This window comes from Parasteatoda tepidariorum, chromosome X2, assembly GCF_043381705.1.
Source record: "Parasteatoda tepidariorum isolate YZ-2023 chromosome X2, CAS_Ptep_4.0, whole genome shotgun sequence".
Classification (NCBI taxonomy): domain Eukaryota; kingdom Metazoa; phylum Arthropoda; class Arachnida; order Araneae; family Theridiidae; genus Parasteatoda; species Parasteatoda tepidariorum.
In genome coordinates, this window is record NC_092215.1 from 16,018,607 (window position 1) to 16,162,785 (window position 144,179).

Here is a 144,179-nt window from a genome sequence, read left to right on the forward strand (position 1 = left end):
GATGCTCCAACAGAAGGGGCAGATAACACAGATAATGAAGGAACGACCATGCCTTGGATTTGGACCCAGACACTTTCTGATGCGAGGCCAGTTCCCTGACCCTTATTCAGCTCGGTCGGCACATGCAAATCATATACATAGGGGAAGAAGTCTAGCTTTCACTGATATAACGTAAACCAGTTCCCCGAGGTTAGGTGCGGTCCCTGTGTATGAAGGAAAAAACAACGTTTAGGGGCACAACAACAGAGATTCTTGAAACAGATTTGCACCCTCCTCTCCTCCTAACCAATACTGGGATTGGAGAAGCGTTGGGGGTGAAGTAGAAAAGTTTTCTCTTTTTTTTATCGTTAGTTTGATCTGTATTTTTACACTATTGATAAACAGTACTGTACTATTAGGATATTTCTTTGAGAATACATTTAAATCTGCTTGCACATTTTGACATAGAAAGAAAGGATAAAATTGCGGTTGGCGGGAGGCAGCGTACCCAACCATGCACGTAAAGTTGTCCAGCAACCTGTTCACAGTTGACGTTCTCATTGTCACTTTGCGAAGTCAAGCATCACTGGCTGCTGTCAGTGTGAGGGTGGTTGACCACTTGGATCAGTCTGCGTAGAGACCGAGGGTGTGCGGTATTGGTCCTCGTTAAACTGCGCTACAGTAAAGTGCTCGACTTCGCGTGCAGGTCGTCGGGCTACCGAAGCGGGGGTGCCCTCCCCTTCACAGAGGATCAAAATTGTGATGACATGTCTTCGGATCATCCTCCGGGATGTTTCCCAGACCGTCGCCAATAGCCCATTGTGCAGCTCTAGTGCGACGCAAATTAACAACAACACTGTCACTTTGCTAAATCTGAGTGTGTTGCTCACCCTGTAAGTTGCTTTTCTGGAATAGTGCGTACCGAACCTAGCAGTTCTCCGAGTTAGTTAGGTATTGGAAGAGCAGGCCTTCTTCTCTTTTCTAAATTCTTTGACACGTGCCTATGGAGGAGTAGGTACAGTCTGGCATTATGCAACATAATGTCCGTTTGCCACATCCTACCACTTTAAACAATCAAACCTGGAATTCCTCATAGCCTGAAAGAGATCTATTTATGAGAAACTTATGTTGGAACAGTAGGAAACCAATTGATAAATTTTCTAGAACAATACGAGGAAATCCTTATGTCATGAAAGTTATAATGAAATCTTTAATGACTAATTAATATAATCTTTAATCTATAATAAATATAATCTTTTTTTAATAATTCAACGGATGCAGCAGCAACTATGTTAAGTTTAATTTCTGTCTTTAAAATCACATTACTTTTAAGAGAAAAAATAGGTACAAAATTGCAAACTGCAAGCATCAAGTTTTGTTGTTTAATTCGTACGATTTGAATGTATCTGAAAATAAAAATTATCTCGGGAATGGAATGTTATGTTAATTGTAAGGCAAAATCTCACCCCCATTTGAATTCTAACAGCCGAAAAAGAAGGAAGTAAAATATATTTTTCCAGTTTTTCTTTTAGGAAAGGAAAGAAATCTTACTACCACTTTTTACTTTTATCATTAATCTGGGGTCAGATTTACATAAAATTATATATTTTGTGATATACTATATGTCACAAAATGTATCAAAAATTCACCATCAAATATCAAAAATTGAATATTAGTATCAACCAAAATCTGTTAATTATATAAAATTATAAATTTTGTGACATACTGTATGACTGAAAATAAATATGTCAATTAATCATCAAGTAATGAAAATTTAATATCAACCAAAATCTACAAATTGCATAAAATTATATATTTCGTGACATACACAAGGAGGCCAACTTGTTCCGCTCTGTAACGAAATTTCCGTCATGCTTTGTTAGGTATTTTCATAAGTCCTTTTTCCTTCACTACAAATCTAGATCAGTAATCATGTAAATCTAGTATCATGTAAAATGTAACTATTGCAGTTATCTCATGGTGACACTTTTAACATTAAGCATACCAACACTTAATAAATATCTATTTCTACCATAGACGGTCAAATGAACTAAATAAACTAAAGGAAATAAGCTAAAATGAACTTTATTATAATTTTAAAAAAATGTATATTGCCGATTTTTATGTATTACAAACACAAAGAATAAGAATTTTTAACTCATTGCAAAACGCATTTTTTACATAGACAAGGTGTTTCCACTGTACATTTTCCGCAAAGATAGTTCTTGTAATTATTATTATTTCTATAATTCTTATAGTTATTCTTGCAATTATTCTTATAATTATAAGAATATATAAGAATTATAATTCTTATAATTATCCTTATAGTTAATATTATATCTTCTAAAAACTTGTGTTGTCTTGATTGCTTCGACAGTTTTCTGGGTAAAAACTAACAGTTTGTTGAAAATGAAGTCAAGTTATCAAAATAAAATATAAGCTACATACCAAAACATTTAGTTTTTTGCACCTTTTTTTTACACAAAAATGCCAATCTAAAATTTTAGATACTTTCTTGAAATTTGAATTCAATTATTCTGACTGAACTAACTGCGCAACAGTCTTCGTAGAAATGTGCAACTCATCGAATGCAATACGTTGAACTTGCATTAAATCGTAATTTCTGATGTGATAACCTTATAAAGCAATAAATTGCTCTCCCGGTCAAATGACCGGTTGTGGTAGAAATAGGTATACGACAAGTATTATTCGAAACGAACAAAATACAAAAAAAAATAATAATGAGCTATTAACTGTATACAATTGTTAAAAAAAGTCATAAAATCATATCTGCAAAAACGGTAAGATTATAATTGCATTTTCGATGCAAAAGTTCTTAAACGGTCATTTGACCTGTTATGGTATGTTAGTGTTAAAGAATGGCTGTAATTATCCTTATTCTACAAGTTTTACTATTTGCTACCAATTCATTAAAACTTTTGTACAAAGTTTACCAGTTGGCCTCCATGCATATATCTTACTCGGAAATCAAGAATTAATACGTTTTTGTTTACTAAATTGGTGGATAGTTGAAGAAAACTTTCCCTTAATTTTTGTCAAAAACTGCATCCACGTTTTTCATGAAAGCACTTTTTCATCAGTGCAAAATACATGTCCAGCAGGTGAAAGGTTAAATATTTCAAAATCTGAAAATTAAATTAAGAAATTGAAATGTTTTTTAGTCAGTTTTTTCTAACCATTATGCTAACTATTTCGAAGTAAATATATCTAAATATGAAATCAGCGGCATGGAAATTTTAAAGTGAAAAGTAATTAAAAAGAAATTAGGAACTTTCTTCTTAGAATATTAGCGGAATATTAGCTTAGAATATTATTTATGGATCTTAGGAACCCTGGTAATCCTTTAATCCATTTAATCCTGGTAATCCTGGTGCATCCATTTATCAAACACGTATTTCAAGCTATATCTAATATGAAATAGTTACCGACGAGTATTTTTTTCCTAACGACTTGTATTATAAAGGATAAGCAATTTTACAGGGTTTTCTAGAAAAAGGAAGTTTTCGCTCTTGGTATTTTCCACGGCGGAAAAGCATCTTCTCGGGATTTTAAAGTTTTGCATATTAAACAACAGCTTGTCAGCTAATTTCAGCTTTTTCATGGTATGAGCTATGAAGGAGAAGCATTTAACAGGTTTATCAAACTGTACACCACATCTTCTAATTAGTTATTAGAAAATTAGTGAAATTATAAATTAAATAATATTTAGTACATACAAGTTGTAAAAAGAAGTAAGAGAAACTAAAGCAAAGAATTTTAAAATGTTTTCTTCAAGATAACTGCTTTTAATTAAAATTTTGACAAAATTTATTTGAAATCGGAGATAAACATTAATAGCCGCGAAGTTCTAATCAAATAAATTCTAAATAATTTTCAGAAAATAAATTATACTTATGGAACATTTTTAATACTTTAAATGATATATTTTCCTACTGTAGTTTCACTCAATTTCACCCAAACCAGCAATTTTTATTTTTTTTCTTAGTTATATTTCATTTACACAAGGTGACGAAAGATTTTAAGCTACAGGTAAAAGTATTATTGCTCGAAAAAAATTTGAGAGCTGCTACAAGTATTTTCGATTGCTCTAACGTTTTCTGTTACGATAAAAAATAATGCCAAATGTTTCTTCCCGCTATTTATTATACACCTTATAATCATTCAGAATACATTATGAATGCCTTATAACATTTACAAAGTGATTAGTTTATTTCATTTTCCATTCAATGTATATTTTGTTCACTTGATTCGGACAGATTTTAAAAAAAAGGAATTAAAAAGAATCTTAAAAAAGACAACATGTAATTAAATTTAAAGGATAAAATTGTTTTGCAATTTCAGATTTGTTTCGTAAAAGCACGTAAGTTTATTAATGCGACAATAGATGGCGCGAATATATGATATAAAATTGAGTTGAACTCCGAAAGAATGTATTTCTTAAGAATTTCATTTACAAAACATTAAAAGTAAACTGAGATTAGCAAAAGAAAAAAACTTCCAAATAAAGTTTTGCTTGCTAGTGATAAAATTTTGATGTAATATCAATAAGAATTTTTAATTAAAATTAGGAACTCGCATCGTGAAGCGGGACTGAAATTTAAAAAAAAATATTTTTGTTATTTTACGTTTAAAGATCGTTTTCTTTTCTGAAAATAAAAATCGTTTTCTTTAAGAACTAAGCTATTATTAAAAAGTTTTTTAAATATTCTAAAAAAATCGTTTTCGTTCTTGAAGAACAAAAAAAAAATTATGTAATTATAGAGATGTTATTTTTTGAATTTTCCTCAATTTTAAAATAAAAATTTGCTCTAACTTAAGTTGCACATTATTTTAAGAGACAATAAGAACTAACGATCTGTTTTTATTTCCTCGTTGTATCGGATTCTCCTGAAAAGCACGTTTCTGGAGAGACGAGGGCGCGGATTAGAGCGCATGCGCTATGTTATCCAAATGAGAAAAGGTTTTTCGGCAGCATCACTGCCGCAGTGCCAAGCGCGGTCATGGAAGGCTTTTAGCGCAGTTGAAATGCCGAATCTCAAACATTTCTTTTTGGAGAGTTACATTAGCCTCTTCCTCGTGGTGCATTTCTTAAATCTTTCATTTATCGCTCAATCTTTACCAAGTGTTATTAAAATAGGTGAGTTCTTTTTCATTCTATCTAATCTCATCACCTATTATTCGCCTCAAATATTTATCAATCAAAATCAAAATGCATTTCAAATTAAATTTCACTTTACTTAATCTGATGTGTGATTAAATCAGCAGTGTTTATTTTTATCTTCAGTTTTACCAATTAAAATTATATTTAAAAAAATTCGACACATTTAATTTTTTTTTGTAGAATGGTAGAATGGTAGAAATCATATAAATCTCGGTGCGCTGCCGCGAAGCGGCATTAACCGATTCATCTGTAGTAGTAATTCGATGATGAGGAGTAGTGAGGTGGAATGGAGATGGGGGGAAGAGGTGGTGCTCAGCACCAAAAATCGAGAGTGTATTTCGTGTGTTAGGGCTACGTCATATCCCTAAGGAAAAAGGCAGTGATTGGGCTAAATTTAGTGTTGTCGTCAATTAATTCAATATCTAGGAGTGAGTTAAAATTGCTGGTGGTACAGGTTTTTGCTTCATCGTAGAAATTTTGGTTTAAATTTTTTATATAGACGTTGATGTCATCAATTTTAAGATCCCTTTTTATACTATTATTGCTAATGCATTTAGGGGCGCCGACGANCATCTCAAATGTTCATCAGTCGAAAAAACAATTGAAGTTAATTTCCACTTTTCTGAATGTGGTAATGTGGGATTCAATCAGCAATGTTTATCTTCAGTTTTGCCGATTAAAATTACGTCCTTCACATTAATTCGATGCATTTTTTAGAATTTTGTTTTGCTAATGTATACCTTTAATACCTTTAATATAAAAGATATTAATTGTATATCTTTTAGCTATGCATACGATTACTGATATGTTCAAATAATAAACTCATGGTAATCATTTTCAGACAACGATACATACCTGAAAATGCAACTGTACATTACCTGTTTAACTCTTTTATCTTCGCGGTGCTTTTTTTATTAAAATCTTTTCATTTATCCCTCACTTTTTGCCAAGTTTTATAAAAACTGGTGAATTTTTTCTCTTTCTATCCAAGCATCTTATTAGTCATCTCAAATGTTTATCAATAAAAATGTATTTCAAATTAAATTCCATTTTACTGAATGTTCTATTGCATGATTCAATCAGAAATGTTTATTTTTATCTTTAGTTATACTGAATGAAGTTTCGTTTATAAAAATTCGATATTTGATTACAATATTTTTTTTGCTTCCTTAATGTATAGGTAATCATTTTCAGATAATTGATAGATGCATGAAAAAGAAAGTATACCTTGATTGCATAATCTATTTGTGTCTAGCGTTTCTCCTTTTTTTAAAAAAAAATAATAATAAGCGATTCTTTTTGCAAAAAAAGGAAAAAGTGGTAGTACAAGTGTTTCATTATTAGGGTTTATTTTGCAGAAAGAGTCAGTTCTGACTACCATTATCCATGGCTATTTACAAATGTTCCATCATACCTGCATATCTCCATGTTCTTTAAAAAAAGTGTTCTTCAAATGGGTAATTTTCATTTTGAAACCGACGTTGAGCAGCTGACCCAATTCTGAGTTAACGACTATCAATGTTCAGCTCCATGGCCTAGTAATTTTGAACATAACCCAGAAGACAAGGGAACTCATGGATCAAGCATTGGGACAAATTAGGGTTCGTGTATTGATGGAACTAACCAACATTAGAGTTGCATGGAGATGAAAACCTCGAAAACCTTACAGGGTGAGCCCGACGGCTAGTGTATTCTAATCCATGATCCCTCTACCACTGGGGATATTTTACGTCACCACTGTAGTTCGTGTGTGCCAGGAGCAAAATTCTTATTAACCAGCCTCCGCTTGGATTCGAACCTGGCGAGCCTCTATCTTCTGATCCACGTGATATGCAAATTGATGTGGCATAGTAAACTGACATTCAATTCACATTTGGCCAACACTAGCAACACAATAAAATAACTACTTGGCCTAATCTAAGCATGGTTGAACTATTTAAATGTAGTGTTAGTCAAAATCAATTTGAATTAAAATTGTTAAAAGAAGAATAATGTATAAATTTTGTCTCCACATTAAATATGAACCCTTTGCACTCCGATGTCCCCACGGTGGCACCATCAATTGTCACCACTTTAAAATTAAGAAATTTTATAGCTTAATAATTAGTAACCACATTGTTTAAACAATTTTAAAATTGTTTAATAATACTATTGCGTGTTTTAAATGCTATAGTGCTGATATTAGATCAAACAGTTTTAAAAAGTACTCGGAATGATAAGGGTTTAAAAGAAAATTTTCCACCAAATGAGGAAAATTTGGTAAGTATGCCATAAGTAAAGATACCAGTTTCCTCAATAAACTGAAAAACTGGTAATAAATTTTTTATATGAATTATTAATATTCTAAATTAATATTCTTAAAACAGAGATCTCTCTCAGAGATTCTCTATCAGAAATAATTCTTAAAAAAAGTCAAAGAGGTGAATTTTCCAACGTTCTTTAGAAATTTTGCGACCAGTATTTTAGTTATTTAACGGAGCTGGTCACCTTAGCCATAAGTATTTATTTTTGTTACTGATCACAGCTTAGTGCTTTTTTACAGCTAAAGTGGTACATAATCAAAAACAATACGTATTTGTTACATGCAAATATGTACTACTACTTTTTTCACCCTGACGTAAAATGTCCTCAGTGGTAGACGGACCATGGATTAGAGTTCCCTTGCCGTCTGGCTAACCGCGGTAGGTTTTCGTGGTTCATCACTCCATGTAACGTAAATGCCGGTTAGTTCCATCAAAAAGTCCTCCACGAAAGCAAATTTCTCTCAATACTTGATTCAGAAGCTCCCTTGTCTTCTTGATTGGGTTCAAAATTACAAGGCTACAGAAATTAGACATTAGTATACCCAAAACATTGGGTCAGCAGTTCAATGACTGTTATAAAATTAGGTGGTTTGCATAAATCGCTAATGTAAAATCGGTGGTTTGCATGGGTGCACATTGAAGTAGGCTGGCCACAAGAGAATGAAACTGCAAAAAGTGGTGACTAATAAGCTTGGAAATTTTATTAAAAGTGATTAAAATTGGTAAATGTTTACGGCATTTATTTTTATAGTTTACTATTGAAAGTGAATGAAAGCAATGTTTTTTCTTTAAATATGAATAATTTGAAATGTAAGTCATAGTTGTAGTTGCGATTAAATAATTAAGGAGATAATATATTATTAAAAATGAACTGAGTTTCTACCACTTTTTAAATTTTTAGTTGCCTGTAGAACCCCAGTTAACACATTGCATGCGCAGGTCTGCCGACTACTACGCGTTTTATAAAATTTTTTTCAGAGTTTTAAACATTTAAAACACAAAGTTTTTAGAATTTTTGGTAATTTTTCCTATATTTTAAAAATTTCACCTCGAAATTGCTCTCATACTCATATGTGTTGGTTATCTTCGCATCAGCCCCGCTAGGGGCTCCAACTAATTCATCTGAGTGGAAATAAATAATAAATCGCCGAAGCGCAACTGATAGGTGAAAGTTGGTCGAAATAGCTGGAACAAAATGTCGTTGCATATATACATTTAAATCATTTGGGTGTAGTGGTATGGAAAATAAGCTTAAACTAATAAAAAAATAATGCATTAAAATATTAACTTAGCTAACACTGGAACAAATTTTTACTAAAAGCGTAGAAAGTTGGCAGCCTTTCATGCGGGCAACTTTTCCAAATAATGTATTACAGCTGCTAACAATTAAAATTTTTGAAAAAAGTGGTAAGCAAAATTTCATAAATGCTGGAGCAAACTTGTATCTATATATACAACTTGAATTTCAAAAAAAAATTACGACGAACGATTGTAGCACTGATTACATATATACTGAATCATTTATGGCTATGGTAATCATGAGTGGATATTTTCCTTGAAAAACAGAGCGAAAACGAAGTAGTTTTGCTACTACTTTTTAAACGTTTGTATGGATTGCAGAGATTTCAAAAACGTATTTTTTACGTGACCCGCTTGTAATGGGTTAAAGGGTTATACCAAGGGTTAATACCAACGTTCTCCGCTTTTTGTCTTTTTTTTCTCTGATTTTCCAGTGAATCGTTATTGATTTACTGAAATTAATTCAAAAATATTTTGCCCACCATTTAAATCGATAGTTCATATAAATTACCTCTTAGTTTTAGTCACTTATTAGGAAAGTTATTCAACAGTTTAGATGCAAATGTTCCCTTTTTTTCGCAGGGATGCCATAGGCAACTATTTATGTAAAAAGTGGTAGAAATTCAATCGTATCTACCGCTATGACTTGCACTTCCTATTATTCATATACAATTTACTTGCACTTCCTATTATTCATATACATATACAAACATTTCTTGCCTTCTTTTTCAATGGTAAACTGAAACAAATATGCTTTAACACGTTCACGCCGGGAAAGGTGAAAATACTGGTAGAAGAACTATTTCAATATTAGATAATATTCGGGAGGAGTTAATCTATTCTCAACAATAGCAATTTACTGTAAGGAAATTTATCAAGGCGAAGAAGCAATTCAATATAAAAATTGCATCCGTTAAAAACAATTGGCAGTTATGGATTTTTATTTTTCCCGGAAAAGAACTAAAAAATGAAATTTATTTGTTACCAGTTTTTACTCCGGTGCGCCGCCAAGATGAGAAAATCTAGCGTGACCCACCGATGGGTCACCCCGGCGTGAACGTGTTAAAAAGTTGCAAATTCAAATTTCTTATAATAAAATTTTGAATTTTAATAGTCAGCACCTTTTGCATTTTTTTGTCTCCCAAGGCAATTCTTCTTTTTGTACCAAGTCTCTTTGCAAAATGATAAGGACTGGTGGTTCAAATCTTTCGTTCTTTGCACTTACAATTCTGAAACAGAATATTCCTGAGAAGCAAAATCTATTAGTTATGTAAAATAATATATCTTGTCACATATATCTTGTTCTGATACCAAACGATTGTTTCATTTTTTAACAAAATTAGTTGTTAACTGAAGAAAATTTCCATTTAATTTATATGCAAATCTGCTTCCGCATTCCTTATAAAAACACTTTTTCCACTAGTGCAAAATAAGTATTCGGTACGTAAATGGTTAAAGAGTTAACAACTTTACCTCCACATTTCAAATTTTGATTTTCTCTTACGTAGCGAAATATTTATTTTTTGATAATTAACCATTATTAACCATTTATTTTTTGATAATTTAAATTGTTACTTTGTAAGGTCAAAATTATCCTTTATGAAAGTTCATTATAGATATTACATGCAGGCCAGCAAACTACTGCTCTTATTGTAAAATACTCTATAGAGTAATAGACATTTAAAAACCAAAGCTTTCAGAATTTTTGATAATTTTGCCAATATTTTAAAAGGCTCACCACGAAAAATCTGGAACAACAAAGATATGCATATGAACTTTTAAATCATTTATATGTAGTGGTGTGGAAAATAAGTTTGAATGAATAAAAATTTAATACATTAAAACATAAACTTAGCACCCACTAAAATAAAGTTTCACAAAAAGCGTAGAAAGTTGGCAGCCCTGTTCATATTGTGTTTGGTAATATGCAGTAGTGACGAGGGTTACTTTAATTCAAATTTACAAAACAAAAAAGTCATGCATTAACCCTTTGACGCAGGTGGGACGCCGGTGTCCCTTTCATATATATTTTCTGTCGCTTTAACAAGCAAAGGTACTTTAAAGGTATTTCTTAATTATAAAAACAGTCTAATAGTTACTAAAAAATCTGTTAGAATTCAATTTGTACTAATCCGAAAAAAAAATGTAAATCTGTTAAATCTGTAAACCGAAATAAAAATCTGTTAGAATTCTAATTGAATCTGTAAAATCCGAAAAAAAAATGAGTTCAGAAAAAGTTCTTTTTCTTCTTTTTTTTGCGATTCATATTTAATAATTTATCAATATTTGATTTTGCAAATTTCATAAATTTCAGTGATGAATAGCTGTTTTTTTAAGTCTAAATTAGTGCAAATAAGTGCAGATTTGAAAAGTTGTTGTTTGAGAGTTTGCCTTTAACTCAGAAAAAGACAGTGGTGTTTCCTGCTGTATTTCATAACCAACATATCTGCGGCTGCTAATCGGTGTTAGGACGCAAGTCCATGCTGGAACCGTGGGGCGGATCAATAATTTATTTCGTAACCATAAATTATTAAAATGCTAAATATACTATTTTTTACTTATTTTGATCTGAATTAATATAAAATAATGAAAAATATGTTTGATAAAAATTATGCGTCACTGAGTTAAAACAGAAGCTTATCTATTACTGGAAGAAAATTTTCGAAAAAGCGTTAAAAGTTGAAAACCCTGTTCAAATTGTTTTTCAGCGATAGGTGTGTATTTATTTTCTCGATCGATTTAGCCAATTGTTCATTGAAATGGAGGAGGCAGCACCGAAGTTAATATCACACTTAAACAACGAATTTTTTTTTCAGAATTGAATTTTGAAATGTATAAAACAGCTTTAAATATCATGTTTTGTTTAAATTATATTTTTAATACTTTTTTTAGATACGAAAATGGAGTTAGCATTATATGGAATAGTTTCACGATTAAACTAATTTAATTTTATTGACGACCATTTTAATTTCAAAATATCATGGTTTCCGATGAAAAATATAGACATTTGTATTAACCCTTTCGGGACGGATGATTCAGAAAAGCATTCGTACAAAATCAGAAACAAGTTGTAATTAAATAAAAAACGGTAACTTAAATGCAGTCGTTGCTAATTTGATAGACTTACTTTGCTTTTACTTTAATTATTGTTAGTTTAATCATATATATAATCAATGTTAATTCAGGGAATAACTAAATAGTTTCATTTTGAACAAAGTAATAGTGAATTAAATAAATCAAACAATTATAACTCCACCGACAAATAAACTGGTAAAGAAATACTTTGATTACCAGTTTTCTCTTTTTACCCTGATTGATTCGGTTTTATGCAGGCACGTATTTGTGGTAGTCTGCGCGAAAGGGTTAATAATCCTTCTATTGTACCTACTGTTCTTTAAAAATATTTCTTTTTTTGAAAAAAGAAAATTGTGATGGCACAAGTGTTTCATTATTAGGATTTCTTTAGCAAAAAATGAAATAGTTCTATGCATCAATGATATGGTCCCGCAGTGGACTGATCGTTAAGACACGGTTCCCAGCAGATCACCGAAGTCAAGCATCACTGGCTGCGGTCAGTGTGCGGGTGGGTGACCACTTGGATCAGTCTGCGTAGGGACCGAGGGTGTGCGGTATTGGTCCTCGTTAAACTGTGCTACCGTAAAGTGCTCGACTTCGCGCGCAGGTCGTCGGGCTACCGAAGCGGAGGTGCCATCCCCTCCGCAGAGGATCAAAATTGTGATGGCATGTCTTCGGATCATCCTCCGGGATGTTTCCCAGACCGTCGCCAATAGCCCATTGTGCAGCTCTAGTGCGACGTAAATTAACAACAACAACAGCATCAATGATATGAACTAATTTAATATTTTTCTTCCATTATTAAATTCTTAATTAAACTATAATAACTTACTTAATATTATACATATACAAGCTTGCCAACTACGCTTTTTGCAAAGATTTTATAGAATGGTAGACGTTTAAAAACCAAAGCTTCCAGAATTTTAGTAATTTTGGCAACAGTGTACAGGCCTCAACACGAGAGAACTGCATAGCTGCCAACTCTTCCGGTTTTCAAGGAAGATTTTATTTTCATATTTAAAGTGCTAGCAAAATTCATGTTATTTCACAAAACCTTTTGAATTATATTAATAATTATGAATGAGTTTGACCACCACTACATATAAATAATTACAACAAGGATATTAAAAGCATACAAGTCTTTCAAGCGAATTTCAACCTGGTTAAAATATAAATATCTTTTTGAGTAAAACTGTTATTCGGTAATTGTTTAACTACCACTTGGAAAACCCATTCTCGAAAAGAATGAATGTTGGCAGGTATAGAACTGGATCAAAGTGGTGTTGCATATGAACTTTTTAATCAGTTATATGTAGTGGTGTGGAAAATAAGTTCAAATGAATAAATATTAACTCATTAAAAGATAAACTTAGGTACCACTAGAATAAGCTTTCACAAATAGCGTAGCTTGCGTAAATAATTTTCTTTTTTCATCTTCTCGGTGCTTTATTTATTTAAAAATCGAAGCTCATATTCATAAATTAATTATAAAAAAACATGCTATCCGATAATATTTTATCTTGTTGACTATGAATTTTTCCACCATAAAATAAATAAAATGCTTGACCTTTACATGTTTGTTTACTTTAGAAACTCTTCTGAAAAAAAAAAGAGCTTTGCCTTTTTCTTAAATCATATTTTAATATATCCATTAATTAAAAAGTTTCATAAAACCTGCTTTCGAAAAATTAGGGATATTATCAGATAGCCCAATCGATTTATTTGAGATTTTAAAAAATATACTAATAATATATCATTGTTTTGCGGTTCCTAATTTTTCCCGGATACGGAACCCTAAATGATACACCTTCTTTTTGCAGAACCACGATTTTATAAATAAAGTTTTCTTATCAGTTGTAAACATAATTACAACGGAAGCACTGCTAATGATTTTGAAAATATTTTCTGTGAGGATTAAATTAAATTGTTAATAGTTTCATTAAAAATAATCTTAAAGCGCGTCATCTATAGTTGTGATTATTTCTTTTTTTGGTTAATTATGGTTAATTTGGTTAATTAAATAAATAAGCTGAATTATGGTTTTCGTTGAAATGAAGATGAAAAAGAACTATTGTTGGTTGAATTGAGATCGAATTATAATTATTTGTCCTTTTTAAAAATTAATTTCTCAGGATGATTTCAACCAATTTCGCTCAAAGTTTGCATTTTGCCATAGGAAATTATTTTCTTTAAATAGATACAAAAAATTATATACCTTACAGTTCGAAATTTTTTCGATTATTATTAAATGAAATATTAAAAAATAATAATAATAAATAATAATTATTTAGCAAAAGTTATTTCTTCCATGGAATTATCTTTGAAATTTTATAATCAAGTGCAAAATGTTTTCAATTTGCTTAAAAAGTTCACGAGATCACAAAAATTAAGAATAACATTAGTGGGTTCAAATTTTGGAGCGATCTCCTGACCAAACTATTGGGATCATATTTTTCAGATTGCAGTTACCCCTATAACTTGGGATTAAGAAATTCTAATCCGTCGAGAAAAAGGTATACTTATACAAAGAAAGTACGTTTTTGTATCTGATTTCGTAATTTAAAATACCATCTGCACTTACTAATTTGCATATGTGAGTTCACCTCTTCGAGCCATTAAGATTGAGTCCTACAACGTAAAAATCCAACTATTAGAACAAAATCCATCTAGGGTGGTCCGTCCTTTTTTTTTGGCGCACTGTACTTGGACTTAGATAATGCAAATTTAAAAGGAAAAAGAAATAATATCCTCATAATGAATCTGATCTAAAACTTAATGTAAAGATGCAAGCAGCCAATTTTGTTTTAACCCTTTGCATACCTGCCAACTTTTAATCGCTTCCATTATAATTTTTCCCAGTGGTATTAAAATGGAATTGAAACTTCAATTTTAAGCAAACAAATACGTTGTATTTGAGAAAACTTAAGTTAACAACCATGATAGTAACGCATATTAATATATGTGCTTAATTTTTGTAAGAATAGTGGTGATCAAAATCATCTAAAAATTAAGTTTATAATAGAAAAAATAGTATATACTTACTACCACTTTAAATATGAAAATAAAATCTTCCGGAAAATCCGGAAGAGTTGGCAGGTATGCCTTTGCACTCGAAGTTCTTTCAGCTGTTAAAAAAATGGACGCAGCCACTAACATTTTGAAAGATCTTTTTACAAACTTACCTTATAATATCCGGAGATCACTGAATGAAGTGGTAACTAAACATTAAGGTGAAAAAAATTTCACATTTAGAGTGTTGGGTAATTTACAGGTGACAGTGGTGACTGACAGTCACCTCTCGAGTGCAAATAGTTAATTAACTCAATTTGCTTAAGCATTGTATATTTTGGAATCAAAAAAACATCGGGTTAAAGAAAGCAATAAAATTTAACCGAGAGATATATTTCCAAAATTAGCAATAGATAAAAATGAGCTTTCGTTAGAAATAGAGCTAAAAAAACGGAAAGATATAGTTATAATAGGGCAAATTTCTAAAGGTTGGAGCATAACGCTGATCTCAAATTAAAGCTCTGACTAAAATTAAATTAAATTTAGTCCATAGTATATAATCTGTATAATGACAGGAATTAACATAAATTATTCAAAAGTTATCTGTAAATACTCTTAAATTTTTTTTTTCATTTAAAAGGGCCAATTTTGAACCAATGCAACATCAATTAAAAAATACTGACTAGATTATTAAAAATATAAGTGTGATAAACGTATGTAATGGAATTGTTACTTGTTAATATCCTTAACAAATGATTACAATAGATCTAACACATAACTGTGTGAAAGCTTTTTTTTATGAAAAAGAAATTTAGTGTTTTGATGGATGTTCAAAAAGTAGCCAATAAAACCGTGCTTTTATTTTAACAAAAAATAGATCAAAATAAATAATTTAAACTCATTTAGCCATTTTTAAAACAATTTTTAAGTATAAATATTTTCTCATATTTTTAGGAAATATTTCTGTTATAAAAAGCTGTTTTCTTATCCATGAAATATAGGATGGTTCAAATTATGTAACATACGCAAGTTGATAATTTATACCGTTAATTTATTGTTTAAGATAATCTGATGTCCTGAACTTTGAGGAAAAAGTTATTATAGCTTAAATTTTGCTTTACTAGAAAGATATATCGCTTTAGCAGTGGATATTTAATGCATAATCATAAACATAAAAAAAAAAAAAATTCAGAATTAGCTTTTATTATTCCCACCTTTTGAGAAGGGCCCTATAATATTTTTAGTTAACTATATTTCGCGAAAAAGATCACTTGTAACTTTTCATTTTTAATATCATTCGTCGCAATAAAGTGCTTTTATTTAAAATGAAATAATAGAGAAAATTGTTATTTATTAATCACCAATTTCTATTAGCGTAAAAATTAGACGTTACACGGCATTAACTGAGTAAAACAAAACCTCCTGAGTTGTGTTTAAATTCTGCACTTATAGCAGAATTTGAAAGCTACAAACTCTTTGCCATTTGGAATTTTTATTTTAGTTAATTTTTGTCTGAATGTGCAATGTTTTAGATCTAATTTAGGTTTATGTACACTTATTTGCTTCCTTAANTGATTCAGAAAAGCATTCGTACAAAATCAGAATCAAGTTGTAATTAAATAAAAAACGGTAACTTAAATGCAGTCGTTGCAAATTTGACAGACTTGCTTTGCTTTTACTTTAATTATTGTTAGTTTAATCATATATATAATCAATGTTAATTCAAGGAATAACTAAATAGTTTTATTTTGAACAAAGTAATAGTAAATTAAATAAATCAAACAATTATAACTCCGCCGACAAATAAACTGGTAAAGAAATACTTTGATTACCAGTTTTCTCTTTTTACCCTGATTGATACGGTTTCATGCAGGCACGTATTTGTGGCAGTCTGTGCGAAAGGGTTAATAATCCTTCTATTGTACCTACAGTTCTTTAAAAATATTTCTTTTTCAGAAATATTTCTTTCTAGAAAATTGTGATGGCACAAGTGTTTCATTATTAGGATTTCTTTAGCAAAAAATGAGATAGTTCTGTGTATCAATGATATGAACTAATTTAATATTTTTCTTCTATTATTAAATTCTTAATTAAACTATAATAACTTACTTAATATTATACATATACAAGCTTGCCAACTACGCTTTTTGCAAAGATTTTATAGAACGGTAGACGTTTAAAAACCAAAGCTTCCAGAATTTTAGTAATTTTGGCAACAGTGTAAAAGCCTCAACACGAGAGAACTGCATAGCTGCCAACTCTTCCGGTTTTCCCGGAAGACTGTATTTTCATATTTAAAGTGCTAGCAAAATTCATGTTATTTCCCAAAACTTTCTGAATTATATTAATAGTTATAAATGAGTTTGACCACCACTACATATAAATAATTACAACAAAGATATTAAAAGCATACAAGTCTTTCAAGCGAATTTCAACCTGGTTAAAATATAAATTTCTTTTAGAGTAAAACTGTTATTCGGTAATTGTTTAACTACCACTTGGAAAATCCATTCTCGAAAAGAATGAATGTTGGCAGGTATAGAACTGGATCAAAGTGGTGTTGGATATGAACTTTTTAATCAGTTATATGTAGTGGTGTGTTAGCATTCACTCGAGTGATTTTCAAGAAAAAATCTGGTTCAGACTATATTATTAAATTGCATATAACTGTAACGAGTAGAGAAAAACATCTTGCAATTCTGTTAAAAATCTTATTCAATAGAAAGCAAAAACAAAAATAAAAAATTGCTCCTCACTTTTATTCATCCCCAAAACGTCCATGTAAACTTTGGTAGACATTTTAAAAAAAGTTTTGCCGAAACTCTTTTTCACTTTCATGAAAATTTGAATGAAAAAACAATTATTGCCTACCTGAAAATTCTAACTCAAAGAACATTTAAAGCATTAGTCAAATAACAAATTAAGTTAAATTTAATGTGTTTAATTTTGCTCGTTTTTAAAAAATTCTCTGCGTAATTAATAGGTATCATTGTGTTTAAGTTGTTTGCATTCAGTAGTGGAAAAAATCATTCTAAATTAAATTTATTAAATCAATAATAATAAAATATGAAATCATAAAATTTACTACTCCTCTAAATGTTCAAATAAAATTCTCCGATCGCAGGTATACAATACTTTTGATCGCTAAATAGTAAATTAAAAGAAAATAATAAACTAATTCGTAATAAATTTTTTTTGAGTTAAGACTATTTTTATTCATTATTTTTAATATTATGAGGTAGTATATTGAGAATAACTATATATTTAGATATTTTAATAACAACTTTTTTCTTAATTTACCCGATAATCTGCTTAAATGAAGAAAGAGGTCCATGTGGCTGAAATTTACATTTACTTACGAAAAAATTATTTAGAAAATATAAATCTAAATTAACTTATCTAATATTAAAATGGACATAAATGATGAAGATTTCTAGCGACTAAATTGAAAACTAAAATGTAGTAAATAAAATCAAAGCATCAAAACAATTATCTTTATATGGTAGTTAATACTTTTTATTTTATAACTACCGTTCGGATATATCATAGGAAAGCTGTAACCCCCGTAACTTATAGAAAGTGTAAATAATTTTCTTTTTTCATCTTCTCGGTGTTTTATTTATTTAAAAATCGAAACTCATATTCATAAATTAATTATAAAAAAACATGATATCCGATAATATTTTATCTTGTTGACTATGAATTTTTCCACCATAGAATAAATAAAATGCTTGACCTTTACATGTTTGTTTACTTTAGAAACTCTTCTGAAAAAAAAAGAGCTTTGCCTTTTTCTTAAATCATATTTTAATATATCCATTAATTACAAAATTTCATAAAACCTGCTTTCGAAAAATTAGGGATATTATCAGATAGCCCAGTAGATTTATTTGAGATTTTAAGAAATATACTAACAATATATCATTGTTTTGCGGTTCCCAATTTTTCCCGGATACGGAACCCTAAATGATACACCTTCTTTTTGCAGAACCCCGATTTTATAAATAAAGTTTTCTTATCAGTTGTAAACATAATTACAACGGAAGCACTGCTAATGATTTTGAAAATATTTTCTGTGAGGATTAAATTAAATTGTTAATAGTTTCATTAAAAATAGTCTTAAAGCGCGTCATCTATAGTTGTGATTATTTCTTTTTTTTGGTTAATTATGGTTAATTTGGTTAATTAAATAAATAAGCCGAATTATGGTTTTCGTTGAAATGAAGATGAAAAAGAACTATTGTTGGTTGAATTGAGATCGAATTATAATTATTTGTCCTTTTTAAAAATTAATTTCTCAGGATGATTTCAACCAATTTCGCTCAAAGTTTGCATTTTGCCATAGGAAATTATTTTCTTTAAATAGATACAAAAAATTATATACCTTACAGTTCAAAATTTTTTCGATTATTATTAAATGAAATAATAAAAAATAATAGTAATAAATAATAATAATAAATAATAATCACTTTTTAATAAAAGTTATTTCTTGCATGGAATTATCTTTGAAATTTTATAATCAAGTGCCAAAATTTTTCAATTTGCTTAATAATTTCTCGAGATAAGTGCAAAAAGTGAAATTAATATTAAGGGGTCCAAACTTTGGAGCGCTCTCTTGGCAAAACTATTGGGATCATATTTTTCGGATTGCAGCTACCCCTATATCTTGGGAGTCAGAAATATGAATCCTTCGAGAAAAAAGTATGTTTGTACAAAGAAAATACGTTTTTGTGTCTGATTTCGTAACCTAAAATATCGTCTGCACTTACTAATTAGCATATATGAGGTCACTCCTCGATCCATTACGTCCTGGAACGTAAAAATCCCATCATTAGAGCAAAAGTCCTCTAGGGTGGTCCGTTTTTTTTGGAGCACTGTATTTGGACTTAATTGAAAATTAAAAGGTGATGAAAATTTAAGAAAAAAGAAATAATATCCTCATAATGAATCTGATCTAAAACTTAATGTAAAGATGCAAGCAACCAATTTTGTTTTAACCCTTTGCACTCGAAATTCTTTCAGCTGTTAAAAAAAATGGACCCAACTACTAACATTTTAAAAGATTTTTTTGCTAACTTACCTTATAACACCTGGAGATCATTGAATGAAGTGGTAACTAAACATTAATGTGAAAAAAATTTCACATTTAGAGTGGTGGGTAATTTACAGGTGACAGTGGTGACTGACAGTCCACCTCTCGAGTGCAAAGGGTTAATTTTCTCTACGCATTTTAGTTTGGAACTAAATAAACATCGGATTAAAGAAAGCAATAAAATTGAATCGAGAGAGAGATTTCCAAAATTAGCAACAGTTAAAAATAAACTTTAGTTAGAAATAGTGCTTAAAAAACGGAAGAATATAGTTATAATAGGGCAATTTTCTAAAGGTTGGAACATAGCACAGATCTTAAATTAAAGTTCTGACTAAAATTAAGTTAAATTTAATCCATGGTATATAATTCTGTATAGTGACAGGAATTAACATAAATTATTCAAAAGTTATCTGTAAATACTCTAAAAAAATTTTTTTCAATCAAAAGGGCCAATTTTGAACAAATGCAACATCAATTAAAAAATTCTGACTAGATTATTAAAAATAAAATAAGTGTAATAAACGTATGTAATAGAATGGTTACTTGTTAATATCCTTAACAAATGATTACAATAGATCTATCACATAACTGTGCGAAAGCTTTTTTTATGAAAAAGAAATTTAGTGTTTAGATGGATGTTCAAAAAGTAGCCAATAAAACTGTGCTTTTATTTTAACAAAAAATAGATCAAAATAAATAATTTAAACTCATTTAGCCATTTTTAAAGCAATTTTTAAGTATAAATATTTTCTCATATTTTTAGGAAATATTTCTGTTATAAAAAGCTGTTTTCTTATCCATGAATGATGGTTCAAATTATGTAACATACGCAAGTTGATAATTTATACCTTTAATTTATTGTTTAAGATAATCTGATGTCCTGAACTTTGAGGAAAAAGTTATTATAGCTTAAATTTTGCTTTACTAGAAAGATATATCGCTTTAGCAGTGGATATTTAATGCATAATCTTAAACATAAAAAAAAAAAAAAATCAGAATTAGCTTTTATTATTCCCACCTTTTGAGAGGGGCCCTATAATATTTTTAGTTAACTATATTTCGCGAAAAAGATCACTTGCAACTTTTCATTTTTAATATCATTCGTCGCAATAAAGTGCTTTTATTTAAAATGAAATAATAGAGAAAATTGTTATTTATTAATCACCAATTTCTATTAGCGTAAAAATTAGACGTTACACGGCATTAACTGAGTAAAACAAAACCTCCTGAGTTGTGCTTAAATTTTGTACTTATAACAGAATTTGAAAGCTACAAACTCTTTGCCAATTGGAATTTTTTATTTTAGTTTATTTTTTGTTTGAATGTGCAATGTTTTAGATCTAATTTAGGTTTATGTACACTTATTTGCTTCTTTAAAATTAATATTTAGGAAAAAGAATATGACTTCAACGGACTGAATCGAAAAATAACATGTATTATCGTTTTCCTCCACTTCATACGTATCAGAGAAGTGGGTTCACTTAGTATTTATTCTAGTGAACACTAAAAATTTCTAGTTAGGAATATATTATTAAGTTGTATAAAAACTGAAACTTGGGGAGAGAAACTGATTGCAGATTTGAAATCGGCGAAGCGTTTATATCTAAGTAAAATCCGTTCAAAAAATCTCTTGTAACAGAAAACTCATTCAAAAGTTATTTAATTTCATCCTGGTTTAGTTTCATAAGAATTATAGACTTATAGTTCCGTTGTCAGTTACTGACAATGTGCGGATTCAATATTATCAACAAACAGATATTTGTAATCAGTTTATATAGAAAAAAAAATAATTGTAAATATTTAGAAGCAAAATCTAAATTGGAATAAATATCCACAATGTTCAATTTATTCAAATTTAAGAGAGACGCAAAAGAAACTAACTCTTGAACTCTTGCAGGTTCAGCCCTTTTGCTTGAAACATTTTTACCATTGAATTTACGCTTAGACTCTGAGAAAATTTAAATAAATATAACTATGAAAAGAAAACGCTTCACTTTTCGTTAATAAAAAACTGCCAAAAAAATGGGTAAAAAATAACCGTTTAAAATATCGTATTTTTAATACGTATTTTTAACGAAATATTTAAACGGAAAATTGATAACGTTAAAATACCTTAACTTTAACGTATACGTTATAACGAATTAACCAATGGGAAAAATCATCCCGTGAAATTGGCGTAATTTTAATGTTAAGTCCAAAATCTTATAACGAATTAACGTATTTTTAACTTTTATTTATATTTTGAATATTCATCCTTGGAACGATGAAAGGTTATCTGGTTTGTAAGCAGAATGGAGCAATCCGTACATTTCGATCTCCTTCCCTTTTCTTTAATTGATATAGCGATGATTTTTGGGACTACTGATATTAATAAGAGTATTTATATAGAGTATTGTAACATCAAAAATAGAATGATCATTATATCAAATTTTCTCAGCTACAGTAAGAAAATTTAAACTTAATTTTATTTCATATATAAATAAAAATGATGTTTTTAGGAGGCTTATTTGACACTGACGATGATGAGCAAGAGCTAGCTTTTCGAATTGCAGTAGACAAAATAAATGGTGACACTAGTGTTTTGCCGCGCTCAAGATTGGTTGCGGAAGTTGAGAAAGTTGCTATCGATGACAGCTTTAGAGCGACGAAAAAAGGTAAGTTCTTTTATTTGTATGAAGTCAAAGCAATTACGTCATAAATGTCAAACATGTAATAAATATACACGGCCAGTGGTCGGAAGTAGTGCACGACAAGTACTGGAAACTACTGTAGTCGCTACTTTTCTTCGTAGTTCGTAGTGTAGTACTTTTTTTCAAAAAAGTAGTATAGTGAGTAAGGTAAACCAACCAGTTAAGGAACATTTCATATATATTGATTAAAAATAAGAATTTGAAAGTTTTTCTTTAGATTGATTGGTAACAATAGCTTACTGCCAAACAATAGGAAGTCATCTAGCAATGTTTTGGATTACCTGGTCAAATAGATTTCTTTGGAAGAATTTTTGAATTTGTTGTTATCTCTGCAACACCTTGTTTCTTTGAAAAAATTATAAGGTGAGTGTTTGTATTTATATGTTTGAAGTGGAATTAATTGCATGTAATAGTTTTATTTTTCTCACTGTGAAAAAGAGAATTCAAAATATAGTTATTGAAGTTACGTTTTATTTTTTTTAAGCATCATAGCATAATAAAGTACTGAGATAAGGGGGTGTTTATTCACTGGATCACCAAACGATGAAAAACCAGTGAAGGAACAAGTGTTCCTTTACTGGTTTTTTTTCTAAGTTAATGAAAATAAAAGATAAACTTTAATTTTCTTGTACCTTTAGTGATGTTCCGCATCAAAAGTATGTTAAAAATACGAAAAACAACTTCTAACCAGTGAGGGAACAGGCATGTTCCTTTACTGGGCATAGATTTCCCAGTGAATGAACAGTATGTGTTAATATGTTGACACTTTAATTTTCAATTCATGATTACAAAAAAAGTTAATATTTTCCAAGTATTTATATGTTATAATTTCAAGAATAGGCTTGTTTTTAAATATTTGTATGGCTTATAAATTCATAAAGAGCATTAAAAAATAACCAAAATTAAGTGTTCCTTTACTGGGTGTTCATTCATTGGTAAGAGCTGTTCCTTCACTTGGTCTTCTTACTACTTGTTATTTGAACCTCCAAAACTTTAAAACAATATTATGTAAGTTCTCTGCAATTTTTTTTACATAATTTGCAATTAGTAACAAATATGTTGACACTGTCATTTAACTAAAATTACAATTTTGAAATTAATATGATTTTTTAAAATGTAAGCGAAGCTTAAGTGTTCCTTCACTGGTTATTTTACCCTAGTACGATACAAAAAAATAGTAGTTTGTAAAAATTCCTGGCAAATTCTTTTAATGTTAGTTAAGAATAGTAATGAGGCCCTAACGCAACTAATTTTTCGAATTTGATGGGAACAAATCTTCGCAAGTCCGTCAATGGGTTCTATGAAAATGACTCTATATCTGCAGGTGAGCGCTAATAGAAATTATGCACTTTAAATCACGCATAACTAACATATAAACTAGCCATTACGAAAAATAAATGATTAATACTTCATTCACACTTTCACACGAGAATGTACGCTAGTGAAACATTGATGTTATTTCAAAGGAAGGAAACGTAATTTCGATGTACTTAACTTCTTAAAGGAAATAAAAGAGCATTAAATTATTAAATAATTCCTAGTATTTGATAGTTTCACTTTTCATAAATTAAATATTCGCTGTTAAAAAAGACATAAAAATTTGACGATTAAATAAGCATACTGGAGGAAAAAAAATGTTTTGGAATAACAAACTGGCTCATCTAAACATGAATAAATAATTCTTAATCCTTCCCTTATATTTAATGCAAACCAATTTCTTATTCAAGGCCATTTTGGGCATAGATGTAAATTAAGTTCTCCAGTAAAGTTCGTCTCTTTAAAGTAAGGAAGTAGTTACTAAATTCCCAAGCAGTTTATAGCGACTACATTTAAGAAAATGTAGTTTCAGTTAACTACATTTCTAACAAAGTAGTTGTAGTCAACTAGAAAAATATTGTAGTTTTTCCAACCACTGCAGACGGCCTACGATCAGCAATTGCCAATTCAATAATCTGTCAATTATGTCAATTCCGTAAAAATCTGTTAATTTGGTAAAAATCTGTCAATTCAATAATCATTTATTGAACCCATCGGGGATAAGCGTTTTATTTTATAATTCGACATTTTTTTAGTTTCATATAGTTTATTCTTATCTCGCCCCGCCCTATTTTAGGGCATACGAGAGTTGATACATACACAAATCATACATTTAAAATACGTAAATCTCTAAAAGTTACATCAACAGTGAATATAAAAATCTGAATATCTAAAATAATGCTCAGTGCAATTCTATAAAACAAGTTAAATCCAAATAAAATAATAAAGTAGTAAAAAGGTTAAAAAAAAAAAAAAAAAAAAAAAAAAAAAAAAAAAAAAAAAAAAAAAAAAAAAAAAAAANACTTTGCAGGAACATGCAAAACAGTGATAAAATATAGAAGTTAAAATTCGATAAAAAGGTTAAAAGGCAGAACAAGTTAAGAATCAAAACAATCAGTTAAAAGTTGATAAAAACAATGCTTGTTAAATTAAAAATTTATAAAAACAATACAAATTAAAACGTAGAGAAGTTTAAAATGAAATTAGACAGAAACACAAGACACCAGCAATAGTGTTCGCAGGCTCCGAGCATAGTTAAATGTGGTTCAGAATGTCCTCCAATGTTACCTTTATAATTTTTTTATCGATGTTTCTACAGACCAACTTAGCAAAGCATTGGTGCAAATTTTGTCCTGCAAAATGGTTTCCACGGAGTGTCTGGAAGTGTGGGCAGTTCATGATCAAGTGTTCGATTGTCTGATTGTCCCCACAATAGGTACAAGTTGGGTTTTTATTGAAAAGTCTATTTTGGTATTCTCCAAACACCCCGTGTCCAGTAAGTAATTGGTTTAGGTAAAAGTTGGCCTGTAGTCGTTTGGTGGAAGGGTCTTTAAAAAAAATATAGGTTTGTCGACCTCTCTCGGAGCTCTGCCATTCTGTTTTCCATCTATTTAGGTTGTTGGACTTGATGATTGTTTTGATCTAGGCCTTGGAACTTGGGACCTCTAAATTGATTTGGCTGAGACTGACGACTTCCTTGGCTGCCTGATCCGCCTCTTCGTTGACTAGGATACCAATGTGCGCCCTGACCCAGTTACATGTGATGTTTGGCCTCCATAGTTGTTTAGTATTTTCTGTTTCTTTGTTATTTGGAGTTGGGTCACTTAGGGTTTGCAACGATGAGAGCGAATCAGTGAAAAGAGTGGCGTCCGGGTAGTCATTTTTAGCCAGCCAATCAAATGCACTTTTAATTGCCATCAGCTCAGCCATAAAAATACTGCAATTGTTGGAGAGTCTAATGGAGTCCGCTTTAATGGTTATCCCATTTCTCTTGATGATAATTCCATAGCCGGTCTTGTGCTTTATCCTACTTCCATTATCGGTCTCTTCGGCGAACTCCACTCTTGAACCATCCGTGAAAATTTCCAACCCCTTATTAGTGGGGAGAGACCTACCCCAAGGCACCGAAACAAACTTTGAGGGGTGTTGCCTTACTGGTCGTTGTTCCAGTGCAATCGAGTCCAGAGAGTGGCCCAAAACTATTTCCAAGTCAGCCAACCCCCAGCCCCAGGTCAATCTTTTTGTGCTGATATCTTCAAGGATCTTTAAGTGAATAGGTATCACTCCCACCAGTATCTGGAGGGCCTCCGTACTTGTAGTAGAGTAGGCTTTGTAAAACTGCTTTCATAAATACAAAAATGGAAAAAAAACAAAAGAAACAAGGAACATATGAAATTAGGAACATGATGTTACATAATAACTACCCTTAATATACGGCATTATAAACCCTTTTCTGCAATAAAAAGAGTAACAAAAACTATGCACAAGTGGTCATAAATTAATTTTTAAGCGAGAATAACAAAAACAACAAAAGTATTTTTAATCTCTAACCTATCACTATTGTGGTCAATAAGAACAACAGAGTGACTAAAATCATCTAAAAAGCATTTTAGAATGTTAATCTTATAAACCACCTGTCTTTTAGGAATTGGTTCTTGATTATTATAATCTCATTCTCATTGATCCTTCTGTCCTAAATTTGTCATTATTTGAAGACGTTTTCCCTCAGTTAAATATTAGTTTGTCAGTTTTTTCATAACGTCATCAATGCAAGATTTCAGTGCAAGGTCACTTCTTTTTAATGTATATTATTATATATTAAGGACATATTATTATACATTAAGAATATATTATTTCGTATTAAGGATATATTATAACATATTAAGGATAATTTTAAGGTATCCGATTATTTTCGACAGCTTTTTTTTTTTAAATATTAATATAGAATTTTTAAAAACTAGTTTATTTGCTTTATTATGTGTAAAAACTAATAAACTGGCTAGAAAATATTATTATTTATTTATTTTTTAAATGGCCATTTTTAGGTAAAAATAAGGCATTTTTTGCATATATTCTAAACACTGTAAAAAATCCTTTGAGGATTATAGATAAAAGGCTATTTGAACTATTATCGTAAAAGCAAATGCACATACGGAGTTAAGGATCAATATAGAACAGTAAATATTTAAAACTTTCCACGCTTGTGTTAGAGAAAAAGCGTGCATAAGAAATGAAATTCTACTTTTTTTTTCTTTTAGTCTGTTATTCAAAACATGTGAGCCATAATCGTAAACATTCATGCAGAATTTCAGACAATTAAACTTGAAGGTGGTGAAAAATATGAAAAAATTTGGTTTTGAGATAAACGCATTTAAAGATTTAAAATCATTAGTCTATCCACTGTTATCACCTTGCACAAAAGCTACTGCAACTTTGTGAATAATTAGATTACAAACAACAGTTAAACAGTTTTAGAAAGCTGAGAGTACAGTGATTCTAAATTTATATTATACTAAATTTCGAAAATTTCGGCGGTTTTCGAAAAATTTTATTAGCGGTAAAAGTAAAATTTTCCATACACGGCTCACTTCCAAAAAACAAAATTTGAAATTTGAAACTATTGGCGGCTATTTAGATAAAAGAGAAACTGTTATTTATCATTGAAATTACTTTAATTTACAAAATCAATTATTGATAAATTTTTGAATATGGATAAAGACTACTTTTTTTTTGGATTTTATATTTTAGTAGTAATATATGTCCTATAACGTAAAAGATTGTTTTAGTAACTATTAGAATACTTTTTATCATTGCGAGGGATCAAAATATATTTTTACTTGTAAATAGAGCGTCAGAAAAAATAAACATAAACATCGATGTCCCATTTGCGTCAAAGGATTATTCTAATATAGCGAAAAAAATTTATCATTTGAATAATAAAGTTATCCAGAGCCGCGATGGCTCAGGGGATAGAGTGTTCGCATTCCAATGAGGTGAACCGCGTTCGAATCCAGCGATGGGTGGTCGATATGAATCCGCATCCGGCTTGCATCGACCACAGTGCTGACGTGAAATATCCTCAGTGGTAGACGGATTATGGGTTAGAATCCCTTTGCCGTCAGGCTAATCATGAGAGGTTCTCGTGGTCTTCCTCTCCATGTAGCGCAAATGCGGGTTAGTTCCATCAAAAAGTCTTCCACGAAGGCAAAAATTTCTCCCAATGCTTGATCCAGGAGTTCCCTTGTCTACTGGATTTGGTTCAAAATTACAAGGCTACGGAGTTGACCATTAGCAGTCGTAAACCCGAAAATTGGATGGCCTCTTCAGTGACTGTTATAAAATAAAAAAAAATAACGTTTTTGAAGAAAATATTAAAACCACATTTTTTTCAGATGTTTATGCTCTTTAAATGCGAAATATCTTGAGTTTCTTTTGAATAAAGGATGAGAGACAGGACACTCTAGATGGCAACTCTAAATGGCCGTGATCAATGTTCAAAATGTTAGAAAACTATGAATACTTCAGAATTTCACATTGATAATCAAAAATGTCCCCGGAAAAAGATATGAAGTCTTATAAACATTTATGTGATATATTCAGATCATTAACATGGAATATTAAGCTGAGAAAAAAATGAGCATTTATGATACTACCTACATTTTGCTTTTCATAAATGTTCTAAAGTTGCAAAAGGTGCTCGTGACATTTGTGCTGTGTATGGAGAAAGTACCACAGAAGCACGAGCCAAGTTTAAAAATTGAATTGGTTTTCTCATAGACGCACTGCGTTCTGGCCTTCCACTTGTGTTCGAAAAAGAGCCATTTAACAATTTTTTGTAAGAAAATTCGAATCATACGATAAGGAAGCTGGTGTCACTAATTGATGTTTTCACAAAAACAGGAAGAAAGAAACTGTGGTATCTTAGTTGCCAACCCAATAGTATTTTTATAACTTTTTGAAAATTTCAATCGCGCGTCGAAATTTTGCGAATTTGTTTACTTTTTTAAATAAACAAGACGCTTTTAAACTGGATTATCTGCGCAAGAGGTTTCTCATGAAGTTCAATATGTACAAAATGTCTTTTAAAATATCAACTTAAGAATATTTGATTTATATACTTAATAATGATATCCTCTTTTTAATTACTGAAAACTAAACTCAGTGGCACGACAGCTCATAGAGGGCCAAGGCCTATTGTGCCCATCTCAATTTTCTTGACCTTGGGCTTTGGGGTGAGGGAGCAGATGTTCTGTTTAGATGGTCAGCCAAGCGAGGAACTTCCAGTGTTTAGTTCCCAAGCAAGCTTGGTACTCATTTATCTACCTACTGAGGAGTTGAAAAGCTGTGTTAACCTTGCCCGGTCCGAGGATCGAACCCAGGACTTGTTGCATGGGAGCGCGAGGAGCTACCACTCAGCCACCGGGCGTCCCTATCCTTAATTACATTTTCGTATAAATTTATTGGCTTTTAGTTTAGTTTTCATTAAAAACCAAGGTTTTACGTGTCTATTTTCGAGTATATTTAAAATCCATAAATTGCATATCATAGTAAAAACAGTATAAAAGATTATTTATTTCTTAAAATATAATTTAAGTATCCCTAATATCTATTTATCAAATGAAATTTCAAACGCTGACCATTAACTATTATTTGAAAGAAAAAACTTCGTTTTTCCTTCCTCAATGGGAAAAAAAAACAAGGAACGATTACTTTTTATGACTGGTATCTAAATCCGAATNTTCTTAAAATTTAATTTAAGTATCCCTAATATCTATTTATCAAATGAAGTTTCAAACGCTGACCATTAACTATTATTTGAAAGAAAAAACTTCGTTTTTCCTTCCTCAATGGGAAAAAAAAACAAGGAACGATTACTTTTTATGACTGGTATCTAAATCCGAATAATATATTTATGGTATGTATTGAATTTTTTTTTCCTTCAAAAACTCAAGTTTTACTGAATTAAAATGTACACCTTGTTCGACATATTTAAGCTAGGAGCATTTATTTATTCTATTTTTTAACGTCAGGAAATATGAAAAAAAAGAAACTTTTTTGTTTGTTTAAAAAGTTGTTTCTTATTAAAATAAATATCTTGATGACGATGCTGCTTATCATTTCTTTTAGAAATAATCACAAAATAAGAAGACATTTTAAAAAATGCATCTTATAAAAAAAAATGGAAAAGCCTTTTGAATTCTTAAATCTCAAAATATGAATATTTTTTTAAAATCTTTCTAAGTCTATGCATTTTTCAAAATTAAGCTCGATCTGAAATTTTTTTAAAGCGGCCTTAGTTTTGAAAAATGCATATACTTTGAAATGTTTATTTTTGCTAAAAATACTTAACTTCATGTTTTGAACATCAGAAATCCGATTTTCTCAAAATAAATTTATTTCTATTTCTGGAAAAAAGTGTTTTTGTGTCTGATTTTATAACTTAGGGATCACAAATCAAGCAACAAAAAAGAAATAATAAAAAAATAAAGTATCTGAATAAAAAATTACACCTTATTCAACATATTTAAGTTAGGAACATTGATTTATTTTCATTTTTTAATGTCAGGAAACATCGCATAAAGAATTTAATCTCTTTATCACTTGTTTCTTATTAAAATAAATGTCTTGATGTTAATGCAAATTATCATTTCCTTTCGAAATAAGCGCAGAAAAAAAGTCATTTAAAAAAAAAGCATTTTAAATTAAAGAGGAAAAAGCCTTTTGAGTTCATGAACCTCAAAATATGAGTGTTTTTTGTAAATCTAAGTATATGTATTTTCCAAAATTAAATTAATTAAGTAAGTTTCCGAAATTATATTAATTTCTATGCATGGAAATTATGATTCTGTGTCTGATTTCGTAACTTAAAGATCACAAATTAAGCAACATAGTTAAAATTAACCCCTTTGATCAATTTAGATTGCCCTATTAATAAATATAAACCATTCCCGCAGCAGACCATTTTAGGCTAATGATGACAAAAGCTCCATGATTTGGAGGCGAATGGTTTGTTTGTGGTAATGTATTTAGCATTGCACACCCACCGCAAAGACAAGACTGATGGTTGTCTCCTAGACAAGTTGGTTTCCTTTAATCAACCCGCTAATAGGTTACCTAATGCTAACAGTTCATTTCTCAGATTTCTCATAGTTCCTTAAAACAGTGGTTCCCAAGAGGTATTCCACAGAAGTTTAGAGTCATCACCTCCAACATCAAAAAGCCTCCACACGGTCTTTTATAAGTAGTCCGCGCAGACTATTTAAAAAGTGAACCAGTTTCGCGCTTGAACCCATATTCTATTTTAAAAGTAATTGAGAGAAATTTATCGTATATATTTGAGAATAAAATTTTTAGTGTTTGACAAGTAAATAAGACAAAACAATCATATTCATGAATTAAACAAATTTTTAAACATATATTTGCTACTACTTTTTTATTTTTACTGGATTTTCTATTAAATGGCTCGTTTGTAAACTGGTTTACCTTCATAGTGGTCAGATCGGACTACTTATAAGAAACCACGTGGAAGCTTCGGTTATAGGAGGCGTTGGTTGATTTCTGCGAAGCGATCATAAGGGTTCCAAAAGTTAAAATTTTTTTGACTAGTAATATTTATGATTATATACAATCAATAATCCGTAATTTAGTTAATATCTTGGTTGTATATGTAAACTTATCTATTTAAAATGACGAAAAAAAAACGTAACAAAATATTTTAAAAAATATAGTTATTTTCCATAAAAATATATTTTATAACCGTCGTTGAACAGCCGATCCAATTTTGGGTTAACGGGTACTATTGTTCAACTTCGCAGCCTTGTAAATTTAAACCCAATCCAGAAGACAAAGGAACTCCTAGATCAAGTATTGGAAGAAATTTGTCTTCGTGTAGGACTTCTTGATGGAACTAACCCGCCTTTGAGTTACATGGGTAGGAAAACCACGAAAACCTTCTACGGTTAGCCTGATGAGAAAGGGACTCTAACTCGTGTTCAGTCTACAATTGAGGACATTTTACGTCAGCGCTGTGGTCGGTGCAAGCTGGATGCGGAATTCATATCGACCAGCCAATTGAATTTTTATGCAATGAATGAAAATTTAGGCAATTAAAAAATTTTTATGAATATTTCCCATCGAGCTTTTCACCTATTTCCCTTTGCGTTCTTCGTGTTTATAACATTTATTTTTTAAAAACAATGATTCAACTTATTTTATTCGTTTTCAACATAAGCATGCATCAAGAACAAATTCAGAAAATTAAATATTTTATTTTTTACATAAAGTATTTTCGATCTAATTGCCTAGGAGTTTCTTTGTTAATATATTCACAGCAGCTTATGAACTTTGGTTGATAATGCTAGAGTTCCGCCGAAGAAGACTCGATCCTTAAGGGTTCCATGATAGAAAAATCTGTTACGTTAATAAGTTATTCCATATTAAATGCGGCCACAGTCTGGAAAATTTAAAAATAGATGACTAATATTGAACGAGAATGTTAGAAGCTTTTAATTTCCTTTCAGTTTTAATAATTTTTTCAATCAGTTTTAACATAATAATTTATTAGCAAATACTTTTTGTTACGCAGGAACTAGTTAAAAATGTTTATTTTTCTTGATATTTTTCTACCTGTTTTGAAATCCTTCCAAGCTTTGGCCACTCTGATATTTACTGTGTCCCCCGTAAGCTAAATATAATTTATTATGCTCCTCTATAGTTACTATTAAAAATAATTAATTATTATCAAATTCTCCTACTACATTTATCGTATTTAAAATTTCCGGACATAAACACTATTACTTTTGAAGCCAAACGCATGACAATTTTCAGGCAGCCATACTAGATTTGGTTTAGTGTCAAAACTTGGGATTTTAATAAGTTCGTCTTTAAGCAAACCTTTTTTAGACACACATTATGAGCTATGTCCGCTTTCTTAAACACTCATTTTGATGTTCGTTTTCCTAAGCATTTAAGCCATGTCTGTTCATTTTAATGTTCATTTAATTAATTCTATACATGTTCATTTTAAGCTATGTCTAAATTAAAAAGTTCGAGTAACGATTTGTTCCGTGCGAAAGCAAGCTAGAAATAAAATGGTTTTACTGCTAGCTTTATCTCTTTTGTGGAAAACAAACAGCAATAAAAATTTTAATTACTCTTATTTAAAGGCATACCTGCCACCTTTAACTCTTTTCAAAAAAGTTTTATTCCTAATGGCAACGAAAAACATTTCAATTGATATGAAAAGCTGGTGTTTCATTACAATTTAGTCAGCAGTTAAAACCAAGTTTCAGAAAACTCTCAGGCCGACTATATATATCGCAAACCTGCCAACTTGTAAGGTCGTTGAAAAAGATTTTACAAAGTGGTAATAAATCAACGATTAAATTTGGAAGAATTTTTTAAAAACAAAACTATTAAGACACCGATGAACATAATTAGCCAGCAAATAGATCGTATCTACATATTTTTTTAATTATTGATTCGTGGCAGTTTTAAAAATTGTTTGTTTGAAACTTTAAACTTAAAGATTTAATATGCTAAACCACTAATGTTATCTCCATCCTCAAAATTACGTCAAAGAGAATTTTTTTTCTAAAGTAAATTTTAATTCTAAAGTGAAGACTAATACTAAGAAATTTTTAGCTTCTTCATTACATAATTGATACCAGTTAGTAATTTTTCCCCAGTTGTTAACGAGCTCCAAATACATATCGATGACATTAAAAAAATTGCTATAAGTGTTATTTAAGTATTCTTAAGTTAAAAGAAACATTTCCAATATCACTTCAACCAAATTTTTATTTTTCAGTGCATAAATCGAGTTTGTAAACGTTCAAATGACTACAACAATTAAGATATTAAGTTGAACATCTAAAATAAAACGTAAATACATGAAGAGTAATGAGATAACCGTCATTATTTTTCTTTGACAGTTTGTTCTAACATACAACAGATATTTCGATTTATTGATCTGGAAGGTTCCGAAACTACTTCTTCACCTCCTATATTAGGTTCTGGAATTCTCTTTTAAACATCTTTCCTCTTCATCCTTTCTTATACTCATATTTATCTTTTCATTCTTATAAAAACTAAAATTTTCATTTCCGTTATATTTGAATTAAGTAGTCGGATTATTCATTAAATAATAAGTAGTCTGATTATGCATTAAATAATCCGCAAAAAGTGAAGGAGTGGTTTAAATTAAATTAATCGTATTCAGCGTATCTGAGCTCTGGTTCTGCTGAATGGATTCAACTGACACTTTAAATATATTTAGCCGAGCAGGACGTATTTAGTTTTTGTTAAAATCAGTACCAAAACGTACTAGTGCAAAAAATACTAATAGCAAGACCAGGCTTCATTTTAATATAGTTTAGCATTATTGCAATAAATTTTGCGAATCAGAATTACAAAATTGTGCACTCAAATTTGGAATTCGGATTTCCTAACAATACGACATTAAATATATGGCTATTTAATAAGCCATGAGAAAAAAAACGTAAAAAAACTGCCGTCAAAACGATCGGAAAAGTCAAAAGAATTAAGTTAAGAATTAAATTAGTCACAAAAAATCTTTAGCATTATTGCAATAAATTTTATGAATCAGAATTACAAAATTGTGCACTCAAATTTGGAATTCGGATTTCCTAACAATACGATATTTAAATATCGCTATTTAATACGCCACGAGAAAAAAAAACGTAAAAAAAAACTGCAGAGAAAACGATCGAAAAGTCAAAGGAATTAAGTCAAGAGTTAAATTAGTCACAAAAAATAAAAGTTTGAAAAACTATGGAAAGATANACCGTAAAAAAACTGCCGTCAAAACGATCGGAAAAGTCAAAGGAATTAAGTTAAGAATTAAATTAGTCACAAAAAATCTTTAGCGTCATTGCAATAAATTTTGTGAATCAGAATTACAAAATTGTGCACTCAAATTTGGAATTCGGATTTCCTAACAATACGATATTAAAAATATCGTTATTTAATAAGCCACGAGAAAAGAAAAACTGTAAAAAAACTGCCGTCAAAACGATCGGAAAAGTCAAAGGAATTAAGTTAAATATTAAATCAGTCACAAAAAATCTTTAGCGTCATTGCAATAAATTTTGTGAATCAGAATTACAAAACTGTGCACTCAAATTTGGAATTCGGATTTCCTAACAATACGATATTTAAATATCGTTATTTAATACGCCACGAGAAAAAAAAACGTAAAAAAAAACTGCAGAGAAAACGATCGAAAAGTCAAAGGAATTAAGTCAAGAGTTAAATTAGTCACAAAAAATAAAAGTTTGAAAAACTATGGAAAGATAGCTGAAAAAACAGATAAATTAACTGTCGAAAAAGTCATCTGAAAACGGCTTGGGTTTAAAACGGAATTGTAGCGCTTGGGTGGGGGGTCAAGAAGTGATTTGTTCTCATATACCAAATTCGTGTTTCCTAATAACATCGTATTTAAATTCTGGAATTTTTAAAATCCACGTCAAATTGGTCCAGATAGCATTAAATAACTACCGATAAAACTATCGAAAAATGACCCGGATTTACGATAAATTTTTCGTGAAACGAGTGAGTCAATTGTGCCTGAGAACTATCATAAACTCTGATTCAAAATTTGCTCTGTCTTAATAATGTCATATTAAAATATCGAAATTTGAAAAATTACGCAGAAAAGGGCGAGAAAACGATTTTAAAAAAAAAACTAGACAAGAAGCGGCTACTAGCAATTTTCGCTATTATGGTTATCTGTAACTAGCATTTGATACTTTTAACTCGCAATTTACTACTTTCTAGTCATATAATAATTACCCCTTTCTAGTCATATAGTATAGTCCCTGGAGCTAAAGTTTTCTTCAATAAAATATATCTAAAAATTGCCATCGGGTGGCGCTCTACTGTAGTAGAAAGAAAGACAATTGTTCAAAATTCAAAGAATGACACAAATTTCATTAATTTACACAACTGCGTCAACTTTGTGCTTAACTTGTCGTTAAACAATGAGCATATGATTGCATGCATGCATAATTTGTATATTGGTTTAGCCATACAGTGATATCTATAGATAAAATTTCGAACTGTTTTTTTTCCAGATGAAAACCTCATCCCCATGATCTGTAACATACATTCAAAGTTACATTTGAATCCGTTTAGGTATAACTAAAAAATTGAACTCAATCTGTTGAATAATTTGTGAATAATCAAATCTTTTCAAAAAATCGTTCATTTAAGATTTGTTTTCACACGAAGTATTTAACTTATTTGGTGAACTTTTTGCAATTTTCCATATATGTAAAACTATATGTATTCAAGAATTTCTCAGCTATTAATAAATAAAATAATGAAAACTAATATATAATTATGAAAAATTATATCTGAATAAACAAATTTTACAGTTGTATGCAAAAATTTTCAAATTGCCTAACAAGTTCTCCAGATATGGTCAAATATGCAAAAACTAAAATTAACTATAAGAGGTTTGAATTTTCGACTATTATTCTGATCAAACTATTAAATTTCCAAATTGCGAGCGTAGCTCTCCCAGTCAGCATTTTTTGAGAGTCAATACTCCAAATCTATCGAAATAGGAGTTATGTTTATTCAGAGAAAGTAAGTTTTTGTGTCTGATTTCGCAATTTAAAGTTTGAGTAGCTAAATAACATATTTCAGGTCACCACTTTGAACAATTAAGTTTGAGTATTGGATCGGGAAAATCCGATCATTAAATCAAAAGTTATTCAGCGTGTTCCATTTTTTGCGTACTGTACAAGATAGAGATGAGGATTAACTGATTAAATCCCAGATCTTTTATTAGAACGGTTCCTTTTTCCCAAAAAGAAAAAAAATTGTACCACGCGTGCTACATTATTAAGAGCCATTATTTTGCACTTCAGTACTTTTGTACTTTCATTTTTTTCTATTGAAGTTGGTTATGAAACATAAATATTGTGCAAATTTGATCTCCTAAAAAATTTCTCTCTCCCCTGTGGAAAATTTCAAAGTGCAAGGTCACTTCTTTAAAAGTAGAATACCAGTATGTTTTAAGGGGTATATCCAAAGAAAGCAACAACACCCCATAGTTTAATTGTGTTATATTATTAGAATATCGCTGCCTGGTTATGGACACACACTTGTTCCCGGGGGCATTGTTGATCTTCAGAGTTATGCTCCATCAAAGGTAGTAAAAAATTAAGTTTTTGGCGTCTTTCGGCCCTTAAAATCATGGTTTAGCAACTGTTCTCCAATAATTTCTTTACTGAATATTAAAATTCTCTATTAGGACAAGTTATTTGACCAAGTACTTTCCTGAGTTATCGATGCTTTTAGTAGATATAGCCATTCAAACTGTCAAAAAAATACAAGATGTGAATTTCTTTTTATTTACCTTTTCTCAATAAAAAATCATCGCCAAAAAAACTATCTATACCATCCTGTAGGTAAAGGTATCTACTAACACGTGGTAAGGAAAAATCAAAGGGACCCCGTGTTCCATTTTCAGGAAAAAAAGAGCCAAAGTTGCATCTAAACGCTGTGTTAGAAACCACATACATCTTTTTTGAGACACTTAGGATGAATCTTACTCACCAAACAAAGTTAAAATAAGGAAATCTTGTAAAATATCTATCTGTAATTAAAAGTTATATTTACCGAAGAAAAAATACAGAGGCGTTGTGCCATAAAAAAAACTGAAAAAAGCAAGGTTTTCTTCGTAATATACTAGTATAAAATACTGTTAGAAATTTACAATAAACCAAAAACTTTTTATTTTAACGCTTATTATTTATTAATTTCTTCGTACGACTTAATTAAGTTAAAAATAAAATTTAGGGAGGCTAAAAATATGACATTTAATGGAGCTAAGGCATTTTTTTTGCACAAAATTTCTCAATCTTTTTCTAGTAATCGTCTTCCAGTATTAAAATATTTTTGCCTTTGACTCAAATCTAATGCACGCTACCTTCACATCGCTGTTAAATATATCAGTCATTTCTTTCAGATACCACACGTTATCAAATTAAATTACAATCTGGTTTAATGAAACTGCAATCCTTTGTGTTGCTGAACATGAATCTCTTAACTTCGGGAACATTTACTTCTGTTTCTTTTTCAATTTCCAAAATTAGTACTTATCAGATGAACTTTAGTATTTATCGTAGTTGAAAGATCGTTTTTTTCTCTTTTTAAATTTAACATGTAATGCTGAACTTTATTTGTCGATCTTTAGGACAAAATCTTTTCGTCTTTTGCTGTATATCAGTTTCAACTCTGCAAAAGTCTTTATCCGAAGATAATTTCATGTAAAAAAATAAGATTCAATACTTATTTGTTATTTTCTTATTATTTTGTTTAAAAATAATCTAAAACATTTTTAATTTCACCCTTCAACAAACATGAAGAAACTTCCATTAATGAAAGACTTTTCTTACACTAAGTGGTCCTAATTCTAGGCGTGAAGTAAGATTAAAAAGATAATCAGAAGTAGATTATTTTTCATAATTGAGAAATAATAGTGCATCATTGTTTAGAAACATTGCAATGCTTTTAATAAAGCAGTGGTGGCCCAGGAGATAGAGCACCCATGAGGTGAACAGGGTTCGAATCCGAGAGATGGCTGGTCGATACGAATTCCGCACCCGGGTCGCACAGACCACACCGTAAAATATCCTCAGCGGTAGATGGATCATGTGTTAAAGTCCCCTTACCACCAGGTTAACCGTAGAAAGCTTTTGTGGTTTTCCTCGCCATGTAACGCAAATGCGGTTTGTCCTCCACGAAGGCTAATTGCTCCCAAAACTCAATACAAGAGTTCCCTTGTCTTCTGGATTGAGTTCAAAATTGCAAGGTTACGGAGTTGAACATTAGTAGTCGTAAATGCAAAATTGGGTCGACTGTTCACCAACGTTTATAAAATAAAGTATAAAAAGTGGTATAATAAATCTTATTTTTCTTGTTTGAAAAATTTTACTTACTCTTTTTACCGTTGTGATGCAATAGGAGGTTTCTTTTCTTACTTTCTTTCTTTTTTTTTCTTTTTTAATGGAATTGAAACACAAGGAGTTCACTTTCTTCTTGATTTTATTTTTGCTTCGAAGTTCTCTAGCCATATTTTCTTTAACGAAAATGGCTTCTCCTAACTAGCGTAACATTTTCTGCTCAAAACAAAAATTAAAAAAATTGTGTTCAAAAATTTAAAATATTTGGAAGAATAAAGAACAAAAGCAGAAATTGCTGAAACAGAAATTGTTAAAAAGAAAAGCAAGCGATGCTACTAGATTGTTTTGGATCCGTTTAAAATCCTCCCTCCCCCTTAACTAATTACAGTCGTTTGCCGAAAATCGTGTCATTTCTTTTTTCGAAACACAGAAAAACTGGTAACACAATTATTTCATTTTAATTTATATGTTGGAAAAACAAAACATGATTATTTACCGGGATTGATATATTAAGAACATAAAACTTCTACTTTTAGATTACGATAAACTGAACTATTATTTTTTTAAAACTTAAGTTGTACTTAATGGAAGATTATAGCCATTTAATTTAAACCATTTATTAAAACTCCACTTTAAGCTATGTTACCGTGTTTGACTGGATGTCGACTTGCAGCGATGATTGTCAACAATCACACATTCGCTTTGGTGTTTTCTAAATATTTGTTTTCATCCGATTTGAATATAATGAATATTTGTTAAAATAATTGAATATTTGCTTTTATCCGATTTGATATTAATTTATTCGTTGATATTATTACATTTATTCGATATTTTAATATCTACTGAGGATAGATTAGGAGAAACATGGGTCTTTGGAGTACCTGTTAGATGCAAACTGGGCAGTGCCACTTAACCTTAAAAAAACATCGATGTAGGGCATACCGGGCAAAAGTATACTGAGCAAAAAGCATTTAACTGGATCTAGTATATATTTTGGACATTTACCAAAGCGACTATGTGATTGTCAACATTCGCCGGTGGAAGTCAGCAATCACCAATTTCGGTCAATCACAGTAACTGCTATATAAAAAGGCTCTCATTAATATGTTAAATGTAATTAAACATATATATTAAGATAAAAAGTTATGCTATGTTGTCACGCGTTTTGTAATGTTAAAAGATGCAATTCGGAAAATTTAAATGCTTCTTAATGCATACCTGCCAATTTTTACGCTTTAAAAAAAAATGTTAGTGGTTAGGGTAATGCCATATTTTTTGGAGATTGCAAGCCGGTGCTTCATTACAATTCAGAGATACAGCAACTCTACCATATATAATGTAATGGCTTTAAATCGCATTTATTTAAACGAGAAAGAAGTGTAAATAAATAATTATTATTTTCCATTTTTTATTATAGCGATTAAATCTTGCGGAAAATCATGAAGAGTTGGTTTGTATATTTTATATTCAAAGGCATTTATCATATATGAATCTGGAAAAAATTAAGAAGTGGCAGTAATATTAATATAATTTTTCTTATACCATTATGTTTGCAGCTACAAAATATTTTATTTATCCTAATTAAATATATATATATTTATTCAAATATTCATTACTACTGGAAGGAACCCTGCAAATATATATATTGCTCATGGGCTGCAATAGTCGCGCAACTCAAAAAANCTGCAAATATATATATATTGCTCATGGGCTGCAATAGTCGCACAACTCAAAAAACACGCGTTTTGGATTGAGAACAAGTGTAAATATGAAAATACACATTCTTTCAGCAGCAATACTAACACAAATCATAGTTCAACTTGAAGGTAATCTTCGTTCAAGCAAGCTAAAGCATTGCTTATGCATTTTGCTTAGCAATGAAAACTTCAAACCCACTTATCTCAAAACTTGATTTTTTGAGTTGTGCCGCTATTGCAGCACATGAGCGATATATATAATATATATATACACACACACACACAAAGACACATATATATATATATATATCTGTATATATAAATGTATCTGTAATATAAATAAATGTATAAATGTNACACATGCATACATTCACATATACATAAACATATAAATACACACACATATATATAATATGATAGATATATAATATATGTATGTTTATATATATACCACTAGGGTAACTGTAGAGGTTTCCGTGGTCTTCCTCTCCATGTAACGCAAATTCTATAAAATATGCAAATTCTCCCTTTTTATTTCACCACTATATATATATATATATATATATATATAATTTGCGTGTTCGTCAAATATTCTGTCAGTTTCTTTAGTTTTGTCAAAACAAATCGCGCATTTATGTATAACGTGCTTGTAACGAGAGCTGGGTTTGTACGGTCGTTAAAAAATTTTAAAAGTAGTGTCCAGATTATGAAAATCATATGTAATTTAATAACTTTATATCTGACACTATGCTTAACATTTCAAATTCAATTTATCTAATTCTAGTGTCTTCCGCACGTTAATTTATGGATTCAAAAACATTATAAAATTGTTTTTACACATTGGTTATTGGTCATGACACATTGGTAAATTCAGTTCAATTCAGTGCGTTACTACATCTGCTTTCGTTTGGACTGCAGGGGTGGATATATCGAGCATCGAATACATTATTATTTTAATAAATTAAAGTGATATCCCTCACCACTTCACATAAATAACTTTTAAACACATAAATTAGGTCAGATCCTAAAACTCGTCTTGTTTTTAAATCCTAATAAATTTTATAATTTTTTTTATTTGTTTTTGAAAAAGGTTAGTGCCAGTTGACTCCTCTTGGGAAAATATTTCACTGCAACTTTAAGGTTTAAAGCGGTGGTTGGATAAACTACATTTTATTGCAGTTAATTACAACTACTTTATTACAATTGTAGTTACTATAACTAAAACTATTTTTTTTTAAATGTAGCGGCTACAAACTGCTTTCGAAAAGTCACTGCTTCGCTACTTTTAGAAGGCAAACTTAACTGGAGAACTTAATTTTTACCCATATTCAAAATGGTTTTCAATAAAAAATTCGCTTGGTTAAATATGAGGAGATATAAAGAAGTTTTAATTCATGTTTACATTATATAATTTTTTTTATATTCTAAAGAACTTTTTACGAGGTTTTTCTTTTATTTTTCAAACTCTATGCTTTTTCTCGACAGTGGTTTAAAAAATGCTAGAAAATTATGAAATATTTTTGATTTAAGTGATCAGTGCATTTTTATATCCTTCAAGAGAAATCAAAGTACGGACCCCCCTGAATAATTTTTTTTCCTAATGATTTGATCTTCATGTTCTAGGACTCAATATTAACGGTTTCAAGGAGTGACCGCAAATATGCTAATTAATTAATGTAGATGATGCTTTGAGTTATGAAATCAGACGCAGAAACGTACTTTATAGTTCCTGTGAAATCAATTTTTTTAAAAAATCAGATATTAATTCGATTTTTCAGCAGTAAACTCGACCTTTTTCGCACCGATTTTGCAGAGAATCAGAAGTAGATCTTATTAACGCGTCGGCCACGGAGGCATTCTCATTGCCCACGTGGACGGACTCGCGAAGGATTCGCACCAATCAGATTCGAAACATTTTTTGCGTTTGAGCTTTGCTTCTTTATTTAACTAACGTTAAAATTAGTTGCCAAGAATCACTACTAAGTGCTGTTTTTTTTTGTATTTTTTTGTATCCCACTACTCACTACACAACTTCTTTTAAAAAGTCACTACAAACTACGGAAAAAAGTAGCGAAACGCTCTTCGTCCGACCTTTAGTTTAACCCTTTCGCTCCGACTGTCACAAATACGTGCCAGCATAAAACCGTATCAACCGGGGTAAAAAGATAAAACTGGTAATCAAAATAATTCTCTAGCAGTTTATTTGTGGGCGGAGTTATAATTGTTTGATTTATTTAATTCCCCATTACTTTGTTCAAAATAAAACTATTTAGTTATACTTTGAATTAGCATTTATTATCTATATGATTAAACTAACAATAATTAAAGTAAAAGCAAATTAAGTCTGTCAAATTAGAAACGACTACATTTAAGTTACAGTGTTTTTATTTCATTATGTCCTGATCCTGATTTTGTACGAATGCTTTTCTGAATCACCCGTCCCCAAGGGGTAAAAGGTCGGAAGCTTCAATAGGTAATGAATAATCATTATTATTCATTACCTGTTGAAGCGCATGCATTCATTATTAACCAACTACAAAATGATGATTTAGTCCTCTTACAGCATTTCTGCATTTGAAGGCATCTTTGCAAATCAATACTAATACCTCATATATATCTTAAATGCAAATAGTGTAAACAAACACGATAATTATTTTCCTAGACGAGACACTTCATTTTGGAATATTGAATCCCGGGAGTAGCCCTCTGGGAGAAAAGCTGCAGTACAGTGTAGTTTCATTCTTTTGTACCTTTGTACTGCGATCAAAATAAATAAGTGTTAACTTATAACTCACTGATTTCTAATCTAATATTTAGATTTTTATATACTATTGAAAACAATCTTAAAGATTCAAAGGATAAACATGCTAATTAGTTAAGGCAGACGATATTTTAGGTTACAAAATTATTCACTAAAGCTACTCTTTCTGAATTAACAATTTTTTTTTCTATAAACTTAGATTTTTAACAGATTAGACCCTTCAAAATAAGGGGATTAACCGTAATTTGAAAAATAGGGTTCCATTAGTTTAAGCAGGAGAATTATCAAAAATCTGAACTCCTTAATGTTAATTTCACGTTTTGCTTAATACGTTAATCACGAAAATTTTTAAGCTTTTTAAAAAAAATTCACATAATTATAAGATTCATTTATCCACTTAAAATTCCATGTTAAAAATATTTTTTATTACTATTTATTATTTTTAAATATCATATTTAATAACAATCAAAAATATTTTGAATTCTAGGGTATAAACATTTTTGTATCATATTTGAAGTTTGTTATTTTAAAAAATGAAACACAAAATTAGCACGAAACCAGCCTAATTTTTCTTGCGTCCTCAAATTTTAAAACAAAAGTTTATTTGAAATTTAATTTCTCGATAACTGTTCGACCATTTCGATCAAATAATTTCATTTGTCATTTAAAGTTACATAATTAATTAACATACATATGGTAATGTACTCTTAATTTAGCCCTAATGTAGGATTTAGCCTTAGTGAGGTAAATTTCAATAATTAGATGAAAAAGTATTCAACGTGTTCACTCTTTCATATTGTGCACTGTGAAGTGTGAAAAAAAATGAATGAAACACCCTCAATAACTTTTGAGGTAATGGTCGGATTTTCATATTCTAGGTCGTAATACTAATGGAACAAGGGGGTGACCGCAATTAATAAATGTTAATTATTTAGTGCTGACGTTATTTTAAGTTATGAAATCAGACACAAAAAACGCGCTTTCTCTGAATAAATATACTTTTTTTTTGGCGGATTTAGATTTTTTTGCTCCCAAAATATAGGGGGTGACAGCAATCTTAGAAATATGTTTAAAAATGTTTGATCAGGAGGGTGGTTCAAAATTTGAACCCCTAAATGTATATTTTACTTTCTGCGTGTTTCGTTATATTTAGAAAACTTTTTAAATCAATTGAAAAAAATTTGCGCACAATTATGAAATTCGCTTATCTAAATATAATTCCATGCAAAAAAAAAGTTTTTAATAATTATTTATTATTTTACTTAATAATAGTAAAAAAATACATTGTAAAGTATATACATACAAATAGTTTTTTAAAAATCGAATTTTAAGAAATCAGATATTTAAAATTTAATTTCTTGCGAACTGATTCTGCAACTGATTTTGTTCAACTGGTTTCAACTAGTCTTTAAAAATATGTAAAAATTTGAACACCTCACAATTCAACAGTTTTTCGACTATTATTGAATAAAATAATAAATAAATGTTTAGAATTATTTTTTGCATGAAATTATCATTCTATAAATGAGTTTTATAAATGTTTACAAAAAGTTTTCATTTTTCTTAAAAGTTCTTCTGTAATAGCGACATACGCAAAAAGTAAAATTAATATTAATGGGTCCAAACTTTCGAGCATTCCACAGACCGAAATATTTTAACCATGTTTCTCAGAATGCTGTGAATCCTTATATTTAGGGGTCAGAAATCCAAATCCTTTAAAAAAAAGGTATTTTTGTTCAGAGAAAGTGTATTTTTGCGTCTGGTTTCTTAACTTGAATTATTGTGTGCACTAGCTAAATTGCATGTATGTGGTCACCCCTGTGAACTATTAAGATTGAGTCATAATACACATAGTAATAGTCCGATTATTAGATTAGAAGTTATTCAGGGTGTTCTGTTCATTTTTTTGTGCAACGCATATAGTTTATTTCTTTAGATGCATAATTTTAGTTACTTCATGTATCATTTTTATCAATTTCAGGTTGGTTCCCCTGAAATTAGTTTTTTTTAAAAATACTGATGGCCATTTTTTAATTATATTCTTATGACTGTTACTTCACTTTCAATTTGTAACGTTCCTTTAGCCTCTTTTAATCCTTAACTTGAGCTCAGCACATGTTTTAAACAACTAAAACATTGCAAGCAGGTCACGTAACAATAAGTTTTTGAAATTTCTGTGGTCCATACACAAGTTTAAAAAAGTGATAACAAAACCACTTCGTTTCCTCCCTGCTTTTCTAAGAAATTATCCATCCATGAATAACACAAACATAAATGATTCAGTATAAAGTCAGTGTGCCTAAATGCGACTTGGTTTCATATAAATTTGTCGCATTTAGGCCTAACTTATCATTTTATTTTATATATTCGCTGCAAATGGCGTATTGTATTACTACCACTTTAATGAAATTAACGTAAGTTATCCATCCATGAATAACACAAGCATAAATGATTCAGTATAAAATCAGTGTGCCTAAATGCGACATGGTTTCATATAAATTTGTCGCATTTAGGCCTAACTTATCATTTTATTGGATATATTCGCAGCAAATGGCGTATTGTATTACTACCACTTTAATGAAATTAACGTAAGTTATCCATCCATGAATAACACAAACATAAATGATTCAGTATAAGGTCAGTGTGCCTAAATGCGACATGGTTTCATATAAATTTGTCGCATTTAGGCCTAACTTATCATTTTATTGGATATATTCGCTACAAATGGCGCATTGTATTACTACCACTTTAATGAAATTAACGTAAGTTATCCATCCATGAATAACACAAACATAAATGATTCAGTATAAAGTCAGTGTGCCTATATGCGACATGGTTTCATATAAATTTGAAGCATTTAGGCCTAACTTATCATTTTATTGGATATATTCGCTGCAAATGGCGTATTATATTACTACCACTTTAATGAAATTAACGTTTACAATTAATGAAATTGACGTAAAGTATTACGACTTCGCCTATAGAGCTCTGAAACCGATATTAAACTATAACTCAAAACTTGCACTCAAAAGGAAACGAACGCTATACCTCCAATGCATTCGACCGATCATCAGCTACGCAGCCCCTGAATGGAGCACAATCACTACTACTCAAAAGAAGAAACTGGAGAGTACTGAAAATAAATTTCTCAGATACATCACTGGAGCCCCCAGATCCATGAAAATGAAAGATCTAAGAAAAGATTTAAAAATCAACAAAATAGATGAACACATAGCTGAACTATGTGCAAGTTTCTTCAGAGATGCACTCTCTTGTCATACGTGAAACTACTTTAAAAACTTTGATTTTGAGCTCATCAAAGACAACATACAATATATAGCCCGGCAACCGCCTTTTTTCTATCTGACGGAATTTTGTCCCGTAAATTTTATAAATAGTTGTAAATACTTGTATATATTTTTGCGCATTTATTATCATGTATTTTTACTATTTCTCTGAGGCCATGTGACTGCTGTGCACCTGAGAAGCTCAGGGGCAATACCTCCGGATTTAATATAGCGGATTTAAATTTATCAAGAATCAAAATTCCCACCAATTTTTTAGCCATCTAATTTGTAACTGACACCTGAATTAAAATTGTAAAAGCACCTTTCTGCCTCACTGCTTCAAAAGAATTTATTGCAATCACCAATCACAATTCCAAAGCTTTCTGAACAGTGTGTTCTTTTGAACTTTGCCATGTATATAGTAATAGTTCGAGTTATAAATGTTTCTGAATGCTGCGAGATCAAAATTTTGACAACTCTCCGGTTAACTACTTTACTTAAATTCTGAGCATGTTACCGAATACAAAGTTAGTTTTGTCCCAAATCATTTATAAGTACATACATGAATTAAATTGCATGTACATGCATATATACACAAAATTATAAGACCACCCCAAACATTACTCATTGTTATGGTACACTGCATAAACTCAATAAATTTTAAATAGTAAAGCAACTGAGATAAGTTATATTTTGTCAAATCAATGAAAAGAGGAAAATGAATTAGTTTCACACAGCAAATTTTTTTTAAAATCCGGGTGCTATATGGATGGTGTTTTCTACACTAGGGAACGCTGCAAGCTCCATACCGCCTATACTTCCGGGTTACTGTTTCCGGTGTATTTTAAAGCTATTTGACTCACAACGTGATCATTGTGTTTTGAGATTCTTGCAAACGTGGCATTTGATTATTTATTACTTGTTTCTGCAATACTAAAGGTGCTAACACTAACGTAAGATGGTGCACAGCAACAAGAACAAACAGTAATAAACAAATGGAAAGAGGCCAAATCAGGACTGCCAAAAAAGCGAGTTATTCAAAATCTAGCAGCCATGTCACCTTTTTTAACAAATTTTCACTTCAAACTCACAAGAATTACTTAATAATATTAATATCTCATGAAATACGGCAGATTTGAGCTTAGAAATGATCTAATTTATTTCTTTTATTAAAAAAAAATTATCCGTTTGAAAATATCGCTTCTCAGAATAAGCTGTAGTAAGCAGTTGCGAACTTTCTAACAGGAACTAAAGCAGGTATTGAGCTCGAGATTGTTATTGTTTACATTTATATTGAAAACACCATCCATAAGTATAAGAAAATCTATTTCCTTTTTCAAAACTGTTTAAGGTTTAAAAACCAATTTATTTTTTCCTTTAAAATCGTACGTAAAGTGTAACTTCGCATAGCAGAAAACGCAAACTATTATTTTATAAAGAAAACTTGAATTAAATTTGTTTTCATACGAAAATTAACAATGCTTCTCGGAAAGGAATTATCTGAGTTGGAAGTTCGAAAAATTTGTTTTTTTAAAAGCTCTGGAAAATCGGAACGTGAAATCCATAAATTAATTAAATGTTCTAAAACTGCAGCTCGTAATGCTTAAACCAAAAGAAGTTCATAAGGAAAATATCTGATAGGAAGCATAAATTACAGCTCGGAAAAATCGATACATCTTCAAAATTGCAACGAAACAAAACTTGTGCACGCACAAAGTCACTCAGCAAACAAGTAGAACGATCTGTCTAATTATTTTATGATAAACAATTAATGATTTTTATTATTTATTGCATTGAGGACATGTTGGGGGAGCATGAACATATTTATTGAAGTAATGCTGTTGTAGTCGTAGGTTCACAGCTTGTTTTCCAGTGGCACCATTTCTGGCCAAGAATTTGACTTCTGTCACATCCACACGTCACACCAGTACTTCTTGTTATTAAAAGCCTATTTAAGAAACAAACAAAATATTAATTCAATCATTTAGAAGATGTTCAATAAACTACTCAAAAATAATTGAATTTGAAAAATTTAAGGCCACCGGATGAAGTGTGTATAGCTTTTAAAACAAGATCGTTAATAGGACCGATCCATTTATATATCCATTCATTCATCCACAGATCGTAATTTTGACCCGACCCAGAGAACGATGGATCTCCAATTCAGTACCTCAAGAGGTATAATTTGCACATTCAGGACTTTGTGACACAACGTGCACCAGTCAACATTTACTACACGGGGTGCCGGCTGGTTTCGAACTCCCGTCCTCAGGAACGTGAGTCTATCGCCCTTCCAACCAGGCTGTATTGACCCTATTGAAGTTATAGCGTAGATAAATACTTGCCATCACTTAAAACACAATACGATAACTAGCTGGTCTAGCCCGTTTTAATCATTTAATTCTAATGGTTGTAAAAATTATAATAAATCAAATTATTAATACAGGAATCATGCATTGAGAGAAATGTCAACTACTCCAGATTCAACCAAAATATTTAAAAAAAAAGGTGCAAAGCTACAAACTAAAAATTTTTCGGTTTATTTAAACAACTTTTTAAAAGGCTCAATACGGTTTAACTGTAACAAAGTGACTCATCGCATAAGCTTTTGAATTATTTAAATGAGTAAATTTATTTAGTAAAGAAGCAATCATACATTAAAAAGATACCTTTAACCAATTACCTTAAAAAAAATTACCTTTTTAAAGCAATTTCCCGGCTATGATTGCTTAAATTATATCAGATTTGTAGAGGTTAAATAAATCGGATTTCAATGGGTATATTAATTTGGTTTGTTATAATTCTGAACACTGCTAAATAACTACAAGAATATAAAATCCAAAACAAAACAAAATAGTTGGGAAAAATTTTTTTTTCCATCGTATTCAAAAATGCATTAATAATTGATTTTGCAACTTAGAGAAAATTCAGTAATTAACAAATAAGTGCAAATTTGAAAAATTGTTTGGACGTAAGGTGTGTTTGGAAGATTTTACCAATAACGCAAAAAAAAGACAACGGTGTTCCATGCTGTATTTCCTAATCATAAATTCTTAAAATATTAAATACTATAATATTTTTCACTTATTTTTACCCAAGTAAATATAAAATAATGAAAAAACTATAAAAACTGTGTTTAATAAAAAATTCTGCGACATAGGGAGTTCATATGCTGTAGTGATTTATCAAAAAAACATGTTTTAATCCTTTTTTAAATGATTTAATTATATAATTTTTTTTTTCAGTATGCTCGTTGCTGGAAACTGGGATTGCTGGAATCTTTGGTCCTCAATCTGATGTCACCAGCATGCATGTGCAATCAATCTGTGATGCCATCGACATTCCCCACGTAGAAACTAGATGGGATTTTCAATTACAAAGAGCTGATATGTCCATTAATTTATTCCCCCGACCTTCAGTTCTAAGCCAAGCCTACGTAGACCTTGTTAAGATATGGGGTTGGAGGAGCTTTTCTTTAGTCTACGATGAGCATGAAGGTATCATCATTTGGAATTTAATAATTTTGTTTACATTAAATGCATCAATATATGTTAAGATTATATTAGTGTATCTTGACTTTTCAAAGGTCGTAAGAATAAAATAATTCTTAATATTTTAAAGTGTCGCACAATTTGAATGGATTCCTTTTAAATTGCATTTAATGTCCTCCCAAAATATTTCAAAGAAAGCAAGCAGATACTTAATTTTATTTATTTTCATTTTTTTTCTTCATTATTCTATATTTATATTCATTTTTCATCTTTTCTGTCATTCTTTCATAGTTCTTTCTTTTATTTGCACTTTGTATGCCTCAAAAATTTAAATTAATTTTAAGAAAAATTTTAAAAAAATGCGCTTTAACCTGCCGTTGTTAACACGCCATGAACAAGCGCGCAGTTTAAACGTAGAGTATAATACCGGACTCGACTAAACTGCTCCGAATGTAAAATATATTACGTAATCCAAGTAATCTGCTCAAATGGCGTCATATACTAATTGGAGAAAAAAATAAATATCATAGAAACAACTTATTGTCATAGAATTATTTCTGAACCTGAAAAAGTACCTGACACTTATCCGAACTAAGTCAACACCCTGAGGGGTTGACCAATAAATAGATTGTAACTCCTCAGCCTGAAAATTCATATGAAAATTCATATGATACGCACTAAAATCATATGATGGATATCTTAATCGTGATACCCTTATAAATACTTTTTTAACATGCATTAATGTGCTTAACCCTTTCACGCCGACTGTGACAAATACGTGACGGCATAAAACCGTACTAATCAGGGTAAAAAATAAAACTGGTAACCAAAGTAGTTCTTTAGCAGTTTATTTGTAATGATAGTTTGCTTTATTTAATTCACCACTACTTAGTTATTAAAAATTAATTAAAAAAACGAATTAAAAATTGTATAATTACACTTTTAACACACGTGGATTGGATGTGTTTGATTTAAAGTGAAAGCAAAAATAAGTCTGTCAAATTTGCTATGACCAAGCTTAAGCTACCACTTTTTATTTTTTACCATCCTGATACTGATCCCTTACGAACACGGCTGAAAGCCCTTATAAAGCAAGACGAAAAAGATCAAAAACTGGTACAAAAGACATTTTATTATAGCATTTTTTCCGAGAAAAATAAAATATCTGTAACTATCAAGATTTCTTGAAGATTTTAACAAATATATAAAACTGCTTCTTTTTCAAGATAAATAAATTTTGTTGAATAGTTTAAAAAAAGAATAAGTAAACTCCACCCGAAATCTAGTAATAACTGAAATGGTTTTACTACCAGCCTTTTCTCTTTTCCGTCTCGCTTTCACCCCTGCTTATGAATATATTTATGACTTTCCCGTCCCGAATGGGTTAAGATAAGGCAGAAAAGAATTGTTCAACCTGCAATTTTGATTCGTTATTTTCCTACCAATTGCAAAACTGCCTACTTTTACGTTAGAAGTACAAAATTTCCTTTTTGAACTTAAAGTGGTAGTAAAATTTATACATTCTATTTATTTTTGGATTCATAAATTTTACTTCACCTAAAATATATAAAAGTACAATAATCATACGATGGTGCGTTTAGACCTGGGAATCCTATCAACCTCGGAAAGAGAAAATTTTATTATCGAAACTTCTCCCAACATAGCAGAATAACGTAACCTGACCAAGCTGACTAAATGTGATTGACAAAAAGTGAAAGCCGTGATAGTCTGGTTGGTAGCGTGCTGGACGCCGGCCAGGTGGCCGAGCGGTTAGCGTGCCTGACTGCGGAGCCAGTATCTGTGGGTTCGAATCCCACTCTAGGCATGGATGTTTCTTTCTCTCTCTTTGTGTTCTATGTCCTTTCTCCTTTGTGTGTGATTGTGTGAATGTGACCCGCCCTATAAACGGGTTTGTGGTTGTGTGACGTGGGCGACGCTGCTCCACCGCCGTGGCTTCGCCACAGGTGCCCACTGGGTAGCAGTTCTGGCACTTTCTGAGGCCAATGAACAATAGTTCCAAGTGCCCGCCATTTAAAAAAAAAAGTAGCGAGCTGGACTCATGTTATTGAGAACAGGAGAAAAAGATTTTGTCGATTTGAAGACACTATATCTTTACATAAAACTGTTGCAGTTTGGCCTAGGTCTAGAAATATTTATAAAAAGTGATAACTAATTTTCGAAATTATCCTGAATTTTACAAGATTTGATTTCACGTAAAGTTTAGGAATTCAGTTAGTTAATTGTAATGCAGATGTTCAGTTCAAAAAAGTTTTTGGTCGTTAAAACATTTCGTTTTCTCCGCACCTTTTCTTACCAGTTTCTAATATTTTTTGGATTAAGGCTTCCATGTATTGGAGTCATTTTTTCATGGTCAATAAAATATGATTATAGATTTCGACATTTTATTTTATAACCGTCGTTGAACAGCAGACTGAATTTTTAGTTAACAACTACCAATGTTTAACTCCGTACCCTTGTAAATTTAAACCCAATCCGGGAGACAAGAGAACTCCTGGATCAAGTATGGAGAAAATTTGCCTTCGTATAGGACTTTTTGATGGAATTAACCTGCATTTACGTTACATGGGAAGAAAACCAAGAAGAAAAAACCATGGTTAGCCTAACGGTAAGAGGACTCTAACCCATGATCCGTCTACCGCTGAGGATATTTTACGTCAACACTGTGATCGGAGGAAGCCTGGAGCGGAATTCGAATCAACCAACCAGCCATTGCTATCAAATCAATCAACCAGCTATTGCTATCGAATCAAAACCATCCATTGATATCGAATTACCCAACCAGCTATTGGAAGACGAGCACTCTATCCCCTGAAACACCATGGTTCATAGATTTCTATTTTATTTTATTTTATAACCGTTGTTGGACAGTCGATCGAATTTTCAGTTTACGGCTACCAATGTTCAACTCCGTACCCTTATAAATTTAAACCCAATCGGGGAGACAAGAGAACTCCTGGATCAAGTATTGGGAGAAATTTTGCCTTAGTGGAGGACTTTTTGAAGGAACTAACCCACATTTGCGTTTCATGGAAAGGAAAACCACGAAAACCTCAGACGGTTAGCCTGACTGCAAGAGGACTCCAATCCATGATCCGTCTACCACTGAGGATATTTCACGTCAGCACTGTGGTCGGTGCGAGTCGGGGGCGAAATTCGAATCAACCAGCCATTGCCGGGATTCGAACCCGGTTCACCTCATTGGGAGGCGAGCGCTCTATCCCCTGAGCCACCACGGCTCCATAGATTTCTATTATCATATTTCGGATACTCAATAAAAGCTTTCATTTATTTTTAAAAGGATTCAAATTATGGAGAATGGAACTAGGGATTAAATGAGCCTTTGGATAGTTTTTTATGAGTAAGATTTAAAATCTATCATATTAATTTCTTGTAATTCATATGTCATTTATAGTTTATTTAATATTACATCTCGTGCGATTTTTTTTCAATTAATTTCTTATTTTGAAAATCGTGTCCACCAGGAGAAAAAGAGAACTAAGCTTTCTGTTATCTATCAAATATGAGCAAAACCAATGGCCGCCATTGATTAGTGATTCTGACGTGCATTTAGCTTTATTATTTATATACCGCGTATAATTTCACTAATGGTAGTAAAAAAAAGCGGAAAAATTCTGTGCATTATACAACATAAAAAAAGAAACTTCACTTTTGATAGTGTGTTCTGACATTTTTTTACAGTTATGAAATATTAATAAGTTGCAATTATACCAATAGAATTCAGAAAAGATAATTTTGTAAAGAGAAGATACTATATTAAAGTTTTATTTGATGAATTAGTATTGCTTAGTACACACGCAAAGCATTTATAATTATTGTAAAAGTATTATCCATTACTTAAATTAATATTTGTTTTTCTGTTGAATAGTTTATAAGCTATATTGGAAATTTATAAAGTGCGTATAATAATTTTATTTAGTTTGTTTTTTAGTTCGCAAACACTGATAAAACTAATGAGATTCAGTGTAGTTTATTAAATTATCGTTGATAAATAAACGAAAATTAATGCTGATGAAAAGAGGGTTAGTATGGACGTGGGATTAGTGATGATCAAAATAATATTTCTGCTATTCATAAATGGAAATTTTTCTGTAAATTTGGAAGATTGGCTAAATTATGTTACACTATTATGTGCAGTTGTATGACAAAATACGTGGTAATTAATTAGCAAATAAAAACAAAATATTTATAGTGGAAAAGAAAATTCAAATGTTTCATAAGAGGATTGCTATCCTAAGAAATAATGCGCTATGCTATGAATGAATGCTACGATTTCAATGGATATGTGAATTGCGTGTTTTAATAGTAACTTTTGATTTAGCATCTTTTTAACCAATAGCTTATTTAATTGAACAAAAAACTCTACGGTGATAGTTTACACACATTAGATGTACGGTGATAGTTTAGACACAGGGCTATAGGGAGAATAGAAGGACTGGTTCACTCCTTGTAAGAAGCTCTCGACGCGCCAAACATCCGATTTTCTCCTGTGACGTCACGGCTGTTAATGCTTGCTCTTTTACTTCAAGAACGGAGCGTTCAGTCTAACTAGCACTAACTAATATTAGAGCTTTCGGTCTAACAAGCTCTGACTAATATTGGAACATTCCTCTTTGTGACATATTCCGAGACATTCGTTGTTTTCATTAATGATTTTCCTCAGTTTTTTGAAGTGAATTACAAAAATTTAAAATTATTAACGAAATGCCAGTTTGCTCGATTGCAACTTGCAAAAATTCTGATAGAAACACAGAAAAAAAATCTATAATTTTCCATATGTTCCCTAAAGTAAATGAACAACTATGTAAAGAATAGATTCAACGTTGCAAACGAAATAACCCAATTAATATAAAACAGCAATACTGTCGTTATTCTGTCATTTAAAAATTTTCACATGAATTCGCCATCTTAAAGGAAACTTCAAACTTCAAAAAGAACTATTTTACTTCAAAAAGAAAGGCAGCCAAAAAAATTAAAAAATGGATAAAGTCCAAGAAAATTAAAACTTAAATGAAAGGTATAAACAATTAATAGTTAAAATCCTCCTAATTTCATAACATATTTTTTAATGTAGCTATTCTAAATATTAATGATTTTTTTTAATTATATTCTCTTAAATTTAAATATCTATAAATTATACTCTCCTAAATTTAAATATCTATAAGCAATTGTAAAATTTCTAATATTATTATGATTTTAAATTATTATTTTGATTCAGTAATTAATGTTTAAAGTTGATGTTTCTTAATGATTAAGTATGAACAAATTGCCATTAGCAGCATATTTTAAAATCAGGATTCTGAATTTAACCCAAATTATTGTTATCAAAAAATATGTAGCTAAAAAAGTGTCGATATATGCTTTAATTTACTTAATAATAAAAGTTAAAACTGAACTTTTTAAAATAAAGTACTTATATTGTCATTTACGACAACTAGTGAAATATTTTTATTAGTTTAAAATGGTATCTTTTAAATGTTATGGTCAAGAAAATATTTTCGAATTTTCTTTTTGAATGAAAATAACGTGTTAATTGTGAAAATTTTGAAAGCTAATATCAAGAAAAAGTCGAACTTATTTTTACGGAGAGAATGATGCAAAATTTTCATATCTTTGCTTACGATCTCCGAGAATTGTGTACGGCGTGACGTCATGAGGAGGGAAATCGTAGTTTCAGCTCAAAGAGAGTAATGAACCAGTCCTTCTCTCTTTAGCCCTGCCGTTGACATGTCAATGTCAGCACAGTTCTCACAAGTCATCTAATCGTAGTAAACTTACGCTAATGCTTGAAAGAATTTTATTTTTCAAAATACTACTTATTGTTTAAGGGTTTTGTAAGGCACAGTTCTAATAACAGACTTTAAAAAATTAAACATAGTGATGACAAATGTATTAAATGATGAAAGTTTTTTTCATTATCTCTACCACAATTTTTTTTCTCCTGAAAACTGTCGTTACACTGATACAAAATTTACAAAGTTACCCATTTCTTTTTATATTCCTTTAATATTTAAAATTCAAATAGTAAAATGATAGAAATATTAAAAATCAAAGTTTTTTTATGTAATTATCTATCATTGAAAGTGGTAATTGATAAAGATAAAACCAAAGTTAAATTTTCTTTTTAAATTTTCTTTTTTCTTATTTAAGCAACCATTTTAATTAAAATTCACATTATTTTATTTTCTAAAGCAATGTGTTATGATTAGAAGATAAATTCATATTTTCTGCCAAAATAGTTGGATGATAATATATAATTTGATTATATAACAGCTGGATGATAATATATAATTGGATTATATAATAGTTGGATGATAATATATAATTGGATTATAAAATAGTTGGATAATATAATGGTTGGATGATAATAAATAGTTGAATTCATCATTTTACTACCACTTGATCTTCTCTATCAACTCAAGTTTTTAAGAGGAATTTCGTCTCGTGCTGACTTGAGATCGGCTGCTAAATGCTTCAAAGAACAATTATCAATTCTTTCATATTTATTTAAATTCTTTAGATATGATGCTGGTCAAAGCCTTTAGAAATGAATTTATTATATGTCCAATCCAAAGTTGCGGGTGTGATATTTACACAAACTAAATTGACCATTAGTTAAAATATTTTAAAGCATTGGTTTAAATTTTTATTGGTTTCAACGACGACCACTTACGACATTAATAAAATATTATATAATATTAATTATATATTAATACAAATCTGCAATCTTAGCAAATATTTTCCACACGTTGCGATAATGACTTGAAAAAGACATGCATTTTCCTCTTTCTGTACAAAAAGTTCTGTGAATTATAACAACTCAATGAATTGCGTTTTTCTTATGCTTGAAAGTAATGTTTGAAGATGATTTCCATGAAAACATTTTATTAATTTCTAAAAATTAAAGGTAATAAGTGAATTGTTCCCAACGGACAGTTAGGAGCATGGGAAGAGATTAATGGTTGGCGATTTAACGAAAGATAATATAGCCAAATATAAAGTCAACCCCCTTATTCAATATTAAATTTGAAAATAATTTGGCAAAAGTGATCCACCAGAAAGACTGTGAGAATTAATATAACCATTTATCTGAAGCATTTTTGTTGTCAGAAATAAAAAATAAAGAGTTATTAATAGATTTCGATTTCGTCGCGTCAGTGAATTAATGAGTTTTACATTTGAATTGAAAAAATAGTCAGCCGTTACATTGATTGTTAAGATAAGAATAAAATATTTATATTAGATTTTTATAAAATGTAATAAAAATTAAATAATTGGTTGAATTTAATTAAAATTTGATTAAGAATGATTAAAATGAATAAAATGTTATTGTGGCATTACACGTAATTTTTTAAATGGTCTCAATCCTGTAAAAATGCGTCTTCTTCATATCTAGAACCTGAAATTCAAGGGGGATGCACTTTCTAGCATTTTCTACGAAATCGTACTTCTTTTGAAGGAAGGAAATTACTTTAACGGAATGAGGTTTATAGCATTTAAATCAATTCAAACCTCATTGATATCAATTTCTCGCTTGATTTCATTTCATACATTCAAATTCTAGGAACGGTTTAACTTCGAAATACTTGATGGTTAATCTAAAATAGTATAATAATTAAAAATTACTTTCTCTGCAGCAGAATGAGAGTTTTTCGGTCAACTAAAGATGGGCTGAAATCGGGTAAAATTATTTCTCGAGTATTAAACCCAGGGCTAAAGAGTGAATAAATGAAATCTCTATCTTTTCTTTAGCCCTGCATTAAACCTGTCATACCAGTAAACTAGGGATTATCAAACTTTTTGTGTTGAAATGAAGTTTGATTTTCATAATGAAGTTATTGATTAATTAAATAATAACCATCTTTATTTTATTTTGATTCTTATATTAAGGGAACAATATAGTTTTATAAGATGAGTTCTGATGCTAGGAACATTTGTGTATGCGCTACGCATAAATGATGTTTTACATATCCAGAAGTCCTAAATCACCACTATACTTAGAGTGGTGATGAAATAGCAATTAATATATTAGAGTTAGGTTGTTAAAATGCGTCAACAACTAAACTTAGACTTCACTAACTTCACAGAAAGCTTAACAGGCCTAATTTCTGTTTAAATATAATGGGGATCAATATCATTGAAAATCAAATTTATTAAATCAAAAAACAGTTCTTAAAATATGATTTTTCCTACCGCTTTATATATCAGAGAAAAAGCTGCCACCAGTAGCGGAAGAAGTTGGCAATTATGCATTTATTAGTTCAGTGTCATTAGATGCCCGCCGAAAAATTTTGTTTTAGAGACATTATATAGCCATAACAGTAGTAAAAAATATTTAGCAATAATAGACATCTTTAATTGCAGGAAAACTTTGAAATACTATTTTCGAAAAATAGTATTTCAAATCAATTAGTTAAAAGAGAAACTGCAAATTTAGATATCCGTTGACATACAATAAAATCTGCTAACATACAATAAATCCGTTAATATACAATAACAATAAAAGGATTTCCACACAATTTTTTCCAGAAATAATTAGCTCTTCTCTGTCATACTTACAATTATGAGAAATAATCTTAGTTACATTGTAAGAGGCTATAAATGAAAATATAAGACATACATACTTAAATACCACTTTACGTAAATTGATGTCAACGCAATTGGAATACTTGTATGGCAATGCTTATTTAGCAGTGAAGATTGCTTTATTTTTCTAATTGGTTTATTTAACTTATTGAGAATGAAATTTTCATGCATTTTTAAAAATATTTGGTCACCGGAATTTTTTGCTTTAAAAAGTCTTGTCTGTTACCCCATATTTTAACAGACAGGAAGTTATTAACAAGGTTCTTTATTTAATTTAATTTTCATACTCTTAATAATTTTAAAGTAATATGAAGTATATTTGCCTGAAATTAGTAAAAAATAAAAGGAATTATGGTAACAGACATGACATTTGACCTTGAGTTTGCACAGTAACTCATCAACTAAAAAAATATTTTTAAAAAAGCAACTTTATGAAAATAATTTAAATTGCATAGAAAAAGTATATGCACTTCAGCATTTCTTAACTTAACTAAGCACTTATTCCTATTCTAAAATAAGGAATTTTCTTTTCGATTTCATAAATAAATTTTGAAAATAAAGGTTCAAGGAATATGGGAAAATTGGAGAGTATTTTCAATTCCACTTAAATAAAAAAATCTTTTAATCTACACTTCGTTTAAAGAAAAAATTATTTTAATTTTTTTTAGAAAAATTTGATCATGAATAAAGTTTGGAACAAATGTTACTTAAAATTGTATTAAAAATATGCTTATGCAGATAAAAAGTACATATTTGAGTTTTCTAATTATTTTATTTATTACAATAATTATAATTAAAATAATAATTAATAAAATAATTTATAATAATTAAAATAATTCTTTCTAGCACAACATCAAAAAAATAAATATATATCGTTTTGATATTTGGATACCTCTAAAACTTCAAACCCTGTAAAAATGTTTCTCCTCTGCAGAACCCATTATGTAGGAAAACTAAGATTTCTTGAATCTTTTTTGAAGTTACACTTTTATTACTAGAATGCAGTTATAATTGATTTATTCGTTACAAATCTCGTCTTATTTAAAAATTAAATTTTTTACTTATTTTATGATGGAAACAATAAAATATTAACTTATATAATGATGTATTACAAAATATTAATTACGTCATTCATATGATTTTTTATCCAGTTACATATAAATTCAAATAAAGGTTACACTTTTATTACTAGAATGCAGTTATAATTTATTTATTCTTTATAGACCTCGGCTTATTTAAAAATTAAATTTTTTATTTACATTATGATGGAAGCAATAAAATATTAACTTATATAATGATGTATTGCAAAATATTAATTACCTCATTCATATTATTTTTATTGAGTTACATACAAATTCAAATAAAGGTTACACTTTTATTACTAGAATGCAGTTATAATTTATTTATTCTTCATGAAACTCGTCTTACTTAAAAATTCCATTTTTTTTTATTTTATGATGAAAACAATAAAATATTAATTTATATAATGATGTATTGCAAAGTATTAATTACCTCATTCATATGATTTTTTATCGAGTTACATGCAAATTCAAATAAAGGTTACACTTTTATTGCTAGAATGCAGTTATAATTTATTTATTCTTCATAAACCTCGTCTTATTTTTAAAAAATTTATTTACTTTATGATGGAAACAATAAAATATTAATTTATATCATGATGTGTTTCAAAAAAATTAGAAACTTCTTTCATATAATTTTTTACTTATATATCGACTGCCTCACGCATCCCATTATTTTTCAATTATCTCAATATCTGATTTAATACCTGCTCCTAATGATAATGATGAAAACGAGTAAAAAGTATCAGAAAATATACCCAAATCTAATCAATTGTCTGAAAACATAGAAACATTTGCAAATGTAAACCGTAAAGCAAATATGCAAACAATAGTAAATACTGAGAAGGATATTGTTAAAATTGCATCTAAAGACAAAAACTATGTAAAGATTACAATTTTTTTTTCTAGCTGTTCATCTCGTAAGTGTAAATTTTTGAAAAATATGCTCAGTTTTTTCACCCTGATTTTACATTGTTCCACAGCTACGTGCGTTTTTTTAAACTAGTCCGACGAAAAGCGGAAAATCGATATATGGAATTGACTTTCTAGCGACTTTGAAAAAAGTTTGCGACTCCTTATTCCTAAATGATTTTCTATTTGTTTTGCTATTTAATTTTGATAATTTGTTACAAAACACCTTGTGTGTTTATTTAGTGTATTAAAATTGAAATTTTCTGAGACATTTGTTTATTTTCAAAGGTGTGATTCGCCTTCAAGATTTTTTAAAAGAAGCACAGGTGAATGATTGGCGAGTCCAGCTATATCAATTTCGCCCAACACAAGCCTACAGAGATATCTTTTGGAAGATCAAATCAGCAGGAGAATCAAAAATTGTTCTCGATGTCAAACGAGACACTTTGCGCACAGTTTTAAAACACGTAAGTCGGCATTTTTTTAATGACACTTGCTAATACTAGCAATAAATATTCAAATTAAATGCCGGTGACTAATATTTGATTGAACCTGTCATTATTAACTTTATCCATAACTATTTAAATCTCTGATCTTTTTTCAAATTAGGAATTTTCAAAATACAGTTAAGCGAGTAATTAGCTGGAAAAAAATACTGCAACTAATAGAATCAAAATTCCTGAAATTTATTGAGACAAATCGGAAAGTATTAATCAAGGAAATGATGTGCCTTAACCCTTTAACATGGAAAAACCCTTATCTAAGGCGAGAAACTGCTCGGTTCAATATGCTATACCAGAAAAACAACTTACAGAGTGATCAACATTCTCAGATTTAGCAGAGCATCATTTGTACTTAGATGCAGTGCATGCGCATAAGAAGCAAAATGGCAGGAGGTACGTCACCTGTGTACCGGTTGTTGGACAGCTCTACTTGCATGGCTGGGTACGCTGCATCTCTCCAACCGCCATTTATTCTTTCCTTCTGTGTTAAAATATGAGAGCAGATTTAACCCACTGACGGTTCTGCACGTAAAAAGTTGTATTTCAACCTGCAGTCTTCTCCGCATCGCAAAACCGGTTTTCCATGTTATTAGGAAAGGAAATTATGTATCGTGGGGAAACATTCTCCCAATTTTTACCTATTTTCTGATCAGCCAGTTGGTTGATCAACATAGGTGACATTAATGTATATTCAAAGAAAACTCTTGATCAATAGTACAGTACTGTTTATCAAAAGTGTAAAAANTACGTAATATTATGTCGTCGTTAGGATGGGAAAGATAGGTAAATGTCCACTTCAGCATGACAGACAATATTTATGTTTTAATCGATTTAAATTCATCAAAGCTAAGAGCAATAAAAATAAAAATAATGAATGTTTTTACGAATATAAGATTGTATAGTAATATTACAAATACGTTTTTTTTTTCGTTTATTTGTTTTTCCTTAAGAATTATCTTTTGCAGTTAAGAAGTAACAAAAATTGAAATACACATAAGCTCAAATTTACTCATACATCGTAATTTAGTTGCGTTATGAATAATTTTAAAAACTTCATAATTAAGCAACACTTAAATTTAGTTTAAAGTAATGACTAAAATTCTGGGCTAACCCCCCCCCCTGCATTTCTAGAACAGCCCCAGTTGCCAATGACGTAAAAGCAGTATAGTTTAATTTCACTTACTTAGATTCTAATAAAAAATTACCATAAAACTGTGCAACATGTGAATACTGTCTTTATTACTCAACATTAATACCACGTGTAAATAGATCGCATTTGAAAGCTAAATATAAAATCTGTTGCCAAATCAAGATCTGTCGCCAAAATACACAGCATGTCCCTTCCCCAAACAGTGATGTCATTTTCAACCAATAGCGTGATCCGGCCCAAGTGAGAATTAATCGCTCGTGTTAAAATATGAGAGCAGATTTAACCCACTGACGGTTCTGCACGTAAAAAGTTGTATTTCAACCTGCAGTCTTCTCCGCATAGCAAAACCGGTTTTCCATGTTATTAGGAAAGGAAATTATGTATCGTGGGGAAACATTCTCCCAATTTTTACCTATTTTCTGATCAGCCAGTTGGTTGATCAACATAGGTGACATTAATGTATTTTCAAAGAAAACTCTTGATCAATAGTACAGTACTGTTTATCAAAAGTGTAAAAATACAGAACAAACCAACTATTAAAAAAACTCTTCCCTTTCACCACAACACTTTACCATTCCCAGTATTGGTTGGGAGGAGAGGAGGGTTCAAACCCATTTGAAGATCCCCTGCTGTTGTGCCCCTAAAAGTCACTTTCTTCTTTATACTCAGGGACCAAACCTAACATTGGGGAACTAGTTTACATTATGTCAATGAAATCTAGAGTTCTTCCCCTATGCGTATTCTTCGTTAGGGTTCCGGTGTACCCTGTGAAAGACAAAAACAAATTATCAGATTCAATAGTTGATGAACATACTCAAAAAGCAATCATAACCTTAAACCTCCAGGGAATGCTTACTCTATTTCTTTTTATGACGGCTAGCGGTAATTTTAACCAATTAGTTTGGAGAAGAAAAAGGTTTTTTTGCCCATTTCGTAAGTTTGGTGCAACCCAAAGAGTCACGACATTACCTGAAAATTGACTTAATTATTGAAAAGGTTTTATTTTTTACATTTAAGATTCCAAGAAGTGCAAATAAACTGGGAAAGTTAATTTTTCTAACTGCATGATTTATAATGTTATGAATGATCTTATGCAAAGACGCAGTAGTTTTTTCCAGCAAAAATAAAGTATGCTTTTAACAAGAAGGGATTTTAGTGTACATCTTTTATTTGAATCCCTAAAAGATTTTTTTTCTGTATTAAACATAAAAATAAACTTTTTACAATCAGCATTACATTTTCAATAAGACTGTGTATTAAAAAAGAGTTAAAAGAGATAAAGACCGAAATCGGTGGTTGTTGACTTTCACCGGTGAATGTCGACAAACACCAAATACGTCGGTGAAAGATCGAATATTTCATTACATTCTTGTACATTCGGACCCTCACCGGTGTATGTCGGCAATCACAGATATTCTTTGGTGAATGTCTGAAATACTTATTACATTCGATTTGATATGAATTTATTCGTGGATATAATTACATTTATTCGATATTTTAACCCTACACTGATGTTTTTTTATGGTTAAGTGCCACTGCCTGGTATAACCTACACTGATGTTTTTTTAAGGTTAATGCCACAGCCCGGTATACCCTACACTGACGTTTTTTTAAGGTTAAGTGCCCCTGTCCGGTATACATTTGCCCGGTATACCCTACACTGATGTTATTCTAAGGTTAAGTGCCACTTCCCGGTATACATTTGTCCGGTATTCCTTGCACTGATGTTTTTCTAAGGTCAAGTGCCATTGCCCGGTATATATTTGCCCGATACTCCAAACACTGATGTTTCTTCTAATCTATCGTCAGTAAGTATTAAGATATAGAATAAATATAAATATATCAAATAAATATAATAATATTAACGAATAATTTATTATAAAATTGGATATAACAAATATTTTGGACATCCACCAAACGACTACGTGAATGTCTACATACTCCAGATTTCGGTGTTTCACCGAAATATATGTATGTATATATATATATATATATATATATATGAAGACTACTCCCATTGACTGTATGTTACTCTGCACGGACAACAGACCATTCAAGTTGATTTTTCAGAAAAGAGCCCTCCTCCTCTGGGAGAGAATTCCCGGGTGTCTGTCCTAGTGGAACCAGCATTCTCCAGAAAGTGAGAGAAATTTGAAAACACAAAAGAGATTTCTGCAGGGATTTACTGATATTATATCTAAGTTAGATTTGAATTTTGAGATTGAGCGTTTCTTACCTCCCATCAACCCCGTTGTTAACAGGGGATTTTCTATCCGCCTTGCTCTGATCAAGGATGTCTCAAAGGCGGAGACTAGTGTTATAGTTTTAAGAACTCTCATTTTCGAAGCAATGGAAACCTTTCTATCCCGAGGAAGAATAGTTTTGAATATATACTGATGGTTTTAAAATGAGTGATTGTGTTAACGCTGGTGTTTACTGTGAATTTTTCTGCTTGTATGCTACCATCGGCATTTATAGACAGCTTTCGATGGCGAGATTTTGCCATTTACCAGGCCCTGTCACAATTTCGGCCGCGTTTAGACTCCTTCTCAAAAGTTGTAATATAATCTGACTCAATGGCTGCACTTCAAGCAATTAATGCTCCCATCCACTCTCGAACTTAAACCATCGATAATTGCTCAAATCTCCTCAAATGGTTTGCCAGTAATAACAAGATAGTGGCTCTCCAGTGGATTCCGGCCCACTGTCGATTCCAGAGAAGCGAGGCGGCCGATTTCCTGGCAAAAAAGGGGAGCCTCTGTCCAACAGAGATCTAATTCCAGACTCCCTTTCTATAATATCAAAAGTCTCATAAAGAACACCTTCAGGGCTTCTTTTTCACGAGGAACTAAAAAAGCGTAATTCCAATAAACCATGGCTTAAACAGATTCTCAATGTCCCTCAGTGGCCTAGAATCAAATCTGCTGCCATGTTTCGTCTGATAACTGGCCACGATTGCCTGAAAAAACATCTATGTCGCATCAACGTGGTTCATGATCCCTTTTGCACATTGTGTGACCTCCACGAGGTAATGGACTTGTCTCACCTGTTTAGGTGTTTTGTTCTCCCTCGGAAATCTGTCTGGGAACGCTACTGGACAGCTCGCTATTATTTATAGATTCATTGTTATCTTTTTGATGTTCAGTTGTCTCTTAATGGACCATTGGAAATAAGAAATATATATATAATATATTCGTATTTTTAGCTGCACTCTAATTATTAGAATAGAATAGTTTTGCCTAAAATTCAGTATAAATTAATTAATTTTATAAGCTTTTTGAAAGCATATGTATCAAATTAATAAGCAAATGAATAATTACTTTCAAAAGAATAAAAACTTCCCTAAGTTTGCTTTAGTAAACGCAAAAAATTAAAACACTCCTTTTAAAATAGGCTTCATAAAATATAAAAGAAATTATGAAATTATTGTTAAACTAGTTTACTTTTGATCATTAAACAAGCATTCAATAAATTCAATTAACTCATTAACGATACAATTTTCAATTGCTATTCAATAAATTAATTAAATTCAAATAACTAGATCATATAAGTAAAATTGAATTGTGAGTTGTTTCTTATTAACTGTTCTTTTTAGTCATACAGTCAAACCCCGCTATATAGTGAACCTTCAAGGGACCGACATTTTGGTTCACTATAACCGGGGGTTCACTATGTCCGTTACACATGCAATTTAACTAATGATTCCCAAACTCCTCCCTTTTATTACACATCATTCAAATAAATGACTTAAAAATATTATGTAGTAGTAAAAGATGTGATATTTTCATTACTCTTCGTCTTGCGTGCAAAAAAAAATAGCATTTCTTAGGTGATGAGCAATCTTCAAAATCAGATATGAAAACACTTCCTGACTCTCAGATAATTTTTCCTGAATTTCTGTTATTCGACTATTTAAACCAGTCTAATCTGCTATTCGAGCACATAAAAGTTGCCTCATAAAATCGTTTAGCAAATTCATGGACATTTGTCCAGATACTGGAAGATTGCGGCTTCTTCGAATGGTGAACCACTTCAGTAATGATTCTTCAACATCCTTGTGGTCCGCTTCTGCCATCGAAATTTTTTTCATGAGCAGAAATAATTAATTGCCTATTTTTCCATTTGTTACAAACTACAGATTTGGATTGTTAATATTCTCTGCAAATATCAACTTGATTGCATCCATTTTCAATTTTTCTGATTTTGTCCATTTTATCATCAATGGAGAATGTTTTACGTTTACTGATCGCCATAGTTAAATTTGAGACACTTGTTTGCAGTTTCTTTTTCTGAAATGAGAGCAAAGAGGAGTTGAAATGATTACCTTATCAACACATATTAGTGTCCAACCCTTTGACCAATTATGAATAATTACTCATTCCCTCTGACAGAAAATGCATATTGATCCCACTGACACCTTATGGGTGCATCATCTGCCTGGGTTGGAAACATCTGCTTGGTTTGTTAAGGGATTGGAAAGTGAAATAAAAGAAGCAAACAAGAAAAAATGCTTATCGCTACATTCCCCTCTATAGATGGTTTTAAACACTGGTATATGTATTTATTTTGAAGTAGAAATTTCAAACTTATTACAAANAAAGTTGGAAACATCTGCTTGGTTTGTTTAGGGATCGGAAAGTGAAATAAAAGAAGCAAACAAGAAAAAATGCTTATCGCTACATTCCCCTCTATAGATAGTTTTAAACACTGGTATATGCATTTATTTTGAAGTAGAAATTTCAAACTTATTACAAAAAAAAATGAAGAAAAAAATCAGTTGAAGGCAGAAAAAAGTTCATTATATCCAACTTCCTCACATCTTTGTTTCCCTATATCCACAAAAAATGACATTATACGTGTATAGCAAGGCACGGGACCGAACATTTCGTTCATTATATCCGGGAGTTCACTATAAACCGTGTTCACTATAGCGGGGTTTGACTGTATTAATAATCAATATTAAAGCAAAAAATTATATTAGCTTACTTATCAATTGACAATTAATAAGTATAAATTCCAGTCTATATCATTTTCTATAAAATATAGAAAATGATATAGACTGGAATTTTAAAGACGCCATCTATCGATACTTTAAGTAACTACACAGTTAAGAAAGGGAGTTCACATATTGTAACAATACCTAAATTATTGGTAAAAAGTGTGTTATCATTTGTTTTCTCATAAAATAATCTTTTTTAGGCTCAACAAGTCGGAATGATGACAGAAAGTCATAATTACCTCATCACTTCTTTAGTAAGTAAAAAATTATAATTTCTGTGTAAATGTATGTTTTTAATTTCAATGTAGTAATAATTTCCTATTTTTCAGGATCTTCATACCATAGATATGGAAGATTTTAAGTATGGCAAGACAAATATCACTGGGTTTCGATTAGTCGACGAAAACAATGCGGACCTTCAAGGTCTTGTCGTAGAACTTAATACAAAATGGACAGGAGCCATCCGAAAACTTGATTTTCCAATTAAAACAATTCGAGTAAAAACAATATTATTATTTATCTTTTCTATATTAAATAAATTTATAAATTGATTTTGTTATAAATATTTAACTGAAACGTTTACTGAAAAATCTCAACAAAAAATATTATGTTTTTTGTGATGTAACATAATCCCTAACCTAAAATTTACCAATTAATTTCAAAATCGGAATTTCGCTAGCTTGACAATTGACTATGATTGCTATTTTGACAAGTCAAATGAATTTTTTATTATCTAATATGATGCAATTGTTCAATTCATTTCCTTTTAGTGTCAAAATATTATGTTACAATTTATCATATAATATCGCTTTGAAGTTTTGTCACTGACATCTTTTCTTACAAAAAGTGTTTGCCCTACTAAAAGAATAATTTTTTCAATTAAATTTTAAATTTTTTAATTCTTATATTTTCAAGATTATAAAATTTTTATTTTTATTAAATTTTTTACTATTTTAATCTTATAATTTATCTTTGCATTACAATATTATTAGAAATTGAGGACATATGTATTTATCCAAAATTTAAAGGACAATGACTTTTTATAAATTATAAATTAAATGTGTAATTGAAAAAAAAATTTCAAAAAAAGTTATACTTTCGTAAGACTATTGCAATGAACAAAAAAAATAATTCTTAAGCAGTGTCGTAATTGTCTATTTAAAATATTTTTGGATATATTTCGTAAAATTTTAAATACTAATTAAATATACCATTATTTAATTTCCTTACCTGGAGAACGTACTATCGTTTCAAAGTTTAGTGTAGCATATCCGAGCCATTTAAATCTACATTTAGTCCAATCCAATAACGTGTAATTGTAATTAATTATTAATTATCTGGAAATAACTTTTAAACAATGCATCACAAATCTCTCTTCATCGTTTATATTTCAAGTGTCCCTCCTATATATTCGATGGAGAGCAAAATTAATAAAAAAGTAATTCCCAGAATAAAGTTCTTTTTAAATATAAAACATACATTTTTATTATTTATTTAGCTCAGTGCATCTTCGATAATTTNCTAACCACTAGACCAAGTAAGAGAGGAAGTTTAAAAAAATTAAAATTGATAGGAAAATACTATTTTTGATATATATATATATATATATATATATATATGCATTTTTGATATTGTTTCCTGGAATATTTCGACAAGTTAAATCTTCACTTACGATTTTAGTTCCGTTAGTAGCATTAAGCTTAATGGATCATATAGATTACACAATTAATTAGAAAATGCAACATTAAGAAGGACAGGAGTTAAAACCAGGCATGTTTGAGAAGTGAGAGCACTAACCCCTGCACCATTCTGCCAAATTGGTATATATAGGTATAAGTATAGGTATATATAGGTATAATAGGATAATTTGCAAATGGCAAAAAATGCTCCCGGAACCTAGTAATATAACACATCAGTTGCAATCTGTTTCGTTAAAAATTAAGTAATTTCATGTCGAAATTATTTTGAAAGAAATGCAGTTTAAGTATTTCTCAAATATCAAAAGTGATAGTTCCATTTCTGAAAGTATATGAAATCAAAATGTTTTCTTCTTCAAAATAATAGCATTACTTTTTGTTATTTTAAAATTTTTTTAACTCCTTAAAATTTGGTAAAATGTTTCCTTTTTTCTCCAAATACAACTTTTTTCACAATAGTGACTGTGAAAAAAGTATTGTTCTGCACACCCTAGCATCTTATATACAGGGAGTACCGCAAAAGCCACCCTTAATAAATATTTTTAGAATCCTTATCAAAAATAAAAATGAAAAAGTATATTAAATTAGGAGTATATATTAGAGGTCTCAAATGAATATTTCAGCAAAGAAAAGATAACAATGCTCTTGAAATTTGACTAATCACAGTACTGGAGGATGATTGTAATAAACAACAGGACGAGTTTTTTTGTAGAAGGAATCAGAAAGCAGTTGAAAAAAACAATTAGTTCAACTTCTAGTTTAATCCTACAATTTAATTTTTAATCTTACAGAAAACGTTCTCGCTTAATTTTAACAAAGTTTAATCTTATAGAATTAATTCAACAATTAGTTAAATAAAGTATTAACTTCCCACTAAACGTGCTTTGAGACCGTTCAAAAAGTACGTACTTCCCGAAGTTCAATAGCAAATAATTTTCCTTCCGAAGTATAAATTATTTGCTATTTTGTACGGTTTTGTGCGATGGGGAGGGGGGGAGGTATTATACGAAGTGCGTACATTATAAGCATATACCAAATTTAAATTTGACTTTTTTCCTACACATGTATTATACATACGTTTGTTTCTTTATTTATTTTTTCACACGGCAACCACTTGTTATAATGAGTAAATCAGTTCTCAAAAAAAGTTGTCTCGCAAAATAAAAAATTGCAAACACCAAACTTTCCCCGAAACTCTGTAGAAGGTGATATTAAACGCAAAATTTATCCTACTTGTGGTATATATTTTGCATCTTTAACTTGTTTGAAGGATCACAAGAAAATATGCAAATCTTCTTTGCAAATCAACAAAGTAAGACCAGTTCGCGTAGCAGCTCGTCGACACAGAGAACTTTTGGTTCTCCTCCGAAATCAGGAAAACGAAGATGATGCAGAGTGGATCGAAGATGGTCTCGTTGATGAAGATAATCTAAATTTTTCATCAGTCGCAGACAAGAGTAACGCTGAATTGGTGTCTCTCGAGAAACATTTGGAATGTCCTTGGGGAAAATACTGTAGATTAATTGTATTGATTGAAGGAAATTATTATGTTGATCAGATAAGATTGTTTTATTTATTGATTCAAAGATAAAGTTGGGTGTTATTGTTTAAATAATTTAAATGAATAAATTATTTTAAATAAATATTTAATTTTATTTAAAACATAATTATTTTAATTTTCATGAAAAAGGGGGTAGACTAATAAAATGTTAATACTCTAAGGGGGGAGTAAGACCTTATGTACGGTAATGCACGAAGGGGGGGAGGGGGTTAAAATTTCTCCATTTTTGCGTACGTACTTTTTGAACGAACCCTCTGACGATTATTATATTCGCCTTCTTCTACTATATTTTGTCAAATTTCGATAACGTTTTTCTTTTTCCTTGGTAAAATATTAATTTGGGACTCATATATTTGTTTTATTTTTTATAAGAATTCAAGAAATGCATATTAGTCCAAAAAAACACCCTCTTATGGACTTAAAATTTATTTTTAAACCGGCGAATACATAATAGTTCTTGATGAAGAAAAATGTTTTTGCTGTTTCACTTTTTAGACCGAAACTGCCTTGATGTACGATGCTGTACAACTCTTTGCCAAGGCACTCCAAGATTTAGATGGAAGTAAATCTATAGAATTTCCTCCAATTTCATGTGATAGTGGTTTGCGAGGATTAGATGGTAGCAGTATTATTAATTTCATGAAACCCGTAAGTAATTTCAATTGATTTTTTTATATGACTGTGCATTATCTTTTTATTTTTTATTGGCTTAATCAGCCTCATTATGTAATTAAAACTCCTAGAAAAATTATGGGTAAAAAATGTTTATCCAGTTCAAAAAAGTGATTACTCATGAAACCGAAAGGAAAAAGCCTAGTGCTTTTATCTCACGTTACTTTAATTAATTCTACAAGCAAAAATTTATGAATTAAAGCTCATTAATTAAAGCTCATTAATGTATTTGAAGTAGTAATTTCTCTTTAAATAATATACTTACATAGTATTTTTAAAATAACCAATTCTTATGGTATGTATGCACTAACGGCCGAAAGTATTGTATAAGCCTAAACCATATAGGAAAATTCGAGAAAAAGATTAGCAAATTTCAGAATTATGATTACTATGCTTATTGAAATTTTCATGCTTATTCCACTTATCATTATCAAAATATTTAAATATTACTTTTATTTTTATGCGAAATATCAGAATAAATATTTTTTATTCAAAATAAAGGACATTAAATATTCATTTTCTATTGTTACTATGTTCTATTGTGATTATAACTATGAAAAATGTTCATAAAATTCTTTGTCTTTGCAAAGAAATCAAAACTTCATTATTGTAAGCATATTTAAGAAACGAACAAAATGTTAATTTAATTATTTAGAAGATTTTCAAAAAACAACTTAAAAATAGTTTATTTTGCAAAATTTAATGTCACTGGATGAAACTTTCAAAGCAAGGTCATCTTGAAAATTTTGCAACGAGAAAATATTTACAAAATATATTTTTTAAGAATTAAAATAATATTCAATTTCAAGAATCTACTGAACATTTATAAAATTCGGATTTTGAGTTCAAAGCAAAACAAAAAGTTTAAATTATAGAGAGTTTCACACTCTTGTATCTGTTACAATTATTTGTAATTAATTAAACAATTAAAGATTTTATTTGGTTTTGCCAATTTAATTATCAATAACTTCTTGTATGATAAGCTGATAACATTTCCTTCCTTATGCCGTTGGTCACGAAATTATAGAGATTTCGCCTAAATGCCACCTTTTGCTTACAAGTGACTGTTGCGGACATGCTTTACTGTAAGTCATTGTTTTCCACTTAATTCATTATTATTGTGTCAATAGTACATAAAAGTAATAAAGCTATCGCGGCAATGATTTAATATAAGCTTTTTTTCTTATAAAATTATTATTATTGTATCAATAATATGCAAAAGCAAAGATGTTGCGAGAATGCTTTACTGTAATCTACTGCTTGTTTTTTTAATCGGTTGTTGTCGTTGGCATTATGGCAAGAAGCGCAATTGCTCTTGATTTTCCAGTGGCGCCATCTAGGGCCAAGAATTACACTTCTGCCACATCCATACGTCGCACCCGGCTGGCCCATTCATATATCCATTCATTCATCCACTGATCATAATTTAGAAAGGAATCAGAGAACGATCAATCTCCAATTCAATCCCATAAGTATAATTTGTTATAAGAACATTGAGGACTTTGCGACCCGATAGATTTAGCATGTACCAGTCACCATTTACAGCCTATCGGCAGGCTGGATTCGAACTCCCGTTCTCATGAACGCGAGTCCAGCACCCTACCAACCAGGCTATCCCGGCCTAGTTTTTTAATCATTATTATTGTATCAATAATATAAAAATAAAGCATTTCCACAATAGCCGGTTGAGTGCCAGAGGAGTCACGTGGTATAAAGTTCTACAATTTCATGACCAACGGCGTGAATACGACAATTAGCTCAAAATTGCACACAATGCTGCCTCAAAAGCATATAGGGAGCTTTTTTAAGTTCTGCTTGTAAAAAAGACAAATTCTTATGACTTTTATACGAAAGTAAATTAATATTTAATTACTTTATTTGAATTTTTTCCCTGGTAGATAATAATAATACATATGTACAACAAGAAAAGTAATACATTCAATAATATTGCATAAATTTACAATTTAAAAAGAAAATTTACCATTTTATTAAATATAACCAATCGTAAAAGCAATTTAACTAGTTTTAATTGGTTGAAATTTTATAAGAGTCAAAGCATTTTTTTTTCTTCACTGGAAAAATCTGAAGTTTAAAAATGTTTAGTTGTTGCTTACATTTGGATGTTTTTCAATACTTAAAAGTATATTCTGTTATTTTTTAGACAAATATTACCATTCAGGATTTTTCATAACTATCGCTGTTTCGTTTTAATAATAATATGCAATTTTTACCATTAAAATTTGCTTTTCTTTTAAATAGGATAATTTTCTCAGAATTAAATCTCTTGAATTACCCTACATTACTTATTAAAAGTTGCAATATTGAGTTTTCAAATCCCAAGACAGCCGAAAACAAATATGTTTTTTCGTTTATTTTCATTCATATTGGATATAATTCTTTTTAATTATGCCATCAATGCTACAATACGTTCGGTAGTGTATATATTTAATTATTTCTTTAAACAATAAAATTTTTAATAAATAGTTGAAAAGGGTGTTTAACAAATGCTAGTTCAAAAAAATTCTACTGTCTTAAAAGGAAAGACGTGAATAATTACTTCAAAATAACAACATAGAACGAAGATTAAGAATTACTATTATAAATAGATCTAACAAGGCTTAATCAATTTATTATTTTCAGTTTAAGAAACCTTTCTTAATTTTCATCCAGTAAAGTTATTCAGAAATTTGACTTTCATCAAATTTGATAATTAATTTCACAATATCTCAGTAGTTCTAGAAATAAAACCATTATGTTGAGTACATATATGCAAATTCTAAATCATTCAATAAATTTGAAATTATGATTTACAGCTACCAAAATAATGATTATCACTAAAGGTAATTATTATAAACGTTAATAGGATTACGTTTGCAATAATTGAAACTACTAATTATTTAATACTATTAAATGGGATAATGATTTATTCAACATAAACGACATTCATTTAATACCTTTCAATAATTTTTCTGTCATTTACATTTGAGAATAAGTTTTATTTCAAACAATATCTAGAGTGTTCCAAAATCAACACAAGGTTTAAATTAATACGATGTTTTACCAGTTAAGTCAAATATGTTGCTTAAAGTATACATAGTGTAGTAATCACTTTCGCGCATTTAATAGTTAGTCATGAGAAACAGACGATGCTAGTAACTATACTGATTGGGAAAGATTTACTGAAGCAGTACCAATGAAGTGGTTAAACATGTTCCCTGAGTTCAACTTGTTGAATGAAAATTTTTAAAAATAAATACACTAATAATTGCTTATATGACTTTCACCATTTAAATAAGATATCATTAAGATGGCCATAATTTGGATTGCAATGTGGGAAATATTTTGAAAGCAACAATAAATGTAAGAGTTTATTTTAGCGAATTTGAAAGTTGCCGTAACTAATTTTTATTCACTTTTTGACATGTTGACATGCCCTTAGATTGGCTCGCGGGCTCAAAAGTTTTTCCGTCAGACGCAGATGGGAAACTCGTACCACTTTCTTCTTGACGCTCTAATTACAAGCAAAAATGTATTTCGGTATTTTTTAATCATAAAAAATAGTCTAATAGTTGAATCTGTTTGAAAATCTGTTAGATTATCGGAATTATATTTGTACTTAAATATACAATCCAAAAAAGTAATTTGAAATTTTTTTTTTCATTTATATTCAAAAGTTTATCAATAATTGATTCTTCGAATTAAAGGTGAATAACTGTTTCTCTTAGATCTAAATAACTGCAAATAAGTTGAAAGTTGTAAATTTGAAAAAAGAAAGTGAGCCGCAATTGGAAAATTTTAACCTTGATGCAAAAAAAGACACTGGTGCTTTATGCTATATTTCATAATCCTAAGTTATTAAAATGCTAAATATTTCACATATATCGACCTAAATTAATATGGTATTTTTTGGTATTTTTAATCATAAAAAGCAGTCTAATAGTTACTAGAAAAATCTGTTAGATTGTAGGAATTATACTTGTACTACAGTATAAAATCTAAAAAAGTAGTTTCAAATTTTTTCTTCATTCATATTCAAATATTTATCAATGATTGCTTTTTCAAATCAAATACGAATAACTGTTTCTCTTATTTCTAAATAACTGCAAGTAAGTGCAAATTTGAAAAATGAAAGTATGTCGTGCTTGGAAATTTTTAATGCATTATCCAGCATTTTCAACTCATGGTAATTCATCGAACTACTTCAACAAACCAAATAATTTCTTGATAGGAAGCTAGGATTTTCTGAATGAAAGCTATGAAAATATATTTTACATACCTCGCTTATTCACTTACTCCTTCAATTGGACAAAAAGTTCAAACTTCTAGAGTTTTATTTTTTTCGAAGATTTGCAGCTAAATTTATGCTATTCTTACCTATACTTAAAAAAGAAACTAATCGTAACTTTTTGCCACAAAAAGGTGACTGCAATATTTGTTCAAAGCTTAACTGTTATATGATATGAACTGGACAGATTTATTTAAGTATAATTTTCTATAATCAATTCAGAATATTTATTTTTTCAATTATATCATAACAACATGTTGTAATTCCTGCGTTACTTTTGGAACACCCTATAAATAATACACATATTTTTTAAATTAAAATATTGAAGGTTTTTCATATAAAAATTTACCAAGCCTCATAATGCATTCAAACTTCAGTATATATTGAAATGTTCTTTTATTTGTATTGCATGTACTATACATAGAACGCATTGTGTTGTCTTCAGCATAGATTCATATCCCAGTATTTGGCATTTATAACACACTCTAAACCGGTTGTATAAAAATAAAAATTCCCTAAAACCCTCTTCTACCTTATATTAATAGAAAACAAATTCAAGAGATGCTGCTCGTTCAATAGTGATGTTTTATGTTGATGTTAAAGCAAAAGAAAGCAGCATTTGTTCTATTTGTATGATGCATATTGAGGATGTCTTGTGTTAAATGAATCCTTTGCAACTATTCTATATTCGCATTACAGGCAAACAATCGTCTAAATAGACGAGCTGTTCCTTCTTGCAGATGTCTCACTAATGTCACTGCAGCAAATGTGAGTGTCACTAAAATCAATCCGCCCACCCTTTTTTTCTTTTTAGAGAAACAAATGCCTTAAATGCTAGTCTTTGCTTTTTTTAGTCGTAAATACGCTTTTTTTTCGCTGTATTTATGGGAAGTTATTTTATTATATAGCATATACAGTGTGCCCTGATGTAGACAGGTGGCATTTAAAGATTTAAGGAAAAAATTCTAAGTTTTTCAAATAAAAACAGTATTACAGCAAATTTATGCGACAGGGTATGTTTTTTTTCCCACCCAGATTTCCTGTTTTCAGTTAGATACCACAGGCAACATGATACTGGACCTTAAACACTGGTGGTCAACCAAGGTAAATAATTGGGTTTAATCCAGTTTTTAGAGATGATTCATCAGCCTTAGTGATATGTGGCTTCACTAAATATTTTTAAAAGTTCCATTCTATATATATATACAGTAGTAGGTGTGGGTCACGAAGTTTATTTTTAACCAATTTTGGGCCATTTTACTAAAAAGTAAAAATGTTGGAAAGCTTGGAAATGTTGGAAATGTTCAAAAATGTCGAAAAATAAATAAAAAAGTGAAAATTGCATCAAGTTTTAAAACTTTTTCAGGGAAGGAAGATTGCATATTTTTTTTTCTTAATATTCACTATCAACCATAAAATCACGCGTCTTAATCAGAAGACGAAATTTGCCAACAACTAAACATAACGCAAAAACGACAGAAAAACTTGTACCGCCATCTCTCGGAATATTATTGAACTAAAACTAGGAAATATGGAAGGAAAAAGCATACCCTGAAGCACGCATTTGATGGAAGTTTTTTTTTTTATCTGCCTTCACCATTTTCCCATTGTAAATTTTTGAAAACCGGACACACTGTATGTGGAATTAAATATTCACTATTTCTACTATTAAACTTTCTGTAGTAATGGAAATGCATTGAAAATTACTAATATTAAACTATTAATTAAACATTATTATTAAAATTTTATTAACTATGCCAAAAAAGATTAGCGGTAAGTTCTTGTAATAGGTAGTAACATTCAATTTTTTTCACTAAAACTTATCTTATATTTTCACGCATACCGATTCTCGTACCGAAAGCAAAAAGTTCAGGTATTCGAACTTACTAAAAGGTTTACAGATGTCTGACGTCATTTTCAAGTGCTTTTCTCAAATGAAACTTATAGGCCGTTTTTCTGACTAGACTGTAACAATAGCGTTCCACTTATAAATCTTTTTTAAGAATTTTATGTTAGTTGCGTCCTTGTGTTACTATGATGTTAAAATCTCACCTTTAACTGACAAAAGATTTAAATTGGACCAAATGTAATTTTTTATTACCTGGTCACAAAATATGCCGATAAATTTCATTAACGAAAATTTCTTAAAAATGACATCTGACACCTTTCAGTAAGTTTGTATATCCTTCATTGTTTTGCACTTTTCTAAAGTGGAAATACCATTTGTGACAGATATAAATTAAAAAATTGGATAGATTGTTTACGCATTCAAAAATTATTATTAGAATGAACTCAAATCATGATTTTCTTTTGACATTTTTATAATAGCTTTCCTTTTTTTTATACCAAACACAAGAGAAGAAAAATTAAAAATTAAGCGAACGTCGCGTACTTTAAAAACAAATTAGTTAACTTATATTAATCATTTGTAAAGAGCTTAGAGGATGAGGTTTGAAGCGTAGGTAAGTGATATTTTCAGGGGTATTTATTAATCAGGGAAAATAGCATAAAGTGTAATTTTGTGCTTTCACTTTAATTTTAACATAATTAGTCCATGCCAGTTATGAGAATGCTTGCATGATTTTTATTTTAAATAAGGTAGGAGTGGATAAAATAAGTCGAAGTATCACAAGTCCAGCCTTATAATAAATTAATAATAAAATAGTTCGGATTCCAAATGTTTTCTTCCTGCACTGATTGTAGTCACTCTGAAAATGTCACTTACCTGGTTCCTTCACTAAGCTCTTCCTTTATTCGACTGATTTTGATAGTGAAAAAAATCGTTTCTCACACAATGGAAAAAATCTTTTCGCAAGAATTATAGAAAAAATTATTGAAATGAAAACTGAAGCCATGAAATGAGTTTCGAAGTTTTATGAGGTTAAAAGTTCTGTCTGGTTTTTAAAAAAATATTTTTTTTATTTTTAATAAGTTTAAAATTAAAAAAAAAATTCCTATTATTTCATTTTTATATCATTTTTAATACTATTAAGATAATTAAAATATTATTATATTAAATAATTATTATTATTAAATATTAATAATATAATTAAATATTTATTATAATTGTTGCTTTTTTATTACATGTTATAATAAAAATGTATTAAAGATATATTTTAAGTGTATTTTAATAGCTACCTTATACTTATTTTTTAATTCAAATGAATATACCTTATATATAAAATATTTTATTATTTTTATTACATAATTTAATTATATAATTTAACCATATATTTAATCTTGTTAAATATATATGATAATTAACATTTTATTTAATTTTATTTCTTGTTAATAATAATTATAACTGTATATTGGAATTAAAATTATTATAAATTAAAGTTACGCTGTAGCTCTTCCGTATCAGAATAGCAATTTACCATATTTAAAATTGAATTTAATAATACAAGTTTAAAAAATCTTCGCAATCAAACGTAAATTCTTAGCGTTGCTTTCTTAGCATTTTTGGCTCAATTATCTTCAGGGGTCTTATAAAAATATATTAAAGACAGTGCTTTGAGATCATCATATATATTTAGTTTGTTAGTACTTTACTTCGAGATTCGATCACTTTTCAAATTCATGTGTTAGAAACACTTGTTAAGCTTTCACGATTTCCGTCGAAACTTGAGAGTCGCTACATCCTCCTTTTTCAAAATCTATGTTTCAATTTTTACATGCCCGACAGGGCATGTTAAACAAAAACTTCATGTCCGATGAGAATTTTTACATGCCCCTGACATGTCGGTTAATATAATTTTCATGCCCTACTCCAAGCTTTGCAACAACCCTCGAAACGTGGGTAGTTCCGTTTAAATCTTTTTTCATACAAAACTACATTCTTATAGAAAACTTTTAATACTTTACGTTACACCCTTATGAATTTTTGTTCTGCACATTACAGCAGCCCTATAGACATCTGTGATCTTATGCACACGACAAAAATTATTTTCTTCCTATTAAAATTCTTTGGAGTTCAATTAACTAAGTTATTCTACTTTTTTGTAACCTTGATTTTGAAATCTTACGTATTTCAAAATTTACGCGTAGGAATGAAAAAGCTACGTAGGGAAAGTAGGAGTCCTTTTTCCCTCACATCTACTGAACTGAAAGAGTGGGCATAACAAGGTCATCATTATTTCAACATTTCATTCATAACATACTTTTAATTTCTTCATTTCGTTTTGTTTTCGTTTTGATTTATTTGTTCGAAATTTCGCTGGTTATAGTGTTCAAGTGGTTCTAAAATCAACTCCACAGCTACAAGCTCTCCGATGATTTTTTTTTTTTTAATTTAACAAAATTTATGCTTTAATTCATTACTATTTATTTAATTTACGGGAAACTCGAACATTAAATAACGACAGAGAATTTGATACTTAGGAATATGTGGCTCAGAAGAAAGTTAACTCATAATTGCGATCTATCTCATAATTGCGATTATCATAATTGCAAAACTATCTCAATTATGAATTCTTAAAAAATCGGTTAATTTAATTGTCGTCATTTTAATTATTACATAAAAACAAAAAAATTTAACTTTTAACAGTTTTTAAGTAGTGCGGAATATTTTTATGATTTCTTTCTTTCCATTTTGGTCTTGAAATAAAATATATAAAACTCGAGGAATAGGATATTTATGATAGTTTTATGTATATTAAAAGATATACATATAACTGTCTGAATGGTTAGGTAAAACCAGTTATATTTTTAGATAAGCAATCGCTCTGTTATGACAATAAAGAAATCAAAATCAATTTTGAGGTAAAAAAACACTCATACCTATTTTTTTTTAATATGTTGAACTCGGAGTCTCAGGAGGTTAATAATTTTTATTTAAAATGATGTTGAGACCACCATTATGACCGCTGAGTCTCAGGAGGTTGATAAATTTGATTTAAAATGATGCTGAAAAGCATTAAATTGAGCGATGAGTCTCAAGAGGTTAATAAATTTGGCTTAAAATCATATTGCCTCCATTATATTGAACGCCGAATCTCAGGAGGTTAATAAACTTGATTTGAAGTGATATTGGCCAACATTATATTGAACGCCGAATCTCAGGAGGTTAATAAACTTAATTTAAAATGATATTGGCCAACATTATATTGAACGCCGAGTCTCAGGAGGTTAATTAATTTGATTTAAAATGATATTGACCAACATTATATTAAACGCTGAGTCTCAGGAGGTTAATTAATTTGATTTAAAATTATATTGACCACCATTATACTGAGCGCTGAGTCTCAGGAGGTTGATAAATTTGATTTAAAATTATACTGACCAGCATTAAATGGAACGCTGAGTCTCAAGAGGTTAATAAGCTTGATTTAAAATGACATTGACTACCACTACATAGAGTTTATTTAAACCTATACTGATATGAAATGATTGACAAGCATTTGTTATGTTTTAAGTGGTGAGGAATATTTAAAAAATAACTGTTTACACTCAATAGTCCAAATGTTACTTCACTAGCACAATGGAAAAAGTTCTTCAAAAAGTGCACACTTTGGCAACTACGCAACTTGAACTAACGAAAAAAATCCTTACTTCCTCCAGACATTTGGAAAGAACCAAGTTTTTTTCAAAAAATTGAACAGTTTTCATCTTCATATGCGCTTTAGTTTTAATGTATTGAAGATGCTATATTCAATATCAAGATGAATCCATTATAATCAGACAGATCTGGTTGAATGAACTGCGACTGTAGATAAATAAAACGTGTTGCTGTCATAGGCCATTAAGGTATAGAGAGTGAGATTGTTCTTGTTTGATTGTCGGCTTCTGTCACACCCATACGTCACGCCCGTTTATAGGGCGGACACATTCATTCAACCACAAATCGTAATTTTGACTTGAACCAGAGAACGATCAATCTCCAATCCAGTACCCTCACCCCCCAGAGGTATAATCTGTTATGGGAACATGGAGGACTTTCTGACCTGACAGGTTAAGCGTGCACCAGTCATCATTTACTACTCGGGTAATCTTCGACTGGCGGCATTAGAATTCCCTTTCGCACGAACGTGAGTCAAGCGCCCTACCAACAAGGTTATCCAGCTCTCCAAGTTTCATTCAATATTAATAATCGGACACTCGCAGTTGAAACTTATTCAAATTTTCGTACAACTTATTAAAAATAGCATATATTTATTTGAAATTGATTTTACCTTAAATATCAGTTAAAATACAGAATTTTCTGTAAATGCCTTGACTTTTTTGTTCCTTTTTTCAATCATTTTATGCCAGCACATTGTTAGGTTAGATAGAAATGAAAATTATCAGTTAAAGGAAATGAAAAGGTAAACACTTCTACTGGTGGTGCTTAATTTCCAATTCCCTTTTTGTTAAATAAATATAACTAATGACAGAGGAACTTCAGTATTTTAGAGTATTTTCTATCCCAAAATCTATTTTAAACTAAAGGATATCGGGGTGATTGAATTCCACCTATAGTAGATAAGATCAATCGATTCTAACACAACCAATACTATAAGATAAATCGATACTTGCTAAATCAATAAAATTAGATAGATCAATACTTAATGCACCACTTTACATTCCCTTTTTATTGGATCGTCCGGAAAGTACGTGCCGATTTTCGATATGAAAAGCTTTCAAAGTTCCTCCAAAAATATTCAAATGGTAGCAAAATTTATACTATGAAATTTTATTCTTATTTTTAGAAATGCATCATTAAATTTTCTTAATGATCACAAAGATTTAAAAACTTATTGCATGCATAGAAGTCTGATACACTTCAGATGAATATTATCGAAATTGAAGTGGTTGCGAAATTAGAAAACTTTAAACTGCTTTGATGAGTAGTTGGCTGCCACTGGAATATTTTTGGTGAACCTATCGAAAATCGGCACGCACTTTCCGGAGGAATCAATATTTTCTAATTAAAAAAAAAAGAACCCGATGGCTTTCAAATTTTATATTTATTTCCTATTTGCGTAGAAATTCAATTTTTAAATTTAAAAATAACATATTTTTGATGAGATGGAGATTAAATTCTATAACATATAGAGTTATAAAATTAAAAAATATATAGATTTTTAAGGGATGTTTGTGCATTTTAGGATTAAATTTGCGTTAATAGAATTATTTTACTCCTTATTGTTAAAAATCCAGAGGTTCAAAACCTTTTAGTTAAGATTATATGTATATTTAGTTATGTAACTATAGTTTTATTATTATGGAATAATATTTTTACTGTTTAACTGCTAGTTACAGAATGAAACAATAATTTTATAATTTTACTATAATTTATTATAGTTATTTTGTAATTTATTATAGTTATTATTGTAATTTATTATTGTAATGTATTGTATTGTAGTTTATTATTGTAATTTATATAGTTATTATTGTAATTTATTATATAGTAAGAATTTATTATAGTTATTTTGTAATTTAATTACAATATTTATTAATACTATTACTTAAGGATAATTTTATTTATATTTTATAATTAAGTAATTTTAGATATTTTCTAAAAAGATTTATAGTATAAGTGATGCATTCTTCATATTACTTTATAGAAAAACAATTCTAAATGTTTTAGAAAACATTTGTAAAAGCAGTTAATTTTTTTTAACTTTTCTCAATAAAGTTATACAACAGTAAAAATTGTTACAACGATAAAAAATAAGTTTACATTAGTCCGTTGAGTTTTAAAAATAAGTTAACGTACTTTTTTTAATTCAAAAAAATATTTTACATACGCTGTAAATGAATAATTCAGAAATGAATAAAATAATAAGATTTCAGTTCTTGATTAGAACTAAAAAGAACTGCTGTAAACGTTAAAAATGGTTAGTAGTGAAACACATCTCTTTATAAACGAATTTAATTACTTTAATGTAATTTGAAAAACACGATGGGACGAATGCTAATTCAGTTTTTTTTATTATATTGCAATGATTCATAATTTAATCCAGTTTTCACATACTGAAGCAGATTTTAATAATTTATTCAATGCAATTAAATAAGAAGAATTATATTTCTAAAAAAATAGCCATTTATTTTTCATTGGCATTTAACTTTAAATATTTTCCTAAAGACAACCGAACTACTCAATAATGGATTATGAATTGGATCTATATATGTATGCAGATTTCAAAAATGTTCATAACTCTCGGAACCCCTATAACTTTTTTTAGGGTTCCGCGGAACACCATTTAAAAACAGTTGCTTTAGTTAGATATTTCCCATTAGTAAGCGTTTCAATTTTTAACATCTATAATAGAAAATTTCAAAGATTTGTCACTAACCATAAGGATTTTTTTTATTACTTAGGTTCTTAATAAAACCTAAGTAGTAAAAAAAATCCAACCAATCCAATTCTTTATCAATTATTTGACTGATCATCTAAAGTACTTGAGAAAAAAAACAGAAAAAACCTAAAAACGGATAGCCCATATTGTTTACATAAAAGCTTCAGAAGAACTTCAAAATGAAATACTTAATGATAATTTAATGTTTGGAAAACTGAGATTCTATTAATCATTCTCTCATTTTGGTCGCTTATTCTTTCCCGCTAAACTATGATCAAAACTTCATTTATTTAACTAAAGCTTGTTTATTTTCCATGAGCAATAAATATTTGTTTTACAAACGAAGTCAATATTTTCACAATGCATCGAATATCCCAAAAATGATTAAATACGTGAGAAAAAAACCATCTGAAGAGAAATAGAAGATGATTGAAAATTTACTGCTTACTGCGTTCTGCTTAGAAAACCAAAAGTTTTTCATAAAAATTTCAAAATTAATTGCTAAGTTTGTCGACAGATGGTGACTCTAAAAAACTGTAAAACAACATTTTGTGCTTAATGCCAGACCATTTCAACTGAAATATTTACATGAGCTTCTGTTAATTTTGACGTCAGACTGTGTCACTAAATCATTATTTGTAGAGTAAAAAAATGGTTCTTGAAAACTCTTCTTTATAGTCAGCAGTACCATCTGCTGATGAGCTTTGAAATTAATTTCGATAAAAAGAAATTATCTTGTTTCCTAATCAGGCTGCAGCAAAACATAAAATTCTATTTCATTTAACAATTATTTTTTTTTAATTTTTCACGCTAATGGCCATTTTGGTATAATTGTTACATATTCTAACAAAAGTAAAATTTTATTAATATTTTCAATTTTAATTAAAATTAAAAAGAAGCATAATATATATTTTTTTTTACTTCGCACATTAGAAAAGAAAAGCGGTTTTAAACTAACAAGAAAGCAAAATGACAAAAATTTGAGCTTTGCATTCCATTACACTTAAGTATATTCTCATATAAAAAGGATTTTGGTATAATATTTTCCCATTTTTTTAAATTAACTTAAATCGTCACAGAGATTTCTTTGACAATAATTATTAACCGCATAAAGATGTTTGTACTAGCATGTATTAAACGTAAGTATTAAGTCAAGAAAATAAAAAAATTTTAACTATTAATTATTATTTTCTGTAACTGCAACCAATTAATAACTGCTATCTATATTTTTTTAATAATTGTTCTGTTTATGCTTTATGTGACTAAAGACATGTAAAGACAAACGAAGTACAATAATATTCCCTGTTTTTCATTGATTTTAGAGTAGTATATGTTACACAGGATTAATAATATTTATAAGATTTGAATGATCATTAAGGCATAATTTTACAAAATAGAAGTTTAAAACTTAGAATGTTCAAAGGGCTCTTTAAAAAAAATGAATTTTTGGTTATAAAACCAAAACTAGGTAAGTTCACTTTCAAGTTGCTTATACAATTTTCATGACTAGGCTATACAGTTATAGCTTTAAAATACTGTAACTAAATAACTTTACAACTAACTCAACCTTAAACCTAGCAGTAGGGATGAAAACAAGGTAGAACATAAATTTAAGATATCTTTTTCATAACAGTTAGTCTGGCTCTATCTAGTTTCAGTATAAATCACCTATGGTAAGAAGACAATTGAAGCCAAACCATGGTAATTAATTAAAATAGAAGTAACCTAGAAACCCGTTTTTACGAAATTTATGGTAATGGCAAAAAATCTAAGCGCCAATGACGATTCGTAAGTGCAGTGATAACTCTTCAAAATGAATTCTGGGATCATCCATTCTCTTCTTACTTTAGCTACAATTTGCGCACTATATAATAAAATATAGATGATTTATTTGTTGTATAATATACATATATTTGTAAAACATATGGAACTATTATTGTACTTCGTCAGTCTTACATAAGTTTTAACATTTTTAAGATATACAACTGATAATTAAGATTTGAGGAACTTAAATTTTGCAGATTTTTATTAAATCAATTGCAATTTAATTAAGAAATGAAGGATTCACATTTCAATAATTTTTAATTTTAATTAAATACATAATAAGTTTACAATAATTTCCCAGTTTCAGTTTCCATTTTATATTTACTGTTTTCTAGAAAAAAATATATACTTTATTGTAACTTTTTTATATTTTTTGCCCTCTCCTAGCTTCAGATAAAGAATGGCATTTAAGGCATTTTAGAAGCATCCCATTTCAGATAATATAATATTTTTCATATTTTGTCTAATGGATTGATTTTTAAATATATCAAGATTTTAAGATTTTTATGCATATTCGGCCAAAGTGAGAAAATGTTTTCACGGGATTCTCTTTTAATGCAATAAAATATAAATTAATTAAAAAAAATTTTTGACTTTTTCTTTTCATATGGCTCCAGTTTTTATATAATTTTTATACCCTACCGAATTTTAGCTTTTTTCGATTTTTTTTTCTTTCAAATTTACATTCTATCGATTTGTAAGATATTTTTTAATGTAAGCAACAGTATTCTCAAATTTTTGTAATGCATTATGTGATACAATACTTTTCTTGGCTTTTTGTCAGAAAAAAAACTTGTTTTTTAACGAGTCAACGATAAAAATTTTGTTCAATACTGTTGAATTTTTGTGTTAAATTAGATTTGTTTTGCTTGGCATGTGCATAGCTAGACTAGATAGAAAAATCCTGCATTTAGCTTGTGATTGTACATGACTTGCATGTTTTGTAACTATTACAGCATTGAATTTAAATCTTTAGTCTTTGAAAGTTTTATAGAAAACTCTTGCAAAGTTTTCTCCCTTTTGATCGAAAAGTACTATCTTTAATACTTATATTTCAACTGTAACAAAGATATGTTTGCTTTATATTTTTTCGATCACTGTTTAAAATAACTTGGTTGTATTGTACTTATACTCTCTGTAAATACGAGTATAATAGGCGTCTCAAGGTAACGTGATTTCCCAATCTTCCACATTTTCCCGCCTCCGTTTTGGAAATCTTGCTCCTTTTCAGCATCCTTTTCATTTGGAATATACTGGGGTAGGTAAAAGGCACGTTTTGCTGGAAAAAAACATGGTAATGGAGAGGGGAAAAGTGCGAAGAATGGGAAAATCGTTTAACCAAATCGTGCAGACACCCAATTTATTTACAAAGAATGTCACTATGTCTATAATAAGTCGGTGAACTTACTATAGACATAGCTCAAAATACGCGTTTTATAAAAATGGACATCCACCCAAAAAGTGTCTTAATTAAAATGAACATAGCTTAATAAGCGTGTTAAAGGAAACTGAACATAGCTCAAAGTATGCATTTAAGAAAATAGACCGAACTTGGAATGCGTGCTTGAAAAGTGTAAATTGGTCAAAATGCCCGTCAATAAAATTATACATGGCATATAATACTTTTTTTTTCGATATTAAACTATGAACCCAAATTTTTACCTCTTATGTTAACTCTTGAAAAAAGTGTGTACCAAATCTATATAAAAGTTTTCTGTTGCTTTTTAAAACATTTCTCTTGATCATTATTCACAAGGGGATGTGGTAGCTCAACTGTTAGAGCATCGTACCTTGATTCTGAGGGACCAGAGTTTGATCTTCAAAACCGCTAAAGGCCTGGTTTCGTAGGACAGGTCGGCATTTCAAAACGTTAGCTTGAAGAGAGCGCTAACCTCTGATTGGTCAATTTGTGAGTTAGACAGCATACGTCATCGAATTCTCAGCTTGAACGACAACTGCCGCCCGAATCAACTGCAATTAGATTACAACGTAACGTTAACGACAGAAGCAATGGTGGACAACAGGCAACAGAGCATTGAAATCCGCCAAGATTTTGAATTCGAGGAGAAATTAATCTCTGAAATTAAAAAATGACCTAATTTGTATATAAGATCTAAATCTTACAAAGATTCCGTGCTTAAAAACAATCTGTGATTACATATCAAAAGGTCATTTTTTTCCTCTAAAGCACTGGTCGACCTAATTTGTACGAGGTTTGTAAATTAAATAGTGGCAACTTAAACTTTAAACTCACAAAAGGGCGCGCATGCGTAAATAGGGTATGGGTGCGGTGAGGTGGCGCTGTTGTGGATGTGTAGAGTGCAAAAAACAGTCGATTTGCTTAGAAGGGTAGTTGTTGCGTGGCGTTAAAGTGAGGAGTTTCGTTTCCATCGCTCTAAAGCATGTTGTGAAAAGGCTTAATGACGAAAAAAGACGAGATGCTTGAATCCATCGTGCTACTGTCCTATATGGTAAAGCATTTGCTCCAAAGGCTTCCACTAATCCTCGATAGCATTCTGTTGCATTTTTGCCACGGGCAACCTCGATTGTAAGCCACGACCGCTGATCACCTTTAGAAAACATGCTTTAGAGCGATGGAAACGAAACTCCTCACTTTAACGCCACACAACAACTACCCTTCTAAGCTAATCGAATTTTTTTTGCACTCTACACGTCGACAACAGCCCCACCTCACAGCTCCCATATCTAATTTGCGCATGCCCGTCCTTCTGTGAGTTTAAAGGTTAAGTTGCCACTATTTAATTTGCAACCCTCGTATATAAGGTCTAAATCTTACAAAGATTCCGTGCTTAAAAACAATCTGTGGTTACATATCAAAAGGTCATTTTTTTCCTCTAAAGCACTGGTCGACCTAATTTGTATATAAGATCTAAATCTTACAAAGATTCCGTGCTTAAAAACAATCTGTGATTACATATCGAAAGGTTATTTTTTTTTCCTCTAAAGCACTGGTCGATAATAACGCATAAAGTTTTAGAAACGAACTACAAAATCGCAATAAATATTTGTTTACGTCATTAACGCATGCACAATGTGAGATGATGTCTGCGTTGGAACGGCTGCTCACGTTGAGCTTACAAAACAGTATTTTGTTGGCGTCAGGGTACGTCAACTTAGGCGCTTAGGAGGCACTTGGCTTAAGAAACCAGGCCTTTAGATCCACCGAGTACATGCGATATACGTGCTCATAAAACCTTTGGAATCGAGAAGTTCGGTGTTCGGTCCCTGGTAATACCAGGGGAACAGAGGTCTGAAGAAAAGTTTCTTCCTCTTCAGATCTATGCCTGAACTTGGAAGTAACCTCACGAATGAGCGATTCTACCATCAATCGGGGGTGGAATCTGAACTAGATCCCGCTTTCACCCTAGCGGTGTTCTCTTGTCAAACGAAAGGTGCCTCTTCCTGACTTAATGCGCAAGGCCATTGACTGGCTAGATTCTCCAAGTTTCATTCGAAACAACAAAATTATTCATTAGTTAATTGTTAAGATACAATAGTCATGACAGCAGTTGAAAAAACGAAATCAAATACTATGTCTAGTTTCTTAAACACATATTTTGAGACACGTCCATTTTTTTTTCTTTTTGAAAGTGCTATTAAAGCTGTATCTATTTTTGAAACGCACTTTTGTTCAAAATAAAAAGTTCGTTAGCACTGTTTGCTTTATATTTTCCAGTCGTTGTTTGAAAAAAATCATTGAAGTTTTTTTACACTTTAAACAAAGCTAAGCTTATTACATCCACGCATGTCAACATTGCAAGATTTATTGTTCAAATTTGGAAAGGAAGAGTATTTAATTCACCTGAATGTCTGTTTTAATTTCCTTAACAGCAAATGGATTAAAACATGTCTCTTTGGCAAATTGCTACCTCTTAAAGGAATCAAATTAAAATACTCAGCCAAAATTTCTAAACTGTTGCAGAAAATATAATGAAATAACATTAGAGATATTTAAACTACAAGCACTAAATAGGGATTTTTTTTCATTGATTTACAAGACGAATTAAAGCAATATTTCAAAAATTTGTTGCGTTTTTAATGCAAAAAGATATGTGTTCAAAAAAATGAATTTAACAAATTCGTGGAACTTCGAAAATACTGTAGGTAAACACGTCTAATAGAAAAGTTTTGGTACATTATTACAATTCAATTTCTTCATTTAACTATTCTTCGCAATTATTCGAGTCAAGAGTTTTCTATTCGATTAGGTAGTTTTATCACTTTTATTTAATTATTATAAATTCACTTTTCTTTTTTAGAGTAGTATACAAGGCCTTACTGGAAAAGTAAAATTCGACGAACAAGGCTTTAGATCTGAATTCGTTTTGGATCTCATTTATTTAACTAAAGATGGATTAGAAAAAGTAAGTTTTTTTTTACCAAAAAAAATAGACTTTATTATATAATTAAATATTGTCATTTTTCTAATACGCTAAATAATGGATAAAGCTCAAAACCATGAGAAAAAAAACATATATAAGACCNTTCAATGTGGACTATCCATCGAAGTAGGCGTTTCCAGATCGAAGTGGGCATTACTGTCAAGGTAGGCGTGTTCACATTACATTCGAAGGTCACCAATGTGGGGGCGGAGTAATCGGCCATGTCAACAGTCATCTATGAAAAGGTACCCCGACATAGAGTCGAGTTAACATGTCTTACATACTAGTGAATTGTAGTTTTGTAGTGGTAGATACGCTACATATATAAGACCATATAAACATACCATAGTTTGGGGTCAGCATTTGAGTTCGGCACTGCGTTTGAACTTCTGCAAACACCGTTTGAAAAAGGTGTGCATCAATGCTTAAACTCAAATAGTAAGAGGAAAACACAGAGGGGCAGAAGAGAATCATAAAAACAAGTTGCAAAATGGAAAAAAATGGGTATATCAATAATGGAGTGGAAACAAGCTTGAACGAGAAAATTAAGCAAAAAGAAAGGGCAAAAAAGTGTTACGAGAGAGGGTAAGAACTTATTAGAAATTAAATGAAAAATTTTCCTAACATTTAGATAGAATGGAATGCTAAAATGGGTAGAAAAATTTAACCTTACGTTTAGTGGAGAAGAAAACCACGAAATTTTGTCACAGCTGGATGATGAGGGGATTTAAACACGTGTTCCTACTACCACTGGGAATATTTTACGCTAACACTACAGTCAGTGCAAACTGAAAGCAGTATACGACATATAACAGCCACTGCCGAAATTCAAACATAGGTTGGAAGGTAATCGTGCCATCCGCTGTACCATCCTGACCTTTAAATAAGTTGATATTTTCAGCCACAAATGTAGTCCAAATTGATGATGTGCTCCAATAGACAATATATTTTGCAATTACATCTTTTTTCTAAAAATAATGTATTTTTTATTGTATAAAACTATACATTGAGTTTCCTAACACGATAGATAATGTATAAAGCTATACAATATGAAAAAAATTCAAAACAAGACCATATGAATATAGTTTCTTCTTCCATATAGTTTCTGTTTTCTAATGAAAAAATCAAAACATGAAATATAAGGAGTGCTTAAACACAGAATTTTAAAAAGAGGGAAGCACAGAGGTGCGGAAGAAAATCTCAAAAACAAGTTAAAACAATGAGAAACAAGTTGATTTATAAAAATTGGAAAAAGCTTGAACAAGGGGGATAAGAAACATGTGTGGGGGGAGGATGGAAGGTCAGATTTACATGGAAATTAGAAGAAAAAAGATAAAAATTTAACCCTGTGTTTCATTTAGAGGAAACTCGCGAAAACTTCTCATGGCTAGCTCGAATTTATCTCAACATTATCAGTCATTGCTAGGCTTCAAACCTGAGATAGAAAGCGATAGCACTGTGCCATCCGAACCTCATGCCAATGCGTTAGTATTTTCAGCCGTAATACCAATTAACAATGTTCTTAAATAGAGGATATATTTTGCAATTCCTTTTCGAAACACGTTGTTTAACGTCTGATCCAAGAAAAAAAATTTCCAAATGCCCACCTGGGGAATGACATTTCGCTATACAGGCATCCGAAGGACAGATTTGTTGGCCAATCTTCAAGGAAACCATATTAGAAGGGTCAACGTTGCTCCTACAGTAAGGACAGATAATATAGAGAAGGAAAGAGCACCCATGCCTTGCCCGTTATTCGAACCCAGAATCTTTCTGATACAAGGCCAGTTCCCTGATCTCTACACAGTCCAAGATGATCCAAGAGCATTAAAATAAAGATTAATTTAATCCTTTCCTTCTCGCTCCCGTGAAAATGACGGGGTGAGGTTTCGCCCTCTATTTCTCGCTCCCGTGATATTCCCGGGCTGGAGTGTTCAGTAGTAACGCGCCAATAAGAATAAAACCAATTCATTTCTTTTGCCCGGAAAACATTTTATTTCTCATTTTACACACCAGATGGCAGTACTAGGATATTTTTAAGATAATTGTAGATAGTTAATTTATTTAAACTAGATGTCAGCTCTAATCAAATGCGTGAATTTGTGATATGTGAAAAAATGCACTTTTATGAACGCTTTCTTGAAAATTAACCAATCGTTAAGGGGTTAAACATAGTTTGTTTTTACTGAATCTTACAGTATTACAAATCCCTTCCATATCCTCCAGAAACCTAACATCCAATAAATTGAATAACATTTGACCCAATTTAATCAACAATATTTTTTTTAAAAATATTCAGTTTGTATAATTTAGCAGAGCGGTTATCAGTAATATTGCATTAACCCTTTTTGTTTGGGGTTTTTAAGCACAATAAAAGATTGTAAGAAAGGTACAAAATTCGATTCAAAAAGCCTTTCAGGTGGGTTTTGGCATGTATGAATTTCGTTTCATATGGATTTATGCGTTTCATGAAGATCTTCATGAAAAAGATGCAGAAAATAAACTATGATACACCTAAAATATTCAAAAGTTTAATTGACTGGATTTTATTTAAAAATAAGTATTTTATGACATTGAGGAGTACTCCTTTTTCTAAATAAAAATCTCTGCCATTATTCAAAAATCGGGTCTCACTGGAGATAATTTTAATGGTGCAAGGTCTAGTGAGTAAGGAGGATCAACCAAGTCGCTGTCTCTCCCAACGAGGTCACTGTAGAGTATCCCTGACCACCCTCTCGACATGCGGTCTGCCGTTGTCATGCAAGAAGAGTACATTGTTCCGAATCACTAGTGCTGTCCTGTTGCTCACGTTCCAAATGCTGCAAGTACAGGCTGCAGTGACCGTTTGACCCATTGATAGCAGCTCATTGTGAATCCCTTGACAACTAGTACACCAGACACAAAGCGTAATCTTGCGTCGTTGCATACTGCTGTGCAATCTTTAAAACAACGTAAGTCCCGTAGTGGACTGATCGTTAAGACTCGGTTCCCAGCAGATCACCGAAGTCAAGCATCACTGGCTACGGTCAGTGTGCGGGTGGGTGACCACATGGATCAGTCTGCGTAGGGACCGAGGGTGTGCGGTATTGGTCCTCGTTAAACTGTGCTACCGTAAAGTGCTCGACTTCGCGTGCAGGTCGTTGGGTTACCGAAGCGGAGGCGCCATCCCCTCTGCAGAGGATCAAAATTGTGATGTCATGTCTTCGGATCATCCTCTGGGATGTTTCCCAGATCGTCGCCAATAGCCCTTTGTGCAATAGCATCAGTGCGACGTAAATTAACAACAACAACAAAACAACTTAAATGATTCTCGATTGATTCCGAGAAAAGTAGCAGGACGGCTATTTGTTTTCTATAGCCAATGTAATAAACGCTAAAATAGAATTTTAAAAAAACTGATGAAACAAAAATATTTTTGAAAAAAAAATTTTAATATGTAGTTTACCATACAAAAATGCCAAAAAGATTTCATTTTTTGGATTTTTTGTCTCTTACGTTGATTTTTCAATTGCATGGCAACATAAGTGATCTTAGGTGGTGAGAGAAAATATCCTGAAGTGAAAACCAATGTTTAGATAGGATCCTCTGTTCGTCACTGGTAAGTACTCGACTGAATATGGTTGCAATACGATGGCTGGAAAACTATGATATACAGGCTGTCATACGTTGCCTCTCGTGAACCAACGTGTGCCGAACCCAATTGCTACCTAAGTCTTACCTAAGCTCTGCAAATGAAGTTTAACTCTTTCATCAGAAATGTTAAACTGTGTTAAAAATTCATCTCGCGTTAGGCTACTGTCCTTTTAAATGGCCACCAGTAGAACTTCGCTATCCAAGGGCTGTTGTCACCCACTGTGAGGTTCATCACCGAGTGACAAATCTCCCGATCTGAATGTTTGAGACCATTACCTTGCGATACGTTCATTCACAGCACTATCCCCAAACGTTTGACTAAGTCAAACATCACTGGCTACGGTCAGTGTGCGGGTGGGTGACCACTTGGATCAGTCTGCGTGGTATTGGTCCTCGTTAAACTGTTCTACCGTAAAGTGCTCGACTTCGCTTGCAGGTCGTTGGGCTACCGAAGCGGGGGTGCCATCCCCTCTGCAGAGGATCAAAATTGTGATGGCATGTCTTCGGATCATCCTCAGGGATGTTTCCCAGACCGTCACCAATAGCCCATTGTGCAGCTCTAGTGCGACGTAAATGAACTACAACAACAAACGCTTGACGTATTCTGCGATTTGATGCAGCTGCTGATAAACCCACTTTGAAGTCGTCAAGCAAACAACATCGAACGAGCTCTTTCCGTTTGTCTTTGCCACTTTATGAGTTAAGATGGATAAAAATGCCCGGTAGATTTGCTTTTATGACGACTGATATTCCTGCTTTTGACCGAAGGAATTTTACACAACGTGAAAAATAATTTGCGTACCTGTTCTAACTTCATTCAATGGCAAAGCAAAAATGTTAAGAAATTTATTGGTTATTTTGTAAAAAAAAAACTAAAGTTAAAAAGTGACGACGATCGTATTTTCACTTTCGTTGTTTGTAATAAATGTAAAAGCATTTTACGAGTGTTCGAAAGTGAAAAACTCTTTTTATTCTCTAAAAAAGAAATTTAGGAAAATGAAACAATTTTTTACGATATTTTCGTTACAAATACTTCTACTTTTACTTTAAAAAAATGACGAAGTGTAAGTATAAACACTAAAATTCATAAGTGACGAAATGCGAGTAAAAGTGCGTTCTCTTACTTTCGTTGCTTGTAACGAATAAAAAAGAATTTTACGTGTGATCAAAAGTGAGAGAGAAAACCTCTTATTATTCTCTAAAAAAGAAATTTATGAAAAAGAAACGATTTCTTAAGATATTTTTGTTGGAAGTACCTCTACTTTTTACCTTACAAAACAAACAAAAGTATAAGGAAGAAAGTAACTAAAATTCAAAATTAACGGCATAAAAGTTAAAGTTCGTATTTTTATTTTCGTTGCTTGTAACGAATGTAGAAGCATTTTACGTATGGTCAGAAGTGAAAACAACTTATTAGTCTCGAAAAAAAATTATGAAAATGAAACGTGAAAATTAAAATTAAATTTCTTACGATATTTTCGGTACAAATATTTCGACTTTCATCTTAAAAAGCTAATGAAAATATAAGTAAAAAAACTGAAATTTAAAAGCGATAAAGTGCAAGCCAAAGTTCGTACTTTTACTTTCGTTGTTTGTAACGATTGTAAAAATATTTTACGTATGTTCGAAAGTAAAAATTACTCATTATTCCTTAGCATACTACTGTGACTGAAATGAACATAAAGCATACAAAAAAGCATACAAAAAATATTTTTTGAACAGTTTTTACGAATTAAATATTGTGAAAATGAAGACAGTTTGAAAAATTCCATATTAGAGTTTATTGATTTGAAAATAAAAAAAAATTTTCTTTAAGACGTACCACTATTTTTTTTTTAAATTTCGTTGAAAAGGCTTTTTATTGAAAAACTGTTTGTCTTTTGAAAAAAGATATGCAGTTTGATATTTTCACTTGAAACTCCGTTTGCGCTAAACTAATAAAATACTGTTTTTCTAAATTTCAGATTGGAGTGTGGGCGCCTGGCAAAGGTATAAATATTACTAAAAATATGTCCAATGGATACGACACCCTTTTACTGCAAAACAAAACGCTCATTGTAACAACCTATGTGGTAAGCATATTATAATTTATACTTCTTTATGAATAATTAAACTAAATGGCCCATTTTTTTTTTAAATTTAAAATTCGGATATATCTTAAAGAGAGTAAGCAGCATTTACTAAATTCTTTTGATATTTACGCTAAATGCACTATGTACTTAGGTAATATACACTAGTAAGAAGAAAAAAGAGCTATACCCCACTTTTAGGGTTGATAACCTATCTTACTTTAGTGCTATGGGATGAGCGCTTCACTCCCCTGCGGATCGATGACCTCTCGTCTTCAGGATGAGCGCTGCACCCAAATTCCTTAGTATTGATGAGAGTTCAACCCCAATGATAGCTCTTAGTAGGGATGAAGTAGCATGGCTCTTTATGTAGCATGGTTTGGACTAAACAAACGCTCCTTAAAAATTTTGTGTATTTATTTCTTCGTAACTATGGGTAATTTTAAAAAAATTGACACTTATTTTTTTTTGTCAGAAGCAAGTTTTAAATGAATTTTTTATTGCAAAAGATTATAAAAAATTCGCAAAGTGCCCTCCATTATGTTATCGATAAATATGCTCCTACCGTGAGTAAACAGATCCATCTTAAAAATTTTGAGAGTTCATTTCTTGAAACATATTGGTATTTTTGAAAAAAAGAGACGCTCACTTTGAAATCTGAAACAAGTTTAAACTTAGGAAGCAATTTTTAGTCCAAACCCTGTGACATTAAGAGCATATATATGGTTAACATAATGGAGGACACTTTGTGATTTTTTTTCATAATTATTTGCAATGAGAAATTTATATGAAACTTGTTTCAGATTAAAAAGTTGTCGTCAAATTTTTCTAATATACCCAAAGTTGTGAAGAAATAAATACCCAAAGTTTAAAGAAGCATTTGTTAATTCCTAACCATACTACATAAAGAGCCATGCTACGTCGTCCCTACTAAGAGCTTATCAGTGCTTGAACTTTTATCCATACTAAGGAAGTGAGGTGTATTTATATCAGGTTTTTATAAAATGTAATAAGAATTAAATAATTGAATAAATTTAATTAAAATTCGATTTAGAAAGATTTTTAAAAAATTTAAGAAATTTTGAAAGCTAAGAAACATGTAATGCCTATTGTGGCATCAAAGGCCGATTTTTTTTCTTTTTTTTTCTCTCTCAAGGCGTTTGAAAGTTTTTGATGACAACTGTTGAAATTCGAGGACTGTTCCCAAGATTTGAGTACGTTTGGCCACCTTAAACTGATCTATTTCCGGCATTTGTTAACGATATTATCGAGTAACCATGCTATTTAAATATGCTCTTATTTCTGATTTGTTAGTATCTAGATACTATTTTTTTAAGACAAGTTGTTTTTCATTGACTCAGTTAACACCGTAAATGTCCCAAATTAGTTTTTTTTATTTCAAAAAATATTTTATATAATCCTTTTTCGCAATGATTTGTATTAATTGCTGTCACTAGATAGAATTATAAACTTTTTATGCGAAACCTAAGATTTAGAGCTTAAAGTTTAGATTTCTGTTCCACCTTTTGAAAAGTGCATATTTCTAAGTCAGCAGTTAGATGACATAACTGAATCTTACATAATTGAATTATAAAATAAAAAAACACTGAGATCTGCTCTTAAAATATCTTGAAATTACATCCAGGTTTAAAACGCTAAAACATTTTTTTTGAACAATTCAAATTAATTTTGTGGTAGCTAAAAACTTTTAAACTTGCTTTTAATAATATTTAAACAGTACAAAAATATTTAGTCGTCAAAGTATTGTAAAGTCAACGATATCCCTACAGCTCCAAACATGTTTGAATTCGTGCCGCTATTTGTAATCCAATTTCTAAATGTGACTAGGGTGCATAAAAAATAAAACTAAATAGAAACACCTTTATTTTTATGTCCAATTTAACTCATGTTATATCAAAACCACTTATATGTACTGAAAGTTTAAGTAGAAACTGGAATTACAATCATTCTTCGATAATGTAACGATATTTTTTCGAGACAAAAATTTATTTTTAATTAATAACAAATGCATAAAATTAAAATGCTTTTAAAATTTTCACTTTACCAAAAAGAAAAGATAACACCCTTTAAAATCTGTTTAAATCATATCTGCAGTTAGATTTATTAAAAATATCACATTGATTGAGAAATTTGGTTTTGAGAAAAACGTATTTAAGTTTAAAAGTCAGTAATTTAGATTTTGAGTACTTATAGGCATTTCTAGGCTAAGTATTCAGTAATAAGTATGTTCTCTGAAAATTACATCTCGAAAAGTGCTACTATCAATTAATCTCTTCATGAACTGCTTTCTAATTATTCGTAAAATATACGTGAATTATAGAAAATTAAATTAATAAAAATTTTCAGCATTGTTAATTGCTGGGTTTGTATATTACTAAGCATCATACAAAAAACTGTCTATTCCCAAATTACCTTTTTTATCGTCTCAGAGCGCGCGATGCGCTATTCACATCACTGATTGAAAACTGAGGGTCGTGGTTCAATCCTGGACGTTGACTAAACTTGTGGCATGTATTAGGTGTGCATTAAGTGTATCTTGGCAAAAGCCCTTCCGCAAGTGTGATGTACAAGCTTTGAGATGGGGTTTGCCGAATCGCCTATCAAATCTCATGAAGTCTAACCACGGAGGTGAAAAAAATGACGCATTCATAAAATGGTTAAGTTATTGGCTACAGCCGGGAGTTTTCTAATATTTTTCTAGAACATACGTGTTCGACATACGAGGAATGTTGGAACATATGAACAATTGAATGAATGAACGTACGAGAAATGTTTAAAGAGATTTTTTTAATCAGTTTCAAAATTGCATTTTTCTGTTCCGACATACATTTAGAACGACGTAATAAAACATATTTTAATTATCAGAATTTTTTTCTGAATTGTTGCATTTAATAAATCCTTGTTCATCTCTGGGAGAATCCTTTTCGAATATCTGCCATTTCAAGATTTATTATGAATTCTTCTCGAATCCAAAAGATGGCATAGCTCCTTTTGTAATTCTTTTTGGTGAAATTTTCTTACTCCATTAAAGCTAGACTACGTCTCTGGAATGTTGCTCATGAATGTTATTCATAGTATTTACATTTATATAGCCTAAATGGGCCCTATTTAAAACTGACTGACTCTTATTTATGGTCTTATTTATGACCAATATTTCATGCCCGTTAATCAGCCCACATTTATAGAATATACAAATTTGTACAATTCAGTTTATATTTTAAATCCCTAATTGCCTGGGAACAACCTATCTAGATCATTTAGACCAAACCCTAGACATTCCAAACTTGGCTCCTTTGATCTACATTAATTTCCCAGTTCAGCTTTACTGTTCAACCAAGGTATGATCAAATATATTTGTGTGCCCAAGCTTATCTAGATCCGTTGAAACAAAACCTGGCCATCCCAAGTTTGGTCTCTCAATGTACGTATTTATAGAATCTTAATTAAGCCATACTGGGCCCCAAGATAAAATTATAAAATTATTGCGAGGGTTATTATAAATTTAGTGTTTGGATATAATAAATTTTGTCCATATGCCTATATGTACATGGATATGAATATAAAAACTGTATGGGTAGCAGCGTAAATGGCAATGTGTATCTTCAATGAGGGATTTACATCACTTTTGAAGATCATAAACATTTTAGGAATCCCTGTTGGAAATATTGCTAAAATATTTACTGGCTCAATGGACAATCAACTCATTGAAGCTGCAAATAGTTGGTCATCAAATTCACCGAAAGAAGCCAGAACTACCCAGAGAATACAAAGTTTGGCTGAAAATCAATTTCAAGAGGAAGAGAAGGGTTTATTATATGGTGCTTGTATAACAGATTAGGTGTAAGTACTGGAAATATTAATTATATATTAAAAGCTGTTTTTGAAACTTTAAACGCGTTTTTCTCAAAACTATTATAAGAGAACTCCACAACTCACGTTAATCTTTTTAAAGTGGTATGACGAACTATGGTGAAAATAAATGGTAGTTTTTATTCGCTCATTGAACAGCTTCTGAACTTGGATTTCAAAATCATGAATGAAACGGAGCTTTTACTTAGAAACTGAAAAGTTATAGTTTTTTGCAACATCTTATAATTTTTTAACAACCCGCCTTGTATTATTATACTCCAATGAAATAAAAAAATTATTTTTTAAATTTTTTACTCATGGTGTTAATCTAAAAGAGTTTATTTTAAACTAGGTTAAATTATTAAGAAGAAATTGAAAACGATTCCAAATTCTTATAGATTCAGTAGAAAAAATATCACGCCTCTGATCAAACAAAGGGTAAATTATCGAGTTCTGACAAAAAGTAAATAGTTTAGAAATTTTTAGAATACAAGGTCAGTATAAAAATTTTCTCGAAAACATGTAATTTTTCTTAGCACAATGTACTTTTGAATTGTTATATAAAAATTAAAAACTTTAGCTACGAATTTTTTGCATGAGTTTTTGAAAAAAAATTTATTTTTTTGACACACTTGTACTTGTTTGCTGAAGGTAACTTAGATACTCGACTCTTTCACGACCTTCAAATTATCTGTACTAGTTAAATAAAATATTTCCTCGATTCTAAACCTGTTATCTAAAAGCATAACCTGTACTCTCTATTTTTGAAACAGTACTTCTTCTACGAAGGACTAAATAATTATACGTCACTACAATAGCGAAGTGAACTTCTTCCTATACTAGATGGAATTCTTATCATTTTTACACCCTTTCTAAACGTTCGGGCTTTATTTAAAATAAAATATTTCCTAAACTACTCTAGTTCCAGAAATTTTGGAAAATCAACCTAGTTTAGATTTGTTTTAGTGCAAACTGAAAGCAAAAAAAGAATTAACAAGACATTTGGAAAAATCGAACTTTAAATATCAATTTCATCAATAAAGTGAGTAAGATCCACGCGCACACAGAGGGAGCGGGTGGGAAGCAAGAGACTTACGGGAGGCAAACGGTTATATATTAGCATACACATGCGCAGAGATGACGTGCGCGTGTCAATGCAAGGGTAGGGAATTTCACTTCCCGTATGCCTCGTATTTTCCGCTCGCTCTCTTAAATGTGCGATGAACAGTGTATTATGCATCCTTCCTGATATAAATCCATTCCCTGTTTTATTACCAGGCTTGGACAGCCTACCTCATTCTGAGTTTACGACTATCAACTCCGACTTACGACTGGCAATCCGTAGCCTAGTAATTTTGAATACAATCCAGAAGACAAGAGAACTCCTGGGTCAAGCACTTGGAGAAACTAGCCTTCGTGGAGGAATTTTTGATGGGACTAACCCGTATTTACACTACACTGAAAGGAAAACAACAACAAAAAACACGGTTAGCCTGACTGAAAGGGGACTCTAACCCATAATCTGTCGACCACTGGGGATATTTTACGTCAGCACTGTGGTCGGTGTAAGCCGAGAGCAGAATTCGTTACGATCAGCGAACGTTGGGATTCGAATCTGGGTATAGGGAAATGAGCTCTCTATCCCCTAGGCCCCGCAGCTTTCTAATAACTACATAGCACAATATAATATCCCATTAAAATCCCCCACGAAAAAAAATAAGGCGTAGGGGAGAGTGGGGTCAATTGTAACAGGGTAGGATTGTAACAGAGCAAAAATTTCGAGTGTCGGGTTCTAGAATTGGTTCCTAGGTGGCGCGCATGGTGTATTAAATAAATCTACATGTACAGCCCTGCTAACAACCATTTTTATGTACTTTTGAAAGAGTTACATCACAAAAGATATTTTCACGCCACGCAAGTACTTTTTTTGGTATTAGAATATTATATTGTAACAAAGTAATTTTNACTGTACATCCCTTCTAACAACCATTTTTATGTACTTTTGAAAGAGTTACATCACAAAAGATATTTTCACGCCACGCAAGTACTTTTTTTGGTATTAGAATATTATATTGTAACAAAGTAATTTTGTTTAAACAAATAAAAATTATTAATCGAACATGTAAGTAGACACCTTAATTAGCATTTCTATAAAAAAAAGTTTTGTTAATTAACTAGCATTGTTTTTAACAAATGAAGCTGAAATGGCGTCTTTGTAACAATAAGTAAAGGGACGATTGTAACAGCTGAATATAAATAATCTTATGTTCACAAACCATTACTTAACTCTTCAAGAACCACCAATAGTTTCCTATATCATTTATTTTATGTTGCATGTGCATTATTTTATTTGTCACTTTTCACAGCATAAATTAAAATTTTTAACCCCTTAAAGTTAAAAGTTTAACCCTTTAGGTCTCTGCTCATTATTATTTTTACTCCTAAAATATCACTACTATTTTGATCAATAAAAAAATATATCACAACTATGATAATATGTATAATTAACTATGTTTTAGTTGAATTTATGAACTGTTACAATTGACCCCGTAAGTGGGGACAATTGTAACAAGTGCACGACTGTCAAAAATTGTTAATAACTAATATAATAACATTTAAAATAAGGTATTTATTTTTTTTTCTAGTAGAGGATAGTCTACTTTACTCGTCTGTCAATTAATACTAATAATATATTGGATTTTTTGTTAGTTAAAAATAGTTAAGTAAAAAATGTTACAATTGACCCCAATCTCCCCTACTCCATAAATCCGCTAAAAGCCTCCATCTCCCCTCTAAGCATCCATCTTTCATATTGTAATCGATTTCTATTTGCAAACCAAAACTCTCCTTCTTAATACTGAAAAAGGTTCCTTACACTCGACCAAACTCTTATTTTCAATTACTTTCATGGCATATGGACCTTCTTATTTCAATAAGCCACACGAAGACTTAGAACTTGTTTAGTAGACTAATGCATGGAATGATTCCTACAATGCTGTATATCATATTTCTTCAGTAAAGAGAACTATTCACAATCTGACATTTGAAAAAGTTGAATAAATCAGTTTCTTATGTTCTTTATTTATGTTCTATCTTTCTTTCTAGAACTCCCCTTATGCTATGCTAAAAGACTCAGCTGAAAAACTTACAGGCAACGCACGATATGAAGGTTTCTGCATTGATCTCATTGATCATTTAGCCAAACATTTAGGTTTTAAATATATTATTAAAGAAGTGGCAGACAGAAAATATGGCATCAAAAATGAGAATGGAGAGTGGAATGGCATGATTGGTGAACTTATTAGAGGAGTAAGTTTATTTCTCTCAATTGATTGGTTAGAAATATCATCAAAGAAATACAAGAAATCAAATTAAAATTTGGTATGAGTTTTTACCATAGTTATAGAATGAGACAAAACAAAACACTATTAATAATTCCCGAAATATTTTTTATTAACAGGTATGTTATGGATTTTAGCGTGTATTTTTCAATTTATAAAACAGAGGAAAATGTCTTAATTGGGTTGGCAACTAAGTTCCTGCCGTTTTTTTTTATTTCTTTATTATATTTTATTTCATTTTATTTTTTCCCTTTTTAGCAGTCCTGGGGTCACTAAGTGTTTTTTGGCATATTAGATCATTCAAAAAAAAAAATCATGTTTTGAAAAAATCCAATTCTATCTTTTGTTTCTTGTTCGAGTTAATTTTTGCTAAAAATCATTATAATGGGGTATCAAGTTGAGAAAAGTTTGCATTTTTGACACCTTCTTCTTTTTGCTTTTAATAAATAATTAAAGGCAGCAAAGCTGCTCGTGAAATTTGTGCTGTGAATGAAGTGAAAGACAGAGCTAAAAGAAATGCCAGTGATTGGTATGCCAAGTTTACACAGCGAAGTTTTGATTTCAAATACGCGATTCATTCTGGCTAGCCCAGGTGAGTTCGATAAACGAAATCTTGAAAATCTTGTTGAACGTTGGGAAGAAGTTGTACTGTATATACATTTAATGTATATACATTCGTTATTAATTAGTTGGTAGTCTTAATTGAAAAAGCAATGATATGAATATTGAAAATTTTATGGTGGGAACTTAATTGCCTCCCAGTATTAAAAATCAAATTAAATTTTAGCATGAGTTTTACTATACTTAAAGAATGATGCAAAAAAATAAGAAAAAGAATAATATTTTATGATAACAGAACTTTTGTGCATTTCATAATGCATTTTTAATTTTATTAGCAAGAGAAAAAAAAGTTATAATTGTATAATAACTTGCTATCAAAAATCCTTAAATTAAATCTAAAAAACAATCAACTTTAGTACTGTAAAGCAGGAATCATTTTTAACTCACTTAATTTTCGATTCAAATTTCCTTTAGAAAAAAAATTTTAATAATTGACCTTCTTTATTTGTGTTAGTAACCGGAATTTTTTAAATTACGAGAAATATCATTAGAGTAAAACCCAAAAGAATATGACAAAATTTAGAGTTGTTTACGTGGTGGACCCCGTTTCAATTCTGAAAAAAAAATATATTGTCCGTCTATTCTATTTCATAATTTTCTTTTCACTGCTATGAGTAATGATATTTCTCAGAATAATAAAAATTTGCTAACTATACTCTGTTACAAGTTAATAAAAAACCATTATCCCTTTGGAGAGATAGCAAAAGATGAAACTTTTGGATAACCTCTTATCGTTTTGAGCTCCTTTTAAAAAAAAAAAAATTGTGCTAATACAACTGAGAAAGTTGCTTGAAACCTTTTAAATTTTTAAGACATTCAAATGAAGCTTTCATCATTAGTTATCAAATACGATTCCCTCATAATTATGAAAAAACATTTTAAATATTCTCTGCGCATGCGCAGTATAAAAAAACTAGCTTAAATGCTCATATCTTGCGCAGGTTTTAACGATTTTTTTTTTAATTTTAAATCAACAATTTTGTAATTAATTTTAAATTTTTCCTTAAATTCTGTTAATTCCACTGAATATTTATGAAGTTATAGCAAAATAGCGGTGTATAAATCAATGTTTCAAACCCCCAAAATTTCACGAAAAACAGAGTATCGACTTAAGATCGGATATCGATGAAATATCGATATATTACAAACAATGAGGTATGAATAACTCTGTATCAAATACCTATACAGATTACCCCTTTCAAAAACTATTTTAAATATGTTATTTGCTTTTAATCTTGCTCTGTGTTTTCTCTTATCATATTTTCGTTACATGCAAAGCTTTCTTTAGAAAAATAAAATAAGTTAAGATAAATTGTTTTAATAATATTTAAAAAAATTCAACACAATGAAATCTTTTAAAACATACCATAAAGTTACAAATTTAAAGATCCCAGAATATCATCTGTGTTGGATTCTTTAACGTTACCTGGGTTGTCACACGGATCCCACTTAACAATGGGTTATACTTCCTCTTCATTTGCAGAATCCTTCAAAAAATTTACCTCAGCCCCTCAGTTTTCAAAATTTCGCATTTTTTATAATATTATGCAATAACATTTGAATCTACATTTCGCAACTCGTCTGGTATCATTTGGCGCATGACTTCTATAGGAATAATAATCGACTTACCGACAGTAGTCAACTTATACATCCGACATGCCAGAAATTTGCCATCTCGTAATCAAAAATAGGAAGTCGACTTTTACACCGAGGTATACGGTAAGTAAAGCGACATGTTAAATTTTAGTATAAATTGGCTCATTTTTGAAGCTAATTGGCAAAACACTGTTTTGAGAAAACGTCATTTAAAAGCTTATGAAAACTTATTAGAACTTCAAGCATTTTACACTATTAGAAGCATGAATTAAAATAATGATATGCTTATTATGAATGGTAATAATTGCATTAACATGTAAAAATCTATAAAATTGTCAAATTTGATGAAAAAATTAATTGCGAAAAATAAGTGACTAAGCTTACAAAACATATTGGAACTATTTGAGCTACATTCATTTTACTTTATACTTCCAACATCCATACATAGATATGCGTATTGTACAAAGTAATAATTACACAAACATGTACAAAACTATAAAAGGGCCAAATTTGATGCCGAAATCAATTACGAAAAATAAGTGACTAAGCTTGCCAAAACTTGTTAGAACTATTTGCATGTCATAAATTATAATTATGACATCTGTGCTTAGACATGAGTATTATGGAAAGTAGTAATTGCATTAACATGTAAAAAACTACAAAAGTGCCACATTTGGTGACAAAATTAATTGCGACAAGCAAGTGAATCAACGACAGAATTTTTTTTATTTCCATAAATTTGAAATTAATCTTTATTTTTCAGGATGCTGATATTGCAATTGTAGATCTCACAATCACATCTTCCCGAGAAGAAGCGGTAGATTTCACAATGCCTTTCATGAATACTGGCATCAGTATACTTTTCAAAAAACCTACAACCAAAGTGACAACTTTATTTTCTTTTCTATCCCCTTTCTCAATGGAAGTTTGGATTTATGTTATGGGAGCCCACATTGGAGTAAGCATAACGCTATTCTTAGTGGGACGATTAAGCCCATATGAGTGGGATAATCCACATCCCTGCCGACAGGATGAACAAGTTCTTGAGAACAGTTTTAGTTTAATGAATAGCTTATGGTTTACAATAGGATCTCTTATGCAACAAGGATCTGATCTGGCTCCTAGGTCTGTATAAAATCTTAATTAAATAAAATTATTCCTATTTTATTTAAGACATATAGTACACAAAAAGAATCAACACCCTGAAAAACTTTTGATGTACAGACCGCATTATTACGTAGGAGTTAGGAGTCAATCTTAATGATTCGAAGGCCTAATCTTAAATATGCTCATTATACAGTTCACCATGCATGCTCATTATACATTTATACAGAAAAGAGAACCAACACCTTGAAGAACTTTTGATCTACAAACTACATTATTACGTAGTAGGAGTCTATCTCAATGATTCGAAGGCCTAATCTTGAATGTGCTCATTATACATCTTATTATGCATGCTCATTGTACATTTATACAGACAAAAATTTAATTGCGAAAAACTTTATGTATACTTTTGTTAAATAAAATACATTTTAAGGGCTATGGGCTCTTCATCTTTAAAATATAGGGGTTGCCACAATCTGGAAAACAGTTCTATTAGTTTAATGGTGTTTTTCGAAGCTCTGTGGCCAAGGAAAATAAAAAAACAACAGTTTGAATACCGTAAACTTGAAGCAATGCGTTGATTTTAAACTCTATATATAATATTACCAAAAAAAACTACCTGGGCTTTAAAACAGAGAAATAACTTAAATATTTTTAAAAATATTAAACTTTTTTAAAAATCGCCAATTTGGCGACATTTTTCCACCCAGATGAAAAGTATCGAACTCCTGCCTTATTTTCAGATTTTGCATACGGTCTGGGAAACTCAGGAATGTCTCCCAGACCATCGCCAATGACCCATTGTGCAGCTTTTGTGCGACGTAAAGTACCTACCTACCAGTTATTAAAGTTTTTTTTTATCACATCCTCTTCTCGTTAGTGGTTATAAAAATGGCAACACATAAAAAAAAGTGCAGCATCACAATTTCTGTTTTACTCCGTTTTATGTTTTTTACTGTCAGGGCTTGATTTCTATCAAAAAAAGTGGGTGTTGTCATTTCAAAATTTTGACATTTGAAACTGTAACCGTGAGAACTACGCCATCGTTTTTAAGGTCATTTTTGAGCGAATGGATTATAAGCACAAAATTCTATTTTGCTCTCTGAAATGGTATACTCTTCTGAGGGTCGGAGAGCGGGGGTAATTATTTACCCTTTTTTATACATTACCCTTTTTTCATATATAGCAAAATATGTAATGCGCGAAAAGAAAATAAATAAAGAAATTAACATAGCATCCTGAATAACGAAGCATTAATTCAATCTGCCTAAAAAGTTCTCGGGATAGGGTGAAATACGCAAAAAGTTGGAATAGCAATAAGGGGCTCAAACTTTCAACCGCGCTCCTAACGAAACAATTGCAACCTATTTCCGGGATTGCGACTACCCTCCCCCCCCCCATATTTTGAGGGTCAGAAATCCAAATCCGTAAAAAAAAGGTATATTTATTCAGTACGGTTTTGTGCTTAATTTTGTAATTTAAAATATCGTCCATATTTGTGTTCACACTCGCGAACAATTAAGATAGATAGTACGTGAAATTCCAATTATTAAATCAAACTTTATTCAGGCTATCTCGTTTTTTTTTCCTTCTTTTTTTGTTAGTACTGTAGTACAATTAAAATTACATGTTTCAAAAAAAAAAAAAACTTTTTTTTTTTGGAAGAAAAGGAAGAGATTTCTCTTTAAAAAAATATGTTTTTAAATAAACTCATTTGAAATATTTATCTTTTTATATTTATGTATACAAAGTGAAATAACTAAATGCTTATATTGAAAACTGAAATATTTTTAGGGCAATGTCAACGAGAACCATTGCAGGAATTTGGTATTTTTTCACATTAATAATGATTTCATCCTATACAGCCAACTTGGCAGCCTTTTTAACAGTAGAAAAAGTTATCTATCCTGTAGAAAGTGCAGAAGATTTAGCAAAGCAAACCAAAATTAAATATGGTTGCTTAGGAAGCGGCTCAACAAAAGCATTTTTCAAGGTAAACATTGTTTTCATATTTTATTTCAATTTAGTTTACCGAATCATGATACTCTAATTTTCCTAAAAGACTGTTTTTCGAAGGCGTCTTATAAAATTAAGTTTTTTCAATCGAATAATATGAAATTTTTATAACAATTACTGGCATTTTAAAAGTAAAAAAGGTTTACCAAATCAGTTTACCGAATCATGATACTCTAATTTTCCTAAAAGACTGTTTTTCGAAGGCGTCTTATAAAATTAAGTTTTTTCAATCGAATAATATGAAATTTTTATAACAATTACTGGCGTTTTAAAAGTAAAAAAGGTTTACCAAATTAGTTAACCGAATCATGATACTCTAATTTTCCTAAAAGACTGTTTTTCGAAGGCGTCTTATAAAATTAAGTTTTTTTAATCGAATAATAGGAAATTTTTATAACAATTACTGGCATTTTAAAAGTACAAAAGGTTTACCAAATTGGTTTACCGAATGATGATACTTTAATTTTCCTAAAAGACAGTTTTTCGAAGGCGTCTTATAAAATTAAGTTTTTTTAATCGAATAATATGACATTTTTATAACAATTACTGGCATTTTAAAAGTAAAAAAGGTTTACCAAATTAGTTTACCGAATCATGATGCTCTAATTTTCCTAAAAGACTGTTTTTCGAAGGCGTCTTATAAAATGAAGTTTTTTCAATCGAATAATATGAAATTTTTATAACAATTACTGGCATTTTAAAAGTAAAAAAGGTTTACCAAATTAGTTTACCGAATCATGATACTCTAATTTTCCTAAAAGACTGTTTCTCGAAGGCGTCTTATAAAATTAAGTTTTTTCAATCGAATAATATGAAATTTTTATAACAATTACTGGCATTTTAAAAGTAAAAAAGGTTTACCAAATTAGTTTACCAAATCATGATACTCTAATTTTGCTAAAATACTGTTTTTCGAAGGCGTCTTATAAAATTAAGTTTTTTCAATCGAATAATATGAAATTTTTATAACAATTGTTAAAGTTTTAAACAATTGTTAACATTTTAAAAGTAAAAAAGGATTGAAAATCGGTTTTAAAATATATAAATACTTATCGTTCCGGTTATATAATTCTATCTGTCCTCATAAGAATGAGCAAAAATTTAGAGCTATTCATTAATTTTCATGATTTTCTACGTAAAAATAAATCATGACGAATCGGTGATTTTTGTTTTTATTTATTTATTATTTGAAACATTTGTAGTGGTTAAAGTTAAGCAAATTCTTTTCGTCAATTCCTGTTCCGGACTGACCACCATTATTTTATATTTTTGAATCCTTCTCAAAAGTAAAATAAAAAAAAGAATGCGCTTTAGGAATCATAAAATAATATTTACGGAATAAGGAAACAAAAAAATTTTTTATCGAAATCTAATACGGGAACTGAAATAGGGGACTGAAAATATTAATACATTCGTGATTTAAAAAAAATATAAAGAAGTTGAAATGTGATTTTCAGAAACACCTTCGAGTTTTTTATTCAATCAAACAGGTCTCAGAACAAGAAAGAAAATTCGTAAGATTTCAATATCGTTTTTGTTTTATCCTCACTTCGAACTTGTGACCCCTAATGTAGTATAATCTTTTTGACTTCATATATGACAGTGATTTTCAAAATATATACTGAGTGCTGGCCAAAAATAAGCTCAAACAAAAAATTTTAATATATAACTTTATTAAATAATAATTAAATTAACAAAATATAACAAATAATAATAAGCGTAGACTTTTACTAACAAATAAATTTAATTGGTTTTAAAGTGGCCGCCTTTTGCAGCGATGCAAACGTTTATTGAATTATTCAACTATGTTCTGAATTTTTGTGTGGTTTAGTGCAAACCATAGATTCTGAAATGGGCCATACACTGTAATCCATGGGATTGAGATCTAGCGAGTAGGATGGAAATTCTTCAGATGATATCATATCCGGAAAATGTACCTTGCACCACTCTTACGTCTTTTTGGCCTTGCGAGCTAGTGCAGGGTCTTGTTGAACTGTCCAATTTACATTGCCAAAGTGCTTTTTGGCCCTCAGAAGAACAACTATTAGAAAGTTCCGCTGGTACACTTTTCGATTTATTTTAACGCCTTCATCCTCAAAAACCAGTGGCGTTTTGCCACTTGCGCTAATTCCGCATCAGACCATGACAGACTTCTGATTTTTAATGATGTTCACCAACTGCCAAATAGCTTGAAGCGTTTACAGACCAGATCTAATCATTTTGGAAGTTATGAGCTTGTCGAACGGCAAAGAACTTCTCGTCAGTGATGCGGAATCTCTCCCAGCACTGACTTGTGGCCTACTGCTAAAAATTTCAATAAACATTTGCCTCTCCGCATCGCTTTAATTGAAGGCCACTATGAAACCAATTAAGTTTAATTATTAGTAAATCATTACTTTTAAAAAAGTTATATTAACACTTTTTTTCATGGCTTTTTTGCTACACTCTGTATTTAGAGAGGTAACAACGTAACGTATTGTAAAATTACATCATGTTCTCAAAATGTTATTTTAACAAAAGAAGTCAGGAAATTATTGAACAATGTTATACAAGGAAAAATTATGTTCCATATCTTCGCAAAATTAGTTATTGTGTGATATAGATGATGCATAATTCTATACTTCATTTTAACTATTCCCGAGTCAAAATTCTTAATGGTCCCATCGAAACATTTTGATGGTTCATGATGGTTTCAGTGCGATTCAAGATGGACCAACATCATTTGATGATCACCATCATCCAAAATTTTCTATTATGCGTTCATAGTTATTGATATGCATGCAAACTTCCATTATTCCATGGTGAAAAATTCTATTTTAATACTATGATTGTTAACCATCAAGAGTAGTTTGATTGTAATAGACTAACAATCTGTGATGTTCCATAATGGTTCCAACTATACATTTCCATGATGGTTTAATAGGAATTCTTGTTTGTTCTCATGAATATACCGTCAAAATAATTTTTTTTTATGTTGAACCATCTTAAATCTGTCCGAATTCCTACATTGGAATGATGGTTGTTAATGATCGTTTCAACATTTGATTTCTAAGATACTATGATGGAAATTTCTGATGGTTCATTATGAACAAACCATCAAAACAAGTTGCTATTCTTATGTTGGACCATCATAAATCTGTCCAAATTCCTACATTGGAATGATGGTTGTTAGTGATCGTTTCAACATTTGATTTCTAAGATACTATGATGGAAATTTCTGATGGTTCATTATGAACAAACCATCAAAACAAGCTGCTATTCTTAAGTTGGACAATCATAAATCAGTCCGAATTCCTACTTTGGAATGGCGGTTAGGTTACCATCAAAAATATAATGATTCATGATAGAATTAATGATGGTTACTATCAAGATTGTGTTGGTCCATCGATGGAAAACCATGTAAAATTTTGACTCGGGTTTCCACTGTCGAAGTTAGAAAATGTAATATTGCTCTACTTAATTATATTTATTTGTTTAAATTATAAATAAAAATAGTTTTATAGATGGATAACTAGAAACAATTATTTTCATTAGATGCTTCACTTCTCTCAGTTTTAAAATTATTCAATCTTAATATTTCGAAATCATTTTGTTTCATGATATTGTGTGGGAGATAATTTAAGATAGGATTATGTCTAGGAAAAAAAGGAAAAGGAAAAGAGAAAAAACGAGGGGGATTGTTCTTTTTTTTGTTTTCTTGCCCCCCCCCCCTAATTTTAAGTTGTTATTCTTGCTAAATCAGCTGTTTAAAGAATTTAAAGTACGATGGTTTAATTTGAAATAATATATAATTTTACAGTATAAACCATTTCACCGTGGTTATAAGAATACTGATAATAACAAAATCATTACTTTTTTTCCTTCAGACAAAACGATTTCTTTATTATCAAACATTTTATTTAAGATGCATATATTTTGTTTTTCAATAGGAGTCAAAGATTCCTACTTATCAAAAAATGTGGAATTTTATGAACAAACATCAAGAAGTGTTCATGTTAAACAACGAAAAAGGAGTCCAACGTGTCATGCAAGGCGATTATGCATATCTTATGGAATCAGCATCTATTGAATACATTACCGAGAGAAACTGTAATCTTACTCAAATTGGAGGCTTACTAGACTCGAAAGGCTATGGCATAGCCACGAGGAAAGGTAAATTTACTATGAACTACTACTAAGATTTTCATTTTATGACGTAGCTAAGCTGGCTGTTAATCGAACTTAAAGCCAAAACGCTAATATTTTCCTCATAAAAACCTCTTCCTTGCTCTGAATATAAACAAAAACCTGTTCTGAAGCATGCGAATGAGTTTTTCTCTTCCTCATAAATAAAGAAAGCAAATCTCGTTGCGTAATAAAACCAATTGAACCTCTTTCCTTGATTTGGAGATCACCTTACTTATGAGGCCTATTATGAGGCAAGCAAACATTCGTAACGAAACGGTTAAGGGGCTCCATCCCATTCGCGTTGTGTATTACAACAAGTCCAAAATGACGACGCAGCTAAAGAAAATTCATTATACAGTCTCCAAAACTAAGTTTCACTTACATTGTGAAATCAAAGTTCAAATATTTTGATAAGAACATTTAGTCCACCATCAGTCAGAAAAAAAATATCACACTGTTAGTTGAAGTTGTAGTTGTTTATATACTTAGCACTAGGGATGAACAATGGGCTATTGATCATGGTCTAGGAAACATCCCTGAGGATGATCCAAAATCATGCCATCATAATTTTGATCCTCTGCGGAAAGGATGGCTCCCACGCTTTGGTAGCCCAATGATCTGCGTGTGAAGTCGAGAACTTTACGGTAGAAGAGTTTAACGGCGACCGATACTACACCCCCTCAGTCATTTCGCAGCGCGATCAAAATGGTTACCCACCCGCACACTGACCGTAGCCAGTGATACTTGACTTCAATGTTCTATAGTGAGTTGTGCCTGACAATCTGTGAAACATATCACCCTGGATAACATTTTTTCAACTGATCGGAACTCAAATTCCAAACTTAGTGGCTCAAAGGACTAACATCAAATATGTTAATCAATACCTACTAATTATTAAGTAAGTTACGGAATCAGACATAAGAAAAGTATTTTCTCTGAAAACATACATTTTCGAAGAATTTTGATTTATGACCACGAAAATAGAAGGGTAAAAAAACAACATGGAAGTAGAAAGCTACAAAATTATAAAACGTTATATCCTGACTCTCATTTTCCTGGCACTTTAATACAATAAAAAAATTGTTAACTGCATAATCTTTGTAAATTACACTACTCTCCATAGTTTATTTCATAATCTTCGTCGAACAGCTGACCCAATTTTTTAGGTTTACGACTATAAATGTTCAACTCCGTATCCTTGTAAATTTGAACCCAATCCAGAAGACACGGAAACTCCTAGATCAAGTAGGGGGAGAAATTTGCCTTTGTGGAGGATTTTTGTGATGGAACTAACCTGTATTTGTGTTGCATGGAGAGGAAAACCACGACAACCTCCCATGGTTAGCCTGACAGCAAGGGGACAATTACCCATAATCCGTCTACCACTGAGAATATTTTACGTCAGCACTGTGGTCGGCGCAAGCCGGATGCGGAATTCGTTTCTACCAGCTATTGCTGGAATTCGAACCCGGTACACCTCAATGGAAGGCGAGCATTCTATTCCCTGAACCATCACGGTTCCACTACTCTCCATATGTCATTAATCAGGGTTACTAAATGAATTTTTAAAAAAATAATAAACTATTCTGAAATTTGAAATTAAAAAAATTCCAGAATGTAATCTCGTCTAAGAATTATACATATATGTTTGATTACATAAAGTTATATATTGTAGGATCCACATATAGAACACCATTATCAAGCGGAATTTTAAAACTTCAAGAAGATGGTATTCTACATATTCTAAAAGAGCGTTGGTGGAAGCAGAAAAAGGGTGGCGGCAAATGTATGGATGATTCCAAAAAGTCATCTAGTGGAGTAACAGAGTTAGGCTTAGGAAATGTGGGAGGTGTTTTTGTTGTCCTTCTAACAGGTCTGGCTTTAGCTGCATTTGTTGCAGTTATTGAGTTCTTCTGGAAAGCAAGAAGACTTGCTCATGTTGATAGAGTAAGTACTTTTTCTAACCATTCAAAACTGTTAAAATCTTGAATCGAGATATACTTATCGAAGATAATTTTCTAAAACGTTTTTCGTCTATAAATGAAACAGTAGTAAAAATAACGATATACCACAACTAATATCCAGTACTATCTTTAAACATGGTCATAACTGGGCAGTGCCAAATACATTCCCAAGTGCATTGCTTTATAAATTTTAAAAAATATGTATTGAATAAAATATTTTATTGAATGAATCTAATAAATGAAATATATTCGATTAAATATATCTATTTTATTGAATTTGTAATCATTTTTATAAAACATTAATTATATTATGCGAGTACAGTACCAATAAATTACTTAAGTACTAAAGCGAAAGAAAATTATTTCATGAGTTTAAGTATACATTAGTTTAATGCAGAGTTGGCTGATTTAAGCCAATCTAGTTTCAGTTTTACATATATACCAAACGGGGTTTTTTTTAATCTTTTAGCTAATAACATTTTTTTTTTATTTAAGTACTTTTAATTTAACAAAATTAAATTTTAACATATATTTTTTCCCTTATGAGTCATTAAAGTTAATCTGCCTTACTTATAAATATAAATATAAATATTTCATTTTAAATGCTTACATATTGCTTTCCTGAAAAATATCTCTGTAGAACAAATTGATGTTAAAAAGTTTTAGGTTATAATTTATATCATAAAAATGATTAATTTTTTGTGTGTGAATTTTTTGCAGCTCAATTTTAAACAGTATGACATATTATACGGGTCCCCTTGGCTCTGGATACCATAAGGACGGCTCTTCTGCTAAAGTGCATTTTGAATAAAATAATGTTATTTCACAAAAGGATAAATTATTCACTGAGCTCAAAAATCAGTATTCCGAATATCCTAGTACTGTCGATACTTAAGTACATTACACTCCACATCGAAATTATTCGTGTGGATTATCCGTTATACGGTTTATTGACTGTCTGGGTTTTCGACAAATGGAAGATGTAAATGTAAGAATGATTTAAATACTATTCGTATTTTGTCTTTAGAAAATATTTTCCACTAAAATTTGTCTGTTCGAGATTTTGTTTCGTGATATTTTGTCCACTCGAAAATCTGTCCCACAAAATTTTGTCCGCTCGAAAATCTGTCCCACAAAATTTTGTCCGCTCAAAGATTCAATTCCGTGATATTTTTTCTACATGAGGTCCTGCACCTAGATATTTTTTGTCTGTGAGTAGAAATTGCATTGGATCTTCATCAGTTTCGTTTTTTCTTAATATTTATAACTTATGTGCTTTTTCAAAATTTCTTTAAAAAGGCTACTTACACATAAAAAAGAGATGTTTGAACATAGATAAATAGAACAGTTCATGTCTCCGTTATCCCCGTAACTTTCGTATCTCTTCATGTTTGGAATTTTTCCAATTATCCTCGAATTCTGAACGATAGATGCTCTTTCTGGATTTTGTTTTATTTAGCACTGCCAATCTCCTAGTCCCTCAGATAAGTTGAAGTATATCTTGCGCTAACAAAATCGACTGTCATCCTAACTACTGACATTTCATGGTCAGTTAGAATATATAGTTATAAAATATTACAGGGTTTTCAGCAGAATTTTGACTAATTTCAAAACTAAGAATCTTGGAAACAAAACGGTGTTAGAGGTTTATTATGAAAGCTATAAAACTTTTATACAGAAAGGTTTTATTTAAAAAATAGTTATAAAAGATACCCACATATGGCGGTGTAAGCTATCGATTACCAGAAGGATCAGTTTTAGCATTGAAACGTGAAACGAAATTGTAACTAATTGTTGACTACCATGTATTCTATTGGACATCGTCTGTTTCAGAGATAGAATATCACATATTAGATTACAGTTCAATGGCATTTCTATTTGCTTCAAGAACATCATAAAGCGTGTCGAGACATCTGTTGGCAACTTTTGAAACTAAATAATTCTAAACGTTATATATAAAATTTTTACCACTTTCACAATAAACATACTATTAGTTTCATTCCTCTATTATCCTTTGTTCCCGAAACTTTTAATTTTGAAATCAGTCAGTCCTCCACTAGACATCCAGTATAAGCACCTTAAAAGTGAAATATTATTAAAATTTTATAAAATGAAAGACGTTAATGTAGTACTTATTACTCATTAGGAAAATGGGTGACCTAGGTTTACATGTCCGTTCACGTTTTGACTAGATCATCAACTAAATTTGACTATCGTATGGCCCCAAGCAACGTGCGTGTGACGAAAGAGATGCTTAGAGGAGAAAAGAACGTGCGCCCGGGTCACCATTGTAAATAATCCAGTGTTATCACTATTGAAGGATGATGGCGGTTACATTTAACGAATATAAACTTTAATGTAATTAGCTTCTTGGTTATTAGTTTGCATACAAATCATGAGGTAGGTAAGTACTTAATTTAAATCGCACTAGAGCCGCACAATGGGCTATTGGCGACGGTCTGAGAAACATACCTGAGGATGATCCGAAGACATGCCATCGCAATTTTGATCCTCTGCAGAGGGGATGGCTCCACTGCTTTGGTGGCTCAACGACTTGCACACGAAGTCGAGCACTGTACGGTTGAATAATTTAGCGAGGACCGATACCACGTACCCTCTGTCCCTACGCAGGCTGATTAAAGTGATCACCCACCCGATTACTGACCGCAGCCAGTGACGCTTGACTTCGATGTTCTACTGGGAAACGTGTCTTTACGATCAGTCCACTGCGAGACTACAAAACATGAATTTGACTTTGGCGCGGCCCCAGGCAACATGCTGCAAAAATGAAGTCTGGTGGAAAAGGCACGAACCCCAGCAATGTGAGTGTGACGAGAGCGGTGTGTGGAGGGGAAAAAACGCTTGGCACCTTTTGCCGATTAAAAAAAGTTCGTAGTAGAAGTTGTAGTTCATGTTGCGAGCAGTGTCTCTGGCGCACGTAGCGCCATCTGTTAGACTCTGCTACACTTGAAATATTGTGGCGTTTTTAAAAGTCTATCGAAAAAAACATCTGATTAATGTGAGACATAAGTGATCGCCACGTTGTGATGATAATTTTTTCTCATTTGCAGTTAATCGTCATTACATAGATATTATATGATTTTAGTTTATATGTTTTAAATTTCAATTGCAGGAACCTCTATGTAAAGAGATGTTCCGTGAGCTAAAGTTTGCTCTTTCCTGTCGAAGCTCTACAAAACCAGTTATTGGAAGGAAACAAGACAATTGTGGAGAATTCAGAGTATCAACTATACCAGGATACAGTACCCAGTATTAAAAAATGATTTTTAGGTGCTTTTAGACATTCAAACAAAGTTGTATGAAGCAACTTGTGAGACAAACTCTCTTAGCTGACAAAGAATGTTGGGGCGTTTTATAATTACCATGGAACTTAAGAGTAGTCTTTTTTTATCACCAGTAACAAAATGGTTTTAGCCTCTTTTTCATTAGGTTAAAGTCATTCAGCCACCGAAACATTTATACATGTTAGATAAAGTTTTTATTATAACCGAACATAGACTGAAACATTTTGAAGGAAATTATTTGGTGGCATTTTTGCAATAACTATTTTATATAACTGAAAAATCTCATTTATCGTCTGTGTTCATACTGTAAGATATTTTAAATTACAATTATTCTATTGTTTGTGTAATTTTGAAACCTAATTTTCTTCTTTAATCCGATTTCGATGTACCTGAATAATATAAACACGAACTAAATTATTCAGTCCCGCTTCCATAGACTATAATTCGTTTATTTTATTTTTTTATTAAGTGCTCGCGATTACTTTTGTGAAATATTTAATTATAAGTCTACTATGCCTCATTTTTATAATTGCAAATGCTTAATTCGCAAACTAATAACTACGTAAAAATTGAGACGACAAAGTTTGTTTGTTTATATGGGAGCTATCAAAACCGTTCCTCTTAAATCTACCGCAGAATGCTAAATCTAAAGGGAAAAATATTTTCTAACACAATTATCTCAAAAAGCTGTAAATCGAACTTTAATCCTGTTTGCATTCTATAAAGAAAAATAAGATCGTATAATTGGTAAAATATATTTTTCCAATATATATATATATACTACCGGTCAAAAGTTNATATATATATATTTCAAAATTTCGCATTAATTTTTAAAGTTAAAATTACAGTTAAAAAAATAAAAAGTTTACTTTAAAAAAATCAAATTTAGAGGTACGAGACTTTTATTTATGGAATACAAAAAAAGAAGAGCATTGGAATTATAGATTGAACGAGTCAACAGATTAACAGATCAGAAATGAGCATTTTCCCCATAGACAGCGTTAGGCTCGAATTTTAAGATGGTCGGTAGTCAGTTCTTTAATAAAACCAACAAAAAAATGATAAATGGTTTAACATATAATGTAATGAAAATTAATATAGAACAATACCGATGCATTCAATTGATTATTTCCCTACAAAACTGTTCAGAATGAATTAAGAAAAATTTCGTAAAATTTTTATATTACAATTTTCCTAACGTATATTTTTACACTCATTTAATTAAGGTATACCTTAAAATTAACTATCAGATTTTTGAAACCTTTTTAAAGATTTCTGTTTTAAACTTCAGAGTATATATCCTTTCTTTTTTTTTCGTTTTAAAACCTGTAAGTATTAGTGGGTGCAAACTTACACAAGTGTATAATATCGTTGATGAGAAGGTAATAAGGAATTGCAACTTGGAAAAAAAACGAAAAAGGACTTCAAACTAAAAAAACTATTGAGACTATCATTTTCCTAAATTTTATTTGATTTTTCTAAAAATTGCAAGAACAAAAAATGAAATTTTAAATTTTTTTTCTATCTTTTTAATGGAAATACTATTGTTATTAAATTCAAATTTTAATGTAATAAAGGAAACTAATGAGATGTAACCAAGTTTGATGAAATATACAGCCAAAATCATTGAAAGATGTTTTTAAGATAACTTATTTTAGCAGCCACAACTATTGAAGTATGTTTCTAAAAAGAAAAATATTCAAAGATAAAATCTTTGAAATATATTCGTTTCTAAGATAATCTATATATTTACAGCTATAATCATTAAAATATGTTTCTAAAATTATTATTTAAGCCAAATTTATTGATTTTTATACAACCCAAACCGTTGATTTCTGCAGCTACGATGCATTTTCTAATAATGAAAAATCTAAATTTATCATTATTGAGAACATCGTTAGTTCATTAACTAAAAACTAAAACCACTGCATTAATAGGTGTAGTTTCTTTAATTTTACCAGTTAATTTTAACTACTGCTTAGCATTAATTTAATTTTTTCTAAATTATAATAAAATTAGCTTGAAAAATACAAATAAACTTCATTTTTTTTAAACTACGTGCCTCTAGAAATTGACGAAAAGAAATTTGTTTTCATAAATATTTCAATCATTTTAATTACGTCTAAAATCTCAAAGTGTCAAATACCGATTATTTTTCATACGAGCTTTAACTCTTAAATAACAAGACTGATACTAATAAGAAAAGAAAAGTTTTTTTTTTCTCAAAAATTATCAAATTTTGATTCTGCTCACTTTTGAGCAACAGTCTTACCTATCCCTTCCACCCACTCCATATGAATCTTCCATACTTGAAAGCTTGCGTGGCGTTACTTCAGTTGTCCTTGTACATCAACGCAATATTCAATTTAATTCTATTCTATTGTTAAAAGCAATGTAAAATGTCAACGCCATTTTCACGATTTTCATTGATTTTGCCTTCACGTAAGCAACAGTAAGCATTCATTACTTTTAACCTGAACTTGGTTTTGGTGATGGAAATTCAATTGAAGCATAATCAAGTTCCTATGCCCGACACTTAAACTTGGGGTTGCAATGTTAAGCTATTTCTTTTTAAAGCATATTGTGCACTGTTGCGTTTTCTTTTTTATATTTAATCTGAACTCATGAAAACGCTTGAGTTTTGCTCCTTTTTTTTAAGAATCCATCACTGTCTTGATGAAGAATTCATGAATTGTCTTGAAAGTTCCAAGAATTATCTATCTGGAATAAAGCATTAGATTCTGCGAACAATTCATCAAAATTCCATAAATAAATGCCTTTAATGTTCCAATTTGATTCCATATACATCTGTGATTTTTGCCGTGATTCAATTAATTGATGTCACGTCCACCTTAATTCGTTTAATTGTCTTAATAAAAAAGTCCGTGAAAATTTTTTGTAATATTTCCTTCTTTTCCGCAAGAATTTAACAGATAAAAATAAAAAGCTGAGATGATTTACCTTTTTAATTTTTTACTGTAGACATTATTTTAAGCATATTGAGACTTATCTGTAGTTAAACGGCATTCAATTCTAGGAATAATCGTCGTGTTAGTATTCTTTTCGAGTACACACTATGTATAACTACTAACATTTACATTTTCCCCCATGTATTTCCCATATAGTAGCAAAATTTATACCTTAATAATTAATTAAATTAATAAACTTGATTTAGAGTTAAGCGGCTCAATACTTTTAAATAATTGGAACTTATAAAGGATCCGAAAATAATTGAGAAAATTTGAAATGGTAGCAAAAAAAAATTTCTAGTCTTAAATTAAGTACTTTAAATATTTTTCAAATATAACTAGGTGAAAAAAAAAGTATAAAAGATGTCTTCTACGCAATTTGTTAAATCTCACCTATTTACTTTTTTATTTATATTTACTTTTCACCTATTTACCTATTTACTTACTTTTTTAGTTACTTTTTTGTCAAATAAATTTTAAAGCTATCAGATACTTTCACATAATACAAAAAGAATCTGAAGAATTTTTTTAAGTGTTAAAAAAAAAAACAGAGAAAAAAAGAATCTCACTATAAAATGGATAAACTCTTTCAAATACACGATATCAAGAGTACCGTTTGGTAAACATTGTTTTTGTGCAAAAATTCAACGCTATGGCAAGTGATAATGTCAACAACTTTTATACTATATTTGGTGCAATGTCAATTAACGTTTGAAAGATAGCCAATTAAATACAATGTACCATATGAATATATGGCATGATATCCTTATTAAATTGACTCAAGAAATAATCTTTACTTATTTAACAACGTAAGATTATATTCCTTTATATTTATTATTTGTTTTCAAAACTAAGAATAATTGGACAAAATATATCAGCTATTGCTTTAGCCTTAGTCTGTAAGTCGGCGACATTAATACTTTTATTCTGCTGGCAATAAATATTGTGACTGATTTACTCCATTGGCATTAGAGATTTAAGTCGTAAAAACTTTTTTATACGAAAAATTTATCCGTAATAAAAGATAGTGAATCTTAAACTTACGAATAATTTATTTTTAAAAAATACTTCATCTTTGGTTCCATATATAATTCACTATTACTGCTCAAGTTATTGTAACAAATAAAAGCTTTGCTTTTATGTTTCATTATCTCTCGCAGTCGTGTTTTTTCCTTAAAAATGATTTTTAATTACGTTTAATAATAATTTTCAACAAATAGCACATCTTTGGTTTCCATAAACTATAATTAATTATGTCATTCTCACAAAAAGGTGTCAGATTTATGTTTCTTTATCTTTCTCAGTTCTGTTTTTTGTATAATAATGATTTTTAATTGAAAATAATTCCTAATCGTATACATTAATTCTATTATGAAGTTTAATAATGATATTCGTTTAATAATGATTTTCAACAAATAGCGCATCTTTGGTTTCCATAAACTATAATTAATTATGTCATTCTCACAAAAAGGTGTCAGATTTATGTTTCTTTACCTTTCTCAGTTCTGTTTTTTGTATAATAATGATTTTTAATTGAAAATAATTCTTAATCGTATACATTAATTCTATTATGAAGTTTAATAATGATATTCGTTTAATAATGATTTTCAACAAATAGCACATCTTTGGTTTCCATAAACTATAATTAATTATGTCATTCTCACAAAAAGGTGTCAGATTTATGTTTCTTTATCTTTCTCAGTGCTGTTTTTTGTATAATAATGATTTTTAATTGAAAATAATTCTTAATTGTATACATTAATTCGATTATAAAGTTTCTGTGTCATAAACTGGCATTACAATTGATTGATTAGACCTGTTTAAGACCGAGATAAAGTACGGTTTTGAATGCCTCACGTTTTAGCATGATATTTTACATGAAAAAATATTTAAAAACTTCATCATTTTTTTCTTATATGCTCTAATAATATTCTTCCAAATCTTCCAATTATAAATAGTTTTAGTGCCAATAAATAATAAAATATTTTTATGACCAAATTTTCCCAGGAATCACTTTTCTTTTGATAAAAAGCACATTTGCTCGGATATTTCTGGCTTAAAAGTTGTAAATGATGAACAAAAGTTGTTTTGAAAGAATGAGAAAATAGCTTTGAGCTTACTATAAAATTCTCATTAAAGAGAAATTCTTGATCGCAAAAATTATATGATCCTAATAAAAAAAGATATCTCTTTATTGTGATAAAAAAAAGCCAAAACATATTAAAAATCATCTTTTTGCTATGAAATACAACAGCACAATCTACCTATTTCGTATGTAAAATCTGCAGAGAAAAAAAAACATATTTCTTATGCAAAACATTTGTTATGATAAAACATATTTCGTATTCTAACTCAAAAAAATATGCAATAAGTAAGAAATATTATGGAAGCGAAAAGAAGCATACATATTGCTTTTATAACTCTTTCAGTTATGTTGAGAAATGTCATAGGATTTAATGAAATAGTTTGGTTTGAAACTAAACTCAGATCTATATTTAAAAAATATTAGAAATAGTATGGTGTGTTATTGCTAATGTACGATATGAGTTATTGAAAAACGTATACATTTCATACAAAACAATTTTTGTCGACTTTATAAAGCATATATAAATCTCCAAAAGGGATAAGGTATACTTTGTGCTATGACTAAAGCAAAAAAAAAAAAAATGAAAATACAAAAATAGACATACTATAGTTTCAGTTTTATAAACAACAACCTTCCTCAGTGTCTAAACACCAAATGATGGTCAACAAGCGGGTGCAAAGTGGTTTAACCAATCGAAACAGGGGAACAAATCTGAATAAAACCAAACCTTAAAGACCCTACTGCTGATACTCTAACCTTAAAAACTTTATTGCTAAAATTAATAGCTGAGGTATTTATCGAATTTCGGGTCAATGTGGTCTTGCATATATTGGCCAAACTAAACGTACTTAAACTAAATGTATTAGAAAAACCAAACTAAAGCACTTAAAGAAAACGATAGATGAGTCCGAAATCAGAACATCAACCGATCTTCCATCACTCTACATATTTGGAATTCTAATCAGAGATTTGAGTTTTCTTTAGCTGAAATCATTGAACAGTGCTCTTCATTTATCGAACTTGATTTTCGGGAGTCATTTCATAATGTGAAAATTTCTAATTATTTAGCTAATTATCACTCTAGTATCTCACCTTTTCTCAATACTTGGAAGTTTATTCTAATTTAATCTGTTACATCCTGAGTTTCCCTCTAAATCCCCTCATTCCTGTTTTTATCTCCCTTTTTTGTTATTTTGATCAAAATTGTTCCTCTGTCCCTATTGGTTAAACCACTTGCACATGTTTGTCGACCATCAATTGGTGTTTAAACACTGAGGAAGTATCTTTTTTATAGAACCGAAACTATAGTATGTCCAATTCTATACTTCCATTTGGGTTTTATTCACGTTCTTTTTTCCTTTGCTTTACCATACGTAAACCTCTACATCTCAATGAATTGTTATCAAAATTAGACTCTAGGTTATAAAGACATGCCTAATGAAGAAATGCCTTCTTTAAAAAATGTCTATCTATGTACTATTTCATTGAACCTATCGAAGTATGAACTATTCAGTTATTGAAATTGTCTTTGAAGTATGAACTATTCAATTATTGAATTTGTATATGAAGTATGAACTATTCAATTATTGAAATTGTATATGAAGTATGTACTACTCAATTATTGAAATTGTATATGAAGTATATACTACTCAATTATAGAAATTGTCAGCAAGACTCGAAAAATCTCAAAATTTTTACGAGCCCTGTCGGGCATGTTAACGCGTGAAATGCGTGCCCTAATATAAATTTTTACTTGCACAAACATGATTTTTCAAATTGCATATTAATGAAAGCTTATGAATAATTATACCAATTAATAGTCTAACAAAAAAGACGTTAATAGCATTAATCTTATCAGAAAGAAGATATCAGAAATAATAAGTAATTTTGTCAATTAGAGGGGCAGTTGAATCAGTATTTTTTCAGTATTTCTGATTAAATACATATTTAAATGCCTGATAGGAATTTTTACAAGACCCAGTATGTTTAAAACTGTATTAAATGAAAATTGTCTCAATTTTAATTTTAAAAATTTGAAAACAGAAATGAAAGGAGAATCTTGGTTTCAAATATCTTTGATGTCATTCTTTCAAACTTATTCGCAATAATGCATACGGCAATCAACAACATATAAAATTCAAAAACCAAAAATAATTTTACACGTTACTTCCTGTATATGTGACAAATTTTATGTTATCAAAAAATATACCAAAGTATTCTTGAGAATCAAATCTGTGTCCTAAAGTGTGTTGTCATATTGTATAGTGTTATTTCATGCGATATATCATTTTAAAATATTACTGAGCATATTAGAGGATTTTAGAATAACCTATTATTTTAGAACGCTTTAAAATGTTTTAATATAAACCTCTATTCTTTTTATTCTAAATAGGAATCTACTAAAGTAATCGCAATAATTTATTAGAAAAAAAAATTATAAGCGTAATTATCCTTTGTGAACATAATAAATTAATTATTTAAATAAAATAAGTCAAATCATGTTAATTTATCAAAATATCTTTAATTAAAAATAAGAAAATAACATATAGGAATTTTAATAAATTTCTGATTTAATTTCGATAGTGTTTACGGGCTATCTATCTACTACTTGCGGTTATTTTCTTTAGTCAGATGTACTGTTCATCACCCCCTTGATTTGAATTGTTAGATCTCTTGTCAAATATAAAGTCAAAACCGTATGCGCATTCGAGATCGTAAACTAATATTAAAACACCATTGAAATCTGCTGAATGAATGAAGAATTAAAAGTATAAAAACCAGTTTTATTTAAAAATTAAATTGGTAGATGATCTTAACCCCTCTCTATTATCTCTGGCAATCAGAAAGATTTTCATGACTTTAGTCTTGCCTGCCTCAATAGTAATTCGTTCTATTTCAACAGTCTTTTTGTTTTTACTTCGCTTAATTGCAAATTTTTGATCTCTGATCTGAATAATTTTTAAAAGAATTCTTAGAACACATATAACGGGTAGTCATTAAGGAATAATACATTTAGTACTGTATAAATACAATTAAAGCTCATTTTTAAATTAAAAGAAAATATCTACGCACTATGAGAAAAATAAGTAGGAAAAAAATGAAATTCCACTCTGTATTGGGCGTTTGAAATTTAAATAAGTTAATAAGATGTAACATCTTATAACTTAATTTTTTTTAATATTAGAATTTACTTAATTTAGAAAAACATTAATTATATAACATTCGATATTTTCAAGTATTTCATTCGAAATTCGTTAGAATAACTTGAAGCAGTTTTACTTAGATACTATAAATTTAAAGGAGTTTTCTGTATAAATATTTTCATATTCTCTGAAAGGAATTTAAAATTTTAAAATTTCACTTTTGAATTCGAATCTTTACCTATAGTTTCTATTCAAGATTCATCTTATGATTAATACATTTTAGTAAAGTAGATTCTAAATTAAAGGGAATAATTACGCGATTAGGTGAAAATAATTTTAATGACCTACTATGAAATTTATATGTATTCATTAGCTTGTTAAAATTTCAATGATCATTTTTTTATATTTAAACAACAGTAGACTCTCTTTTAGCAAGATCGATTTGTGCTGTCTCATGTCTGACGAAACCATAAACATCAAAGAAAAAATCCAAATCGAGAAGCTTGGAAGATATAATGCTCGAATTTACACAACGCGCACCAAGATCGTAAACGCCTGCATAATGTTACAAAAACGCTGAGAAAAAGAAACAATCTATTTTAAAACAAACTGAACTGAAAAATATGAATAGATTCATTTGCTTAACGGAATCTACCATCGCCTTTTCAATTTTGTTTCTTGTTGTCATGAAAGCCCCATCAAAAAAGACCAAATAACTAACATAGCAAGAAAGTAGGTTAAAAAGTAACGCGTCATAAGCGACTAGGATAGTCAGGCAAACCTCGAAAAAAATACTTAAAACAAATGCATGGGTTGACTCATTGGTACCTGAAGCCTTCAAATTTTGCGATCATGATATTAATATAAATTCTGTTTTTATTTTTGCTTTGATTTTCTCGCAACTCCGTGCAAAATCTTTTTTATTCATTACTTTCCATATCATATTTTCATCGATGAATAAGGATTGGGATAGCTTTGTTGATAGGACGTCGGTCTCGTGTTCGTGGAAACGGGAGTTCGAATCCATCCGGTCCCAGTATATTGAATGATAACTAGTGCACGTTAAATCTATCGGGTTCACAAAATCTTCCAAGTTTACATAACAAATCATTACCTCTGGGGTCACTGAATTGGAGATTGATCGTTCTCTGATTCAGGTTAAAATTACGATCTGCGGATGAATGAGTGGAGTATGATTAGGTCTTCCCTGTAAAACGGGCGGTGACGTGTGTGTGATTGAAGAAGTATTCTTGGCCATAAATGGTGCCACTTAAAAAACAATAAAAGCACTCTCTGTCTCAAAAATTTGCATGATTTTAATCAGGCTTGCTGATATTGGCAAGTTGCGTTAGTACCAACAACAACAACCGATGAAAGAATTTTTGTTCACCACAGTTAAGCGGAAGCCGATTAATTGAGAGTCTACTGGAATTTACATTTTCAATATCAAATTTTCATCAATATCTTATCAGCTATATTCATCTTTTCTTATGTGATGAAGTCTTATCACTTATGTGAAAAAGTATGTTCCTTAAATATTATCTTTAAATAGAAAATAGTTTTGTATATGATGAAGAATTTTCTCTTTGCATTTGAAATATTTCCTTTCAACTATGCAACTTTCTATGCAACTTTCACCTGTCACAAAACATTTTAATATCAATTCTTTAAGCCCCAAAATATCGGATAATTCTGTTATACTACAACGAAAAGAACTGCTATGAATTGAAACATTTATTTTCCCTAAACTCCGTGGATTCCCTAGCAACAATTTTACCTTGGCCCTAATTGGGCTCAAACTTGGCTCAATATGGGTGTCCTATATGAACATACACAGAGAGATATTGGGATGTCAAGATTTCTTAAGATTGGTCCTATATAGGGTCAATATATGGCCTATATTGGCTGAAAAATGAATCTAAAATACTGGGTTAATATGACAATTCTATATAGGGCTGATATTGATTCTAAAGTGGCTGTAAAATATCGGGTGAATCGGAATTCTATATAAGGCTGATATTGGTTCTGAAATGGGTGTAAAATATTTGGTGAATCGGACAATTCTATATAGGACTAATCATGGTTCTAAAGTGGCTGTAAAATATCGAGTGAAACGGAATTCTATATAGGGCTGATATTAGCTCTAAAGTGGGTGTAAAATATCGGGTGAATCGGAATTTTATATGGGGCTGATATTAGTTCTAAAGTGGCTGTAAAATATCGGGCGAATCGGAGTTCTATATAGGGCTGATATTAGCTCTAAAGTGGGTGTAAAATATCGGGTGAATCGGAATTCTATATGGGGCTGATATTAGTTCTAAAGTGGCTGTAAAATATCGGGTGAATCGGAATTCTATATAGGGCTGATATTAGTTCCAAAGTGGCTGTAAAATATCGGGTGAATCTGAATTCTATATAGGGCTGATATTAGTTCTAAAGTGGGTGTAAAATATCGGGTGAATCTGACAATTCCATACAGGGCTAATACTGGTTCTAAAGCGGCTGTAAAATATCAGGTAAATCGGACAATTCTATATAGGCCAATATCGGAAAATTACGGCCGTCTGATCTCTTATTGAGCCAAGATTCGTGAATAATGGTCAAATGTGGGCCCAAGTTATTTTGTTGCTATGGATAGTTTTTTGATTTCTTCATACAGGGCCAAACAGTTCAGTGGTAAAATAAGTGACTCAGGAAAGATTCAAATTTTGGGTTTGAACTTTTAACTAATTTAATCCCAATATTTTTGCTGATTAACGTTAATTTATTTAAAAAAAATATTTCATACTAAGGTAAATTGATTTTAAGCTAGTTACTGAACAAATAACTGTCTCTAAGTACAGTGGCGTGCAAAAGTCTGTTGTTGCTGTTGTTGCTTGTCCTCTTAATCTGACATATGTCAGATAAGTTCCAGGACTGCACTAACAGCAAGAAAATCTGTAACAAAAAGATGATCTGATGTAAGATCCACCTTAATAAAGTCCAAGGCAAACCAGATTATGTTACGGAAAAGCTGGTTGAACATAGCATTTTTGCTAATAGGGAAGATCTTTCTACCTCCCTCAAAAGCAAGGCACTTAAGATGGCCTTTTGCATAACTGGCCAAAGCAGTCTGGGTTCTTCGGCCACGTTTAATGCCCAGCAGAGTACCAGGGGATGTCCTATTATACGATTTGTGTGTGGGTGGTATACGCCATCATTGATGAAGCTTGGATCTGGGCAAAAGTCTGCAACCACTATATCATTAAATTAGTTTTATTAAAATAAAAATATCGAATAAAATTTTTTTGTATTTTAAAACAGCCTTATGTTTTTAATACAACATTGCTTTTACATGCATCTTATAAAATAATTTATGTATATTTCTAAAGTCAATTGTATACGCAGTCAAAAATTTAAAGAAGTTATAGAAATATGCTGCCGGAGACTTTTGCATGCCATTGTATATAATACTACTCCGAATGTTAAGCTATGCAAAATTATCCCCTTTGGAAAAAACGTTCATCAATATTTTACTCCAAGCCCTTTTATGAATTTTAAATTGAAATAAATATTACGTTTTTTAAATTTTATGTTTAAAAAAAATTTCTATTTTGATACAATATTCAAATTTTCTAGAAATTAATAGAGATTTATGAAGGGTGTGAAAAATTTCCTGATATCACTCGTTTTGCTGCTGAAATATTTCTGACTATTTCCATGTTCCATTATTTTTAATACTTAAAATTTCGTCCATTTTGGATTTATTAACATGAATCAGCATTTGCGTACCAAGTAACATTTTTTTTTAATCTTCCTTCACAATTATTTAACATAAAATTTCTTAAAAATTATTAAAAATATTCGCGGTGGCCTCTAAGAAATTCCTGTCAATGATGGTATACCATTGGTGGCCTCTCGTGTGCCTTACAATAAGTTTTAAAACAAGTATTACATTTTGATATCTGTTGTGGTATGAAAAATGAATCAGAGTCCTGTTTCCAAAAATAATTAGATTCAACAATAATAACCATCATACAAATCTTAATAATCAGATAACCAGGTAAACTATTATTTGAAAACAGCTTTGAAATGCTTGGATTATTTATCCAGAAAAAAAATCACACTAAATTCGTATGATATTATACTTCAAAGCGAAATATTTCGAGTAACATTTGAACATTTTACTCCAGTTAATTTAATTTTTTTTTTAAATCAGAAACATTTCAGACATATAAAACTGTAGAAAATTAAATGAAATTGTTATATAAGCCTTATAATATATGATAATAGAGTAGAAAATGTCATAGAAAAATTGAAGTAATACTAAAATTTCCTATTATCGTATAAATTATTAATATGTATAACGCATAAGAGGATTCGTCAGAATTAGAAATACCAAAAGTTTCTCATACTAGCAAATTTAAAGTAAATAATAGTGAATAATAGTCTTGAATTTCTCGGTATACGAGAAAATGTTTTTCTTCGCCAAATGTGAAACTGGGAACATGTATAATTATTAAAATTTGTGAAAGATAATATTTTGTTTTATTAACTGTAACTATAACATGTAAATAAATATAATACTATTCATTTAAAATTGTATTTCCTTGTTCAGTAGAACCCAAATTTAACAGTTACTACTTATTAAAATATTTTTATCTTTGCTTCGCTTTAGTTACTTTAATTTATTTCATGTTGTTACGCATAATGTAAAAATAATACCGCCAGCTAGATTATTGCCATTTCTTGTGAATAATGTTTCTAGAATTTTTCATTACTCTCGTTTAAATACTTAATCGCTTATAAGAAAAATTTAAACAGCAAAGCATCGTTAAATCAGGGTTCTACTACTTTAGTGTAATTAAACATTTTGTCAAAATATGATTAGAGGACAAAATTGTCAGTACATGCATGTTTATGTAAAAAGAGGAAGATTGAGATTTTCAGCCAAATAATATTTCTTATAAAATCATTATAATATATACTAATTTTTTGATACAATAAAAGTTTATCTAAAAAATTGTGTCTTGATTTTGTGCTTCATAACCTGTGAATTTACACTTACAATCTGAAATACAGAGCTCAAAATAAAAAACGGACCACCCTAATTAACTTTTGATCTAATGATCAGATCTTCACGTTCTGGTACTCAATCCTGACAGTTCGACTGGGTGACCTCAAATATGCTAATTAATTAGTAAAGATGATATTTTAGGTTACGAAACCAGACTCAAAAACACTCTTTCTCTGAATAAGAATACCTTTTCTTCAGTGGATTCGGATTTCTGATCCCCAAAATATAAGGTTCTGCCACAAATTGGGAAATATGGTCCCAATAGTTTGGTCAGGAAAGGGATCCAAAGTTTGAACCCCTTAAGTTTGTGCGTGTAAAAATGTGTCTTTTTTAAAATTCAGGAACTATTCGACCGATTTCACTCAAATTTTGAATTTTGTCATGTAAAATTATGTTCCATAAGATGATGCTAAAAACTTTTATATCTTGTATTTTAAAATATTTTTGACTATCATTTCATAAAATAATAAACAATTAAAACGTTACTTAGTGAATGGAATTTTCTTTGGATAACCAAATTTTATAATTGTGTTGCAAAAATTTTTCTATTCGTTTTACAGTATCTCGAAATATTGCGAAATACGCAAAAAGTAAAATTAACAATGAAGGGTTCAAACTTTGGACCGCTCTCCTGACTAAATCAGTGGGACCATATTTCCCAGATTACGATTTACCCCTTTATATCAAGGGTTGAAAGGCCGAATTCATCGATAAAAAGGTATGTTTATTCAGAGAAAGTGTGTTCTGATTTTGTAACTTAAATTATCGTTTGCTCTAATTAATTAGCATATTTGAGGTCCCCTCCTCGAACCATTAGGATTAAGTCCTAGAACGTGAAGATCCGATCATTTGTTCAAAAATTATTCAGGGTGGTTCGTTTTTTATTTTGCGCACTACACTCCAATAGAAAGTCACATGTCGAGTTGCATTCTTTTCTGCTGACCCAAGCTAGTTTTTCGATATATTATTTGATAAAGAAATGTTGTATAAAGTTGAAACATTCTCCCAAAATTTCCTAATTTGCGCGATAACTATATATAACTAATATATATATATATAGATATAGATAGATAGATAGATAGATAGATAGATAGATTCAAAGTTATTGCAGTTGGAGTAGGCAGGAGAGAGCCAGGTACCTCGTTTAAAATATGCAGTGCTCAAAATATGGAAAAAACTATATTAACTACAGCTAATTTTTAAAAGTTTCATATTTGTTTTCACTACATAGTTAATACACTTAATATGTAGAATTAAACATCAAAAAATATTTGATGTTTTAAAACGTTATAAATTTTTAGATCTGTATGTTGCATGTTATATACAGTGCGCAAAAAAATAAACGAACCACCCTGTATATCTTTTGATCCAATAATGGTATCCTCACTTTTTAGGGCTCAATCTTTATGGCTCAAGGGGGAGACTTCAAATATGCTAATTAATAAGTGCCGACGATATTTTAAGTTACGAAACCAGTCACAAAAACGTACTCTCTGTGAATAAACATACCTTTTTTTCGACGGATTCTGATTTTTGAGCCCCAAGATATGGGGTTTGCCGCAATCTGAAGAATATGGTCCCCATGGTTTGATCAAGAGAGCTCTCCATAGTTTGGACCCCTTAATGTTAATTTTACTTTTTACGTATTTCGTTATATCTTGAGAAATTTTTAACCGAATTAATATATTGTAGGTCAAAAAAATTTTAAATTGTAAAGTATACAAATTTTTGCATCATCTAAAAGAATATAATTTTCATGATAAAATACGAAATTAGAGCAAAATCGGTTGAATATATCCTTTGACATTAAATTTAAGAAAGTGAGATATTTAAAATTCGATTTCTCATTCTTTAAATTCTTTCTTCGGTTTCTTCATATTCAACAATTTTTGCTCAAATTTTGTTCTTCAAAATTATGTAAAGAATTCTATACCTTAAAATTCAAAATTCTTCTGACCATTATTAAATAAAATAATAAATCTTTGCTAAAAGTTTTGTATAGGATTGTCTTTGGATAAATGAATTTCATAATTGTGTACAAAAATTTTTCAATTCGCTTCAAAAGTTCTCGAGATATAGCGAAATACGTAAAAAGTAAAATGAACATTAAGGGGTTCAAGCTTTGAAGCGCTCTCTTGACCAAACTATTGTGACCATATTTTCCAGACTGCGGCTCCCCCCTATTTTTTTGTGGGAAGGGGGTCAGAAATCCGAATCCATTGAAAAAAACGGTATGTTTGTTCAGAAAAAGTGCGTTTTTGTGTCTGATTTCATAACTTAGAATGTCATCTGCACCTACTGTTAGGATGTTTGACGTCACTTCCACAAACCATTAAGAATGAGTACTAGAAAGAGAAGATCCGATCATTAGATCAAAAGTTATTCAAAGTAATCCGTGTTTTCTTTTTTTTTTTTTTTTAATTTTTTTTNTTTTTTTTCCGTGTTTTTTTTTTTTTTTTTTTTTAATTTTTTTTCTTCTTTTTTTTGCGCTCTGTGCATAGTTGATTTATGGTTCATACAATTTTTTGAATTTGCTGGTCTGACGGTTACACACTTTTAGAGATTGCAATCCGAGTTTTAACTATTTCACTGTATTTAGCTGATTAATGTAAATATTTTTTTATAACCGTCGTTGAACAACCGACCCAATTTCTTTTGGGGGCTTACAACTACTAATGTAATTTTGAACCCAATCCAGAAGACAAAGGAACATCTGGATCAAGTATTAAGAGAAATTTGCGTTCGTAGAGCACTTTTTGATGGAACTAACCAGCATTTGCGTTACATGGAGAGGACGACCACGAGAACCTCCCACGGTTTGCTTGAGGGTAAAGGGACTCTAACCCATGATCCGTCTACCACTGAGGATATTTCACGTCAGCACTGATACAAAAGTCACTCCTTTATTTTTACCACACATATTTCTACCTCCATCAGTTGCAATGGATAGTTGACTGAATGTAAACAACTTTAAGTAAGGATTTTAAGTTGACTGAATTTTGGAGTTTGAACTTGACTTTATTTTCACAGATGTCAAAATATCCACAAAAAATAACGAAATTCAAAAATACACTGGTTATCATAAATTAAGGAAAAATCACAAAAATAGCGATAACTCTTTCAAAAGTAAGCCAAACCGTGCAAAATTTGCATATGTTGTCCACTAAGAGTAGCTGAGTAAAATTGCAATATGCAAATTAGTGGCGCTGCACTCGGCTTACGTCATCTGCCTGGAGCATAAAAGTCCAAGTTTGAGAGAAAGCACACAAATTTTACTGTGATTGCGACATTGAAAATCTGAGATAGCCAATTCGTAATAATGACCTCTAGGCATCATTTGCCTGAAGAACTACGATGGAGAGCCATCGGGAGACTAGAGGCAGGGCAGAGTCAATCAGAAGTGGCCAGATGGCTAAATGTGAGTCCATCTGTGGTTCATAGACTTTGGAGGCAATTTCAAACCACAGATTCGGCATCTAGGAGGTTCAGTCAAGGACGGCCAACTGTTACGACCAGTGCCGATGACCGATATTTGACATTAAGTGCACGCAGGAATAGAACCGCTACTCCGACACATCTTAGATCCTCTCTTGCTGCAGCCACCGGAAGGTTGGTGTCAACGTCAACTGTGCGCAGAAGGCTCCACGAAGGTGGTCTGTATGCGAGACGACCAGCCATTTGCGTGCCGCTCACATCACGCCATAGGAGAGACCGTTTGCAGTGGGCCCGACAACATGTCCACTGGACGTCAGATCAATGGAGGCCTGTTCTCTTTACGGATGAGTCCAGGTTTAGTCTAGAAAGTGACAGTAGACGTTATTTGATATGGAGAGAACCTGGGACCCGTTATCATCCATCAAACATCCGTGAAAGAGATGCATACGGAAGAGGCAGTGTCTGTGTTTGGGGAGGCATATCCTTAGGAGGGCGCACATACCTCCATGTCTTTCCAAGGGGAACCGTGAATGCTCAGGTTTATCGAGACAACATCCTTGATGCTTATGTGCGCCCATATGCCGGGGCAATTGGTGATTGCTTCCTGTTACAGGACGATAATGCAAGACCACACAGAGCTCGCATTGTTGATGATTATCTTCAACAGGAAACAATTACTCCCATGGAGTGGCCAGCTCGATCCCCGGACTTGAATCCTATCGAGCACGTTTGGGATGCTCTAGGGAGGCGTGTATCTGCCATCAATCCGCCCCCTCAGACCTTTGCCACGCTTGCAACTGCTTTACAAGAGCAATGGCTCTCACTTCCTATTGAACTGATAGACCGCATAATTGAAAGCATCACACATCGCTGTTTGTGCTGTATTGCTTCTAGAGGCAATCATATTCCATATTAAAGGTACTTTTTCTATTGCAAACCGATACTTCCAATTTGTTTATTTTATACATGTGCTAATTTCTATACTACTATTAATGTCTGATAATTTCTTTTTATGTTGTTTAATACCTTACTATGTGTTGTATATTGTGGGTAAGTTTCATAAAATTCCATGTGTAATTTCTTGAGTTATCGCGATTTTTGTGAATTTTCCTTAATTTATGATAACCAGTGTATCAAAATAGCTTCACACTAGAGAAAATTTTAATTTTTGAAAATAACTTTTTATTTTTAGCTTGACTTTATTTTCACGAATGCTAAATTTAAGAAAAGGCGAAGCACATTATTTACCCCCTATATTATTCCAGAGTAAATTTAAGTTTTCGATTTCAAAAATAACTTCAAAGTTGAAAGAAAAGAGTTTTTTTCTGAAATTACCTATTTAACTTGACTTTATTTTTATGAATGTCTAAATTTCAAAAAGGGCGAAGCTCATTATTCGCTTCCTTACTTTAATTTGAGAGGAAAATTAATTTTTTAACTTAGAAAATTTACTCAAAATTGGAATAAAAATTTCTTTCTCTATTTCTAATTTTACTAATTTAACTAGATTTTATTCTTGTGAATGTCTAAATTTCAGAAGGGGCGAAACGCATAGTTACCCTTTAATTAAATTTAAGAAGAAAATAAAGTTTTATTTTTGAAAAATAGATTCAAGAAAAGAAAAGAAAAATAGTTTTTATTTTCTAAAATTACCAGAATAACCTGATTTTATTTTCCCGAATATATAAATTTCAGAAGGGGTGAAGCACATTTGCCCCCTCAATTAAATTTCAGAAGAAAATGAGGTTTTCAATTTCAAAAATAACTTCAAAATTAAAAAAAAAAATTTCTTTCCTAAAATGCTTCTTTCTTTTTAACTTGACTTAATTCTCACGAATGTCTAAATTTCAGAAGGAGCAAAGCACATTATTCACCCCCTTAATTAGTTCAAGAGTAAAATGAAGTTTTCCATTTGAAAAAGGGCTTCAAAGTTGAAAAAAAAAATTCAAAAACTTAACTTTTCTACTGTCATTTTAGGCGGAATTTACTTGACTTTATTTTTGCAAATTTTTAAATTTCAGGAGGAGCGGATCGTATTATTAGCTCCCTCTCTTAAATTTTAGAGCGGGTGACGTCTCTCTCTGCCCCCCCCCTCCGGGTTGGTACGCCACTGAAACCGATTCAGCTTTTCAGATTGTTTTCGAACGGCATCATCAGAACAGTTTGGCTTGGGTTCCGAGATCTCTGTACCGGGGAATTGACCCAACGCTTGGAACCGATTCAACACCATTCCTAGCTGTGGCCTCGATATGAGGTAAATATAAACATTGAAAACGAAACAGTCAAGAGTCTCCTCTTAATTCTAGTTCTGAATGTACCCATCTATTGGGAAAGTAAAGAGTGCTTTCTAATATTTGTAAGGTGAATTTCTCTTTCTTTTCCTTTTTTTTTCTGTCTCATTGGAGAAATTTCTAAAAATAGGCTGAAAAAGAATTTCAGCTATTTCTAAACTGGTTAAAAGTGATAAAATATGCTTAGATCTCACTAAAAAGTATCCAGATTTTTATGTTTATTTAATTAGTTTGTGGTGCATTCCGTTGTATCACGTGACTAGTGTCTTGTTCAACGTCATCTGAAAAATCTTTATTTTTTAAACTGTTGCCACTCATATTTTAGAGTTTACTTCCGTTTGTAGACAACAATTCTGATAATTATGCATTTAGAGCTTGCGTAGGATTTTTCACTGATAAATCCTCCAATCACGGTCGTTGTTGTTATTTCCAAGAGCACGAGGTGATGTTTCCATTTATGGTTTGACACTACGATGACTTGTAGGCAGATGGGTTGGTAGCGAACCACACCTGTGGTTGTGATATAGTTTCTGTTTATTTGTTTCTTTTTTTTCTTCACTTTTGTCTTAAAGAATTTTCAGTTTATGATTTTAATTTGATCGGTTCACTTTATTTTTGAAACGAATCATGTCAGGCTTTCATACTAAAACAATCGAAAGTATACTTGAACCAGTTGCACAACAAGTGAGATGTTTTGATTATTTTTCTTTATTTTGCGGTTAATAAAAAATTTTATCCTTTAGATAACCTATTATCCTGATATATAAATATACTAAAAGATCACTTTTTGCCAGTTTAAATTGCATAAAAGTATTAATACCTAATAATCTTTTGTAATTATGTTTTAATGGAACTTAATGAAAATTTCTTATTTTATACTCTGTTGGAAAATGCTCAACGTTTTTATTGACTCAACAAAATCTTTACGATAAAAACTATTGTGAATGAATCCTTACGTTAGAAACAGACAGATCCATTATTTGATTTTGTCAATTTTTTACAAATTAAAAAATACAAGAATACATAGGATGTTAATCATTCAATTCTTTAATTTGTCATACGATAATATCTTGCCCCTAATATTTAAATTTTTTTTTTATTTCTTTCATTTTTATTTCTATGCACTTCATAGTCTTATTTAAGCTCATTATTTTGTAAAACATTTAAATTATATAAGTTTTTTTTTTTAAATTTTTCTCAGATTTGAAGAAATTATCAAACAGCTTATTGTTTTAAAAGGTGCAATTACTTAACTAAAGTACAAAAAACTTTATGGAAAATAGTTTTTAAAAAAAATGAGATTCTTCTACAAACAGTTGATTAACAAGCTAAATCAGGAATGAATTAAGTTATGAATGGGCTCTTTTGTAACTTAAGACCCTACTTTTAACAAATCCGCCAAAACTAACTATACATTCAGTATTATCAAAACTTTTTCCAAAAATAAATTCCAATTTAGCCTGTTTTATTCAAAGTCGAAAAGATAGTTTTGAGGAATTTTACTAGAAAAATAATTGCTGTAAAGCTTCTACGACAGCAAAAAAAAAAATTCATAAAATTGTAAATGTTAAGTAGCATTAAAAAACAAATTTTAAATATTGAAAAAATTGGAAGCATCAAATATACAAATTTAAATTAGTAAATATGTTATATTTTTACCAATTTAACAACTCAGTAAATTTTAGCTATTTTGTTGATAGTTACAAAAACTAAGAATAACAAGCACCTGTAGCTTGAAGCAAAAGAAGATAATAGGTAAAATTAGGAAGTTGGGTCAATGCACAGCTGCAAAGTTTTTCCCATCAGGCCTTAACATTTCAACGGTCTTTCTTTTTTATAAGATATCATGATCGAATATCACTTTTTTTCCTCTATTTTCCATTTAAAATACATTATGTATATTTAATTCTAAAGAAAGATTTAAAAATTTCTCAAGTATTATAATAATTTCTTTTCATAAATGTTAATAGAAGTTTTAGGGCTTTTACAATGGTTTTGAAATCTCGTTGAGCTTCATGTTTATTAGAAATAAAAATCATCACAAAAATTTTTAAAATCTAATAAGTCTTTTATGGTATTAAGCAAATTAATTACATGGCTCTTTTTGAGGAAAAATATTATGAGATTGCAAATGGAATAGTCATTGTATTATGTAAGGCATTGATAAAAATAAATTTATGACTGAGTTTAACTTATAAATATTTATTTAAAGAATATTTAATCTATTAAACAAATATATATTTGGTACAAATTTATTTTAATTAGTATAGAGTCTAAATACATACACAACAAAAAATTTCATTCATTACTAATGTTTAATATAAATATAATATTAATATATGTGTATGTGTGTGTGTTCTCCTTAAACCTTTTTAAAAAGGCAGCCCTACCCGCTTGCCCTTTGATCCCTATAAATATGCCCTTTTAGCAAAAATAAGCCTCTATCCCATAAAAACATAGCCTTTTTATTTTATTTTTTCAGGTAAAGGTTTTCTTAACCACCTGTTTTAATGAAAAGTTCACTTCTGATTTATTTAGGGACTGATAATTATTTAACTTTAATTTTTAATTTATTTTAACAATGAGTGAGAGTTACTTTGCAAAATATACTTATAAAATTTTATAAAAAGGTAATTTAAAAATTGAGGATGAAATTCAGTTAATATACAATATTGCATATTTTGATAAATTTTAACGGTGGTAAGGGAGTGCCCTTTCAAAACTCTAAGCACGCTTTTCTGTGAGGAAGCACCTTGCCCTTTTTTTATTTCTAGGGAGAACTCAGAATATATGTATATGTCAACAGTGTTTTTTTTTTGAAGGGGCAAGCGTGTTTTGAAGGGCGGCCCACCCTGCTTGCCATTTGATCCTAATAAATGTGCCCGTATTGTTAATTTGCTATGTAAATAATAATTACAGACTAATAAAATTATCTGTGTTTATAGGTTAATTCTATTTACTATTACAAATATTTACTTTTTTAGAATTATTCTTGACTGTTTAAATTTTTATAAGTATTTTTTTTTCAAGGAGGGATATTAATAAATTTTTTAAGTGATTTTAAATTTTCACAGAGATTGCCTTTTAGCATGCCTTTAATTGTTTTTATAAACTACAAATTTTTTTCTTATTTTAATAGTGAGAGAGAATTACTTTTTGAAATAATATTCCCATAAAGTAGTATAAGAGTGTAATTTAAAAATTGTTGAGGATAAAATTTAGTTATTACATAATATTAAACAGTTTGTAAAGTTTTTACAAAGTTAAGTGAGTGCTGTTTCAAAACTTATTGTGCGCTTTTGAGAGAGGACGCGTTCTGCCCTTCTTTATTCCTAGGGAGAACTCTGTGGATATGTAAGCTTGTTCTGCATTAGAATTCCTCATCAAGGTTATACATAGACAAATGTTTGTGGAAGACATTTATATGGAAGGGGTTTCTTTTGAATTACTGCACTAGAATTCAACACTAATTTCTAATAATGATTGTATGATATAATTTGAAGTTTGTGTTGAAATTTAAACTTTCTAATAAGATTTTATGCATGAATGGAAATTGTTATTTTTGTTATTAGTTTGAAAATTAACATTTTGTTATGCAATAATTGTGTTTGGGAAAAGAGAAAAATGTTAATTTATGTATTTTTAAAAAAATGCTACTTAAATAAAAACAGACGACTTAAATTAAATAGACTTACTTTTGTTATATTCTATGCTAATTTTGAAATGTAGAACCTCACTTTTCAATTTTGATTTATGCTTGGGTTTTAAGACGAAAAAGTTTTAATTTTGATTGACTTCTAGCTTAAGCTTTAAGATGTTTCAGATTAATATGCTAATAACATATCCAGCTAATTGCAAAGGTTTCAATTCTCTTGTTTCATATATTAACAATATTTCATTTTATTCTATAACCGGCATTGAACAGCTGACCCAATTCTGTGTTTCCATTTCTAAATATATGCATTAGTTTTTTTCTTTTATTTTTGCATTTATAAAAGTCTATCTAATTTAATTTGGATGTGGAGAGTTTAAATCTGAAAAGTGTTTCATTTGGAAAGCTGCAGATTATTTTCTAAATGAGATTTTTGATTTTGTATATTTTTTTATCTGAATGTACAAGATTATAAAGACCACATAGGTTTTCATACATACCTATACACTTGTTTGTTTCTTTGAAAATAACACTTGAAACAAAGCATTTATTAGCTTAACGTATTGCAAACTGAATTTTCACCTACCTCCTACCATGCCTTGTGTAGCAGAGAAGTGGGGACCCTTAATATTCACTCCAGTGAATTTTAAAAATTCCTGGTTGACAATTATATTATTAATTTTCAGAAAAACTATAGCTTAAAGAGAGGTCAATGATCGAAGATGTAAAATTGTCAATGTCAAAATGTCTAAAATTCATTCAAAATCCTCATACAACAGAAAGCAATAAAGATTTGTTCCCCAGTGTTATTATTTAGATAGAAACAAACATTTAATAAAAAGTACAAATGTCATTCTATGAAAGAATATAAATTTATCCCGTGAACTCATTTAAGGAAAAGTTCTTCAATTTAAAAATAAAAATCGGATAATTCACAGTGAAGTTTCAATTTTTTGTATCAACTTAAGAAGCAGGATTTGCTAAAGTGGTCCCAGCCTGAAAAAACCGACCTGGTTTTTGTTGAGTTTGTTATTTATTTTGAATTATTTTTTATAGGTCTCTCGCCTTGTTATATTGCATGAAGAAGCTGAAGATGGAAATGCAATGCCAGATTTGTCAAGGCCTGTCCAAGGTGTCAGTAAAGCAGTGGTCAATCTTGTTAAGGTTTGTAGTAGATTTTTTTTTTATAAAATATAAATACTTTGTATGCTATGTAATTATTGATTACTTGTTTAAAAATATTTATTTTTATTATTTGTGAGATACTTATTATTCCTAACACCGAATGAAGATAATAGTTTAATACAAATTTTTCAATTCCTTTCAGTCTAATTATTAGGAATATTCACCAGAGTGTGATTTTACTTACTAACATGGTATTTTAATGGTATATCAAAATATTTCTGTTAGAAGAATGTGATAAACTTTGTTTTATCTTACTTGTCACTTTAAAATAAACTGAATCTCTATTCTGGCACATGGTAACCTGTTAGATATCGAGGTTCGTTATTAAAATTTTTTAAATACTTCTAAAATTTTAGTTTTTTATTGTCTGTTTTTACTATTTTTTTATTATTTTGTAATGTAAATAAAAATAATCTATAGAAGAGTATTGAATTTATTATGAATAAATATATATTATTAACTACATTATTGTTTATGATGAACCATTGAAATCAACATTGAACACTGAACAATTTCACATCATTGTTCAGTGATTTCATTTTGAAGTCAGGGGTCTGTCTAGGTTTTTTTGTGAGGTACCTATTTTGTGAAATTTTTGATATAATTTGTGAAAATTAAAAATATATTTAAAATATGGTAAAAATATGGATTTATCGCTTCTTACGGGATACAAAAATAAAATTTTACAAAAAAGCATTTCATGAAACTACCATTTTTCCTAAAGTTTAATTAGTGAAGGTACTGCTAAACGGTTGTAAATTTGGCCTGGTCAGACCCAGGAAATGGAACCATTTTTTGATTTTTAACCTTTTCTATTGTACTATACAACAACAATTGGTCAGGCCTACTTTAACTGTACCAAAAACTGGTGCCACTTCACACTCATCAGCGTATGCAAATATTTTTTAAGGGTACAGTTTGCTGCAATATACAGAAGAACAGTAACAATGCATATATTCTTAGTCCTATAATTTTATCATTAGTTCTGTTTGTTTCATTAATCTAAACCTTTTCTACTAATTGCAATTTTAGAGCAAAAATTACCCTCATCAATTTTGTCTTCAAAATCATGATTGCTCCCCTCATCATATATAACCACTAAATGGCACAAAGCCACCGTCCTAATTGCAATATAAATTTTTACCTTAACCTACATAAAATTAGTAAAAGACAAAGGTTTCTATTTGTAAATATGCTACGTTCATCATATTAGGAAACTGAATAGTAACTTACCTTGTCAATAACAATAGAGTAGATAACTTCTCCCTGTAAGAATTTATGAAGCTCATCGCAGAAAACAAAAGAAACACGAAACAAATTACTGTTTTTGATAAACATGTATCAGTAATCATAGAAATGACAACTCTGTCATGATAAAAAGTCACCCTATTTTGTTGTACTCACTAGTTTTTAATTTTAAAAAATTAAACTTAATGATATGTTTCTGCAATAATGTGATGAACTCAGTTGTTTAATTTTCAAAATACTGTTCATGATTAAAAATTATTTTGTTTCTATCTTTTCATATTTTTAACAGATCTTATCTTACATAGCAAAAGAAAATTATAAGTGAAATAAATATTAAATTAGGATTCTTTGATATATCTGACATGTTATAAGTCTTTCATTTCAATTGTAAATAAATGTATGTTATATAAATAATGAAAGCAACTGTTTCAGAAAGTCATCTTACATAAGATTTCATTTTAATTGCTTTGAAAATCCATTCTATTGTTAGATTAGGCAGTATTTGCAACTTTACATCAATTTAAGTTGTAAACCCAAGAATTAATACTAGAATTATATATTAAAATAACCAGCCTCAACTTTTTTTATACATTTTCCCAAGTTTTTTTTTTTTTTTTTTTTTTTTTTTTTTTTTTTTTTTTTTTTTTNTTTTTTTTTTTTTTTTGTCAATTATATTAATTTTTCTGAGCATAATAAGTAGTAAAGTGTTAATCACATAATACTTACTTGATTTACAAAAGCTTTAAAATACTTAACAGATTTTTCATGGGAAATTCTAAATTTTAAAAAGTAAATGATACAAACTATTAAAGATATGCTGAAATTGCTACCTGATGCATTTTTATTATTGTTGTGAAATTTTTTTTTAATTTGAATTTGTTCAATTAGTATTTATTTTTTTCCAATTTGTAATGGGAGCTTATTTATTAGGTTGGAAAAGAAACTGTTCAGTCTAGTGATGATCCCATCTTGAGACAGGATATGCCCACTGCTTTACATAGACTAGAGAAAGCCTCCAAGCTGTTAGAAGAAGCTTCTGCATTATTTGCAAAAGACCCATATTCACAGCCTGCAAGAAAAAAATTGATCCAAGGAGCTAAAGGTTGATAAAACTATTATTATAATTTTGTTTATTGTAATTCGTCTTTTTTTACATAAATCTTTTAAGATTTACATTAGGCTTATAAGGGAAGGAACTTAGACTTCCTACAGTGTGTAGTTTACGAATTTAAGAAAAAAAATTTTAAAAAAAAGCAAATCAACGATACTTTTGAATATTTACAGCTATCTATAAGTCAATATATAGTTATATGCATACTTAATT

At 30.3% G+C, this 144,179-nt stretch overlaps 2 protein-coding genes across 5 annotated transcripts in view; both read left to right on the top strand.

The window, feature by feature from the left end:
- The first annotated feature begins 4,954 nt into the window (after nucleotides 1–4,954).
- On the top strand, nucleotides 4,955–118,476 carry LOC107442095 (glutamate receptor ionotropic, kainate 2-like). Of its 2 annotated transcripts, XM_071188082.1 has the most exons (16): nucleotides 4,983–5,137; nucleotides 22,438–22,593; nucleotides 49,870–50,121; nucleotides 61,020–61,198; nucleotides 67,584–67,637; nucleotides 67,713–67,880; nucleotides 71,137–71,289; nucleotides 76,298–76,366; nucleotides 89,982–90,086; nucleotides 95,702–95,809; nucleotides 102,782–102,985; nucleotides 105,998–106,359; nucleotides 108,133–108,331; nucleotides 112,284–112,506; nucleotides 114,197–114,468; nucleotides 117,619–118,476. In XM_071188082.1, the coding sequence occupies exons 1-16, from the start codon at nucleotides 5,026–5,028 to the stop codon at nucleotides 117,760–117,762; spliced, it is 2,760 nt and encodes a 919-aa protein (XP_071044183.1). In that variant the 5' UTR covers nucleotides 4,983–5,025; the 3' UTR covers nucleotides 117,763–118,476. The 2 variants fall into 2 exon arrangements, with proteins under 2 accessions (XP_042912641.1, XP_071044183.1); XM_043056707.2 differs by lacking the exon at nucleotides 76,298–76,366 and having other exon boundaries at nucleotides 4,955–5,137.
- Nucleotides 118,477–137,143: 18,667 nt separating this feature from the next.
- Nucleotides 137,144–144,179, top strand: part of LOC107442096 (vinculin) — a 62,704-nt gene continuing 55,668 nt past the window's right edge. The window contains exons 1-3 of one of the 3 annotated variants that reach the window (XM_021148686.3): nucleotides 137,144–137,454; nucleotides 141,479–141,586; nucleotides 143,786–143,957. In XM_021148686.3, the coding sequence (XP_021004345.1) occupies nucleotides 137,398–137,454; nucleotides 141,479–141,586; nucleotides 143,786–143,957 (337 nt within the window). In that variant the 5' untranslated portion in view covers nucleotides 137,144–137,397. Of the gene's footprint in view, nucleotides 137,455–137,517; nucleotides 137,581–141,478; nucleotides 141,587–143,785; nucleotides 143,958–144,179 lie in introns of those variants that run through there. The other 2 variants (XM_021148685.3, XM_071188280.1) reach the window with 2 other exon arrangements.

Bases quoted from the DNA above. Each gene is read 5' to 3' on its own strand.
- LOC107442095 (XM_071188082.1), top strand. From the start codon at position 5,026: ATGCCGAATCTCAAACATTTCTTTTTGGAGAGTTACATTAGCCTCTTC. The intron at 61,199-67,583 runs GTAAGTCGGCAT...AATCTTTTTTAG, and splicing joins TGCGCACAGTTTTAAAACAC to GCTCAACAAGTCGGAATGAT. The intron at 76,367-89,981 runs GTGAGTGTCACT...TTTCTTTTTTAG, and splicing joins CTAATGTCACTGCAGCAAAT to AGTAGTATACAAGGCCTTAC.